General features: G+C 47.9%; 4 protein-coding genes across 4 annotated transcripts; 2 read left to right on the top strand and 2 right to left on the bottom strand.

Moving 5' to 3' along the window:
- The first annotated feature begins 4705 nt into the window (after window positions 1-4705).
- On the top strand, window positions 4706-21745 carry TRIM54 (tripartite motif containing 54). Its single transcript, XM_060754831.2, has 9 exons — window positions 4706-5170; window positions 7745-7917; window positions 9945-10125; window positions 11437-11532; window positions 15914-16147; window positions 16248-16270; window positions 16523-16647; window positions 18472-18582; window positions 21593-21745. The coding sequence occupies exons 1-9, from the start codon at window positions 4709-4711 to the stop codon at window positions 21601-21603; spliced, it is 1416 nt and encodes a 471-aa protein (XP_060610814.2). The 5' UTR covers window positions 4706-4708; the 3' UTR covers window positions 21604-21745.
- A 5004-nt stretch (window positions 21746-26749) lies between these two features.
- Window positions 26750-27475, bottom strand: UCN (urocortin). The gene has a single exon (XM_067463186.1). It carries the CDS (start codon window positions 27473-27475, stop codon window positions 26750-26752), a length of 726 nt encoding a protein of 241 aa, XP_067319287.1.
- A 3600-nt stretch (window positions 27476-31075) lies between these two features.
- Window positions 31076-68514, bottom strand: MPV17 (mitochondrial inner membrane protein MPV17). Its single transcript, XM_067470158.1, has 7 exons — window positions 68403-68514; window positions 52937-53052; window positions 52715-52807; window positions 38794-38889; window positions 32284-32316; window positions 32117-32169; window positions 31076-32018 (listed from the first exon to the last, which is right to left on the bottom strand). Exons 1-7 carry the CDS (start codon window positions 68479-68481, stop codon window positions 31949-31951), a joined length of 540 nt encoding a protein of 179 aa, XP_067326259.1. The 5' UTR covers window positions 68482-68514; the 3' UTR covers window positions 31076-31948.
- Window positions 68515-89551: 21037 nt separating this feature from the next.
- On the top strand, window positions 89552-98017 carry LOC132761747 (zinc finger and SCAN domain-containing protein 2-like). The gene is made up of 2 exons (XM_067469904.1): window positions 89552-89636; window positions 96521-98017. The coding sequence occupies exon 2, from the start codon at window positions 96729-96731 to the stop codon at window positions 97923-97925; it is 1197 nt and encodes a 398-aa protein (XP_067326005.1). The 5' UTR covers window positions 89552-89636; window positions 96521-96728; the 3' UTR covers window positions 97926-98017.
- The last annotated feature ends 12116 nt before the right edge of the window (window positions 98018-110133 follow it).

The following is a 110133-nucleotide window of genomic DNA, read 5'->3' as shown; positions in this document are numbered from 1 at the left end:
ATGGAATAAATAAACAACAATAAAAGTCTCTTTTGCGGAGAGAAAAAGCGGGGGATAAATAAACAACAACAACAGTAATAAAGAGAAAAAGGGAATAAACAACAACAATAAAAGTCTCATTTGCAGAGAGAAAAAGGGAATAAAACAACAACAATAATAAAGAGAAAAAAGGAATAAATAAACAAGAACCACAACAATAAAAGTCTCCTTTGCAGAGAGAAAAAGGGAATAAATAACAATAATAAAGAGAAAAAGGGAATAAACAACAACAATAAAAGTCTCATTTGCAGAGAGAAAAAGGGAATAAAACAACAATAATAAAGAGAAAAAGGGAATAAACAACAACAACAATAATAAAAGTCTCCTTTACGGAGAGAAAAAGTGGGGGATAAACAAACAACAACAATAATAAAGAGAAAAAGGGAATAAATAAACAACCACAATAATAAAGGGAATAAATAAACAACACCCACAATAATAAAAGTCTCCTTTGCGGAGAGAAAAGGGGAATAAAACAACAACAATAATAAAGAGAAAAAGGAAATAAATAACAACAACAACAATAAAAGTCTTTTTTGTGGAGAGAGAAAACGGGGGATAAATAAACAACAACAATAAAAGTCCTTTGCGGAGAGAAAAAGGGAATAAATAACAACAACAATAATACAGAGAAAAAGGGAATAAACAAACAACAATAAAAGTCTCATTTGCAGAGAGAAAAAGTGGGGGATAAATAAACAACAATAATAAAAATCTCCTTTGCGGAGAGAAAAAGCGGAGGGTAAACAAACAACAACAATATGTTGTGTGGTTTTTGGACTATATGGCCATGTTCTTCCAAACTACAGGAAAGGAGATTCCTCCTGAAAATTAGGAAGAACTTCCTGACTGTGAGAGCTGTTCAGCAGTGGAACTCTCTGTCCTGGAGTGTGGTGGAGGGTTTGAAGCAGAGGCTGGATGGCTATCTGTTGGGGGTGCTTTAAATGCAAATTTCCTGCTTCTTGTCAGAATGAGGTTGGACTGGATGGCCCACGAGGTCTCTTCCAACTCTATGATTCTAGCAGCATTTTCTCTTGACATTTTGGCTGCACCTCAGGCCCTTTCCTCAGGCTGTATGGCCATGCTCTAGCAGCATTTTCTCCTGACATTTTGGCTGCACCTCAGGCCCTTTCCTTTTCCCCCTCAGCCGCTTAAGCGGCTGAGGGGGAAAAGGAAGGGGCCTGAGGTGCAGCCAAAATGTCAGGAGAAAATGCTGCTAGAGCATGGCCATACAGCCCAGCAGCCGGACCCCTGGACGCTGCAGGACGTGAGGGGAAAAGCAAGGAGGCCATTGTGTCCTGACAGAGGAAAGGGGGAGGGGTAAAGTGACCCCCCCCCCCTCCATTCACCTGGAAAGAATCCTCTGGCTATTTATTGTTGTCTCTCTCCTGCTGCCCGGCCTTTTTCGGTGCTGCGGTCACTTTGGCGGCTGGTGCTATTTTGGAATGAAGGAAGCCATGCTGGCCAGCCCCCCCCCCCAAAAAAAATTCACATTGGTCAACAAAGCCCACGTCTGCGTTTCTGGCAGTGCTCAGGACCCCCTGCATTTCATGCCAAGAGTTTCTCAACCTGGGGGTGTCAGAGGGGTCACCAAAGACCATCAGAAAACACAGTATTTTCTGTTGGTCATGGGGGTTCTGTGTGGGAAGTTTGGTCCAATTCTATCATTTGTGAGGTTCAGAATGCTTTTTGATTGTAGGTGAACTATAAATCCCAGCAACTACAACTCCCAAATGGCAATGTCTATTTTCCCCAAACTCCGGCAGTGTTCACATTTGGACATATTGAGTATTCGTGCCAAGTTTGGTCCAGATCCATCACTGTTTGAGTCCACAGTGCTCTCTGGATGTAGGTGAACTACAACTCCCAAACTCAAGGTCAGTGCCAACCAAACTCTTCCAGGATTTTCTGTTTGGTCATGGGAGTTCTGTCTACCAAGTTTGGTTCAATTCCATTGCTGGTGGAGTTCAGAATGCTCTGTGATTGTAGGTGAACTATAAATCCCAGCAATTACAACTCCCAAATGTCAAGGTCTATTTTCCCCAAACTCCACCAGTGCTCACATTTGGGCATATTGAGTATTCGTGCCAAGTTTGGTCCAGATCCATCACTGTTTGAGTCCACAGTGCTCTCTGGATGTAGGTGAACTACAACTCCAAAACCAAAGGACACTGCCCACCAAACTCTTCCAGTATTTTCAGTTGGTCATGGGGGTTCTGTGTGCCAAGTTTGGTTCAATTCCATCATTGATGGAGTTCAGAATGCTCTTTGATTGTAGGTGAACTATAAATCCCAGCAACTACAACTCCGAAATGACAAAATCAATTTTTTGAGTGAAGGACATACATTGGGTTATTAGGTGTCTTGTGTCTAAATTTGATGTCAATTCGTCCAGTGGTTTTTGAGTTCTGTTAATCCCACAAACGAACATTACATTAAAGCCCAACTGCTCATTGGAGGGAAGGATAGTAGAGGCCAAGATGGCCTCATCATGAGAAGAAAGGAAAGCTTGGAGAAGACAATGATGCTGGGGAAAATGGAAAGAAAAGGGAAGAGCGGCCGACCAAGAGCAAGGTGGAGGGATGGCATCCCTGAAGTGACTGGATTGACCTTGAAGGAGCTGGGGGTGGTGACGGCTGACAGGGAGCTCTGGCATGGGGTGGTCCATGAAGTCAGCTACAGAAGGCAATGATGCTGGGGAAAATGGAAGGAAAAAGGAAGAGGGGCCGACCAAGGGCACAGTGGGTGGATGGCGTCCTTGAAGGGACAGGATTGACCTTGAAGGAGCTGGGGGTGGTGACGGCCGACAGGGAGCTCTGGCATGGGGTGGTCCATGAGGTCACCTAGAGAAGACAATGATGCTGGGGAAAATGGAAGGAAAAAGGAAGAGGGGCCAACCAAGGGCAAGATGGATGGATGGATGGCATCCTTGACGGGACTGGCTTGACCTTGAAGGGGCTGGGGTGGTGACGGCCGACAGGGAGCTCTGGCATGGGCTGGTCCAGGAGGTCACCTAGAGAAGACAATGATGTTTGGGAAAATGGAAGGAAAAAGGAAGAGGGGCCAACCAAGGGCACGGTGGGTGGATGGCGTCCTTGAAGTGACTGGATTGACCTTGAAGGAGCTGGGGGTGGTGACGGCCGACAGGGAGCTCTGGCGTGGGCTGGTCCAGGAGGTCACGAAGAGTCGGAGACGACTGAACGAATGAACAACAACAATCACCACCACCAGCATCCATCCCCAGGAGCAGAATTCAAAGGGATCTCCAGATGTTGGGCCAAAATTAACACCGTGAAGTTCAACAGGGACACACGCAAGAGACTCCACGTAAGCAGAAAAAAGGAAACGCAAAGAGACAGAATGGAGGACGATGATGCAGTGCGTGGGGAAAGATCTGGGAGTCCTCGAGAGGAAGGAGAACATGAGCCAGATGTTGTAGGTCTTCTGAATGAGCACAGACTACATTGTCATCAGCATATTGGAATTCTGTAACAGATGTTGTAGGTCTTCTTCTGAAGGTGCACAGACAACGTTATCATCAGCATATTGGAGTTCTATAACAGATGTTGTATATCTTCTGAATGCACACAGTCTACATTTTCATCAGCATATTGGAAGTCTGTAACAGATGTTGTAGGTCTTCTTCTTCTCGAGTTATGCTCATTTTTTTTGGAAGTATTGACACACCAAGCTCAAAAGGTTGCCCATCATTGTTGTAGGTCTTCTTCTGAATGCGCACAGACTACATTGTCATCAGCATATTGGAAGTCTGTAACATATGTTGTAGGTCTTCCGAATGAGCACAGTCTACATTTTCATCAGCATATTGCAGTTCTATAACAGATGTTGTAGGTCTTCTTCTGAATGCGCACAGACTACATTGTCATCAGCATATTGGAATTCTGTAACAGATTTTGTAGGTCTTCTGAATGCGCACAGACTACATTATCATCAGCATATTGGAGTTCTATAAAAGATGTTGTATATCTTCTGAATGCACACAGTCTACATTTTCATCAGCATATTGGAATTCTATAACAGATGTTGTAGGTCTTCTTCTGAATAAGCATAGACTGCATTGTCATCAGCATATTGGAGTTCTATAACAGATGTTGTATATCTTCTGAATGCACACAGTCTACATTTTCATCAGCATATTGGAATTCTGTAGCAGATGATGTAGGTCTTCTTCCGAATGAGCACAGACAACATTGTCATCAGCATATTGGAATTCTGTAACAGATGTTGTATATCTTCTGAATGAGGACAGTCTACATTGTCATCAGCATATTGGAATTCTGTAACAGATGTTGTATATCTTCTGAATGAGGACAGTCTACATTGTCATCAGCATATTGGAATTCTGTAACAGATGTTGTAGGTCTTCTTCTGAATGCGCAGAGACAACGTTGTCATCAGCATATTGGAGTTCTAAAACTCTTGGACTAAAAACTCCTCCTCTGGACTATGAATCTATTAGAGTTAGTGCTGTGTGCCAGAGGCGGGAAGGGGGTTCAGTGAGGTCTCCCCCTCTGGGGTGTTTCCAGCAGAGGCTGGATGTCCATCTGTTGGGGGTGCTTTGACTGTGCTTTTCCTGCATGGCAGAGGGTTGGCCTAGATCCCCATGAGGAGAGGCCTAGGATTCCATGGCCCTATTAATAGAAAGCACATGTTGATGATTATGATGATTGGTGGGTGGGGGTCTGCACCAGAGGGGTGTCGTCGTCACGCTCCCCTTGAGGCGAGTGACTCAGCGCCACCTGATGCCGCCGACAGCTGGACCCTCGGTGCCCCACCCTTCCTGGATGACCTCGAGCAGGAATGGGAGCCTGGCATGCCTTGGGGGTCACGTGGGAGGCTAAAAATACCCCCCAGAGAAGGGCCAGAGGAGAAGAAGGAGAGTGGAGGGAGACCCTTCTCGTCCTCCTTCTCGTCCTTCTGCTTCTGCTTTGGGATGAACTTCCCGGGGGGCTTCAAGTCCTTGACCGGGGGGAGCCCCTCGGGCCAGAGCATGGACAGCCTGGAGAAGCAGCTCATCTGCCCCATCTGCCTGGAGATGTTCTCCAAGCCTGTGGTCATCTTGCCCTGCCAGCACAACCTCTGCCGAAAGTGCGCCAACGACGTCTTCCAGGTGCGGTCAAGGGGTCAGTGGTCAAGGGAACACCCCCCAAATGTTTAGGGTCTTAACTGGGTTTAAGGCAGGCCTGGGCCAACTTCGGCCCTCCCTCCAGGTGTTTTGGACTCCAACTCCCACCATTCCTAACAGCCTACCGGCTGTTAGGAATGGTGGGAGTTGGAGTCCAAAACACCTGGAGGGAAGGCCGAAGTTGGCCCAGACCTGCCTTAAGGCTTTTCCTTGTTCAATGTATTGTCGAAGGCTTTCATGGCTGGAATCACTGGGTTGTTGTAGGTTTTTCTGGGCTATATGGCCATGTTCTGGAGGCAATTTTTCTCCTGACGTTTTGCCTGCATCTATGGCAAGCATCCTCAGAGGTAGTGAGGTCTGTTGGAACTAGGAAAATAGGTTTATATATCTGTGGAATAATGTCCAGGGTGGGACAAAGGACTCTTGTCTGCTGGAGCTAGGTGGGAATGTTTCAGCTGATCACCTTGATTTGCATTCAATGGCTTGGAAGCGCCTGGGGGGAACCTTTTGTTGAGAGTGATTTTATGTGCCTGGTTGTTTCTCGTGGCTTGACTCTCATGGCTTCTTCTCGGTGGTCTTGCAGCTCTTCTGATGTCTGTGGTGGAGTATGCTGCACCTCTCAACAGGAGATTTCCCAGGCTCAGGCAGGCCTTCAAATGCTAATGAAGCAGAGAGGAAACAACCAGGCACAGCTTAACACCTCTCAGCAGGAGATTTTTCCCAGGCTCAGGCTCATTAGCATTTCACCTTCAAATGCTAATGAAGGTGAAACATTCACACCTAGCTCTAGCAAGGAAGAGCTCCTTGCCCCACCCCAGCCATTCCACAGATATATAAACCCATTGTCCTATTTCCAACAGACCTCACTCCCTCTGAGGATGCTTGCCATAGATGCAGGCGAAACGTCAGGAGAGAATGCCTCTAGAACATGGCCATATAGCCCGAAAAAACCTACAAGAACCTTGTGATTCCGGCCATGAAAGCCTTCGACAATACAATGAAGATGATGATGAGGATGATGATGATGATGACCCCGCCCTCCCCTGAATCGACGCCCTCCACCTTTATCTGGCCTATTTATTATTTTTTGAAACACAACAAGACGAGTACACAGTAAACAAGATCACTTTGCTGGTCTCTGTATGCAAGGCACACAGAGGCTATTTAACATTCCAGCTTTTTCATGATGGTATTCTGGCCACCAGGGGAGCTGTTGCTTCACCGTCCATTTGTGACACTGATGGAGTACTTCCTCATTCTTTGCATGCTTGCTGGAGATTTTTATGGAGTCGTAAATTAGTTAAGTTAGCCTCCCCGCACAATCTGAGGATGCTTGCCAAAGATGCAGGCGAAACATTAAATCCAGTCGTGCCTGACTCTGGGACTCTGGTGCTCATCTCCATTTCTAAGCTGAAGAGCCGACGTTGTCTGCAGACACCTCCAAAGCCACTGGCAGGACTGCCCTTACCTTCTCGCCAGAGCGGTACCTATTGTTCGACTCACATTTGTATGTTTTCAAATTGCTAGGCTGGCAGAAGCTGGGGCTAACAGTGGGAGCTCACCCCAGCCCCCAGATTCAAAGCTGTGACCTTTCGATCAGCATGTTCAGCAGCTCAGCGGTTTAACCGTCTGCACCACAAGGGGGGATCCCTTCTATGATTCTATGGTTCATCAAAGCCCAGGCAAACTCTATGAAAAGACCCTCACTGACTGACTTTCCCAACTTCCTGGCTGCTCAGTGCTATTCAGGCTGGCTAATTGCAACATCCACGCTTGCTTCTTTCTCTTGCCATGAACATCATTCCACAAATAGATATACACCCCACTTGCCTCACTTCCAACAAACTTTTGAAGATGCCATGAGCCACAGGTGCAGGCGAAACATCAGGAGAGAATCCTATTGTTACATATGGTGTGATCCATAATACCCCCAAGCACAGCAGTTTCTGGCGTGGAGAGGGAGTCCCCTAAGCAGAGGCCAGGTGGATGGCCGTCTGTTGGGGGGGATCGGGTGGTGTCACCTTTGAAGATGCCATGAGCCACAGGTGCAGGTGAAACATCAGGAGAGCATCCTATTGTTACATATCGTGCGATCCATAATACCCCCAAGCACAGCAGTTCCTGGCGTGGAGAGGGAGTCCCCTAAGCAGAGGCCAGGTGGATGGCCGTCTGTTGGGATGGTTCGGGTGGTGTCACCTTTGAAGATGCCATGAGCCACAGGTGCAGGTGAAACATCAGGAGAGCATCCTATTGTTACATATTGTGCGATCCATAATACCCCCAAGCACAGCAGTTCCTGGCATGGAGAGGGATTCCCCTAAGCAGAGGCCAGGTGGATGGCCGTCTGTTGGGGGGGATCAGGTGGTGTCCCTTCCAAGGCTAGGGCTCTAGTCAAGGGGCAGCTCAGCAACCCTCTTGGTCCGCCTGTCTTGCCAAGGAGCACCTTGTTTAGAACCCTAGTGTTACACTAGCCTTGCAAGGGACTCCACCCGATCCCTCCCGACAGAGGGCCAGCCCCTTTTCCCCTGCTCCTTCTGACCCGCTTTCCTCCCCCGGCAGGCGTCGAACCCGCTGTGGCAGTCGCGCGGCTCGGCTTCGGTGTCGTCGGGGGGCCGGTTCCGGTGCCCGTCCTGCCGCCACGAGGTGGTCCTGGACCGGCACGGCGTCTACGGGCTGCAGCGGAACCTCCTGGTCGAGAACATCATCGACATCTACAAGCAGGAGTCCGCCCGGTAAGAGACGAGCCATTTGTCCTGCCCACTGTGTCCGATTTCATGCTATGCCAATTTGCTTTATTTATTTTACAAGTGTCTAGGACTGTGTGATGTATCAGCGAATAATGTGTGCAGATCCCAGTAAGGTGGCCTTCTGCAGCTGGCAGATGTGCTTAAGTGCAGGCCAAGGTCTTGAGGCACTGCACCCAGTGTGCCGATCACCACTGGGACCACCTTGACTGGCTTGTGCCAGAGTCTTTGCAGTTCGATCTTTCAATCCTCATCTCGTGTCAGCTTTTCCAGTTGTTTCTCTGCAATCCTGCTGTCACCTGGGATTGCGACATCAACAATCCATACTTCGTTTTTTAACACGATAGTGAAGTCAGGAGTATTACGCTCCAAAACTCTGTCTGTCTGAATCTGGAGGTCCCAGAGTAGCTTGACGTGTTCATTCTCTGTACATTTTTCCGGCTTGTGATCTCACCAGTTCTTTGTGGCACAAGTTCCAATGAACCATCTGAGCAAGGGTGTTGTGCCTCTGTTTGGAGTCTGTCTGCGTGATCTTCTTGCAGCAGCTGAGGATGGGATCTAATGTTTTTCATCTGCTTCCTTGCAAAGTCTGCATTTGGGATCTGTTGTTGACTTTTCAACTCTGGCTTTGATGGACTAGGTTCTAATGGCTTGTTCTTGGGCTGCCAGAATTATTATTACTAGCCATCCCCTGCCACGCTTTGCTGTGGTCTACCCTACCTCTTTCTCTCCTTCTTTCCCTCCTTCCTTGCTCCCTTGTTCCTTCATTACCTTTTCTTTCCTTCTCTCCTTCCTTCCTTCCTTCCTTCCTTCCTTCCTTCCTTCCTTCCTTCCTTCCTTCCTTCCCTCCCTCCTTCCTTCCTCCTTTTCTATTCCTTCATATTTCTCTTCTTTCTTCTCTACCTCTTTCCATCCATCCTTCTCTCTTTCCTTCCCTCCCTCTTTTTCTCATCTTTCCCGCCTTCCTTTGCTCCCTCTTTCCTTCCCTTATTTTCTTTCCTTCTCTCCTTCCTTCCTTCTCTGACTTTCCTTCCTTCCCCCTTCTTCCTTTGTTCTGCTTTCTCTCCTTTCTTCCTTCTCTACCTCTTTCCTCTCTTCCCTCACTCTTTGCTTCCTTCTCTCTTTCCTTCTTCCTTCACTCCCTCTTTCTTTTCTTTTCTTTTCTTTTCTTTCTTCCTTTCTTCCTTTCCTTCCTTCTGCTTTCTCTCCTTTCTTCCTTCTCTACCTCTTTCCTATCTTCCTTCACTCTTTGCTTCCTTCTCTCTTTCCTTCTTCCTTCACCCCTCTTTCTTTTTTCTTTCTCTTTCTTTCTTCTTTCCTTCCTTCCTTTCTTTCCTTCCTTCTGCTTTCACTCCTTTCTTCCTTCTCTACCTCTTTCCTCTCTATTTTCACTCTTTGCTTCCTTCTCTCTTTCCTTCTTGCTTCACCCCCTCTTTCTTTTCTTTTCTTTCCTTTCTTTCTTTCTTTCTTTCTTTCTTTCTTTTTTTCCTTCTTTCTTTCTTTCCTTCCTTCTGCTTTCACTCCTTTTTTCCTTCTCTACCTCTTTCCTCTCTTCCTTCACCCTTTGCTTCCTTCTGTCTTTCCTTCTTCCTTCAACCCCTCTTTCTTTTCTTTTCTTCTTTCTTTCTTTCTTTCTTTCTTTCATTCATTCTTTCTCCCCTTCCTTCCATCCCTCTTCCTTCTCTTTTTCTGTTTTGTAATTTAGCTTTTTGTCATTTAGCTTTAAGTTCTTTCTGCTGTTTATTTTTTTGAGGGGGGGGCATAAGTGACGGTCACTCGTTGGCCGGAGAGGGGCCTTGTGTCCAAATTTGGTGTCGATTCGTCCAGTGGTTTTTGAGTTATGTTCATCCCACAAACAAACATGACATTTTTATTTATATAGATTAATAATAATAATAATAATAATATAAATAAATAATAAAACGAATAATAATAATAATAATAATAATAATAATAATAATAATAATAATAATTCCTGGCTTGTTTGCTTGCTTCCCTCCTTCTCTCTTTTGCAGGCCGCTGCACGCCAAGGCGGGTCACGAGCCGTGCTGCCTGATGTGCGAGGAGCACGAGGAGGAGCGCATCAACATCTACTGCCTGAGCTGCGAGGCGCCCACCTGCTCCCTCTGCAAGGTCTTCGGCGCACACAAGGACTGCCAGGTCGCCCCGCTCGCCTCCGTCTACACCCGGCAGAAGGTCAGGCACAGCGCGGGGCTGGGCTAGGCCAGCACAAGGGGCACCACACTCCGAGGCAGAGAGTTCCACTGCTCAACAGCCCCTCTGGAACTCTCTGCCCCCTGGGGAGTGTGGTGGAGTGAGGCTCCTTCTTTGGAGGCTTTGAAGCAGAGGCTGGGTGGCCTGTGTTGGGTTGATTTGACAACCAAGCACGTATTTAGAGATAGAAATAAATGCCATTTTTATAGAAATAACAGAGTGTGGGGTTTGAATCTCCCCCCCCCCCGCCCCCTGCCTGGCTTGAAGGTGATTGGTTGGCTCCTCAACAGCTGGGAGGAGGCTCATCTGCCCCTCGAGCGCCTGGGCCAATCACAGGGCTTCTGCTGCCTTGGCGCGTTGACGAATCAGGAGGGAGGGAGGTGGGACAAGGGAATACAATGCATTCTTGAATGGATTATGGAACTCAGGAAATGTCCATGTGGCTCAGTGAGTCCTAAATGGCCTTCAAGCGAAACCTGTCTATTGTGTTGTGGTTGATCTGAGATAAGCATTGACTACTTAATCCGAGTTTTCCTCTTGTGGTCAGACAGAGGCACAAAGGGGGAAACTTTGGTGAATGTCTTCAGTGTAAAGGTTTGAAAGGAAACAGGTGAGGAAGGTTGGACTTTCCTCCTATTGTAATGTGATTAAAAGTCTGCCAAGCGATTATCCCCTTGATGGTCCGCCTCTGAAGTCAGGGAAACATTTCTTTGTTATTTTTCCATGCAAGAGATGCTCTGAGAGAAGGGTTTCCACAATCGCTAATTGCTTTTCTTTTCAGAGGCAAGGCAACTTCCTTATACATTTTTCCAACAAAGGGAATGGGGCAGAAAGGGTCAGGAGAAGGTTACATACACAGGAGAAAATATGAAAATATAGAAATCATAATACAGAGAGTAAACCCAACTACCCTCCCCCAGTCTCCATAGTTCATATTATCCATAGGAAGGTCCATAAAGGGAAATCTATCTTGTTTGTGAGGTGGGGGGAGTCCCATCAGGAGCCCAGGTGTGCCTCAGGTGGATGATTTTCAGTAATAAATGGGTTACCTTCTGCTGTAAACATATGAAAATAGGGCATAAAGCCTTGATTAAATGATACACACCAAACTGACCAAGGCTTAACCCTTATTATCCAGTCTGGTGTCCTTGACCTTAGCAAAACTATAAGTTACTATCTCTAATGGGGGGGGGGGGTCATGTTTGACTTCATTGGCAGCGAATTTCCTTCCGCCTTGCGACCTTCTCTCCTTCCGTTCTCCAATACCGACCCCCTCCATTCCCCTCCTTCCAGGGCGAGCTGAGTGACGGGATTGCGATGCTGGTGGCCGGCAACGACCGTGTCCAGGCGGTCATCTCCCAGATGGAGGAGATCTGCAAGGGCATCGAGGTCAGCGGGCAGGGGGGGGCGGGAGGGGAAGAAGACAAAACACTGTCATGAATACTGTTCAAATATTACAGAGAAAGAAGGTAGACAACACAGAGATGCTATAGCTCGGCATCCACACACATATGCACATTCACTCCTCGCCATGCATACATTACCATCTCTTCTTCCTTCTCCTGGAAAAGAGATCCCGAAGTAACCCAGATTGCATTCCCAGCAAATCTGCGATTCTGCGAATCCACCACTTTCCTCCTTCTCTTGGAGAAGATGGTGGATGGACCAGACTCTGCTGTCTGCCACACTTTTGGAATAGTAAAGCGTCTCTTAGATATTTCTGCTGATGTTGTTCTCAAAGTTGTAAATGAATGAGAGGCGTTTTTCCACCTAAGACATCCTGACTCCATCAGTTCTGGACAGATGTTGACTTTTCTGCCTTAAGTGATAATGGGTTTTACTTCTTAAGAAGCCTTGTTTGTTTCCTTCTCAATTTAAGGAACCTTGTAAACACTTCCTTATGGCCCAGCCATAAGGTTTTAAATTATGTGTGCTATTGTTTATATGTGAGTTATATTAATTGTACTGTTTTGTTTGCTTGCTGTTTGGTTTTTACTGATGTGTTGTTGGGCTTGGCCTCATGTAAGCCTCCCCGAGTCTCCTTGGGGAGATGGTGGCAGGGTATAAATAAAGATTATTATTATTATTATTATTATTATTATTATTATTATTATTATATTCCTTACTTAAAAGAGCCATTGTCTCTGGTAATGTAAACATGTTGTTTTCCACCACCGAGTTAATAATTTGTCTCTCGTCATCAATGTCAGGAGTTCATCAAATTTTATTTATTTATTTATTTACAGTATTTATATTCCGCCCTTCTCACCCCAAAAGAGCCATTGTCTCTGGGATTGTAAACATGTTGTTTTCCACCACCGAGTTAATCATTTGTCTCTCGTCATCAATGTCAATTTTTTCTTTCTTTATTTATTTGTTTATTTGTCTCTTGTCATCATTTGTCTCTTGTCATCAATGTCAAATTTTTCTTTCTTTCTTTATTTACAGTATTTATATTCCGCCCTTCTCACCCCAAAAGAGCCATTGTCTCTGGGATTGTAAACATGTTGTTTTCCACCACCGAGTTAATCATTTGTCTCTTGTCATCAATGTCAAATTTTTCTTTCTTTATTTATTTGTTTATTTGTCTCTTGTCATCATTTGTCTCTTGTCATCAATGTCAAATTTTTCTTTCTTTCTTTATTTACAGTATTTATATTCCGCCCTTCTCACCCCAAAAGAGCCATTGTCTCTGGGATTGTAAACATGTTGTTTTCCACCACCGAGTTAATCATTTGTCTCTCGTCATCAATGTCAAATTTTTCTTTCTTTATTTATTTGTTTATTTGTCTCTTGTCATCATTTGTCTCTTGTCATCAATGTCAAATTTTTCTTTCTTTCTTTATTTACAGTATTTATATTCCGCCCTTCTCACCCCAAAAGAGCCATTGTCTCTGGGATTGTAAACATGTTGTTTTCCACCACCGAGTTAATCATTTGTCTCTTGTCATCAATGTCAAATTTTTCTTTCTTTATTTATTTGTTTATTTGTCTCTTGTCATCATTTGTCTCTTGTCATCAATGTCAAATTTTTCTTTCTTTCTTTATTTACAGTATTTATATTCCGCCCTTCTCACCCCAAAAGAGCCATTGTCTCTGGGATTGTAAACATGTTGTTTTCCACCACCGAGTTAATCATTTGTCTCTTGTCATCAATGTCAATTTTTTCTTTCTTTATTTATTTGTTTATTTGTCTCTTGTCATCATTTGTCTCTTGTCATCAATGTCAAATTTTTCTTTCTTTCTTTATTTACAGTATTTATATTCCGCCCTTCTCACCCCAAAAGAGCCATTGTCTCTGGGATTGTAAACATGTTGTTTTCCACCACCGAGTTAATCATTTGTCTCTTGTCATCAATGTCAAATTTTTCTTTCTTTATTTATTTGTTTATTTGTCTCTTGTCATCATTTGTCTCTTGTCATCAATGTCAAATTTTTCTTTCTTTCTTTATTTACAGTATTTATATTCCGCCCTTCTCACCCCAAAAGAGCCATTGTCTCTGGGATTGTAAACATGTTGTTTTCCACCACCGAGTTAATCATATGTCTCTCGTCATCAATGTCAGGAGTTCATCAAATTTTTATTTATTTATTTATTTACAGTATTTAAATTCCGCCCTTCTCACCCCAAAAGAGCCATTGTCTCTGGTAATGTAAACATGTTGTTTTCCACCACCAAGTTAATCATTTGTCTCTCGTCATCAGTGTCAGGAGTTCAGCAAATTTTATTTATTTATTTATTTATTTATTTATTTATTTATTTATTTACAGTATTTATATTCCACCCTTCTCACCCCAAAGGGGACTCAGGGTGGATCGCAATATACACATACAAGGCAAACATTCAATGCCGTTTTTTGACATACAAGACATACAGACGGATAGAGGCCATTCAGCAGTTCTTCCACCGGATCCTGGAGGTTGCTCAATTTGGGCACAAGAGGAGCTGTCGCTTCATCCACTATGACGCCGAGCCTTTTTGATCGTAGTATTTCCTCCTTGTTCACAGTTGTTTTCAAACTGCTTAGGCTGACAGTGAGCTGGGCAATTTATTTTTAACAGCTATTTACAGTCGGGTGCTCAACCCGAACCTGCCACCTTTCGGTCAGCAGTGATTTATTGCAGCTGATTAACCAGTTGTACTATCAGCCCGGCTCATGAATTCTCCTTTTATAGTTTTCCAGGTGTTGCAACTCAGAGTAAACTTCACCTTGCTTCCAAACACCACCACACAAGAGCTGTAGTTTTATAGTTTATTGAGGAAAAAATCCAAGTCAAAATAAAGAATAAGCATTGCAAGGTTCCAAAGATTAAGTTTAAATGCAGAATATAGGCACAACCTTATAGTCAAAGTTCAAAACAGAGTCCAAGGTACAAGCAATAAAACAATCGCCCCAAGAATCACAATGCAAGAAATCCCAAGCGTGCTGCTTGCCAGCTAAAGTAATCCATGAAGCTTTCAGGCTAATAACTGAACTGACGCTTTCCCTTAGTTTGCAAGAAGCCTAAATACCTTTCTAACACGAAAACATTATGCTCTCACCAACATGAAAGCATTGCGATGACCTTGGCCCGAGCTGGCTTCTTGTCTGCCGGCCAGGTGAGAACTCCGCCTGACCCGCAAATCAAGACGAGCCTGGCAGGTCAGGTCACTATCAAGGCTTTCAGCACTTTCAGTATCAGCGTGGGAAGGAGGCAAAAGCTCCCCACCTGTTCGCTATCTCCTTCGTTAAAATTAGGTACAAGCAATGAAACAATTGCCCCAAGAATCACAATGCAAGAAATCCCAAGTGTGCTGCTTTCCAGGCTAAGGTTATTCCATGAATCTTTCAGGCTAATAAGCTACGTTGAACTGACGCTTTCCCTTAGTTTGCAAGAAGCCTAAATACCTTTCTAACATGAAAACATTATGCTCTCATCAACATGAAAGCATTGCGATGACCTTGGCCCGAGCTGGCTTCTCGTCTGTCAGCCAAGCGAGAACTCTGCCTGACCTGCAAATCAAGATGAGCCTGTCGGGTCAGGTCACTATCAAGGCTTTCAGCACTTTCAGTATCAGCATGGGAAGGAGGCAAAAGCTCCCCACCTGTTCGCTATCCCCTTCGTTAAAATTAGGTACAAGCAATGAAACAATTGCCCCAAGAATCACAATGCAAGAAATCCCAAGCGTGCTGCTTTCCAGGCTAAGGTTATTCCATGAAGCTTTCAGGCTAATAAGCTACATTGAACTGACGCTTTCCCTTAGTTTGCAAGAAGCCTAAATACCTTTCTAACATGAAAACATTTTGCTCTCACCAACATGAAAGCATTGCGATGACCTTGGCCGAGCTGGCTTCTCGTCTGCCGGCCAGGTGAGAACTCCACTTGACCCGCAAATCAAGACGAGCCTGCCGGGTCAGGTCACTATCAAGACTTTCTGCACTTTCAGTATCAGCGTGGGAAGGCGGCAAAAGCCTCCCCACCTGTTCGCTATCTCCTTCGTTAAAATTATTTTTTTCTGAGAACCGTTGTGTTATTGACTCTCCACTGTCTGTGGGAGCCTCAGAAAAAGACCTAGAAGCAGGCCCAGAGATCTGAGGCACAGAAAAAGAGCCAGGAATCTGAATCCCATCATCCACATCATCAGGGAACATCTCAGCCACAACACCAGGCCTCGATCTTAGGATGGCACCTCTGTCTTCTATAGGTTCTAGTCATACACCTTCCATTCAATTTAATTCAAACCATATATGGTATATTAGTGACACTTTGCCCACGCTTTTGCTCGCAGGAGAACTCCCGCCGTCAGAAGCATCTCCTGGCCACGCGCTTCGAGTCCTTGTGTGCGGCGCTGGAGGAGCGGAAGGCGGAGCTGGTGGCGGAAGTGGGGCGCGAGGCTGAGGCCAGGCTACTCCACGTCCGAACCCTCATCCGCACCTACGGGGACCACCTGGAGCTGGCCTCCAAGCTGGTCGAGTCCGCCATACAGTCCATGGAGGAGCCTCAGGAGGCCGCCTTCCTACAGGTGGGAGGGGAGAAGGAAGGAAAGGGAGGGGACCATGGAAGGGGAGGGGCTTCATGACTTTTGACCCCATGCCTCTCCTTTTCCTTTCTCTCCCCTGCAGCAGTCCAAGGAGCTCCTCCAAAAGTGAGTCCTGCACTCGGAAAGCTAATTAGCTGCGACCATTATGTGAAGAATTTATATAGTTGAAAGTCAATGGGGTATTGTATGGTTTCCGGGCTGCATCGCACTGCTCTAGCAGCATCTTCTCCTGATGTTTCACCTGCGAAACCAGACAACTCCCCATTGGCTCCGTCCCTCCCCTTCACGCCCCTCCCCTCACAGAGGGGGTCTGAAGCCCCTCCCGCAAATACACAACCCCTCCCCCCAACCCCACAGGATCACAGAGACGTCCAAGGTGCCGATGAGCGGCCGCCCGGAGCCCGGCTTTGAGAACATGGACCGCTTTGTTGTCAACGTGGACCATGTGGCTGAGATGCTACGGACCATCCAGTTCCTGCCAGGTGAGGAGGGGCGGGGCCTGGGGGCACTGGGCGGGGCTTCTACATTGACCCCACTGCTGTCCTCCTGCGGAATTCGGAACAAAGGGCCCAGAATCCTAGTACTGAACCGGGTTCCTCCAGAGGGCATCTAGTCCAACCTTGGACTCCCATAATATAAATAATATAATATAGAATTATAATTATATAATAATTATAATTAAATGATATATATATATAACATATTGTATTGTATTATATATATATATATATATATATATATATATATAATTACTATAATATGGTAATAATAATATAATAGATAACATAGTATATATAATGTAGAATTAGAATTATATAATAATTATAATTAAATGATATATATATAACATATTGTATAATATATGTAATAATAATAATAATAATATAATAAATAACATAATATATATAATATAATGAAGAATTAGAATTATATAATAATTACAATTAAATGATATATATATATATAACATATTATATAATATATGTAATAATAATAATATAATAGATAACATATTATATATAATATAATGTAGAATTAGAATTATATAATAATTAGAACTAAATTATATATATATAACATATTGTATTATATATATATATAATAATTACTATAATATGGTAATAATAATTATAATATAATAGATAACATAATATATATAATATAATGTAGAATTAGAATTATATAATAATTATAATTAAATGATATATATATATATATAATTAAATAATATATATATAATTATAATAATTACTATAAAATAGTAATTATTATAATTATATATATATATTATACAATATATTTATATATATATATGATTATAAATCTATCTATTATGTTATCTATCTAACATAATAGATAACATAATAATATATATAATATAATGTATAATTATAATTACATATATACAATATAATGTAGATAGAATTAGAATTATGTAATAATTATAATTAAATGCTATATATATATATATATATATATAACATATTGTATTATATATATATATATATAACTATAATAATTACTATAATATGGTAATAATAATAATATAATAGATAACATAATATGTACAATATAATGTTGATAGAATTAGAATTATATAATAATTATAATTAAATGCTATATATATGTATAACATATCGTATAATATATATAATTATAATAATTACTACATAATAGTAATTTTTATAATTATATATATTATACAATATGTATGTGTGTATATATATATATATATATAGCATTTAATTATAATTATTACATAATTCTAATTCTAATTCTATCTACATTATATTGTATAATTATGTAATTATATTGTACATATTATATAATTATAAATCTATCTATTAGGTTATCTATCTAACATAATAGATAACATAATAATATATATAATATAATGTAGAATTAGAATTATATAATAATTATAATTATATGATATTTATAATATGTTGTATGATGATAATGATAGTGATGGTGATGATGATGATGATGATGATGATGATGATGATGATGATGATGATAATAATAATAATAATAATAATAATAATAATAATAATAATAATATCCAGGGAGCTGTCCAGTCTCTTTTGCATTTATTGGAACTTTTAAAGTTATTTGCGGGCTCCCCCTAGTGGCCGACCGAGGAATGGCACCAGTGGCCCCTTCTGTTCTTTCCATTGGACTTCAGTCTCTAAGTAGAGACCCTTTTTGGAGTCACACTCTCTCAGCTTATGGAGGGAGAGTTACATGGACGTAGAGGTCAAGTTGTGTTTCTTCCAGTTTAAAACCATCTCTCCTCGCTTATAAAGAATCCACCGGGGAGGAGGCCGAAGCAGAAGGATTGGGACCGGAAGGAGGAGGGGGTGACGCGGGAGAGGAGGGACCCCCAGAAGGACACGAGGCCCCCGAGGCCACAGAAGGTGAGCAAGAGCAGGTGGGAGGGTGGGCAATGAGAAGGTGGGGATCCCGCAGGGTCGCAGGGCTTTCCTTATGCTTACCTTTCATCGGTTTCTACTCCTAGTTGTCCCCTAGACACCTGGACCTGCCCCCCCCCCCAATACAAAATAGGAAATTGGGTCACCCCCTTATTTACTGTATTTCATTGTGAAATAGTCACCATTGCATAATAGTTGCACACCAATGATCTGAGTGTTAGAAAAAAAAATTATTTAATTAATTTTGTTTTCCTCATGTAATGGTCGCACTCCTGTTTTGGGGTGATTTTCTTCCTGGTTGTCCCAAACCTGAACCTGGCTCTCCCCATACAAAATAGGAAATTGGGTCACCCCCTTATTTACTGTATTTTATTGTGAAATAGTCACCATCGCATAATAGTTGCACACCAATTATTTGAGTGTTAGAAAAAAAATTACAATTAATTTATTTTTGTTTTCCTCATGTAATGGTCGCACTCCTGTTTTGGGCTGATTTTCTTCCTGGTTGTCCCTTAGAAACCTGGGCCTGCCCCTCCCCTTACAAAATAGGAAATTGGGTCACCCCCTTATTTACTGTATTTCATTGTGCAATAGTCAGCATTGCATAATAGTTGCACGCCAATGATCTGAGTGTTAGAAAAAAATGAAATTAATTTAATTTTGTTTTCCTCATGTAATGGTCACACTCCTGTATTGGGCTGATTTTCTTCCTGGTTGTCCCAAACCTGGGCCTGCCCCTCCCCATACAAAATAGGAAATTGGGTCACCCCCTTATTTACTGTATTTCATTGTGAAATAGTCACCATCGCATAATAGTTGCATGCCAATTATTTGAGTGTTAGAAAAAAATTGAAATTAATTTATTTTTGTTTTCCTCATGTAATGGTCGCACTCCTGTTTTGGGGTGATTTTCTTCCTGGTTGTCCCAAACCTGAACCTGGCTCTCCCCATACAAAATAGGAAATTGGGTCACCCCCTTATTTACTGTATTTCATTGTGAAATAGTCACAATTGCATAATAGTTGCATGCCAATTATTGAGTGTTAGGGAAAAAATATTTAATTAATTTTGTTTTCCTCATGTAATGGTCGCACTCCTGTTTTGGGGTGATTTTCTTCCTGGTTGTCCCTTAGAAACCTGGACCTGCCCCTCCCCATACAAAATAAGAAATTGGGTCACCCCCTTTTTTTTACTGTATTTCATTGTGAAATAGTCACCATCGCATAATAGTTGCACACCAATTATTTGAGTGTTAGAAAAAAAATTGAAATTAATTTATTTTTGTTTTCCTCGTGTAATGGTCGCACTCCTGTTTTGGGCTGATTTTCTTCCTGGTTGTCCCTTAGAAACCTGGACCTGTCCCTCCCCATAAAAAATAGGAAATTGGGTCACCCCCTTTTTTTACTGTATTTCATTGTGCTATAGTCACCATCGCATAATAGTTGCACACAAATTATTTGAGTGTTAGAAATTTTATTTAATTAATTAATTTTGTTTTCCTCACGTAATGGTCGCACTCCTGTTTTGGGCTGATTTTCTTCCTGGTTGTGCCTTAGAAACCTGGACCTGCCCCTCCCCATAAAAAATAGGAAATTGGGTCACCCCCTTATTTACTGTATTTCATAGTGCAATAGTCACCATAGCTTAATAGTTGCATGCCAATTATTTGAGGGTTTTCTTCCTGGTTGTCCCTTAGAAACCTGGACCTGCCCCTCCCCATACAAAATAAGAAATTGGGTCACCCCCTTATTTACTGTACTTCATTGTGAAATAGTCACCATAGCATAATAGTTGCACACCAATTATTTGAGTGTTAGAAAAAAAATTACAATTAATTTATTTTTGTTTTCCTCATGTAATGGTCGCATTCCTGTTTTGGGCTGATTTTCTTCCTGGTTGTCCCTTAGAAACTTGGGCCTGCCCCTCCCCATACAAAATAAGAAATTGGGTCACCCCCTTTTTTACTGTATTTCATTGTGAAATAGTCACCATCACATAATAGTTGCATGCCAATTATTTGAGTGTTAGAAAAAAATTGAAATTAATTTATTTTTGGTTTCCTCACATAATGGTCGCACTCCTGTTTTGGGCTGATTTTCTTCCCTTTTTCTTGGAAGGCAAAGCAGTTTGAAAACTACAAAATGGGGGTCCCTGAAGCTCCACTCTTCTCTCCTCCCTCCTTCCTATATTTATTATTTTTAATGAATTTTGTTTTCCTCATGTAATGGTCGCACGCCTATTTTGGGCTGATTTTCTTCCTTTTTTTCTTGGAAGGCAAAGCAGTTTGAAAACTACAAAATGGAGGTCCCTGAAGCTCCACTCTTCTCTCCTCCCTCCTTCCTATGTTTATTACTTATTTAATGAATTTTGTTTTCCTCATGTAATGGTCGCACTCCAGTTTTGGGCTGATTTTCTTCCCTTTTTCTCTGAAGGTAAAGCAGTTTGAAAACTACAAAATGGAGGTCCCTGAAGCTCCCCTCTTCTCTCCTCCCTCCTTCCTATATTTATTATTTATTTAGTTAATTTTGTTTTCCTCATGTAATGGTCGCACTCCAGTTTTGGGCTGATTTTCTTCCTTTTTTTCTTGGAAGGCAAAGCAGTTTGAAAACTACAAAATGGGGGTCCCTGAAGCTCCACTCTTCTCTCCTCCCTCCTTCTTCTGGGGACTTAATGCTGTTTGCAAAACCCGGAATGGAGTGCTTTGGAAAAAGGAAGACGAAAGGACGATCTGAGCTCCAAAAAACTCCATTCAAAGTTTTGTAAACTGCATGAAGACCTGGGAGGAAGGAAGCGAGAAGAGTGGAGCATAGGCTTGTGCAAACTTGGACCCTCCCTCCAAGTGTTTTGGACTCCCACTCCCACAATTCCTAACAGCGAGTAGTCTAAAACACCTGAAGGGAAGGTCAAACTTGGCCCATGCTTGACATAGCAGTAAACATGGACTCACATATTGGTTTCTGACCACGTCTCTTCTTTCTGTCCCACCACTTTCCAGGTCAACATTGAGGAGCAGCAGCAGCAGGAGACATCCCCATTGGCCGGATCCATCCCCAGCAACTTTAATCCCCCCCACACCCATATTTTTACAACCCCCCCCCCAACCCTTTCTGGCTTTTCAAAGAATAAAGTGTGAGGTGCATTTGCTGAAGCGAAGTCCACCCGTCCTCTTTGGGATTCCTCACTTGGCACCATACCTCAGTGCAATGGGACAATGGGAGTTGTAGTTGGCAAGTTCTTGAGCCTTCTCAGCCGAAAATGGACCAGTTCCCCTCCAGACTACGACCCCCGAGGGTCCCATTTTGGACTGCTGTGGTGGTGTGGGTGGAGAGGTCACCCTTCGTCCTTCCTTCCACCCAAAAGGTTTGTTTTGATGGAAGACCGAACCTGAGCATCGCTGGGCACCTCCACTCATCATCTCTAAATCCCAAACTGGTTTTTACTGGGACGCTCCAGACTGAAGCAGTTGCAAAGAAGGTCATTCTCATTCTCCTTCATCCCAGTCCCTGGATGTTCCTTTTAATGGGGTCTGGTGTGGAGAGGCTCAGAAGGAGGCCCAATGGGGCCCCATCATCATCATCATCATCATCATCATCATCATCATCTCTGCCCCTGAGGGAGTGTGGTGGAGGCTCCTTCTTTGGAGGTTTTTAAGCAGAGGCTGGTGGCCATCTGTCAGGGGTGATCTGAATGCAATATTCCTGCTTCTTGGCAGAATGGGGTTGGACTGGATGATTGGGTGGGGTGGAGTGGGGGTTGGGGTAGAGTGGGGTGGGGGTGGGCTGGAGTGGCGTGTGAGATGGAGTGGGGGTGGGGTGGAGTGGGGGTTGGGGTGGGGTAGAGTGGGGTGGGGGTGAGCTGGAGTGGGGTGTGCGATGGAGTAGGGGTGGGGTGGAGTGGGGGTTCGGGTGGGGTAGAGTGTGGTGGGTGGTGGGGGTGGAGTGGGGGGGTGGGGTGGGATGTACGATGGAGTGGGGGTGGGTTGGATTGGGGGTTGGGGTGGGGTGGGGTAGAGTGGGGGTGGGTGGGAGTGGAGTGGGGGGGTGAGGTGGAGTGGGGGGGTGGGTTATGGTGGGCTGTGGGTGAGGATGGGGGTGGGCGAAGGAAAGGGTCTGAGGCTGTGAGGAATGGGGGGAGTGGGAGCCCAAAACTCCTGGAAGGAGGGAGGGAGGGCACCCGACCCAAGCCCTCCCGACAGATGCCCACTGGCCCATCCTGGGCTTGAAAACCTCTCGAGAAAGAAGACTGGGTGGGACTCGGGGGGGGGGGGAGTGAGCAGCCCTTCCCCCCCCCGGGGAGCTCTCCCTCTGCCTCGGCTGGCTGGAGGGTCACCTGTCGGGAGGGCTTTGGTGGTGCTTTCCCTTCTTCAAGACCCAGCTGAGGGCCCTTCCCCCCTCACCTCCCACTCACCTCCCCCCCCCTGCCCGCCCTTAGAATAGAAGCAGAGGATGACAGAGTTGGAAGGAACCCCCCCCAAAGGCCACCCAACCCACCCCCTTTTGCCCCCAAGGGACACCCGACCCAAGCCCCCCCCCCCCCGACAGATGCTCACCAGGAAAAGAGACCTGGCCTCGAACCAGAGACTCGCCGGATCCCAGAGTGGGAAGGGACCCCCCAAGGCCATCCAGCCTGACCCCCTTCTGCCTTGATGCGGGGAAAGCACCACCAAAGCCCTCCCGACCGGTGACCCTCCTCCAGCGAGGCAGTCGAGGCAGAGGGAGAGCTCCCCGGCGGAGCTCCCTCTTCAGCCGAGTCTCCTTCTCTGGAGGCTTCCCAATGCAGACTGTGCGGGCCTCTGCCGGGGGTGCTTGGAAATCTGGAGGGGGTGGGGGTCAGGAATGTCCTGGAGGGGCGCCACCTTCATTCTCCCCGGGCGGGGGGGGGGCATTGCTCCCACTCAACTCCCCCCCCCCGCCCTTAGAAGAGAAGCATAGGATGACAGAGTTGGGAGGGACCCCCCAAGGCCACCCAACCCACCCTTTCTGCCCCGAAGGGACACCCGACCCAAGCCCTCCCGACAGATGCCCACTGGCCCAGCCTTGGCTTCAAAACCTCCCGAGAAAGAAGACCGGGCGGGACTCAAGGGGCAGCCTCTTCACGACCCAGCTGAGGACCCCCCTCCCCCCTCCCTCCCCGCAGGATTTTTGGACTCCCCCTCCCCAATTCCTCACAGCCTCAGGCCCCTTCCTTTGCCCTTTCCCCTTCCTTGTCCGCTTAAGCGCCTGGGGGGTGGGGAGGGGTGGGGTGGGAGTTGGGTGTGGGGTGGGGTGCGGTGGGGATGGGGGGGTGAGGTGAGGGTGGGGTGGGTCTGAGGCTGTGAGGAATGGGGGGGGGGAGTGGGAGCCCAACACTCCTGGAAGGAGTGGGGAGGGCTCAAGCTGGCCCAGGCCTGGTGTATAGACACACAAAGTGCAGGAAAAGAGACCCCGCCTGGAACCAGAGACTCGGAAGGGACCCCCGAAGGCCACCTAGTCTGACCCCCTTCTGTCTTAGAACCATAGAATCCTAAAAGAGTGGGAAGAGACCTGGGGGGCCATCATCCAGCCCAACCCCATTCTGCCAAGAAGCAGAGAAATTACATTCAAAACACCCCCAACAAAGCTTCCAAAGAAGAAGCCCGTACCGCCTTGATGCGGGGAAAGCACCACCAAAGCCCTCCCGACAGGTGACCCTCCTCCAGGCAGCCAGCCGAGGCAGAAGGAGAGCTCCCCGGTGGCGGAGAGAAGGGCTGCCCACTTCCTCTACGGCGGGGTCTCCTTCTCTGGAGGCTTCCCAGCGGAGACCGGGCGGGCCTCTGTCGGGGGTGCTTGGAAATCTGGAGGGGGGGGGTCAGGAATGTCATGGGGGGCGTCATTACTCCCACTCACCTCCTCCCGCCCTTAGAGGAGAAGCACAGGATGACAGAGTTGGGGGGGACCCCCCAAAGCCACCCAACCCATCTCCTTTTGCCACGAAGGGACACCCGACCCAAGCCCTCCCGACAGACGCTCACCAGGAAAAGAGACCTCGCCCCGAATCAGAGACTCGCCAGATCCCAGAGTCGGAGGGGACCCCCCAAGGCCATCCAGCCCGAACCCCTACCGCCAAGTGGCAGGAGCCACGACTTGGCTCACGAGTGGGCACACCTGGACTGCCCACTCCCTCTGCGGCGGGGTCTCCTTCTCTGGAGGCTTCCCAGCGGAGACCGGGCGGGCCTCTGCCGGGGGTGCTTGGAAATCTGGAGGGGGGGGCTCAGGAATGTCCTGGAGGGGCGCCACCTTCATTCTCCCCGGGCGGGGGTCATTGCTCCCACTCACCTCCCCCCCCCCCCCCCCGCCATTAAGCACAGGATGACAGAATTGGGAGGGACCCCCAAGGCCACCCAACCCATCTCCTTTTGCCCCGAAGGGACACCCGACCCAAGCCTCCCCGACAGATGCTCACCAGGAAAAGAGACCTTGCCTCAAACCAGAGACTCGCCGGATCCCAGAGTCGGAAGGGACCCCCCAAGGCCATCCAGTCCGACCCCCTTCTGCCTTGATGCGGGGAAAGCACCACCAAAGCCCTCCGGACAGATGACCCTCCTCCAGGCAGCCAGCCTTGGCAGAGGGAGAGCCCCCCGACGGCGAGAAAGGTTGCCCACTCCCTCTTCAGCCGAGTCTCCTTCTCGGGGGGCGGGACTCAAGCGGCAGCCTCCTCACGACCCAGCTGAGGACCCCCTCCCCTCCCCCCTCCCTCCCTCCCTGCAGGTGTTTGGGACTCCCCCTCCCCTCATTCCTCGCAGCCTCAGGCCCCTGCCTTTGCCCTTTCCCCTTCCTTGCACGCTTAAGCGCCTGGGGGGTGGGTGGGGTGGGGCCCTTAGAGTAGAACCACAGGATGACAGAGTTGGGAGGGACCTCCCAAGGCCACCCAACCCACCCCCTTCCGTCCTGAAGCACCCCCAAAGCCCCCCCGACGGGTGTCCCTCCTCCAGGTGGGGGTGGGGAGGGGGTGGGGTGGGTCTGAGGCTGTGAGGAATGGGGGGGGGGGAGTGGGAGCCCAAAACTCCTGGAGGGAGGGAGGGTTCAACCCCATTCTGCCAAGAAGCAGGGAAACTACATTCAAAGCACCCCCCAACAAAGCCTCCAAAGAAGAAGCCCCTACCGCCTTGATGCGGGGAAAGCACCCCCAAAGCCCTCCCGACAGGTGTCCCTCCTCCAGGCAGGCAGCTGAGGCAGAAGGAGAGCCCCCCGACGGCGGAGAGAAAGGCTGCTCACTCCCTCTGCGGCGGGGTCTCCTCCTCGGGGGGCTTCCCAGAGAGGCGCTTGGAGGGACAGAGAGAAGCAAGGGGGGTGGGTGGGTCTGGATGTCCCCTGGGGGTCCCCCCGCCTTCTTTGAGACCAGGGTTTGGGGAGCAAGGGCGCCCGTCGTGAAAAGAAGACACCACACGCTTGGAAATCTTGACAACATATAAATATTAAAAGAGAGAGGAACCCCGGGGGTCTCGGAAGGAGAGAGAGAGAGAGAGACCCCCGAAGGAGAGTCAAGAGCCAGGGGGAGCCTCAGGCGGGTCTTCAGGGCTCGGAGTTTCTTCTTTCCTTCCTTTCTCCATCTCTTCCTTCGTCTCTCCCTTGCTTCCTTCTCGCTTTCCTCCCTCCCTCCTTTGCTTCCGTGTTGGGGGTCTCTCAAGGGGAGAGACCCCCGAGAGAGAGAGAGAGAGAGAGAGTCAAGAGCCAGAGGGAGCCTCAGGAGGGTCTTCAGGGCTCCGAGTTCCTCTCTTCCTTCCTGGGGAGGCCTCTCCTTCCTTCCTTCCTTCCTTCCCTTCTTCATCTCTTCCTCTCTCCCTTCCTCGCTGGCTTCCTCCTCTCCTTCGTCGTCTTTCTCCTTCCTTCCTTCCTTCCTTCCTTCCTTCCTTCCTTCCTTCTTTCCTTTCCTTCTTCATCTCTTCCTCTCTCCCTTCCTCGCTGGCTTCCTCCTCTCCTTCGTCGTCTTTCTCCTTCCTTCCTTCCTTCCTTCCTTCCTTCCTTCCTTCCTTCCTTCCTTCCTTCCTTCCTTCCTTCCTTCCTTCCTTCATCTCTTCCTCTCTCCCTTCCTCTCTGGCTTCCTCCTCTCCTTCGTCCTCTCTCTCCTTCCTTCCTTCCTTCTTTCCTTTCCTTCTTCATCTCTTCCTTCACCTCTCCCTCGCTTCCTTCCTCCTTCACTTCCTTCCGGCGTCGTCGAGGAGGACCCTGTTCTTGCGGGCTTGCTCCTGGAGGCTCTGGGCTCGAGAGAGGGCCACCATTTCCCGGAGGAGCAGGAAGGGCACGTCCAGGGACAGAGGCGGGTTGGCCGCCGGGGAAGGCGAGAAGGAAGGCGAGAGGCGCTTCCGAGGGGGCGTCCCTCCGCCGAGCAGCGGCAGGAGCAGACCCCCGCCCTGGGCCCGCCCCCTGCCCCCGCCAATGCCAGAGAGAAGCAAGGGGGGGTGGGTCTGGATGTCCTCTGGGGGTCCCTCCGCCTTCTGGGAGACCAGGGTTTGGGGAGCGAGGGAGAGAGAGGGGGCGTCCCTCCGAGGGGGCGTCCCTCCGCCGAGCAGCAGCAGGAGCAGACCCCCGCCCTGGGCCCGCCCCCTGCCCCCGCCAATGCCAGAGAGAAGCAAGGGGGGGTGGGTCTGGATGTCCTCTGGGGGTCCCTCCGCCTTCTGGGAGACCAGGGTTTGGGGAGCGAGGGAGAGAGAGGGGGCGTCCCTCCGAGGGGGCGTCCCTCCGCCGAGCAGCAGCAGGAGCAGACCCCCGCCCTGGGCCCGCCCCCTGCCCCCGCCAATGCCGCTCAAGCCCCCTCTCCGCCCGAGCCCGGCCACCGGAGGGCAGGCCACCAGGAGGGCCACCACCAGCAGGAGCCACAGCAGGAGGAGGGGGGTCGAGAAGAAGGGGGCCGGGGGCCGCATCCTCAGCCCGGGAGGAAGGAGAAGGTGGTGGTGGTCTTGGAGGTGGTGCGGGGTCTTCTTCCCTGGCTCTCTCTCTCTCTCTCTCTCTCTTTGGCCGCTCTCCCTCGGACCTTTAAACGCTCCGTCCATTCATGCCGGAGCGCCATTGACGTCAGCAAAGGACCAGGAGGGAGGGGGGGAGGGAGGGAGGGGGGAGAAGGAGGGACACCCCCCCCCCAAGGCAGACCCAGGTCCCCCGAAGAAGCCCTCAACCATTCAAATCAGGAGCAACATCCCTTTGGCAGGGTATGAATAAAGTTTTATTACATTAGGTTCCTGTGGGTTTTTCTGAGCTATATGGCCATGTTCTAGAGGCATTCTCTCCTGACGTTTCGCCTGCATCTGTGGCAAGCATCCTCAGAGGTAGTGAGGTCGGTTGGAATTAGGACAAAGGGTTTATATATCTGTGGAATGACCAGGGTGGGACAAAGGACTCTTGTCTGCTGGAGTTGGGTGTGAATGTTTCAACTGACCACCTTCATTAGCATGTGAAGGCCTGGCTGAGCCTGGGGAAATCTTTTGTTGAGGGGTGTTAAGCTGTGCTTGGTTGTCAAGGGCTTTCATGGCTGGAAGCACTCAATTCTTGTGGGTTTTACCGGGCTATATGGCCATGTTCTAGAGGCATTCTCTCCTAACGTTTCGCCTGCATCTATGGCAAGCACCCTCAGAGGTTGTGAGGATTACTATTATTGTCTCCAGCAAAGGATCACCGCCTCGTCGTGGCGCTGGAGCTTGAGCACCTCAATGATGTCATGAGCGAAACTCTCCTGAGGAATCTGTCCAAGGACCAAGGAGCCACAGGAAGAAGAACTGACAACGGAACAGGAGACGGGTTCAAGATTGGGAAAGGCATACGGCAAGGCTGCATCCTCTCACCCAACCCTTTTAACGTGTATGCAGAACACATCATGCGAGGATGTGCGGGGCTTGAGGAATGCAAGGCTGGGGTGGAAATGGCTGGAAGAAACATTCACAACCTCATATATGCAGATGACACCACTCTGATGGCCGAAAGTGAGGAGGAGCTGAGGAGCCTTCTCATCAAGGGGAAAGAAGAAAGCGCAAAAGCCGGGTTGCAGCTAAACGTCAAAAAAACCAAGATTATGGCAACAAGAATGATTGACAACTGGAAAATAGAGGGAGAAAATGTGGAGGCCGTGACAGGGTTTGTATTTCTAGGCGCAAAGATGAGTGCAGATGCAGACTGTGGCCAGGAAATCAGGAGACGCTTCCTTCTTGGGAGGAGAGCAATGTCCAATCTCGATAAAATAGTCAAGAGTAGAGACATCAGACTGGCAACCAAGATCCATTGCCTAGTCCAAGCCATGGTCTTCCCTGTAGTCACCTACGGATGTGAGAGATGGACCTTCGGGAAGGCTGAGCGAAGGAAGATCGATGCTTTTGAGCTGTGGTGTTGGAGGAAAGTGCTGAGAGTGCCTTGGACTGCGAGAAGATCCAGTCAGTCCATCCTCCAGGAAAGAAAGCCCGACTAAAGCTCACTGGAGGGAAGGAGACGAGAGGGAAAGTGGAAGTCCTTTGGCCACATCATGAGGAGACAGGAAAGCCTAGAGAAGACAATTATGCTGGGGAAAGTGGAAGGCAAAAGGAAGAGGGGCCGACCAAGGGCAAGATGGATGGATGGCATCCTTGAAGGGACTGGACTGACCTTGAAGGAGCTGGGGGTAGTGACGGCCGACAGGGAGCTCTGGCGTGGGCTGGTCCATGAGGTCACGAAGAGTTGGAGACAACTGAACGAATGAACAACATTATTACTGTATTACGGAAGGCTTTCATGGCCAGAATCACTGGGTGGTTGTAGGTTTTTTCAGGCTGTATAGCCATGTTCTAGAGGCATTCTCTCCTGACGTTTCGCCTGCATCTATGGCAAGCATCCTCAGAGGGAGAGAGGTCTCTTGGAACTAGGAAAAGGGGTTTATATATCTGTGGAAAGACCAGGGTGGGACAAAGGACTATTGTCTGCTGGAGCTAGAGGTGAATGGGTTGTCGTCAGAAAGAACTTGAAGACCTGGCTTTTCCGATGCGCCTTCCCCAATTAGGAAATCTCCACTATCAAATCCCATAAGCACTTTACCAGAACCAATTATTGTTGCACACCGCACATCGCACTTGCCCTAGAAGCCCCATATACACCTCCTGTCACATCATCTTGCACGCATTACTCTGGCCCGGCCTAGTTTTATTGTGTTTTAGTGTATTGTGCCTGTTGTTTACTTTGCTTTATTCTGTTTTTAATTGTTTGATTTGCTTAAATTGTATTGTTATGTTGTGTTGTTGAGGCCTCGGCCTGTGTAAGCCGCATCGAATCCTTCGGGAGATGCTTGCGAGGTACAAATAAAGTTTAATAATAATAATAATAATAATTGTTGTAGGTTTTACCGGGCTATATGGCCATGTTCTAGAGGCATTCTCTCCTGACGTTTCGCCTGCATCTATGGCAAGCATCCTCAGAGGTAGTAACAATACCTCAGAGGTATTATTATTATTATTATATAGACACAAACACACATATATACACATATACACAAATATATATACACACATAAAACACATATACAGAGACTGGGCCATAGCAACGCATGGCAGGGGATGGCTAGTTATTTATTTATTTATTTACTTATTTACTTTATTTCTATATCGCTTTTCTCAGCCCTCAGGCAACTCAAGGCGGTGAACAACATCAATACAAAACATCACGAACAAGTATAGAGCAATTAAAAACAATTGTAACATAAACAATTAAACGTCCGTATAACAATCATGAGCGCCTCAACAGTAAAATCAGAATCCAGTCTCGTCATCCCTTATTCCGTATTCCTATGTTAAACACTGTTTAATCAAATGCTTGTTCGAACAGCCAGGTCTTCACTCTCTTCCTGAATGCCAAAAAGGAGGGGGCGATCTAATTTCTGTGGGAAGGGCGTTCCATAGCCGAGAGGCCACCACTGAGAAGGCCCTGTCTCTCGTCCCCGCCAAGCGCGCCTGTGATGCAGGCGGGACAGAGAGCAGGGCCTCCCCAGACGATCTTAACGTCCAAACTGGTTCATAGGAGGAGATGTGTTCAGATAGGTAGGTTGGGCCAGAACCATTTAGGGCTTTATAGGCTAAAGCCATCACTTTGAATTGTGCCCGGTAGCAAACTGGCAGCCAGTGGAGCTGGCGCAACAGAGGAGTTGTATGCTCTTTGAGTGTCGCTCCTGTTAGCATCCTGGCTGCCGATCGTTGGACCATCTGAAGCTTCCGAGCAGTCTTCAAAGGCAACCCCACGTAGAGAGCGTTGCAGTAGTCTAAACGGGGTGTAACCAGAGCGTGGACTACTGTGGCCAAGTCAGACTTGGATCCACCTAGTTATAAATGGACTGGACTGACCTTGAGGGAGCTGGGGGTGGTAACGGCCGACAGGGAGCTCTGGCGTGGGCTGGTCCATGAGGTCACGAAGAGTCGGAGACGACTGAACGAATGAACAACAACAAAGTTATAAATATTTAGGTTGTATTATTTTTGCTCTTTTCCAAGCCAACAAACAAACTCCAGGAGGCCAAGTGGAAGGTCACAGCAGTTTATTTCACACAAGACCCCCGCCCTGGACAGCAAAGGGGGCCTACCCCCCAACCTGCCCCAAAGGAGACCAAAAGCCCAGGTTGGGGGGGGGGGGGAGATGGACGGATGGGTGACGGAAGCCTCTTCCCAGACACGTCAGCCTGGGCTCGTGGCTCGGAAGTGCAAGAGCGGGAAGAGACCACAGATGGCCATCCAGCCTTTGAAACAGAGGCTGGATGGCCATCTGTCGGGGGTGCTTTGAATGCGATTGTCCTGTGTCTTGGAAGAATGGGGTTGGACTGGATGATGGCCCACCAGGTCTCTCCCAACTCAACATGAGGAAGAACTTCTTGACTGTGAGGGCTGTTCAGCAGTGGAACTCTCTGCCCCGGAGTGTGGTGGAGGCTCCTTCTATGGAGGCTTTGAAACAGAGGCTGGATGGCCATCTGTCGGGGGTGCTTTGAATGTGATTGTCCTGTGTCTTGGAAGAATGGGGTTGGACTGGATGGCCCACGAAGTCTCTACCAACTCTAGGACTCTACAAGAGGCCATCTAGTCCAACCCTTGCTTTGCAGAGGGACACCATCACCCCTGAGATGGGGGTCCCAGACTTGTAGCAAGGCAGTGGCCAAGCACCCCCCCTTCTCCCAATGTCCAGGGCAGAGGGGGCTCCACTGACCGGATACTAGCCAACTGGACCCTGAAGGCTGCCGGATGCATGGGTTTGCACCTGGTGCTCACTGGACGGATCTTGATCTCCGACATCCACAATGTGTTTGTGTTTGTGGAGCATAAGGTCATGGGGTGAGGCAGAATCTAAGGGGGGTGTTCATCTCTCGGTGCCCCCCCCCCAACTTTGCCATCCATCTTGCTTCCTCAGAGTTGGTTGGTCTTCCAGGAGAGGTAGGCGTTCCAGACGATGGCCACAACCTGGACAACGGCCAGCCTGCAAGGGGAGGGGAGAAGAGGGGAGGGTCAAAGTTCAGTGTCCAGGGAGGGGGCAGAAGGGAGGGGGGGATAGGAGGAGCAGGTAGAGGGACGTACCTGTGGTTCAAGGGGACGAAGTAGAAGTTGGCCACCTGCACAGCTGGCCAGATCTGAGACAAAGAGAAAGAGGGAAATGGAGGGGCAGTGCAGGCCAAAGGTCTTTGGGGGTCTCCGGCCCACCCTCAGACCTCAAAGCCCAATGTCTCCATTGAAGGCCTACTCACATAGTAGTTGGTGATCAGGGCGTCTGCATAGTCCTGCAAGAGAGCAGTCAGGGTCAGGTAGGCTGCCTAAGGCAGGAGGGCCACTCCACCCCACTGGCTCAGAGTGGCTCCCATCAGCCCCAGACATACAAGGATGGGTGGCCGGGGGGGGGGGGGGTTCAGCTGCCCATTCCTTTTCGAGGGGCAGGTGAGCCCTGAATCAGGGACCCCTCCCTCCCCAGTGCCAATATTTGTTTGTATATGGGTAGATTTTAAATTGTATTGAAATGCTTTGAATGTCAGCTATTTTGAGACTCCCTGTGGAGAGAGAAAATGAGGGATCTAGGTCCTTGTGGGTTTTTTCGGGCTATAGAGCCATGTTCTAGAGGCATTTCTCCTGACGTTTCGCCTGCATCTATGGCAAGCATCCTCAGAGGTGTGAGGTCTGTTGGAAGTAGGAAAAATGGGTTTATATATCTTTGGAATAGCTGAGGTGGGGCAAGGAGCTCTTCCCTGCTGGAGCTAGGTGTGAATGTTTAGCTGATCACCTTCATTAGCATTTGAAGGCCTGCCTGAGCCTGGGAAAATCTGTTGCTGGGAGGTGTTAATCTGTGCTAAATGAGGTGTTAAATGAGGGATCAATCATAGTATTTATTTATCTATTTATTTATTTATCTATTTATTTATCTATTTACGGCATTTCTATGCCGCCCTTCTCACCCCGAAGGTGACTCAGAGTGGCTTACAAGACATTTATATTTATACATACAATATATTATATTATTAGCATAGCACAATATCAGTATTGTATATTACTATATTGTGGGCTCAGCCTCATGTAAGCCGCACTGAGTCCCTTGGGGAGATGGTAGCGGGGTATAAATAAAGTTTTATTATCATTATTTATTATATTATTAGTAATAATACATGTAATATAAAAATATATATTTATAATATTGTATTGTTATTATTAATAGTATTATATTGTATTAATAAATAATAATAATAATAATAATTATTAGTAGTAAAGGTAAAGGTAGTCCCCTGACATTAAGTCCAGTCATGTCTGACTCTGGGACTCTGGAGCTCATCTCTATTTCTAAGCCGAAGAGCCGGCGTTGTCCGTAGACACCTCCAAGGTCATGTGGACTGCATGGAGAGCCGTTACCTTCCCGCCGGAGCGGTACCTATTGATCTACTCACATTTGCATGTTTGCGAACTGCTAGGTTGGCAGAAGCTAGGGCTGACAGCGGAAGCTCACGCCGCTCCCTGGAATCGAACCTGCGACCTTTCGATCAACAAGCTCAGCAGCTCAGTGCTTTAACCCACTGCGCTAACGGGGGCTCCATTTTTATTATTATTATTACTATTATTATTATTGGAGCCCCCGGTGGCGCAGTGGGTTAAAGCACTGAGCTGCTGAGCTTGTTGATCGAAAGGTCGCAGGTTCGATTCCAGGGAGCGGCATGAGCTTCCGCTGTCAGCCCTAGCTTCTGCCAATCTAGCAGTTTGAAAACATGCAAATGTGAGTAGATCAATAGGTACCGCTCCAGCGGGAAGGTAACGGCGCTCCATGCAGTCATGCCGGCCACATGACCTTGGAGGTGTCTACGGACAACGCTGGCTCTTCGGCTTAGAAATGAAGATGAGCACCACACCCCAGAGTCAGACATGACTGGACTTAAGGTCAGGGGACTACCTTTACCTTTATTATTATTATTATTATTATTATTATTATTATTATTAAAAAAAAACTTTATTTATACACTGCCACCATCTCTCCAAAGGGGACTCAGGACAGCTAACATTAGCTAAGTTAGACACAAAACAACAGAAAAATTACACCAAGAACGAAATACATAAAGTAACAAAATAAGATAAACTAAACAGTGCAAAGTAACATAACAAAATCGAACAGAAAGGGCGGGCCAAATGCACGAGATAAAATGTTAATATGTTAAAACTCTGGGTGAGATAGGAATAAAAGTATAATTGTGAGAGAGGAGTCCATTATAATATTATAAATATTATATGTATATACAATTATTATATTATATTGTATTATTAGTAACAGTAATAATAATAATCTGCCCTCTTTTGGGGGACAAAGCATAATATTATAAATATTATATGTATATACAATATATTATTATTATTATTAATAATAATAATAATAATAATAATAATAATAATAATCTGCCCCGTTTTGGGGGACAAAGCATAATATTATAAATATTATATGTATATACAATATATTATATTATATTACAATAATAATAATAGTAATAATAATAATAATAATAATCTGCCCTGTTTTGGGGGACAAAGCATAATATTATAAATATTATATGTATATACAATATATTACATTACAATAATAATAATAATAATAATAATCTGCCTTCTTTTGGGGGACAAAGCATAGCAGCAGAAGACGTTGGGACAGAGGTCCAGGGGGTCAGGGAGGTGAGTGTATGTGTGTGGGAGGCCCAGGAGAGAAGGAAGTGGGGTGTAAATAGCTACAACAACTTAGGACTACTACTACTACTACTACTACTACTACTACTACTACTCCAGTCCAGAAACCATGAACGAGGCGCTCTTCCATGCTCCACCATGACCCAGCCCCCTTCTCATTCAGATCCCCAGTGGGGTGAATGCCCCATTTGGGCAGGATGTGGGGCAGGGGGGGTCTCTGGGGCCCCCTCCCTTCCAAGGTCTCCAAAGGGAGGCATCCAGGGAGGGAGGGGTCCTTCCAAAGGCGCTCCCTCCCTCTCGCCATGCGTGCGTCATCTCTGCTGAGCAAACAGCTTCACCACCGCCTCTGGTGTCCGGCCTGGCTGGGCCTGCTTGGCTGGACAAACAGTGGATGGGGGACAGCCAACAGAGGCCTCTCGCCTCCAACGCTTTTCATGAATACCAGGCGGAGGAAAGGGGTGCCGGGTCAAGATGACCACTCTCATTCAGCTGTCCGGTTGTCCGGAGGGAGGTCCAGCCATGCCAACCAGGAACGATATCAAGCGGTCAAGGAGGCGGGAGGCAGGGTGGCCCCAAAGGCTCAAATGCGGCCTTTGAATGGGAAGTCATGTCCACCTGAATGTCCATCCCACGCATGTGTATTTCGGGAGGCGGAGAACGCCTCCCAGTTTAGAAGGCCCACCTCCAGACTTCCTGAACTGGGCAAAAAGGGAGAGGTGGGGGGTCCAACTCAGTGGCTGCAAAGAGGGCCCTCCCCACCCCCTGGCTTCAAAAAGTGACTCCCTTCCATAAACTACTTGAAGGAAAGGAGATGGAGAGACTTTATCCTTTCATTTCCCCTCCTCTCTCCTTCCTTCCCTTCCCTTCTTTTTTCTTCCTTTCCTTTCCCTTCCCTTCTTCTCCCTTTCCTTTCTCTTTTTTTCTCTTTTTCCTTTCTTTCTCTTCCCTTCTTTTTCTCCCTTTTCTTTCTCTTTCCCTTCCCTTCTTTTTTCTCCATTCCCTTCCCTTCTTTTTCCTCCCTTTCCTTTCCCTTCCCTTCTTTTTTCTCACGTTCATTTCCTCCCTTCCCTTCTTTTGTCTCCCTTTCCTCTTTCCTTTCCCTTCTTTTTCCTCCCTTTCCTTTCCTTTCTTTTTTCTCGCATTCCTTTCCTTTCCCTTTTCTCCCTTTCCTTTCCCTTCTTTTTTCTCCCTTTCCTTTCCTCTCCACTCCTTTCCCTTTCCTCTCCTTTCTTTTTTCTCCCTTTCCTTTCCCTTCTTTTTCTCCCTTCCCTTCCCTACTTTTTCCTCCCTTTCCTTTCCCTTGCCCTTTCTTTTCCCTTTTTTCCCTTTCCTTTCCTTTCCCTTCTTTTCCTCCCTTTCCTTTCCCTTCCCTTCTTTTTTCTTGTGTTCATTTCCTTTCCCTTCCCTTCTTTTGTCTCCCTTTCCTTTCCTTTCTTTTTTCTCGCATTCCTTTCCTTTCCTTTCTTTTTTCTCCCTTTCCTTTCCTCTCCTCTCCTTTCCCTTTCCTCTCCTTTCTTTTTTCTCCCTTTCCTTTCCCTTCTTTTTCTCCCTTTCCTTCCCTTCCCTTCTTTTTCCTCCCTTTTCTTTACCTTGCCCTTTCTTTTCCCTTCTTTTTTTCCCTTTCCTTTCCTTTCTTTTCCTCCCTTTCCTTTTCCTTTCCCTTCTTTTTTTTCCCTTTCCCTTTCCCTTCTCTTCTTTTTTTTTCCATTTCCTTTCCTTTCCTTCCTTTTCCCATTTCCTTTTCCTTTCCTTCTCCCTCTTGGATGGCCATCCCAACCCTCTCATAGTTGTGGAGGCCCACTCTGGAACTCTAGGCATGGATAACTGAACTCTCCCCATAGAAATTAGTACTGAATGGGATTTTAAATTTAAATACGTACGCCTGTTATATAGAATGATGCTTTGTTTTAATGTTTTTTCCTGAATATCCTGAATGCCTGTATGTAAGAAGTCCAAAGCTTTCCCTATCTTGGAAACCGCCCTGAGTACCCTTGGGCTTATTGATTGATTATATGATCTGTCGGGGGGGGGGGGGGCACTTCTCCTGCATGTGGGGGGGGGGGGAGTTGGACTGGATGGCCCACGGGGTCCCTTCCAATTGCATGATTCCTCCCTTCCTTTTCCTTCTCCCTCCTTCCTTTCCCCTTTCTTCCTCCTTCCTTCCTTCCTCTCCTTCCTTCTTTCCCACCCTTAACTTTCCTCCCCCCTCCAAAGTCACCCTTTCTCTCCCCCCCCCCCCCAACATCAACGCAAGCGAGGGCTGTTCCCTGGCAGGCGCAGAGGGAGTCGGTGCCAAAGTGTGTTTGTGTGTCCCTCTCTGACACATCCGAGGAGGGACGTGAAGGAGACTCACAAGGATGAATGGAATGACACACTCTCGGAGGGGGGGGGGGGGCAGGAGAGGGGCGGCCCACCCACACAATAAAGGGGGGGGTCAGAATCTGGAGCATTGGTGCTGCCTGCACCACTATTGCTTTGGGTGGCCTGCTTTATTTGGGGGGGGGGTGCATTGCTAGAAGGCTGGGGTGGAGTGGCCCTCTGAGGCCTCCAGCCATGAAGGAGCCCAGCTCTTTGGGGCTGTGGGGCTTGGAGCCTGAAGGGGACCCTCCTGCCCAATCTCCTCACCAGGCCGCAGAGATGACTGGCTGAGAGGTGCCTTTGCCCAAGGGTCAGCCAGAGGAGGGGCCGAGGGGCTGAAGAGACCCCTGGACACCCCCACCCCCCTTTTCATGGCTTCAGGGGATGCTTTGCCTTGTGAGGACAAGGAATGGCAAAGGGAGACTGATAGGAAGGGCAATCCTCTGATCAGGGGCGGCTCAAGCCATTACGCAAAGTAAGCCTTTGCAGTAGAGTTGGTTTTGCCCAGAGGTGCCCTTGAGGCGCTCTTGGGGAAAATACACCTTGGCATATGTGAGTTGTAGTTGCTGGGATGTATAGTTCACCTACAATCAAAGAGCATTCTGAACTCCACCAATGATGGAACTGAACCAAACATGGCACACAGGACCTCCATAACCAACAGAAATTGGTGATTGGTTGGGGGGGGGGGGCTGCGCCAAAATACTGTTTGCTTACCATTGAAAATTACCTAGGGCTGCCTCTGCCTCTGATCTTGGCCAAATGGTCTTCCTTCCTTCCTTCCTTCCTTCCTTCCTTCCTTCCTTCCTTCCTTCCTTCCTTCCTTCCTTCCTTCCTTCCTTCTATATTTCTTTCTCTCCCTCCTCCTCTTTCTTTTCTTTCTTTCTTTTTCTCCCTTTCTCCCTCTTTCATTCTCTCTTTCTTCCCTCCTTCTTTCTTTCATTCTCCCCCCTTTCCCTTCCTTCCTTCCTTCCTTCCTTCCTTCCTTCCTTCCTTCCTTCCTTCCTTCCTTCCTTCCTTCCTTTCTTCTTCCATCCTTTTTTCATTCTCTCCTCTTTCCCCTCCTTCTATCCCTCTTTCTTTCCTTCCTTCCCCACTTCTGTCTGTCCTTCCTTCCTTCCTTCCTTCCTTCCTTCTATATTACTTTCTCTTCCTCCTTTCTTTTTCTTTTCTTTCTTTTTCTCACTTTCCCCCTCCTTCCTTCCTCCTTCCTTCCTTCCCTCTTTTCTTTCTTTCTTCCCTCCTTCTTTCTTTCATTCTCTCCCCTTTTCCCTCCTTCCTTCCTTCCTTCCTTCCTTCTTTCTTTCTTTCTTCTTCCATCCTTTTTCATTCTTTCTTTTTCTCCCTTTTCCCCTCCTTCATTCCCTCTTCCTTCCTTCCCTTCCTCCAACCTAGCTTCGTTCTCTCTCTCCCTCCCTCCTTCCTTCCTCCCCTCCCCTTATCCTCCCTTCCTCTCTCCCTCCTCCTTCCCTCCCTTATTTCCTTCTCTCCTCCCTCCCCCCTCCTTTTTCCTCCCTCTCCCCTTCCCTCCCTCCCTCTCTCCTTCCTTCCCTCCTTTTATCCTCCCTTCCTCTCTCCCTCCTCCTTCACTCCCTTATTTCCTTCCCTCCTTCCCCCCTCCCCTCCCGCAAGGCCCTTTCCAGGGGGCCTTCCCCAGGGCACCCCCCTCCAGGGGGGGGCGCCTTCCTGCTCACCCGCTTGATCTTGCTCCAGTTCTCTTCCAGGGAGAGGCCGTTGAGGGCCCCGGCCAGAGCCAGGAAGGAGCCCAGGAAGCAGGGCGCAAACCCCCCCTGAAAGAGAGAAGAGACAGAAAGCCCCCTGAGGAAAAGGCAGCCAGGCTTGCTTCCCCTGCTCTCCAGGCCGGGACACGGCACAGCCAGGGGGGCTGACACGCCAGGAAGAGCCATGCCCCCCAAGAGAGAGAGAGAGAGCGGCAAGAGCGGGCCAAGGGGAGAATCTGCTTCCGCCTGGGAGCCTGGGGGGTTTCCTTCTCTGGAGGTTTCCAAGCACAGGCTGGGTTGCTCTCTCAGGCAGAAGGGGGGGGGGGGCTGGATGACCCTTGGGGGGCCCTTCCAACTCTATGAACCTAAGATTCTATGAGAGGCGGGATGGCCACCTGTCAGGAGAGTTTGGATAGGTAGCCCTGGGGTCTAGGATTCAAAGGGAGGAAGGAAGGAAGGAAGGAAGGAAGGAAGGAAGGAAGGAAGGAAGGAAGGGAGGGAGGGAGGGAGGATGGAAGGATTCAGAAACAAGGAAGGAAAAGGGAGGAAGGAGGGAGGAAGGAAGACAAGGGTTTAGCAGGAAGGATGGAAAGCAGGAAGGATGGATGGTTGGATGGATGGAAGGAAGGTAGGAAGGCAGACAGGAAAAAAGGGAGGAGGGAGGGAGGAAGGAAGGAGGAAGACAAGGATTCAGAAGGAAGGAAGGAAAGAACGAGGAAGGAAGGAAGGAAGGAAGGAAGGAAGGAAGCAAGGAAGGAAAACAGGAAGGAAAAGGGAGGAGGGAGGGAGGAAGACAAGGATTCGGAAATAAGGAAGGAAGAGGGAGGGAGGAAGACAAGGATTCAAAAGGAAGGAAGGAAGGAAGGAAGAGAAGAAGGAAGGAAGGAAGGAAGACAAGTGTTTAGCAGGAAGGAAGGCAGGAATGTAGGAAGGCAGACAGAAAGAAAAAGGGAGGAGGGAGGAAGGAAGACAAGGATTCAGAAGGAAGGAAGGAAGGAACGAGGAAGGAAGGAAGGAAGGAAGGAAGGGAGGGAGGGAGGGAGGAAGACAAGGGTTTAGCAGGAAGGAAGGCAGGAATGTAGGAAGGCAGACAGAAAGAAAAAGGGAGGAGGGAGGAAGGAAGACAAGGATTCAGAAGGAAGGCAGGAAGGAAAGAAGAAAGGAAGGAAGGAAGGAAGGAAGGAAGGAAGGAAGGAAGACAAGGGTTTAGCAGGAAGGAAGGCAGGAATGTAGGAAGGCAGACAGAAAGAAAAAGGGAGGAGGGAGGAAGGAAGACAAGGATTCAGAAGGAAGGAAGGAAGGAAAGAAGGAAGGAAGGAAGGAAGACAAGGATTCAGAAGGAAGGAAGGAAGGAAGGAAGGAAGGAAGGAAGGAAGGAAGACAAGTGTTTAGCAGGAAGGAAGGCAGGAATGTAGGAAGGCAGACAGAAAGAAAAAGGGAGGAGGGAGGAAGGAAGACAAGGATTCAGAAGGAAGGAAGAAAGGAACGAGGAAGGAAGGAAGGAAGGAAGGGAGGGAGGGAGGGAGGGAGGGAGGAAGACAAGGGTTTAGCAGGAAGGAAGGCAGGAATGTAGGAAGGCAGACAGAAAGAAAAAGGGAGGAGGGAGGAAGGAAGACAAGGATTCAGAAGGAAGGAAGGAAGGAAAGAAGGAAGGAAGGAAGGAAGGAAGACAAGGATTCAGAAGGAAGGAAGGAAGGAAGGAAGGAAGGAAGGAAGGAAGGAAGGAAGGAAGGAAGACAAGTGTTTAGCAGGAAGGAAGGCAGGAATGTAGGAAGGCAGACAGAAAGAAAAAGGGAGGAGGGAGGAAGGAAGACAAGGATTCAGAAGGAAGGAAGGAAGGAACGAGGAAGGAAGGAAGGAAGGAAGGAAGGAAGGGAGGGAGGGAGGGAGGGAGGGAGGAAGACAAGGGTTTAGCAGGAAGGAAGGCAGGAATGTAGGAAGGCAGACAGAAAGAAAAAGGGAGGAGGGAGGAAAGCAGACAAGGATTCAGAAGGAAGGAAGGAAGGAAAGAAGGAAGGAAGGAAGGAAGGAAGACAAGGATTCAGAAGGAAGGAAGGAAGGAAGGAAGGAAGGAAGGAAGGAAGGAAGACAAGTGTTTAGCAGGAAGGAAGGCAGGAATGTAGGAAGGCAGACAGAAAGAAAAAGGGAGGAGGGAGGAAAGCAGACAAGGATTCAGAAGGAAGGAAGGAAGGAAAGAAGGAAGGAAGGAAGGAAGGAAGACAAGGATTCAGAAGGAAGGAAGGAAGGAAGGAAGGAAGGAAGGAAGGAAGACAAGTGTTTAGCAGGAAGGAAGGCAGGAATGTAGGAAGGCAGACAGAAAGAAAAAGGGAGGAGGGAGGAAGGAAGACAAGGATTCAGAAGGAAGGAAGGAAGGAACGAGGAAGGAAGGAAGGAAGGAAGGAAGGAAGGAAGGAAGGAAGGAAGGGAGGGAGGGAGGGAGGAAGACAAGAGTTTAGCAGGAAGGAAGGCAAGAATGTAGGAAGGCAGACAGAAAGAAAAAGGGAGGAGGGAGGAAGGAAGACAAGGATTCAGAAGGAAGGAAGGAAGGAAAGAAGGAAGGAAGGAAGGAAGGAAGACAAGGATTCAGAAGGAAGGAAGGAAGGAAGGAAGGAAGACAAGTGTTTAGCAGGAAGGAAGGCAGGAATGTAGGAAGGCAGACAGAAAGAAAAAGGGAGGAGGGAGGAAGGAAGACAAGGATTCAGAAGGAAGGAAGGAAGGAAGGAAGGAAGGAAGGAAGGAAGGAAAGAAGGAAGGAAGGAAGGAAGGAAGACAAGGATTCAGAAGGAAGGAAGGAAGGAAGGAAGACAAGTGTTTAGCAGGAAGGAAGGCAGGAATGTAGGAAGGCAGACAGAAAGAAAAAGGGAGGAGGGAGGAAGGAAGACAAGGATTCAGAAGGAAGGAAGGAAGGAACGAGGAAGGAAGGAAGGAAGGAAGGAAGGAAGGAAGGGAGGGAGGGAGGGAGGGAGGGAGGGAGGGAGGGAGGGAGGAAGACAAGGGTTTAGCAGGAAGGAAGGCAGGAATGTAGGAAGGCAGACAGAAAGAAAAAGGGAGGAGGGAGGAAGGAAAACAAGGATTCAGAAGGAAGGAAGGAAGGAAAGAAGGAAGGAAGGAAGGAAGACAAGGATTCAGAAGGAAGGAAGGAAGGAAGGAAGGAAGGAAGGAAGGAAGGAAGACAAGTGTTTAGCAGGAAGGAAGGCAGGAATGTAGGAAGGCAGACAGAAAGAAAAAGGGAGGAGGGAGGAAGGAAGACAAGGATTCAGAAGGAAGGAAGAAAGGAACGAGGAAGGAAGGAAGGGAGGGAGGGAGGGAGGGAGGGAGGGAGGGAGGAAGACAAGGGTTTAGCAGGAAGGAAGGCAGGAATGTAGGAAGGCAGACAGAAAGAAAAAGGGAGGAGGGAGGAAGGAAGACAAGGATTCAGAAGGAAGGAAGGAAGGAAAGAAGGAAGGAAGGAAGGAAGACAAGGATTCAGAAGGAAGGAAGGAAGGAAGGAAGGAAGGAAGGAAGGAAGGAAGGAAGGAAGACAAGTGTTTAGCAGGAAGGAAGGCAGGAATGTAGGAAGGCAGACAGAAAGAAAAAGGGAGGAGGGAGGAAGGAAGACAAGGATTCAGAAGGAAGGAAGGAAGGAACGAGGAAGGAAGGAAGGAAGGAAGGAAGGGAGGGAGGGAGGGAGGGAGGAAGACAAGGGTTTAGCAGGAAGGAAGGCAGGAATGTAGGAAGGCAGACAGAAAGAAAAAGGGAGGAGGGAGGAAGGCAGACAAGGATTCAGAAGGAAGGAAGGAAGGAAAGAAGGAAGGAAGGAAGGAAGACAAGGATTCAGAAGGAAGGAAGGAAGGAAGGAAGGAAGACAAGTGTTTAGCAGGAAGGAAGGCAGGAATGTAGGAAGGCAGACAGAAAGAAAAAGGGAGGAGGGAGGAAGGAAGACAAGGATTCAGAAGGAAGGAAGGAAGGAACGAGGAAGGAAGGAAGGAAGGAAGGAAGGGAGGGAGGGAGGGAGGAAGACAAGGGTTTAGCAGGAAGGAAGGCAAGAATGTAGGAAGGCAGACAGAAAGAAAAAGGGAGGAGGGAGGAAGGAAGACAAGGATTCAGAAGGAAGGAAGGAAGGAAAGAAGGAAGGAAGGAAGGAAGACAAGGATTCAGAAGGAAGGAAGGAAGGAAGGAAGGAAGGAAGGAAGGAAGGAAGGAAGGAAGGAAGGAAGGAAGACAAGTGTTTAGCAGGAAGGAAGGCAGGAATGTAGGAAGGCAGACAGAAAGAAAAAGGGAGGAGGGAGGAAGGAAGACAAGGATTCAGAAGGAAGGAAGGAAGGAAGGAAGGAAGGAAGGAAGGAAGGAAGGAAGGAAGGAAGGGAGGGAGGGAGGGAGGGAGGAAGACAAGGGTTTAGCAGGAAGGAAGGCAAGAATGTAGGAAGGCAGACAGAAAGAAAAAGGGAGGAGGGAGGAAGGAAGACAAGGATTCAGAAGGAAGGAAGGAAGGAAAGAAGGAAGGAAGGAAGGAAGACAAGGATTCAGAAGGAAGGAAGGAAGGAAGGAAGGAAGACAAGTGTTTAGCAGGAAGGAAGGCAGGAATGTAGGAAGGCAGACAGAAAGAAAAAGGGAGGAGGGAGGAAGGAAGACAAGGATTCAGAAGGAAGGAAGGAAGGAAGGAAGGAAGGAAGGAAAGAAGGAAGGAAGGAAGGAAGACAAGGATTCAGAAGGAAGGAAGGAAGGAAGGAAGACAAGTGTTTAGCAGGAAGGAAGGCAGGAATGTAGGAAGGCAGACAGAAAGAAAAAGGGAGGAGGGAGGAAGGAAGACAAGGATTCAGAAGGAAGGAAGGAAGGAACGAGGAAGGAAGGAAGGAAGGAAGGAAGGAAGGAAGGAAGGGAGGGAGGGAGGGAGGGAGGAAGACAAGGGTTTAGCAGGAAGGAAGGCAGGAATGTAGGAAGGCAGACAGAAAGAAAAAGGGAGGAGGGAGGAAGGAAGACAAGGATTCAGAAGGAAGGTAGGAAGGAAAGAAGGAAGGAAGGAAGGAAGACAAGGATTCAGAAGGAAGGAAAGGAAGGAAGGAAGGAAGGAAGGAAGGAAGGAAGACAAGTGTTTAGCAGGAAGGAAGGCAGGAATGTAGGAAGGCAGACAGAAAGAAAAAGGGAGGAGGGAGGAAGGAAGACAAGGATTCAGAAGGAAGGAAGGAAAGGAACGAGGAAGGAAGGAAGGAAGGAAGGGAGGGAGGGAGGGAGGGAGGAAGACAAGGGTTTAGCAGGAAGGAAGGCAGGAATGTAGGAAGGCAGACAGAAAGAAAAAGGGAGGAGGGAGGAAGGAAGACAAGGATTCAGAAGGAAGGAAGGAAGGAAAGAAGGAAGGAAGGAAGGAAGACAAGGATTCAGAAGGAAGGAAGGAAGGAAGGAAGGAAGGAAGGAAGGAAGGAAGGAAGACAAGTGTTTAGCAGGAAGGAAGGCAGGAATGTAGGAAGGCAGACAGAAAGAAAAAGGGAGGAGGGAGGAAGGAAGACAAGGATTCAGAAGGAAGGAAGGAAGGAACGAGGAAGGAAGGAAGGAAGGAAGGAAGGAAGGAAGGAAGGAAGGGAGGGAGGGAGGGAGGGAGGGAGGAAGACAAGGGTTTAGCAGGAAGGAAGGCAGGAATGTAGGAAGGCAGACAGAAAGAAAAAGGGAGGAGGGAGGAAGGCAGACAAGGATTCAGAAGGAAGGAAGGAAGGAAAGAAGGAAGGAAGGAAGGAAGACAAGGATTCAGAAGGAAGGAAGGAAGGAAGGAAGGAAGGAAGGAAGGAAGGAAGACAAGTGTTTAGCAGGAAGGAAGGCAGGAATGTAGGAAGGCAGACAGAAAGAAAAAGGGAGGAGGGAGGAAGGAAGACAAGGATTCAGAAGGAAGGAAGGAAGGAACGAGGAAGGAAGGAAGGAAGGAAGGAAGGGAGGGAGGGAGGGAGGAAGACAAGGGTTTAGCAGGAAGGAAGGCAAGGAATGTAGGAAGGCAGACAGAAAGAAAAAGGGAGGAGGGAGGAAGGAAGACAAGGATTCAGAAGGAAGGAAGGAAGGAAAGAAGGAAGGAAGGAAGGAAGACAAGGATTCAGAAGGAAGGAAGGAAGGAAGGAAGGAAGGAAGGAAGGAAGGAAGGAAGGAAGACAAGTGTTTAGCAGGAAGGAAGGCAGGAATGTAGGAAGGCAGACAGAAAGAAAAAGGGAGGAGGGAGGAAGGAAGACAAGGATTCAGAAGGAAGGAAGGAAGGAACGAGGAAGGAAGGAAGGAAGGAAGGAAGGAAGGGAGGGAGGGAGGGAGGGAGGAAGACAAGGGTTTAGCAGGAAGGAAGGCAGGAATGTAGGAAGGCAGACAGAAAGAAAAAGGGAGGAGGGAGGAAGGAAGACAAGGATTCAGAAGGAAGGAAGGAAGGAAAGAAGGAAGGAAGGAAGGAAGACAAGGATTCAGAAGGAAGGAAGGAAGGAAGGAAGGAAGGAAGGAAGACAAGTGTTTAGCAGGAAGGAAGGCAGGAATGTAGGAAGGCAGACAGAAAGAAAAAGGGAGGAAGGAGGAAGGAAGACAAGGATTCAGAAGGAAGGAAGGAAGGAACGAGGAAGGAAGGAAGGAAGGAAGGAAGGAAGGAAGGGAGGGAGGGAGGGAGGGAGGAAGACAAGGGTTTAGCAGGAAGGAAGGCAGGAATGTAGGAAGGCAGACAGAAAGAAAAAGGGAGGAGGGAGGAAGGAAGACAAGGATTCAGAAGGAAGGAAGGAAGGAAAGAAGGAAGGAAGGAAGGAAGACAAGGATTCAGAAGGAAGGAAGGAAGGAAGGAAGAAGGAAGGAAGGAAGGAAGGAAGGAAGGAAGACAAGTGTTTAGCAGGAAGGAAGGCAGGAATGTAGGAAGGCAGACAGAAAGAAAAAGGGAGGAGGGAGGAAGGAAGACAAGGATTCAGAAGGAAGGAAGGAAGGAACGAGGAAGGAAGGAAGGAAGGAAGGAAGGAAGGAAGGGAGGGAGGGAGGGAGGGAGGAAGACAAGGGTTTAGCAGGAAGGAAGGCAAGAATGTAGGAAGGCAGACAGAAAGAAAAAGGGAGGAGGGAGGAAGGAAGACAAGGATTCAGAAGGAAGGAAGGAAGGAAAGAAGGAAGGAAGGAAGGAAGGAAGACAAGGATTCAGAAGGAAGGAAGGAAGGAAGGAAGGAAGGAAGGAAGGAAGACAAGTGTTTAGCAGGAAGGAAGGCAGGAATGTAGGAAGGCAGACAGAAAGAAAAAGGGAGGAGGGAGGAAGGAAGACAAGGATTCAGAAGGAAGGAAGGAAGGAACGAGGAAGGAAGGAAGGAAGGAAGGAAGGAAGGAAGGAAGGGAGGGAGGGAGGGAGGAAGGAAGACAAGGGTTTAGCAGGAAGGAAGGCAGGAATGTAGGAAGGCAGACAGAAAGAAAAAGGGAGGAGGGAGGAAGGAAGACAAGGATTCAGAAGGAAGGAAGGAAGGAAAGAAGGAAGGAAGGAAGGAAGGAAGACAAGGATTCAGAAGGAAGGAAGGAAGGAAGGAAGGAAGGAAGACAAGTGTTTAGCAGGAAGGAAGGCAGGAATGTAGGAAGGCAGACAGAAAGAAAAAGGGAGGAGGGAGGAAGGAAGACAAGGATTCAGAAGGAAGGAAGGAAGGAACGAGGAAGGAAGGAAGGAAGGAAGGAAGGAAGGAAGGAAGGAAGGAAGGGAGGGAGGGAGGGAGGGAGGAAGACAAGGGTTTAGCAGGAAGGAAGGCAGGAATGTAGGAAGGCAGACAGAAAGAAAAAGGGAGGAGGGAGGAAGGAAGACAAGGATTCAGAAGGAAGGAAGAAAGGAACGAGGAAGGAAGGAAGGAAGACAAGGATTCAGAAGGAAGGAAGGAAGGAAGGAAGGAAGGAAGGGAGGGAGGGAGGAAGACAAGGGTTTAGCAGGAAGGAAGGCAGGAATGTAGGAAGGCAGACAGAAAGAAAAAGGGAGGAGGGAGGAAGGAAGACAAGGATTCAGAAGGAAGGAAGGAAGGAACGAGGAAGGAAGGAAGGAAGGAAGGAAGGGAGGGAGGGAGGGAGGGAGGGAGGGAGGGAGGGAGGAAGACAAGGGTTTAGCAGGAAGGAAGGCAGGAATGTAGGAAGGCAGACAGAAAGAAAAAGGGAGGAGGGAGGAAGGCAGACAAGGATTCAGAAGGAAGGAAGGAAGGAAAGAAGGAAGGAAGGAAGGAAGACAAGGATTCAGAAGGAAGGAAGGAAGGAAGGAAGGAAGGAAGGAAGGAAGACAAGTGTTTAGCAGGAAGGAAGGCAGGAATGTAGGAAGGCAGACAGAAAGAAAAAGGGAGGAGGGAGGAAGGAAGACAAGGATTCAGAAGGAAGGAAGGAAGGAACGAGGAAGGAAGGAAGGAAGGAAGGAAGGAAGGAAGGGAGGGAGGGAGGGAGGGAGGAAGACAAGGGTTTAGCAGGAAGGAAGGCAAGAATGTAGGAAGGCAGACAGAAAGAAAAAGGGAGGAGGGAGGAAGGAAGACAAGGATTCAGAAGGAAGGAAGGAAGGAAAGAAGGAAGGAAGGAAGGAAGACAAGGATTCAGAAGGAAGGAAGGAAGGAAGGAAGGAAGGAAGGAAGGAAGGAAGGAAGGAAGACAAGTGTTTAGCAGGAAGGAAGGCAGGAATGTAGGAAGGCAGACAGAAAGAAAAAGGGAGGAGGGAGGAAGGAAGACAAGGATTCAGAAGGAAGGAAGGAAGGAACGAGGAAGGAAGGAAGGAAGGAAGGAAGGAAGGAAGGAAGGGAGGGAGGGAGGGAGGAAGACAAGGGTTTAGCAGGAAGGAAGGCAGGAATGTAGGAAGGCAGACAGAAAGAAAAAGGGAGGAGGGAGGAAGGAAGACAAGGATTCAGAAGGAAGGAAGGAAGGAAAGAAGGAAGGAAGGAAGGAAGGAAGACAAGGATTCAGAAGGAAGGAAGGAAGGAAGGAAGGAAGGAAGGAAGGAAGGAAGGAAGACAAGTGTTTAGCAGGAAGGAAGGCAGGAATGTAGGAAGGCAGACAGAAAGAAAAAGGGAGGAGGGAGGAAGGAAGACAAGGATTCAGAAGGAAGGAAGGAAGGAACGAGGAAGGAAGGAAGGAAGGAAGGGAGGGAGGGAGGGAGGGAGGGAGGGAGGAAGACAAGGGTTTAGCAGGAAGGAAGGCAGGAATGTAGGAAGGCAGACAGAAAGAAAAAGGGAGGAGGGAGGAAGGAAGACAAGGATTCAGAAGGAAGGAAGGAAGGAAAGAAGGAAGGAAGGAAGGAAGACAAGGATTCAGAAGGAAGGAAGGAAGGAAGGAAGACAAGTGTTTAGCAGGAAGGAAGGCAGGAATGTAGGAAGGCAGACAGAAAGAAAAAGGGAGGAGGGAGGAAGGAAGACAAGGATTCAGAAGGAAGGAAGGAAGGAACGAGGAAGGAAGGAAGGAAGGAAGGGAGGGAGGGAGGGAGGGAGGGAGGAAGACAAGGGTTTAGCAGGAAGGAAGGCAGGAATGTAGGAAGGCAGACAGAAAGAAAAAGGGAGGAGGGAGGAAGGAAGACAAGGATTCAGAAGGAAGGAAGAAAGGAACGAGGAAGGAAGGAAGGAAGACAAGGATTCAGAAGGAAGGAAGGAAGGAAGGAAGGAAGGAAGGAAGGAAGGAAGGGAGGGAGGGAGGGAGGGAGGGAGGAAGACAAGGGTTTAGCAGGAAGGAAGGCAGGAATGTAGGAAGGCAGACAGAAAGAAAAAGGGAGGAGGGAGGAAGGAAGACAAGGATTCAGAAGGAAGGAAGGAAGGAACGAGGAAGGAAGGAAGGAAGGAAGGAAGGGAGGGAGGGAGGGAGGGAGGGAGGAAGACAAGGGTTTAGCAGGAAGGAAGGCAGGAATGTAGGAAGGCAGACAGAAGGAAAAAGGGAGGAGGGAGGAAGGAAGACAAGGATTCAGAAGGAAGGAAGGAAGGAAAGAAGGAAGGAAGGAAGGAAGACAAGGATTCAGAAGGAAGGAAGGAAGGAAGGAAGGAAGGAAGGAAGGAAGGAAGGAAGACAAGTGTTTAGCAGGAAGGAAGGCAGGAATGTAGGAAGGCAGACAGAAAGAAAAAGGGAGGAGGGAGGAAGGAAGACAAGGATTCAGAAGGAAGGAAGGAAGGAACGAGGAAGGAAGGAAGGAAGGAAGGAAGGAAGGAAGGGAGGGAGGGAGGGAGGGAGGAAGACAAGGGTTTAGCAGGAAGGAAGGCAGGAATGTAGGAAGGCAGACAGAAAGAAAAAGGGAGGAGGGAGGAAGGAAGACAAGGATTCAGAAGGAAGGAAGGAAGGAAAGAAGGAAGGAAGGAAGGAAGACAAGGATTCAGAAGGAAGGAAGGAAGGAAGGAAGGAAGGAAGGAAGGAAGGAAGGAAGGAAGACAAGTGTTTAGCAGGAAGGAAGGCAGGAATGTAGGAAGGCAGACAGAAAGAAAAAGGGAGGAGGGAGGAAGGAAGACAAGGATTCAGAAGGAAGGAAGGAAGGAACGAGGAAGGAAGGAAGGGAGGGAGGGAGGGAGGGAGGGAGGAAGACAAGGGTTTAGCAGGAAGGAAGGCAGGAATGTAGGAAGGCAGACAGAAAGAAAAAGGGAGGAGGGAGGAAGGAAGACAAGGATTCAGAAGGAAGGAAGGAAGGAAAGAAGGAAGGAAGGAAGGAAGACAAGGATTCAGAAGGAAGGAAGGAAGGAAGGAAGACAAGTGTTTAGCAGGAAGGAAGGCAGGAATGTAGGAAGGCAGACAGAAAGAAAAAGGGAGGAGGGAGGAAGGAAGACAAGGATTCAGAAGGAAGGAAGGAAGGAACGAGGAAGGAAGGAAGGAAGGAAGGGAGGGAGGGAGGGAGGGAGGGAGGGAGGAAGACAAGGGTTTAGCAGGAAGGAAGGCAGGAATGTAGGAAGGCAGACAGAAAGAAAAAGGGAGGAGGGAGGAAGGAAGACAAGGATTCAGAAGGAAGGAAGAAAGGAACGAGGAAGGAAGGAAGGAAGACAAGGATTCAGAAGGAAGGAAGGAAGGAAGGAAGGAAGGAAGGAAGGAAGGAAGGAAGGAAGGGAGGGTGGGAGGGAGGGAGGGAGGAAGACAAGGGTTTAGCAGGAAGGAAGGCAGGAATGTAGGAAGGCAGACAGAAAGAAAAAGGGAGGAGGGAGGAAGGAAGACAAGGATTCAGAAGGAAGGAAGGAAGGAACGAGGAAGGAAGGAAGGAAGGAAGGAAGGAAGGAAGGGAGGGAGGGAGGGAGGAAGACAAGGGTTTAGCAGGAAGGAAGGCAGGAATGTAGGAAGGCAGACAGAAGGAAAAAGGGAGGAGGGAGGAAGGAAGACAAGGATTCAGAAGGAAGGAAGGAAGGAAAGAAGGAAGGAAGGAAGGAAGACAAGGATTCAGAAGGAAGGAAGGAAGGAAGGAAGGAAGGGAGGGAGGGAGGGAGGGAGGGAGGGAGGAAGACAAGGGTTTAGCAGGAAGGAAGGCAGGAATGTAGGAAGGCAGACAGAAAGAAAAAGGGAGGAGGGAGGAAGGAAGACAAGGATTCAGAAGGAAGGAAGAAAGGAACGAGGAAGGAAGGAAGGAAGACAAGGATTCAGAAGGAAGGAAGGAAGGAAGGAAGGAAGGAAGGAAGGAAGGAAGGAAGGAAGGAAGGGAGGGAGGGAGGGAGGGAGGGAGGAAGACAAGGGTTTAGCAGGAAGGAAGGCAGGAATGTAGGAAGGCAGACAGAAAGAAAAAGGGAGGAGGGAGGAAGGAAGACAAGGATTCAGAAGGAAGGAAGGAAGGAACGAGGAAGGAAGGAAGGAAGGAAGGGAGGGAGGGAGGGAGGGAGGGAGGGAGGAAGACAAGGGTTTAGCAGGAAGGAAGGCAGGAATGTAGGAAGGCAGACAGAAAGAAAAAGGGAGGAGGGAGGAAGGAAGACAAGGATTCAGAAGGAAGGAAGGAAGGAACGAGGAAGGAAGGAAGGAAGGAAGGAAGGAAGGGAGGGAGGGAGGGAGGGAGGGAGGGAGGGAGGGAGGAAGACAAGGGTTTAGCAGGAAGGAAGGCAGGAATGTAGGAAGGCAGACAGAAAGAAAAAGGGAGGAGGGAGGAAGGAAGACAAGGATTCAGAAGGAAGGAAGAAAGGAACGAGGAAGGAAGGAAGGAAGACAAGGATTCAGAAGGAAGGAAGGAAGGAAGGAAGGAAGGAAGGAAGGAAGGAAGGGAGGGAGGGAGGGAGGGAGGGAGGAAGACAAGGGTTTAGCAGGAAGGAAGGCAGGAATGTAGGAAGGCAGACAGAAAGAAAAAGGGAGGAGGGAGGAAGGAAGACAAGGATTCAGAAGGAAGGAAGGAAGGAAAGAAGGAAGGAAGGAAGGAAGGAAGACAAGGATTCAGAAGGAAGGAAGGAAGGAAGGAAGACAAGTGTTTAGCAGGAAGGAAGGCAGGAATGTAGGAAGGCAGACAGAAAGAAAATGGGAGGAGGGAGGAAGGAAGACAAGGATTCAGAAGGAAGGAAGGAAGGAACGAGGAAGGAAGGAAGGAAGGAAGGAAGGAAGGAAGGAAGGAAGGAAGGAAGGAAGGGAGGGAGGGAGGGAGGGAGGGAGGGAGGAAGACAAGGGTTTAGCAGGAAGGAAGGCAGGAATGTAGGAAGGCAGACAGAAAGAAAAAGGGAGGAGGGAGGAAGGAAGACAAGGATTCAGAAGGAAGGAAGGAAGGAAAGAAGGAAGGAAGGAAGGAAGACAAGGATTCAGAAGGAAGGAAGGAAGGAAGGAAGGAAGACAAGTGTTTAGCAGGAAGGAAGGCAGGAATGTAGGAAGGCAGACAGAAAGAAAAAGGGAGGAGGGAGGAAGGAAGACAAGGATTCAGAAGGAAGGAAGGAAGGAACGAGGAAGGAAGGAAGGAAGGAAGGAAGGAAGGGAGGGAGGGAGGGAGGGAGGAAGACAAGGGTTTAGCAGGAAGGAAGGGAGGAATGTAGGAAGGCAGACAGAAAGAAAGAGGGAGGAGGGAGGAAGGAAGACAAGGATTCAGAAGGAAGGAAGGAAGGAAGGAAGGAAGGAAGGAAGGAAGGAAGGAAGGAAGGAAGGAAGGGAGGGAGGAAGACAAGGGTTTAGCAGGAAGGAAGGCAGGAATGTAGGAAGGCAGACAGGAAGAAAAAGGGAGGAGGGAGGGAGGAAGGAAGACAAGGATTCAGAAGGAAGGAAGGAAGGAAGGATGGAAGGAAGGAAGGAAGGACGGAAGGAAAGAAGGAAGGAAGGAAGGAAGGAAGGAAGGAAGGAAGGAAGGAAGGAAGGAAGACAAGGGTTTAGCAGGAAGGAAGGCAGGAATGTAGGAAGGCAGACAGGAAGAAAAAGGGAGGAGGGAGGAAGGAAGACAAGGATTCAGAAGGAAGGAAGGAAGGAAGGAAGGAAGGAAGGAAGGAAGGAAAGAAGGAAGGAAGGAAGGAAGGAAGGAAGGAAGGAAGGAAGACAAGTGTTTAGCAGGAAGGAAGGCAGGAATGTAGGAAGGCAGACAGAAAGAAAAAGGGAGGAGGGAGGAAGGAAGACAAGGATTCAGAAGGAAGGAAGGAAGGAAGGAAGGAAGGAAGGAAGGAAGGAAGGAAGGAAGGAAGGAAGGAAAGCAGGCAGGCAGGCAGGAAGGAAGGAACGAAAAGGGAGGAGGGAAGGAGGAAAGAAGACAAGGAGTCAAAAGGAAGGTAGGCAGGAGGGAAGACAAGGAGTCAAAAGGAAGGAAGGAGCGAGGAAGGAAGGAAGGCAGACAGGAAGGAAAAGGGAGGAGGGTAGGCAGGAAGGAATATAAGGATTTAGAAAGAAGGAAGGAAGGAGCAAGGAAGGAAGGAAGGAAGGAGCAAGGGAAGGATTCCAAGGCAGGAAGGAGGGACCATTGGAAGCAGTGTCCATGGGCCTCACAGGGTGGCTGAGGCCTGCTTCTGCTCCCATGGACAGGGGTGGTCCACAGGGCGTGTCCTACCTGGAGACCCCTCCCCCCCCCCCCCCCCCCCCCGCTCACCTGGTCCAGCAGCATCTTCCGGAAGGCTACCGTTCGGGTTGCGCCGGGCACCATGCGGTCCAGCAGCCGGTACCAGCTCCCAATGACCGGCCCCTGCAGGGAAGGAGAGTGGGGCAGGGTCCAGTGGCCGGCCATGTTGGATGGGGCTGCCCAGTGCGTGTCCATGCATCCAGGGCTCCGTCCATAGCACCCTCCCTCCCGCCCTTGACCTCCATCACTCACCACGAAGCAGAAGCCGATGCCCATCATCCTGAGGGTCCGTCGCCCGCTGTGCCCCTCCAGGCCCCTCCGCTCCACCAGCTGCTGGGAGATGACGTCCCCGACCCCCATCAGGGTCCCTGTTGGGGGCAAAGGGGCCATTGGGGAGGACCCTCCTCAAATTCCTCCCCCATTGCTGGCTTCCTCCTTGGCTGCTAACTGGCAAAGAGGGTCCTGCCCACACACCCAAGCCCCTTTCCGCAATTTAATCCTTATTATTATTATTATTATTATTATTATTATTATTATTATTATTATGTGGCGGAGTAGACATGTCTAATCCAGTTCAAAGCAGATCATGTGTATTAATTGCTTTGATAATCTAGATTATATGGTGGTGTAGAAGAGGATTGAGAGCCTGATGGAAGCTCCTTTCTTTGGAGGCTTATTGTAAGACTGTAGAATCTATATAGCAATATTAAATACCTACTCACAAGCCGGTTTTGCTTTGAAATGGATATATTGCTTGTATCTCTGCAGCAAAGGAAGACACTACGGCCTTTTTCCCACCACCACTTCCTTTTATACACCTTTCCTGCCCATCTCCCCCTCTTCTCAGTTTCCTTATTAGAACTGGTTGCTTCACAAGTTCATAGAATCATAGAATCATAGAGTTGGAAGAGACCTCCTGGGCCATCCAGTCCAACCCCATTCTGCCAAGAAGCAGGAATATTGCATTCAAATCACCCCTGACAGATGGCCATCCAGCCTCTGCTTCAAAGCTTCCAAAGAAGGAGCCTCCACCACACTCCGGGGCAGAGAGTTCCACTGCTGAAGGGCTCTCACAGTCAGGAAGTTCTTCCTCATGTTCAGATGGAATCTCCTCTCTTGTAGTTTGAAGCCATTCCTCCGCGTCCTAGTCTCCAAGGAAGCAGAAAACAAGCTTGCTCCCTCCTCCCTGTGGCTTCCTCTCACATATTTATACATGGCCCTCATCATGTCTCCTCTCAGCCTTCTCTTCTTCAGGCTAAACATGCCCAGTTCCCTAAGCCGCTCCTCATAGGGCTTGTTCTCCAGACCCTTGATCATTTTAGTCGCCCTCCTCTGGACACATTCCAGCTTAGAGTCAATATCTCTCTTGAATTGTGGTGCCCAGAATTGGACACAGTATTCCAGATGTGGTCTAACCAAAGCAGAATAGAGCATGGGGAGCATGACTTCCTTAGATCTAGACACTATGCTCCTATTGATGCAGGCCAAAATCCCATTGGCTTTTTTTTGCCGCCAACCTTCCCATACAAGGTTTCCAGTGCTCTCTGCTGGCTTCAAAATGTCAGCGAGAGAGAATTGAGGCAGCCAGGATGATTCAGTCCGGATGTCATGGAGGGAATTTGTGATGTCTTCATGCCGTCAGAAATTGACTCCTGACACTTATAAACAGAGCCTGGATGGCCATCTGTTGAGGATGCTTTGACTGTGCATTTCCTGCATGGCAGAAGGGGGTTGGACTAGATGGCGTGTGTGTCTCCTCCAACTCTATTGCTCTATGAAATGTCTTTGCATGCCTCCATTGCATGGATGCCGGGTTGGAGAGCACAGGCTCTTTGGCCGTGTGAATAAAGTCTCGATTCCTTCCCTTCCAACAAGTTTGTTCTTCAGAGCCAACCAACACCGGGTTCCCCAAATACTCCAAAGTGCAGGGGCTGAAATTGCATGTTGTTGTTGTTGTCGTCGTTGCTAATACCCTGCTTTTTCTCTCCACAAGGAGACTCATTGGGAAGGCTTGGGTTGTGTCTTCCATTATGGCAGAATGGGGTTGGACTGGATGGCCCTTGGGGGTCCCGTCCCACTATCAGAATCTATGGCTCTTGGTTGGCATGGCGGAATGGGGTTGGACTGGATGGCCATTGGGGGTCCCGCCCCACTATAAGAATCTATGGCAGAATGGGGTTGGACTGGATGGCCCTTGGGGGTCCCGCCCCACTTTCGGAATCTATGGCTCTTGGTTGGCATGTCAGAATGGGGTTGGACTGCATGGCCCTTGGGGGTCCCGCCCCACTATCGGAATCTATGGCTCTTGGTTGGCATGGCAGAATGGGGTTGGACTGGATGGCCCTTGGGGGTCCCGCCCCACTATAGGAATCTATGGCAGAATGGGGTTGGACTGGATGGTCCTTGAGGGTCCCATCTCACTATTGGAATCTATGGCTCTTGGTTGGCATGGTGGAATGGGGTTGAACTGGATGGCCCTTGGGGGTCCCGTCGCACTATAGGAATCTATGGCTCTTGGTTGGCATGTCAGAATGGGGTTGGACTGGATGGCCCTTGGGGGTCCCGTCCCACTATCGGAATCTATGGTAGAATGGGGTTGGACTGGATGGCCCTTGGGGGTCCCGCCCCACTTTCGGAATCTATGGCTCTTGGTTGGCACAGCAGAAAGGGGTTGGACTGGATGGCCCTTGGGGGTCCTGTCGCACTATAGGAATCTATGGCTCTTGGTTGGCATGGCAGAATGGGGTTGGACTGGATGACCCTTGGGGGTCCCGTCCCACTACCGGAATCTATGGCAGAATGGGGTTGGACTGGATGGCCCTTGGGGGTCCCGCCCCACTATAGGAATCTATGGCTCTTGGTTGGTATGGAGGAATGGGGTTGGACTGGATGGCCCTTGGGGGTCCCGTCCCACTATAGGAATCTATGGCTCTTGGTTGGCATGGCAGAATGGGGTTGGACTGGATGGCCCTTGGGGATCCCGTCCCACTATCGGAATCTATGGTAAAATGGGGTTGGACTGGATGACCCTTGGGGGTCCCGCCCCACTTTCGGAATCTATGGCTCTTGGTTGGCATGTCAGAATGGGGTTGGACTGCATGGCCCTTGGGGGTCCTGCCCCACTATCGGAATCTATGGCAGAATGGGGTTGGACTGGATGGCCCTTGGGGGTTCCATTTCACTATAGGAATCTATGGCAGAATGGGGTTGGACTGGATGGCCCTTGGGGGTCCCATCTCACTATAGGAATCTATGGCAGAATGGGGTTGGACTGGATGGCCCTTGGGGGTCCCATCTCACTATAAGAATCTATGGCAGAATGGAGTTGGACTGGATGGCCCTTGGGGGTTCCATTTCACTATAGGAATCTATGGCAGAATGGGGTTGGACTGGATGGCCCTTGGGGGTCCCATCTCACTATAGGAATCTATGGCAGAATAGGGTTGGACTGGATGGCCCTTGGGGGTCCCATCTCACTATAGGAATCTATGGCAGAATAGGGTTGGACTGGATGGCCTTTGGGGGTCCCATCTCACTATAGGAATCTATGGCAGAATAGGGTTGGACTGGATGGCCCTTGGGGGTTCCATTTCACTATAGAAATCTATGACAGAACGGGGTTGGACTGGATGGCCCTTGAGGGTCCCTTCCAACTCTACTATTCTACGATTCTGTGCCCTGATTGGATGAAGCCCTCCAGGGGAGATGCCCTAGGAGAGCCAGGATCTGCACCTGAGGCATGAATGCTATCAGCGCTGCCTTGGTTGCTCGTGTCCCTTTGCTGTGTCTCGCCCACTCACTCATATTGTGAGCATATTGTGGCGCAAGTGGCTATTTCCCCCTCCCTCCCTGCCTTTCTTATGCATTCCCTGTATATGTTTGGGGGGGGGGGGGGTGTCAGTGCATCTGCGAAGAAGGTGGCCCCGAATGACGCACCTGGCTGGCCTCCCAGGAGGAGCGGTGGATGGATGAGACGGCTTCTCTGCCAGGGACGTTGGGGGGCCGCCAAGTTGGCACCCGGCCCTCCCTCCCCCCCCCATCCCTAAGACACACAGCAAGGAGGCGGGCAGCCAGTCAATCAACTTGATGGACCAAGAGCCAACGGAGGATGGACGGAGGGACAGACAGTCCTGCGGCAACAAGTCTACATAGAGCATCTTCTAGAACCGGTATGGGCCACTTCGGTCCTCCCTCCATGTGTTTTGGACTCCAACTCCCACAATTCCTAACAGCTGGTTTAAAAGCTTCTTTGGAAGCTTTGAAACAGAGGCTGGGTGGCCATCTGTCAGGGGTGCTTTGAATGTGATTTTCCTGCTTCTTGGCAGAATGGGGTTGGGCTGGATGATGGCCCACCAGGTCTCCTCCAACTCTACGATTCTATGTGTTTTCATTCACTGGACCAAATTTGGCACAAATACCCAATTCCCCCAAATTTGGATACTGGTGGGGTTGGGGAGGGACTGATTATGTCATGTGGGAGTTGCAGTTACTGGGATTTATAGTTCACCTACAATCAAAGAGCATTCTGAACTCTACCAACGGTAGAATTGGCCAAACATAACACACAGAACTCCCATGACCAATAGAAAATACTGGAAGGGCTTGGTGGGCACTGACCTTGAGTTTGGGAGTTGTAGTTCACCTACATCCAGAGAGCACTGTGGACACAAACAATGATGGATCTGGACCAAACTCGGCACGAATACTCAATATGCCCAAATGTGAACACTGGTGGAGTTTGGGGAAAACAGATCTTGACATTTGGGAGTTGTAGTTGCTGGGATTTATAGTTCACCTACAATCAAGGAGCATTCTGAACTCCACCAAGGATGGAATTGAACCAAACTTGACCCACAGACCTCCTATGACCGACAGAAAATACTGGAAGGGTTTGATGGACATTGACCTTGAGTTTGGGAGTTGTAGTACATCGACATCCAGAGCGCACTGTGGACTCAAACATTGATCAAACTTGGCACAAATATTCCATATGCCCAAATATGAACATAGAAAATAGACCTTGCCCTCTGGGAGTTGTAGTTGCTGGCATGTATAGTTCACTTAGAGTCAAAAAGCATCCTGAACCCCACCAACAATAGAATTGGGCCAAACTTCCCACATAGAACCCCCATGACCAACATTTTTGATGGTTTTTGATGGTCTTTGGTGACCCCTCTGACACCCACTCATGACCCCCTCAGGGGTCCCGACCCCCAGGTTGAGAAACGCTGCTCTAAGCCTGAGGAAGCACTTCTTGTTGGCCATAGAGTGGAGGGAGGGGGCAGGCTGACCTTCTTTGGAGGTCCTTTGGAAGACGGCCAGAAGGGGAAAACAAAGGCACTCTGCATGCTCCCGCATCACTCTCCTGAGATTGCAGAACTTACTGGAGTGTTGGCACTAACTCTGCCTGCGTAGACCAGCCATGGGCAAACTTGGGCCTTCCCTCCAGGTGTTTTGGACTCCAACTCCCACCATTCCTAACAGCCTAATGCAGTGTTTCTCAACCTGGGGGTTGGGACCCCTGGAGGGGTCACTTGGGGGTGTCAGAGGGGTTGCCACAGACCATCAGAAAACACAGTATTTTCTATTGGTCATAGGGGTTCTATGCGGGAAGTTTGGCCCAATTGGTTCAGAATGCTCTTAGATTGTCAGTGAACTATAAATCCCAGCAACCGCAACTCCCAAATGTCAAGTCCATTTTTCCCAAACTCCACCAGTGTTCACTGATGGTCATGGGGGTTTGGTGTGGGAAGTCTGACCCAATTCTCTTGTTGGTGGGGTTCAGAATGCTCTTTGATTGTAGGTGAACTAGAAATCCACAGCAACCACTACTCCCAAGTGTCAAGGTCTATTTTTCCCAAACTCCACCAGTATTCGTATTTGGGCATATTGAGTATTTGTGCCAAGTTTGGTCATTGTTTGAGTCCACATTCAGTGCTCTCTGAATGTAGGTGAACTACAACTCCAAAACTCACTAAACCCTTCCAGTATTTTCTGTTGGTGATGGGAGTTCTGTCTGCCAAGTTCGGTTCAATTCATTGGTGAACCCCACCAATATTCAAATTTGGGCGTATTGGGTATTTGTGCCAAATTTGGTCCAGTGAATAAAAATACATCTTGCCTATCAAATATTTACGTTAAGATTCATTGTTGTTGTTCATTCGTTCAGTCGTCTCCGACTCTTCGTGACCTCATGGACCAGCCCACGCCAGAGCTCCCTGTCGGCCGTTACCACCCCCAGCTCCCTCAAGGTCAGTCCAGTCACTTCAAGGATGCCACCCATCCATCTTGCCCTTGGTCGGCCCCTCTTCCTTTTGCCTTCCACTTTCCCCAGCATAATTGTCTTCTCTAGGCTTTCCTGTCTCCTCATGATGTGGCCTTCAAAGGACTTCAACTTTGTCTCTAGTCTCCTTCCCTCCAATGAGCAGTCGGGCTTTATTTCCTGGAGGATGGACTGGTTGGATCTTCTCGCAGTCCAAGGCACTCTCAGCACTTTCCTCCAACACCACAGCTCAAAAGCATCTCTCTTCCTTCGCTCAGCCTTCCCGAAGGTCCAGCTCTCACATCCGTAGGTGACTACAGGGAAGACCATGGCTTTGACTAGGCAATGGATCTTGGTTGCCAGTCTGATGTCTCTGCTCTTGACTATTTTATCGAGACTGGACATTGCTCTCCTCCCAAGAAGGAAGCGTCTTCTGATTTCCTGGCCACAGTCTGCATCTGCAGTAATCTTTGCACCTAGAAATACAAAGTCTGTCACGGCCTCCACGGTTTCTCCCTCTATTTTCCAGTTGTCAATCATTCTTGTTGCCATAATCTTGGTTTTTTTGATGTTTAGCTGCAACCCGGCTTTTGCGCTTTCTTCTTTCACCTGGATTAGAAGGCTCCTCAGCTCCTCCTCGCTTTCGGCCATCAGAGTGGTGTCATCTGCATATCTGAGGTTGTGAATGTTTCTTCCAGCCATTTTCACCCCAGCTTTGCATTCATCCAGTCCCGCACATCGCATGATGTGTTCTGCATACAAGTTAAAAAGGTTGGGTGAGAGGATGCAGCCTTGCTGTACGCCTTTCCCAATCTGGAACCAGTCTCCTGTTCCGTGGTCAGTTCTGACTGTTGCTCCTTGGTCCTTGTACAGATTCCTCAGGAGAGAGACAAGGTGGCTTGGGATGCCCATCCCACTAACAACTTGCCACAATTTATGATGATCCACACAGTCCAAGGCTTTAGAAGAGTCAATGAAGCAGAAAGAGATGTTTTTCTGACACTCCCTGCCTTTCTCCATTATCCAGCATGCGGATATTGGCAATCTGGTCTCTCGTTCCTCTGCCTTTTCTAAACCCAGCTTGAACATCTGGCAACTCTCGCTCCATGTATTGCTGGAGGCTTCTTCCTTGCAGGATCTTGAGCATTACCTTACTGGCATGAGAAATAAGGGCCACTGTACGGAAATTTGAGCAGTCTTTCGCATTTCCCTTTTTTGGTATGGGGAGATAAGTTGATTTTTTCCAGTCTGATGGCCATTCTTGTGTTTTCCATATTTGCTGGCAAATGGCATGCATCACCTTGACAGCATCATCTTTTAAGATTTTAAACAGTTTAAGATTTAAACAGTTAAGATTCATAGCAGTAGCAAAATTATAGTTATGAAGTCACAATGAAAATAATTTTATGGTTGGGGGTCACCACAACATGAGGAACTGGATTAAGGGGTCGTGGCATTAGGAAGGTGGAGAAACACTGGCCTAATGGCTGTTAGAAATTGTGGGCACTGAAGTCTAAGACACTGGAGGGAGGGCCCAAGTTTGCCAAGGCCTGGCTTAGACTGTGCCTTTGGTCATGGGAAACTTAGCTGCAGTGGACTTTTGACCACCTCTGCCCTTGGAGGGCTATGAGCGAGGACTGAAAGGTGTGAAGATGCCCCTGAGATCGGGAACGACAGTGCCTAGTGTGGGACCTGGGACAACCACCACGATTCCTGAGAACTTTAGGCTGTGTTTGGAAGCAGTGAGGAGATGGCTGCGAGCAAGCAGACTCAAAGTGAATCCTGCAAAAATGGAGATCCTCTGGCCCAGCCAGCTGCCAGAATTAACCCAGTCTCTGCCTGATTGCGATGGGGAAGCTCTGGTTCCGTCAGCCACTGTTCAAAGCCTTAAAGGGGTTGTGTTGGACTCATCGCTGACGATGGAGGCCCAGATCACGGCCAGAAGGAAGCAGGCCTTTTCTCATCTTCGCCAGGCAAGGAAATTGGCATCCGACCTTTCGGTAGAAGCATTGGCAACGGTCATCCACGCAACATGGAGAAGAAGAACTCAACAGGTTGCTGGACCATCTTAACAGCATCCACCCAAACATCCAATTCACCATGGAAAAAGAAAATGAAGGAAGACTGCCTTTTCTAGATGTCCTAGTCATCCGCAAACCAGATCCACAATTGGGTCACACCGTCTACAGAAAACCCACACACACACAGAGATATCTACATCAAAACTCCAATCATCACCCAAGTCAAAAAAGAAGCCCCATTAAAGCCTTGGCAGACCGTGCAAAAAGAATCTGCGAACCCCACCTCCTCCTCCAAGATGGACTGAACCACCTCAACTGGGCTCTCCAGGCCAATGGAGACTCCACCTCAGACATCAGAAGAGCTGCAAGACCACCGAGAAGAAGCCACGAGAGTCAAGACAAAGGTCCACCCAGAGGAAAAGTGTCCTTGCCAGACATCAAGGGAACCACTGACCGCAGAGGGAAGCTGAACAGCATCCACCCAAACATATGGTTCAGAGATGTGGATGACACCTTCACCCTTTGGAGCCATGGAGAAGAAGAATTCAACAGGTTCCTGGACCATCTGAACAGCATCCACCCAAACATATGGTTCAGAGATGTGGATGACACTTTCACCATTTGGAGCCATGGAGGAGAAGAACTCAACAGGTTCCTGGACCATCTCAACAGCATCCACCCAAACATCCAATTCACCATGGAAAAAGAAAATGAAGGAAGACTGCCTTTTCTAGATGTCCTCGTCATCCGCAAACCAGATCAACAATTGGGTCACACCGTCTACAGAAAACCCACACACACAGATAGAGATCTACATCAAAACTCCAACCATCACCCAAGTCAAAAAAGAAGCCCCATTAAAGCCTTGGCAGACCGTGCAAAAAGAATCTGCGAAGCCCACTTCCTCCTCCAAGATGAACTTAACCACCTCAACTGGGCTCTCCAGGCCAAGGGAGACTCCACCTGAGACATCAGGAGAGCTGCAAGACCACCGAGAAGAAGCCACGAGAGTCAAGATGAAGATCCACCCAGAGGAAAAGTGTTCCTGCCAGACATCAAGGGAACCACTGACCGCAGAGGGAAGCGGATGAGGAAACACAACATACAAACCACTTACAGACCCACCAAGAAAATCCAACAAATGCTGCATTCAGCAAAGGACAAGAGGGATCCTCTCACCTCTGCAGGAGTCTACCATTGTATACCATGCAGCTGTGGACAAGTCTACATAGGGACCACCAAACGCAGCGTTGCCCAAACAAGCATCAAGGAACATGAGAGGTACAGCAGACTCCTTCAACCAGAGAAGTCAGCCAGAGCAGAGCACCTGATGAACCAGCCTGGACACAGCAGATTATTATTGGAAGACACAGAAATGCTGGACCACTCTCACAACCACCATGTCAGACTACACAGAGAAGCCATTGAAATCCACAAGCATGTGGACAATTTCAACAGAAAGGAAGAGACCATGAAAATGAACACAATCTGGATACCAGTATTAAAAAAAACTCTAAAATTACAACAGCAAAACAACAGAGAGGAAACAACCAGGCACATCTTAACACCTCTCAACAAAAGATTCCCCCAGGCTCAGCCAGGCCTTCAAATGCTAATGAAGGTAGTCAGTTGAAACATTCACACCCAGCTCCAGCAGACAAGAGTCCTTTGTCCCACCCCAGTCATTCCACAGATATATATTTTTCCTAATTCCAACAGACCTCACAACCTCTGAGGATGCTTGCCATAGATGCAGGCGAAACGTCAGGAGGAAATGCCTCTAGAACATGGCCATATAGCCCGAAAAAAATCACAAGAACCTAATCCACGCAACAGTCACCACAAGGTTGGACTATGGCAATGCCTTATATGCCGGCCTTCCAAAGTCAACAGCCCAGAAGATTCGGATGGTCCAAAATGCGGCAGCCAGGCTGCTAGCGGGATCATCTCTAAGATCCCATATCACACCGATTCTGCAACAACTGCATTGGCTACCAAGAGAACATCGCATCTCTGACAAGATCCTGATCCTGACATTTAGAGCTCAAAATGGCCAAGGACCTTTGTATCTTAGGGACCGCCTCATTCCTCTTCTCCACCCGTGGTCACCTCGATCCACCCAGGAAAATCGCCTCTACGTCCCGGGCCCAAGGGAGGGAGGGACACCTGGAAGCTACATGGCATCGTAGAGCTTTTCCGACCGATGCTCCAATTCTGTGGAACTCTTTGCCTCCATACATTAGAGCAGTGTTTCTCAACCTGGGGATCGGGACCCCTGAGGGGGTCGTGAGGGAGTGTCAAAGGGGTCGCCACAGACCATCAGAAAACATAGTATTTTCTGTGTATTGTCGAAGGCTTTCATGGCTGGAATCACTGGTTTGCTGTAGGTTTCTTCGGGCTATATGGCCATGTTCTAGAGGCATTCTCTCCTGACGTTTCACCTGCATCTATGGCAAGCATCCCCAGACGTTGTGAGGTCTGTTGGAAGTAGGGAAAAGGGTTTATATATCTGTGGAGTGACCAAGGTGAGACCTCACTACCTCTGAGGATGCTTGCCAAAATGCAGGCGAAACATCAGGAGAGAATGCCTCTAGACCATGGCCATACAGCCCGAAAAAACCTACAACAAACCATAGTATTTTCTGTTGGTCATTGGGATTCTGTGTGGGAAGTTTGACCCAATTCTATTGTTGATCGAGCACAGAATGCTCTTTGATTGTAGGTGAACTATAAATCCCAACAACTACAACTCCCAAATGTCAATGTCTATTTTCCCCAGACACCACCGGTGTGCACATTTGGGCATACTGAGTATTCATGCCAAGCTTGGTCCAGATCGATCATTGCATGGATCTGGATATAGGTGAACTACAACTCCCAAACTCAAGGTCAATGCCCACGAAACCCAGTGTTTTCTGTTGGTCATGGGAGTTCTGTGTGCCAAGTTCGGTTTAAATCCACCGCTGGTGGTTCAGAATGCTCTTTGGTTATAGGTGAATTATAAATCCCAGCAACTACAACTCCCAAATTACAAAATCAATCCCACCCCCAACCCCACTTGCATTCACATTTGGGCATATTGGGTATTTGTGCTCAGTTTAGTCCAGTGAAGGAAAATCCATCCTGCAAATCGGATATTTACATTATGATTTATGACAGTATCAAGTAGCAACAAAAAAATTATTATGGTTGGGGGTCACAACATATGGAACTGCGTTAAGGGGTCACGGCATTCGCAAGGTTGAGAACCACTGCATTAGAGCCATGTCGGAGTTGCGACCTTTTGCAAAGGCGCTCAAGACTTGGCTGTTTGGTTGTGCATTTAAGTCATCAGATCCTAATTTGCCGAAGAGTCACTGCTGAATGTTTTTAGATTGTATAAATGCTATTTTAGATTGTAAGTTGCTCGGAGCACCTTGGTGGAGAGCCACTAATCAGGAAACAAAGGGAAGGGAAGAAGTGAGCAAACAATGCACAAATATCTATAGTATCATAGAAACAAGAATGTATGTATGTATATTTTATAAGACTCTCAAGAAAGTAAATAAATCAGGATTATATGCTCTCTAATAGAGTAAATTGTCTGAAACTTTATAGCATTTAACAGGAATGTTATCAGCACATTATAAGTAACACATAGATTATCTTGTCAACATAGAGAAATAAACAGTAGAATAAGGGTAATAAAGTCCATCCTTTCCTGGAGTCGGATTTCAGTGAAGGAATTCAAAAGTCTCTGTCTTTATCCTCAAAAGAATTCTTCTTTTGGCAACACAGTATTTAAGGAGTACTTTTTAGGCAACAGAGTCTTCCTTAGGTAACACAATTTCAGGTAACACAATTTCAACAAGGTCTCCCGGTATGTTCTCCTTGTTTCGAATAATTATCTTCTTCAGGATGTAGTCTGTTATCACATTATACTTAATGCACTAAATAAAGGAGTAAAAATAACATACACAATAGATACATGTAACTCCCAAAATCACATTGCTAGAGAAACATTCTATAATAACAGTAAAGAAACACGCTACTCTACTTACACTCTCTTCAGTAGTACAGGCTCTGTTCTGGTAGGAGTTCTATAACGAGCAATGAGTCATACCTAGGCTACCTCTTAAGTAGAACTACATTTCACAAGAAACAAGTGTATTCAATTTTATCATTTAGTCCTTGTGGAACCAGTGTTTGTAGTTTAAAGATCCAAAAAGATTCTCTTTGCAGAAGGAGTTTTTTTACATCTGCATTAGGTCTGGGCAATATTTTTTCTAAAGCACAAAATTTAAAGCTATGGTGTGTATGTGCTTTTTCATTGAAATGTACATATAGTGAAGAGTCAGTGGACCCATTCCTAATGCGTGAACGATGTTCATTTATCCTGAAGAAGATAATTATTCGAAACAAGGAGAACATACCGGGAGACCTTGTTGAAATTGTGTTACCTGACATTGTGTTACCTAAGGAAGACTCTGTTGCCTAAAAAGTACTCCTTAAAGACTGTGTTGCCAAAAGAAGAATTCTTTTGAGGATAAAGACAGAGACTTTTGAATTCCTTCACTGAAATCCGACTCCAGGAAAGGATGGACTTTATTACCCTTATTCTACTGTTTATTTCTCTATGTTGACAAGATAATCTATGTGTTACTTATAATGTGCTGATAACATTCCTGTTAAATGCTATAAAGTTTCAGACAATTTACTCTATTAGAGAGCATATAATCCTGATTTATTTACTTTCCTGAGAGTCTTATAAAATATACATACATACATTCTTGTTTCTATAAGGGAAGAAGTAAGGCCATCCATCCAGCCTCTGATTCAAAGCTTTCAAGGAAGGAGCTTCCATGAGACTCCCAAGGCAGAAGGTTCCACAGCTGAACAGCTCTTCTTGCAGTCAGGAAGTTCTTCCCAATGTTCCTGTTGTGTTGTGAAAGGAGTCTGATCATTGCAACACGGGGAAAGCCTGTCCAACTGCAAAAACGTTGCTTTGGCAAAACCTCGTGCAGTGGCAGGCGTGGCTCTTGTTTTGCAAGGACTCTCTGATGGAGTCTCAACCAATTCAACCTCGTTTTCTGGTAAGTTGCAGGGACCTGGACTAGACCACGCCTGGACCCTCCCTCCAGGTGTTTTGGACTTGGAATCATAGAACCATAGAATCCAAGAGTTGGAAGAGACCTCCTGGGCCATCATCCAGTCCACCCCCATTCTGCCAAGAAGCAGGAATATTGCATTCAAAGCACCCCTGACAGATGGCCATCCAGCCTCTGTTTCAAAGCTTCCAAAGAAGGAGCCTCCACCACACTCTGAGGCAGAGAGTTCCACTGCTGAACGGCTCTCATAGAATCATGGAATCCAAGAGTTGGAAGAGACCTCCTGGGCCATCATCCAGTCCACCCCCATTCTGCCAAGAAGCAGGAATATTGCATTCAAAGCACCCCTGACAGATGGCCATCCAGCCTCTGCTTAAAAGCTTCCGAAGAAGGAGCCTCCACCACACTCTGAGGCAGAGAGTTCCACTGCTGAACGGCTCTCATAGAATCATGGAATCCAAGAGTTGGAAGAGACCTCCTGGGCCCTCATCCAGTCCACCCCCATTCTGCCAAGAAGCAGGAATATTGCATTCAAAGCACCCCTGAGAGATGGCCATCCAGCCTCTGTTTCAAAGCTTCCGAAGAAGGAGCCTCCACCACACTCTGAGGCAGAGAGTTCCACTGCTGAACGGCTCTCATAGAATCATGGAATCCAAGAGTTGGAAGAGACCTCCTGGGCCCTCATCCAGTCCACCCCCATTCTGCCAAGAAGCAGGAATATTGCATTCAAAGCACCCCTGACAGATGGCCATCCAGCCCCTGTTTCAAAGCTTCCAAAGAAGGAGCCTCCACCACACTCTGGGGCAAAGAGTTCCACTGCTGAACGGCTCTCACAGTCAGGAAGTTCTTCCTCATGTTCAGATGGAATCTCCTCTCTTGTAGTTTGAAGCCATTGTTGCGTGTCCTAGTCTCCAGGGAAGCAGAAAGGAAGCTTGCTCCCTCCTCCTCCCTGTGGCTTCCTCTCACATATTTATACATGGCCCTCATCATATCTCCTCTCATCCTTCTCTTCTTCAGGCTAAACATGCCCAGCTCCTTAAGCCGCTCCTCATAGGGCTTGTTCTCCAGACCCTTGATCTGCTCCCTCCTCCCTGTGGCTTCCTCTCACATATTTATACATGGCTCTCATCATATCTCCTCTCAGCCTTCTCTTCTTCAGGCTAAACATGCCCAGCTCCTTAAGCCGCTCCTCATAGGGCTTGTTCTCCAGACCCTTGATCTGCTCCCTCCTCCCTGTGGCTTCCTCTCACATATTTATACATGGCTCTCATCATATCTCCTCTCAGCCTTCTCTTCTTCAGGCTAAACATGCCCAGCTCCTTAAGCCGCTCCTCATAGGGCTTGTTCTCCAGACCCTTGATCTGCTCCCTCCTCCCTGTGGCTTCCTCTCACATATTTATACATGGCCCTCATCATGTCTCCTCTCATCCTTCTCTTCTTCAGGCTAAACATGCCCAGCTCCTTAAGCCGCTCCTCATAGGGCTTGTTCTCCAGACCCTTGATCTGCTCCCTCCTCCCTGCGGCTTCCTCTCACATATTTATACATGGCTCTCATCATATCTCCTCTCAGCCTTCTCTTCTTCAGGCTAAACATGCCCAGCTCCTTAAGCCGCTCCTCATAGGGCTTGTTCTCCAGACCCTTGATCTGCACCCTCCTCCCTGTGGCTTCCTCTCACATATTTATACATGGCTATCATGTCTCCCCTCAGCCTTCTCTTCTTCAGGCTAAACATGCCCAGCTCCTTAAGCCACTCCTCATAGGGCTTGTTCTCCAGACCCTTGATCATTTGAGTCGCCCTCCTCTGGACACATTCCAGCTTAGAGTCAATATCTCTCTTGAGTTGTGGTGCCCAGAATTGGACACAATATCCCAGGTAAAGTGGTCTGACCAAAGCGGAATAGAGCATGGGGAGCATGACTTCCTTAGATCTAGACACTAGGCTCCTCTTGATGCCTGAGGCCAAAATCCCATTGGCTTTTTTTGCCGCCACATCACATTCCTGGCTCATGTTCCCCTTCCTTCCTCCCCACGGGGACTCCAAGATCTTTTCCACACGTCCTGCTCTCGAGCCAGGCATTGTCCCCCATTCTGTATCTTTGCATTTCATTTTTTCTGCCAAAGTGGAGTATCTTGCATTTGTCCCTGTTGAACTTCATTGTGTTAGTTTTGGCCATTCATCTCTCTAATCTGTCAAGATCGTTTTGAATCCTGCTCCTGTCCTCTGGACTATTGGCTATCCGGTAGGCTGTGAGGAATGGTGGGAGTTGAAGTCCAAAACTCCTGGAGGGAGGGACTAAGCCTGGAGGTGACCAAGAGGGAGTTCCTTGCCCCTTCCCTGCGTGCTTACCTGCGGTCACGACCTGCACGGTAGCCGGGTGCCTCGCCATCACCCGCTGGTAGGCCCGCCACGCCGCCGCCCCCGCCATGGAGCCCACTCGGGGCAGACACCCCACGCCACGCCACGCCACGCCACGCCCACAACAGAGGCAGCTGAGAAGCACGTGCAGCTCAGGCAGGATGCGGCGCCCGGGGATGACGCAAGGGGGGCCGGACAGCCAGCGCTGATTGGCCGAAAGAGGGGCGGGGGAGGGGGGGGGGAAGGCTGACTTCTTTCGAAATCCATTCATTCTCGGGTCAAGCCACGTCCAGGTACTTATTTGTCGTGTCGGGACAACCAGTCAAATTATATGACATTTCTAACAGAACAAAGCAAACAAACAGACAAAATACAAAATTTGTGAGTTTGGTAGTGGATTAGATGTCCTTTGACCAGTCTCTGGCCACTTGGAGTGCCTCTGGTGTTGCCACAAGAAGGTCCTCCCTGGTGCATCATGTGGCAGGGCTCAGGTTGCATTGCAGCAGGAGGTCAGTGGTTTGCTCCTCTCCGCACTCGCATGTCGAGGATTCCACTTTGTGACCCCCATTTCTTGAGGTTGGCTCTGCATCTTGTGGTGCCAGAGCGCAGTCTGTTCAGCGCCTTCCAAGTCACCCAGTCTTCTGTGTGCCCAGGAGGGAGTCTCTCATTGGGTATCAGATTCTGGGTTTGAGCCTGCCACTTTTGGACTCTCGCTTGCTGGGGTGTTCCAGCGAGTGTCTCTGTAGATCTTAGAAAACTATTTCTAGATTTAAGTCGTTGACGTGCTGGCTGATACTCAAACACGGGATGAGCTGGAGATGACTCTGTCTTGGTCCTTTCACTATTGGCTGCCACTTCCCGGCGGATGTCAGGTGGTGCAATACCGGCTACGCAGTGTAATTTCTCCCGTGGTGTAGGGCGCAGGCACCCCGTGATAATGCGGCATGACTCATTAACAGCCACGTCCACTGTTTGAGCGTGGTGAGATGTGTTCCACACTGGGCATGCATACTCAGCAGCAGAGTAGCATAACACAAGGGCAGATGTCTTCACTGTGTCTGGTTGTGATCCCCAGGTTGTGCCAGTCAGCTTTCGTATGATGTTGTTTCTAGCGCCCACTTTTTGCTTGATGTTCAGGCAGTGCTTCTTGTAGGTCAGGGCACGGTCCAGAGTGACTCCTTCCAGGGATTTGGGTGCGCTGCAATGCTCCCGTGGGATTCCTTCCCAGGTGATCTTCAGAGCTCGGGATGCTTCTCTGTTCTTGAGATGAAAGGCGCATGTCTGTGTTTTGGATGGATTAGGGATCAGTTGGTTTTCCCTGTAATAGGCAGTAAGAGCACCTAGAGCTTCGGAGAGCTTCTGTTCCACCATCTCAAAGCTCCCTGCTTGAGCGGTGATGGCACAATCATCAGCATAGATGAAGCTCTCTGTCCCTTCTGGCAGTGACTGGTCATTTGTGTAGATGTTGAACATGAATGGAGCAAGCACGCTCCCCTGAGGCAGGCTGTTCTTCTGTTTCCACCATCTGCTTCTCTGGCCCTGAAACTCAACAAAAAAGCTCCTGTTCTGTAGCTGATTTCCTTGAGTGGTGATGGCACGATCATCAGCATAGATGAAACTCTCTGTCTCTTCTGGCAGTGGCTGGTCCTTTGTGTAGATGTTGAACATGGATGGAGCAAGCACGCTCCCCTGAGGCAGGCCGTTCTTCTGTTTCCACCATCTGCTTCTCTGGCCCTGAAACTCAACAAAAAAGCTCCTGTTCTGTAGCTGATTTCCTTGAGTGGTGATGGCACGATCATCAGCATAGATGAAACTCTCTGTCTCTTCTGGCAGTGGCTGGTCCTTTGTGTAGATGTTGAACATGGATGGAGCAAGCACGCTCCCCTGAGGCAGGCCGTTCTTCTGTTTCCACCATCTGCTTCTCTGGCCCTGGAACTCAACAAAAAAGCTCCTGTTCTGTAGCTGATTTCCTTGAGCGGTGATGGCACGATCATCAGCATAGATGAAGCTCTCTGTCCCTTCTGGCAGTCACTGGTCATTTGTGTAGATGTTGAACGTGGATGGAGCAAGCACGCTCCCCTGAGGCAGGCTGTTCTTCTGTGTCCGCCATCTGCTTCTCTGGCCCTGGAACTCAACAAAAAAGCTCCTGTTCTGTAGCTGATTTCCTTGAGCGGTGATGGCACGATCATCAGCATAGATGAAGCTCTCTGTCCCTTCTGGCAGTCACTGGTCATTTGTGTAGATGTTGAACGTGGATGGAGCAAGCACGCTCCCCTGAGGCAGGCTGTTCTTCTGTGTCCGCCATCTGCTTCTCTGGCCCTGGAACTCAACAAAGAAGCTCCTGTTTTGTAGCAGGTTTCCTATGAGGCGGGTGAGGTGGTTGTCCTTTGTGATATTATACATTTTTCTCAGGAGGAGGCGGTGGTGGTTCACAGTATGCAAGCGACCAGCATGCAAGCAAGCAAGCGAAACAACCAACGGACCTTTTCAGGACCAACCATGTCAATAATCTCAATCAACATCGAAGGCATGTCAGCTGCCAAAGAACAACTGCTCTATGAACTGTGCCGAGATAAGAAATGTGACGTGCCGTGTGTCCAAAAAACACACAGGGATGGACAACAGAAACGACCCAAAGTCCCAGGAATGGTCGTAGTAGCTGAAAGACCACATGCGCAGTATGGAAGCGCTGTCTTTGTCAAACCAGGCCTCCAAGTCAGCAGTGCCCACAACACTGAAGAAAACAATATCGAGGTTCTAACAGTAGAGCTTAACAACATCACCATCACCTCTGTGTCCAAGCCCCCAAATGAAGAGTTCTGCTTCTCCTCCCCCGAGAACTTTGACAGGCACCAAAGGGCGGTAGTAATTGGTGACTTCAACAGCCATAGCCACGTATGGGGATCTATGCTCAAGAAGATAAAAATGGAGAGGCTGTCCTCTCCTGGTCTGAACTGCACAAACTATCACTCATCCATGATAGCAAGCTCCCCCCATCCTACAACAGCGGGAGATGGCACCGAGGCTACAACCCAGACCTCTTATTTGTGTACAGCAATGCACCAAATCAGTGGGACCACCAATCCCAAACACACAGCACCGACCAATAGTATGCCAACTGTTGAGAGTCAACATCTTTATTAACGACTTAGATGAAGGGCTAGAAGGCAGGATCATCAAGTTTGCAGACGACACCAAATTGGGAGGGAGAGCCAATAGTCCAGAGGACAGCAGCAGGACTCAAAACGATCTTGACAGATTAGAGAGATGAATGGCCAAAACTAACAAAATGAAGTTCAACAGTGACAAATGCAAGATACTCCACTTTGGCAGGAAAAACGAAATGCAAAGATACAGAATGGGGGACGATGAGGCCTGGCTCAAGAGCAGGACGTGTGAAAAAGATCTTGGAGTCCTCGTGGACAGGAAGTTAAACATGAGCCAACAATGTGATGTGGCGGCAAAAAAAGCCAATGGGATTTTGGCCTGCATCAATAGGAGCATAGTGTCTAGATCTAAGGAAGTCATGCTCCCCATGCTCTATTCTGCTTTGGTTAGACCACATCTGGAATATTGTGTCCAATTCTGGGCACCACAATTGAAGAGAGATATTGACTCTAAGCTGGAATGTGTCCAGAGGAGGGCGACTAAAATGATCAAGGGTCTGGAGAACAAGCCCTATGAGGAGCGGCTTAAGGAGCTGGGCATGTTTAGCCTGAAGAAGAGAAGGATGAGAGGAGATATGATAGCCATGTATAAATATGTGAGAGGAAGCCACAGGGAGGAGGAGGGAGCAAGCTTCCTTTCTGCTTCCTTGGAGACTAGGACACAAGGGAAGAATGGCTTCAAACTACAAGAGAGGAGATTCCATCTGAACACGAGGAAGAACTTCCTGACTGTGAGAGCCGTTCAGCAGTGGAACTCTCTGCCTTCCCAGGAGGGAGTGTGGTGGAGGCTCCTTCTTTGGAAGCTTTTAAGCAGAGGCTGGATGGCCATCTGTCAGGAGTGATTTGAATGCAATATTCCTGCTTCTTGGCAGAATGGGGTTGGACTGGATGATGGCCCAGGAGTTGGTCTCTTCCAACTCTTTGATTCTAGGATTCTATGAAATGAAAGGGAGACTGTGAGGAATGGTGGGAGTTGGAGTCCAAAACACCTGGAGGGAGGGAGGGAGGCTTGGGCTGCAGTGCGCCTTTCTGCCTCCAGGGGGCACCTTAGAAACCAGCCAGAGCTAGTAAGTAAGTAATGGGATTTGGGGGGGGGGGGTAGTATTATGGGATGCCTGGAGGAAGGCGGGGCTTCTCTGACGTCACAGCAGGGGCCCACCCCCCCCCCTCCCGCCCAGTTTCTGGGAGGAAGACCCCCACCTAGGGAGGAGAGAGAGAGGGGGGGGCGCTGGCTTCAGGAAAGCAGGTGAGGGGCGGCATTTGGGGGGAAGGTGGGGGCGGGGCTTGGAAAAGGTTTGGGGGGGGGGTTATGAGCTGCATGGAATCCCAGGAGGAGCCGAGAAGGAAAGGCCGCCCCCTCCCACGGAGAGCAAGGCGTGGAGTGGCAGTGCCTGGGCTCCTGCCCCCCTCCCCGCCCCCCCTCCTTCACCTAGGCCTCTTCCCCCCCTCCCCGCCCCCCCCTCCCTCACCTGGGCCTCTTGCCCCCCTCCTCGCCCCCCTCCCTCCCCTGGGCCTCTTCCCCAAACTCGGGGGTCTTCAGGGGAGTGCCTTCCCTCCTCCGAGGGTTCCGGTGGGGCAGGGAGGGTCCTCTGCCTATGTAATGCTAGCCGCCCCCTGCCAGGCGTTGCTGTGGCCCAGCCTGGGGATCTGGAACATAAAGTCATGAGAAAGTGTTGGGTTTCCAATAGACATGATGTCTTTCTATTTGTGGGTCAAGAGTATTTGATGGCGTTTTCTTGCCCTGGAGAAGAAGGGAGTTGGACTGGGTGGCCTTCACTATTTTCTCCTGGTCATGGGGGTTCTGTGTGGGAAGTTTGCCCCCATTCTATCATTCGTGGGGTTCAGAACGCTCTTTGATTACAGGTGAACTATAAATCCCAGTAACTACAACTCCCAAATGTCAAGGTCTATTTCGCCCAAGCTCCATCTGTGTTCCTAGTTGGGCATTTGGAATATTTGTGCCAAGTTTGGTCCAGATCCATCATTGTTTGAGTCCACAGCACTCTCTGGATGTAGGTGAACTACAACTCCCAAAGTCAAGGTAAATGCCCACCAAACCATTCTAGTGTTTTCCATTGGTCGTAGGAGTCCTGTGTGCCATGTTTGGTTCAATTCCATCATTGGTGGAGTTCAGAATGCTCTTTGATTGCAGGTGAATTATAAATCCCAGCAACTACAACCTTCAAATGTCAAGGTTTATTTCCCCCAAACTCCATCTGTGTTCATATTTCAGCATATGGAATATTCGTGCCAAATTTGGTCCAGATCCATCATTGTTTGAGTCCACAGTGCTCTCTGGATGCAGGTGAACTACAACTCCAAAACTCAACGTCAATGCCCACCATGGGTGTCCAGTGTGCCATGTTTGGTTCAATTCCATCATTTGGGGAGTTCAGAATGCTCTTTGATTGTAGGTGAACTAGAAATCCCAGCAACTACAACTCCCAAATGACAAAATCAATTTTTTTGAGTGACGGTCACTCCTTGGGTTAGGAGTGGCCAAATTTCGTGTCAATTCGTCCAGTGGTTTTTGAGTTCTGTTAATCCCACAAACTAACATTACATTTTTATTTATATACTAGCCATCCTCTACCACGCATTGCTGTCGCCCAGACTGTGTATATATGTTTTGTGTGTGTATATGTGTGTTTGCATTTATATATGTAATTTTGCCCATACGTTGTAATGTAATTTTGTTTTGTTTTTGGCTTTTTAAGTCCCTTCCGCTGTGTTTTTCAGTGTTTTTATGAGTGACGGTCACTCCCTGGCCTGAGAGGTGCCTTGTGTCCAAATTTGGTGTCAATTCGTCCAGTGGTTTTTGAGTTATGTTAATCCCACAAACCAACATTACCTTTTTATTTATATAGACAAGTAAAAAGCACTTTAAAGGAATAGGTAAATCCCATTAGGAAAGAAGATAAGCATGAACATTGTAATGTATTTTCTTGTTTTTTTCTGGCTTTTTGAGTCTCTTCTGCTGTGTTTTTCAGTGTTTTGATGAGTGATGGTCACTCCTTGGCCTGAGAGGTGTCTTGTGTCCAAATTTGGTGTCAATTCGTCCAGTGGTTTTTGAGTTATGTTAATCCCACAAACGAACACTACATTTTTATTTATATAGACAAGTAAAAAGCACTTTAAAGGAATAGGTAAATCCCATTAGGTAAGAAGATAAGCATGAACATTGTAATGTATTTTCTTGTTTTTTTTCTGGCTTTTTGAGTATCTTCTGCTGTGTTTTTCAGTGTTTTGATGAGTGATGGTCACTCATTGGCCTGAGAGGTGTCTTGTGTCCAAATTTGGTGTCAATTCATCCAGTGGTTTTTGAGTTATGTTAATCCCACAAACGAACACTACATTTTTATTTATATAGACAAGTAAAAAGCACTTTAAAGGAATAGGTAAATCCCATTAAGTAGAAGATAAGCATGAACATTGTAATGTATTTTCTCTTTTTTTGGGCTTTTTGAGTATCTGCTGTGTTTTTCAGTGTTTTTATGAGTGATGGTCACTCGTTGGCCTGAGAGGTGTCTTGTGTCCAAATTTGGTGTCAATTCGCCCAGTGGTTTTTGAGTTCTGTGAATCCCACAAACGAACGTTACAATTTTATTTATATAGATGTATTTTATGGGAATACGTTTGGATATGCCTCTCTTTTCGAGAACTACATTGGAATGGGGGGGGGGGGGCTTGTAGGATTTTTGCCACGTTTCTGTGTGTTGAGCCTGTGCTGAAGACAATAAAGGACACAAAGTAGCACTACGGAGAGGAGAAAGTTACAATTAATTGATACTTTATTGGGGGGTTTGTTACAATGTTAGGAAAGGGGAAGAAAGCAAGGCAGAAAAAGCGTCTTTGGCTGAAGCTGCTGCTATGACCACATTCCCATTGAGGTTGGCCCAAGCAGGCCAATGTGGCAGAGAACTGTGGAACTCTCTGCTGCAGGTCAGATCAGCTTGAAGGCAGGGAGTTCTGGGTTGTTCCTTCTCAAGGGAGCCTTGCTTGGATATCTGTGTGTACTTGGGAAAACTATGTCTCTCCTCGTGTGCATGAAAAACGCCCTAAAATTCCCTGCCTTTCCCTATGTGTTCCTATGTTATGTGACTAAACTATTTTGTGCTTCTGTTCCTTTCTCTGGCTCAAGACACGAGGAGAGGCCGGGGAGACATGCAATTATGATTGAAATCTAGCAGCCTGGGCTCTTAAAATGAGAAGAGACCCCCAAGGGTCTGGAGAACAAGCCCTATGAAGAGTGGCTTAAGGAGCTGCGCATGTTTAGCCTGAAGAAGAGAAGGATGAGAGGGGATATGATGAGGGCCATGGATCAAGATGTGAGAGGAAGCCACAGGGAGGAAGGAGCAGATCAAGGGTCTGGAGAACAAGCCCTATGAGGAGCGGCTTAAGGAGCTGCGCATGTTTAGCCTGAAGAAGAGAAGGCTGAGAGGAGATATGATGAGAGCCATGTGTAAATATGTGAAAGGAAGCCACAGGGAGGAGGGAGCAGATCCAGGGTCTGGAGAACAAGCCCTATGAGGAGCGGCTTAAGGAGCTGGGCATGTTTAGCCTGAAGAAGAGAAGGCTAGGAGGAGACATGATGATAGCAATGAATAAATATGTGAGAGGAAGCCACAGGGAGGAGGGAGCAGATCCAGGGTCTGGAGAACAAGCCCTATGAGGAGCGGCTTAAGGAGCTGGGCATGTTTAGCCTGAAGAAGAGAAGGCTAGGAGGAGACATGATGATAGCCATGAATAAATATGTGAGAGGAAGCCACAGGGAGGAGGAGGGAGCAGATCCAGGGTCTGGAGAACAAGCCCAATGAGGAGCGGCTTAAGGAGCTGCGCATGTTTAGCCTGAAGAAGAGAAGGCTGAGAGGAGTCATGATGAGAGCCATGTATAAATATGTGAGAGGAAGCCACAGGGAGGAGGAGGGAGCAAGCTTGGTTTCTGCTTCCTTGGAGACTAGGATGCAATGGAAGAATGGCTTCAAACTACATCTGAACATGAGGAAGAACTTCCTGACTGTGAGAGCCGTTCAACAGTGGAACTCTCTGCCCTGGAGTGTGGTGGAGGCTCCTTCTTTGGAAGCTTTTAAGCAGAGGCTGGATGGCCATCTGTCAGGGATGCTTTGAATGCAATATTCCTGCTTCTTGGCAGAATGCGGTTGGACTGGATGGCCCAGGAGGTCTCTTCCAACTCTAGGATTCTAGGATTCTATGATAAGGCCACCCAGTCGAGCCCCCTTCTGTGAGGCAGGAAAACACCACCCAACCCCTCCCGACAGATGGCCTTCCAGACTCTGCTTACCAACCTCCAGGGAAGGAAGGAGAAGGCTCCACCAACAGCAGCAAATCCCCACCAAAGAGCTCTCTGTCTATCCATAAGTTCTTCCTAATGTTTAGGTGGGATCTCCTTTTCCACCATGTCTCCGGAGAAGCAGAAACCCAGCCTTCCCTTTTCTCCTCAATGGGACCTTCTTTGGAAATGTTTACACCTGTGGTCAAAGGCTTTCGTGGCCAGAATCACTGGGTTGCTGTGAGTTTTTTGGGCTGCCTGTCCATGTTCCAGAAACATTCTCTCCTGACATTTCACCTGCATCTATGGCAGGCATTTTCAGAGGTCGTGAGGTCTGTTGGAGACTGGGAAAATGGGGTTTATATATCTGTGGAGTGATGTCCAGGGTGGGAGAAAGAACTCTTGTCTTTTCCTCTCATAGTTCAAGATCCACCGGGAAGGCCCTGCTCTCAGTCCCATCGGCCTTGCAAACGTGTCTGGTGGGGACAAGGGACAGGCCTTCTCGGTGGTGACCCCCCACTTGTGGAATTCGCTCCCCAGTGAGATTAGATCGACATCCTCCATCCTTTCCTTTAGGAAAAAACTGAAATTGTGGTTTTGGAACCAGGCTTTGGACATTGAACTGGGCCATATGATTGTTATGATAATGGGAATGGCTATATGACTGTATAATTAATGTATTGTCAAAGGCTTTCACCTAGCTCCAACAGACAAGAGTCCTTTGTCCCACCCTGGTCATTCCACAGATATATAAACCCAATTTTCCTAGTTCCATCAGACCTCACTATTTCTGAGGATGCTTGCCATAGATGCAGCAGGTGAAACATCAGGAGAGAATGCCTTTAGAACATGGCCATATAGCCCAAAAACACCTACAACAACCCACTGTATAATTAATGTGATTGTTTTTAATCTATTGTGTATTTATGGTTTTATATTGTTATTATATTGTGATACTGCAGCATCGAATTGCTGCCAGTGTTAGCCGTTCTGAGTCCCCCCCCCCCCCCCCGGGAGTTGAGAAGGGCAGGGTAGAAAAGGTGTGAATAAATAAATAAATAAACAGTCTGTAATGCCATGCCCACAAAAAGTCAACATGGGCTTCTCAAAAACAAGTCCTACCACACTTATCTCTTTTTCATACTATTACAAGCTTGGTAGATGCAGAGAATCTGGAATACATCTGGAATATTGTGTCCAATTCTGGGCACCACAATCAAGAGAGATCTTGACTCTAAGCTGGAATGTGTCCAGAGGAGGGCGACTCAAATGATCAAGGGTCTGGAGAACAAGCCCTATGAGGAGCGGCTTAGGGAACTGCGCATGTTTAGCCTGAAGAAGAGAAGGCTGAGAGGAGATATGATAGCCATGTATAAATATGTGAGAGGAAGCCACAGGGAGGAGGAGGGAGAAAGCTTGTTTTCTGCTTCCCTGGAGACTAGGACGCAATGGAACCATGGCTTCAAACTACAAGAGAGGAGATTCCATCTGAACATTAGGAAGAACTTCCTGACTGTGAGAGCCGTTCAGCAGTGGAACTCTCTGCCCCGGAGGGAGTGTGGTGGAGGCTCCTTCTTTGGAAGCTTTTAAGCGGAGGCTGGATGGCCATCTGTCAGGGGTGATTTGAATGCAATATTCCTGCTTCTTGGCAGAATGGGGTTGGACTGGATGGCCCATGAGGTCTCCTCCAACTCTTTGATTCTATGATTCTATGATTCTATGAATGTGGTGGGTGTTGCACGTCTCAGTTTCAGGGATATAGGGATCTCATTAAACCACAAGCTGACTGGATGGCCCACCAGGTCTCTTCCAACTCTAGGATTCTATCACGAATTCATAAACAAGAAGGGGTGAGTCCAGAAAGGAAGAAAGGAAAGAAGGGTGGGGACCTTCACCCAAGATTAGAAAGACACATTGATTTTATTGGGTCAACCCCAAATGTGGCTAAAGGGACCAAAGGCAGGCTGACCTTTCTCAGAAAAATGGGATGGGTGACACCTGGCTTGACAGTCGTCCACGTTCAAGGGATTGAGGAGTCTTTTCCCCTTCTTGAGGATTGGGACCACATTGGCCCTCCTCCAGTCTGCTGGAACTTCTCCCATTCTCCAAGAACTCTCAAAGATGGTTGCCAATGGTTCCGAAATGACTTCCGCTAGTTCCTTCAATACTCTTGGGTGGAGTTGATCTAGACGTGGGGACTTGAACTCCTTTAGAGCGGCCAGGTATTCCTGGACGACTTCTTTCCCAATTTGGGGTTGGATGTCCTCTAATCCCTCACTCACTCCATCTTGCTGAGGTTGAAGATGACTTTCTCTCTGCCCCGGAGGGAGTGTGGTGGAGGCTCCTTCTTTGGAAGCTTTTAAACAGAGGCTGGATGGCCATCTGTCAGGGGTGATTTGAATGCAATATTCCTGCTTCTTGGCAGAATGGGGTTGGACTGGATGGCCCATGAGGTCTCTTCCAACTCTTTGATTCTATGATTCTTTTTGTGAGAAGAGCGAGGCAAAGAAGGCATTAAGTCATTCTGCCTTTTCCCTATCATCCCCTGTCAGCATTGCCCCATCTTCGCAGAGGCCCGATCGCCTCCTTGTTCTTCCTTTTTCTACTGACATAAGAAAATAAGCCCTTTTTATTGTTTTTTAATGTCCCTGGCAAACCTGTGCTCATTTTGTGCTTTACTTTGCGAACCTTTTTCCTACAAGAGTTGGCTATTTGTTTGAATTCTTCTTTGGTGATGTCTCCCTTTTTCCACTTCTTGTGCATGTCTCTTTTGAGTCTTAGCACAGTTAGAAGTTCTTTGGACATCCATTCTGGCTTCTTTGCACTTGTCCTATTTTTTATCCTTGTTGGCCCTGTTTGCAATTGTGCCTTGAGTATTTCACTCTTGAAAAACTCCCATCCATCTGTAACTCCCTTGTCTTTTAGTATCTGTGTCCATTGAATGCTGCTCAGTATTTCCTTCATTTTTTTGGAAGTCAGCTCTTCTAAAGTCCAAAATGCGGGTTTGACTTGTCTTAGTTTCAGCCTTCCTTTGTTGGTTTCTGTGTATGTGTTTGAACCCCTTCACATCTACATTTACGGTATTTCCATTTTCAACATGAAACTAAAAGAAAAAGGAGAATTCTTTAAGGTAAAGCAGGTTTTTGGTCTTCATCCCTAATAATTTCTTTCTTTTTTCTCGACCAGGGAAATGAAGATTGTTTGGAGCCACCACCAGTGTGATGAGAAACAAGCCAGTCTCTAGTAGATGTTGGGGAATTTAGAAGTAAAAAGTAAGGAAGAAAAACTCTCTCTTAAGAGGCCGGTTTTGCTGAACTCTTAACTTTAACCACTGTTCAGAAAGAATAAAAGAGTAAAGAGTCCCTATTGCAGTGGAACATTCCTATCACTGTTGACATGGGGGAGAAAGCATATAAAGCGCATACACGTACTGAGTGTGGAAGGAGATTTAGTCAGCACAGACATCTGCAGTCACATCAAAGGACCCACACTGGGGAGAAACCCTATAAATGCCTGGAGTGTGGAAAGAGCTTCACTCAGAATGGAAGTCTAAACAAACATCAAAGAACCCACACTGGAGAGAAACCTTATACGTGCTTGGAGTGCGGAAAGAGCTTCACCCACAGTGGAAATCTACATTCACATCAAAGAACTCACACTGGGGAGAAACCCTATACTTGCCTGGAGTGTGGGAAGAGCTTCAGCCAGAGTAGAAATCTACATTCTCATAATAGAACCCACACTGGGGAGAAACCTTATAAATGCTTGGAGTGTGGAAAGAGTTTCACTGACAGTAGAACGCTTCATAAACATCATAGAACTCACACTGGGGAGAAACCCTATGCGTGTCTGGAGTGTGGAAAGAGCTTCGCTCAAACAGCACATCTGCATTTACATCAGAGAACCCACACAGGAGAAAAACCGTTCTCATGTCTGGAGTGTGGAAAGAGCTTCAGTCATAGTGGAACTCTATATAAACATCAGAGAATCCACACTGGGGAGAAACCCTATACTTGCCTGGAGTGTGGAAAGAGCTTCACTCACAGCGCAACCCTGCATAAACATCAAAGGACCCACACTGGGGAGAAGCCTTACACATGTGTGGAGTGTGGAAAGAGCTACACTGACCTTGGAACTCTTCATAAACATCAGAGGACCCACACTGGGGAGAAACCCTATGTTTGCTTGGAGTGTGGAAAGGGCTTCACGGAGAGTGGAACGCTACAGAAACATCAAAGAACTCACACCGGAGAGAAACCTTATACATGCTTAGAATGTGGAAAGAACTTTAGTGAGAGTGGAAGTCTACAGAAACATCAAAGAATCCACACAGGAGAGAAACCATATACATGCCTGGAATGTGGAAAGAGCTTCACCGAAAGTGGGAGTCTGCAGTCACATCAAAGAATTCACACTGGGGAGAAACCTTATACATGTCCGGAGTGTGGAAAGAGCTTCATGCGGAGGGGAAGTCTACGTCTTCATCAAAGGACTCACACTGGAGAGAAACCTTATACATGTCCGGAGTGTGGAAAAAGCTTCACTGAGAGTGGAAATTTACATTCACATCAAAAAACTCACACTGGGGAGAAACCCTATCAATGTCTGGAATGTGGAAAGAGCTTCCCCCACAGTGGAAATCTACATAAACATCAGAGGACCCACACTGGGGAGAAACCCTACAAGTGCATGGAGTGTGGAAAGAGTTTCACTGAGAGTGGAAATCTGCTCTCTCATCACAGAACCCACACTGGAGAGAAACCCTATCAGTGCCTGGAGTGTGGAAAGAGCTTCGCTCGGAGTGGAAGGCTATTTTCCCATCAAAGAACCCACACGGGGAGAATGCTGGTACTTGGCACCAGAGAGATTCTCTTAAGATGTACAGAGAAACTCAAGAAATGTAAATGAGAGCACACACAATGTTTGGATGTGTGAGGAACGGTTTAAAAATGATATTAATATTACAAAAGTAAAATATAAATGTTTTAAAATACCTGAATTTTCTTGAAAGTGTTTCTCCCTGAATATCTCAACAGAACAGCATGTATTGTTTTCTCCCTTTGATACAAAAGTCCTGGGGGGAGGGGAGGCGGAGTTGCAATAGTCTATAAAGATTCCATCTCAGGGGCCCTTCCCTACGGTCAACCTTGTTTGAATGTGTCCACCTGAGGCTAGGAGACCGGGACAGAATAGGGATGCTATTGGTGTACCGACCACCCCGCTGCACCACAACCACCCTACCTGAGCTTGCAAAGTTGGTCTCGGGCCTGGCATTGGAGTCCCAGTGGCTTATAGTGCTGGGGGACTTCAGTGTCCATGCTGAGGTCACTCTTTCAGGGGTGGCCCAGGACTTCATGGCCACCATGGCAACTATGGGGCTGTCCCAGCTAGTATCGGGCCCTACCCACTGTGCTGGACACACACTTGACTTGGTCTTCTGTCAGGGTTGGGAAGAGGGTGGCGGTGTGGAGGAGCTGTCAATCACTCCTTTGCTGTGGACCGACCACCACCTGATCAGTTTTAGACTTCCTGCAACTTCTAACCTCCGCAGGGGTGGTGGACCCATTAAGATGGTCTGCCCCAGGAGGCTTATGGATTCAGAGGGACTCTTGACAGCTCTTGGGGAGTTTTCCGTCGCCTCGGTTGGTGATTCTGTCGATGCTCTGGTCTGTCATTGGAATAATGAGTTGACTAGGGCAATAGACACGATTGCTCCGGAGCGCCCCCTCTTAAGTCGCCGAACTAAACCATCTCCTTGGTTTAACGAGGAGTTGGTGGAGATGAAGTGAACAAAGAGGTGGCTAGAGAACTTGTGGTAGAAAGATCCTAGTGAGTCAAACCGAACACGCCTGCGCCTTTATCAAAGGGCGTATGGCGTGGCAATAGAGGCCGCACAAAACTCCTACTCGGCCAATATTGCGTCCACAAGGAACCATCCGGCTCAGCTGTTTCGAGTAGTCAGAGGGCTGTTGAATCCCACCTCTCAGGATGGGTCCCCTGACGACTCAGCAGCTCGCTGTGAAGCCTTTGCTCAGTACTTTGTGGACAAAGTCGCTTTGATCTGTTCGGGCTTTGACACCACGTTAACGGCAGCCTCTGAGGATGTAACACAAGCATCTGATTGTTCAGTTCTGATGGATTCATTTCGATCTGTTCAACTCGAGGATGTCATCGGGATTCTTGAGGAGGCGAGGCCGACCACATGCATCCTAGACCCCTGCCCATCCTGGCTGGTCAAGGAAGCCAGAGGGGGTTTAGCAGAGCGGGTAAAGGTGGTGGTTAATGCCTCCCTTCGGGAAGGCAACATTCCAGCCAACTTAAAACAAGTTGTTATAAAACCGCTGTTGAAAAAATCATCACTGAACCCCACTCCATTTGTCAAATTTTGGCCAGTTTCCAATCTCCCCTATTTGGGCAAAGTCCTGGAATGTGTGGTGGCCTCACAACTCCAGGAGTTCCTGGTAGACACGGATTATCTAGATCCAGCGCAGTCTGGCTTTAGGCCGGGACATGGTACTGAGACAGCCTTGGTCGCCTTAGTGGATGATCTTCGCCAGGAACTGGACAGGGGAAGTGTGTCCCTGTTGGTTCTGCTGGACCTCTCATCGGCCTTCGATACCGTCAACCACAGTATCCTTCTGGGATGCCTCGCGGGAATGGGTCTTGGGGGTACTGCTTTGCAGTGGCTGCAGTCCTTTCTCGTGGGGCGATCCCAGAAGGTGTCGCTAGGGGACTCCTGCTCGACCCCATGGCCATTGTACTGTGGAGTCTCGCAGGGCTCAATACTGTCCCCTATGTTATTTGACATTTACATGAAACAGTTGGGAGAGAGCATCCGGAGTTTTGGTGTGCGGTGTCATCTGTACGCAGATGATGTCCAACTCTGTTACTCCTTCTCACCTACTACTAAGGAGGCTGTTCAAGTCCTGAACCTGTGCTTGGCCTCTGTAACGGACTGGATGAGGGACAACAGATTGAAACTTAATCCAGACAAGAAAAAGGTACTCCTGGTCAGTCGAAAGGCCAAACAGGGCATAGGGTTACAGCCTGTGCTGGACGGGGTCACCCTCCCCCTGAAGACGCAGCTTGGGAGTGATCCTGGACTCAGCGCTGAGCCTGGAGCCCCAGGTTTCGGCGGTGGTCAGGGGAGCTTTTGCACAATTAAAACTTGTGCGCCAGCTGCGCCCGTACCTTGAGAAGTCTGACTTGGCCATGGTGGTCCACGCTTTATTACATCCCATTTAGATTACTGCAATGCTCTCTACGTGGGGTTGCCTCTGAAGACTGCCCGGAAGCTTCAATTAGTCCAACGTGCGGCAGCCAGACTACTAACGGGAGCAGGGTACAGGGAGCATACTACTCCTCTGTTGCGCCAGCTCCACTGGCTGCCAGTCAGCTTCCGAGCACAATTCAAAGTGCTGGTCTTAACCTATAAAGCCCTAAACGACTCCGGCCCAATTTACCAGTCCGAACGTATCCTCCCGTATTTACCATCAAGATTGCTAAGATCGTCTGGAGGGGCCCTGCTCTCGATCCCACCGGCCTCATAGGCGCGTCTGGTGGGGACGAGAGACAGGGCCTTCTCGGTAGTGGCCCCTCGACTCTGGAACTCCCTTCCACTGGAGATTAGAACTGCCCCTTCGATCTTAACGTTCAGGAAACAGGTGAAAACCTGGCTTTGGGGATTGGCATTCGACGAATGAGCCATGATTCTGTGATATGGATGGATGACGATGAATAATGACTTTGATGACGACTGACCACTGTAATCCTATGATTGTATTTTTGCCATTTTAATGGTTTCAATGTTTTAATGTTTTAGTGTGATTTAGAAATATGATGTTTTAATGACGGTCTGTAATATTGATGTTGGAAACCGGCCCGAGTCCCTCGAATGGAGGTGAGAAGACCGGTATACAAAACTACCAAATAAATAAATAAATATTAATAATTGATTAATGTCAACAAGTTATATAAGCAATTGCCTATAAATATGTGCTCTGTTTAAATCATGGTGTGTGGAAACATTGGTTAGACCACATCTGGAATACTGTGTCCAATTCTGGGCACCACAATTCAAGAGAGATATTGACTCTAAGCTGGGATGTGTCCAGAGGAGGAGGGAGACTAAAATGATCAAGGGTCTGGAGAACAAGCCCTATGAGGAGCAGCTTAAGGAGCTGGGCATGTTTAGCCTGAAGAAGAGAAGGCTGAGAGGAGACATAATGAGGGCCATGTATAAATATGTGGGAGGAAGCCACAGGGAGGAGGAGGGAGCAAGCTTCCTTTCTGCTTCCCTGGAGACTAGGACGCAATAGGACAATGGCTTCAAACTACAAGAAAGGAGATTCCATCTGAACATGAGGAAGAACTTCCTGACTGTGAGAGCCGTTCAGCAGTGGAACTCTCTGCCCCGGAGTGTGGTGGAGGCTCCTTCTTTGGAAGCTTTGGAACAGAGGCTGGATGGCCATCTGTCAGGGGTGATTTGAATGCAATATTCCTGCTTCTTGGCAGAATGGGGTTGGACTGGATGGCCCATGAGGTCTCTTCCAACTCTTGGATTCTATGATTCTATGATTCTATGATTCTATGAAACCCCTCGATTCACCTGCGGGCTGAGGTTTCCCACCCTTTTCCATTGGAACAGTAAAGTTTGGGACTTGGAACTCTACTCTATCCTGGTGTCGTTCTTCCGCCCCATTTGCGTCCCAACGGACTGGCTGCTGTCTGCTACAACAGGTATTTTATTGTGTTTGGTGGTCTTGGACTCAAATACTGATGATGCTAGAAGAAATCGGTAAGGTTACATTCACCATGAGATCATTGTTTTACTTTTTGGAAATGCTGGGTGATCAACCAGAAAGAAAGCATGGAAGAGCATGACAGGATATCATAACTGCACCCAGACTCACTTATGCTCAGAGGTGGAAGGAACCCATTATCCCAACGCAAGAAGAATGGCTGGCACAGTTCTGTAAAGTAAATGTGATTGACTCAAGGGTCTGGAGAACAAGCCCTATGAGGAGCGGCTTGGGGAGCTGGGCATGTTTAGCCTGAAGAAGAGAAGGCTGAGAGGAGATATGATAGCCATGTATAAATATGTGAGAGGAAGCCACAGGGAGGAGGAGGAGGGAGCAAGCTTGTTTTCTGCTTCCCTGGAGACTAGGACGCAAGGGAACAATGGCTTCAAGCTACAAGAGAGGAGATTCCATCTGAACATGAGGAAGAACTTCCTGACTGTGAGAGCCGTTGAGCAGTGGAACTCTCTGCCCTGGAGTGTGGTGGAGGCTCCTTCTTTGGAAGCTTTGAAACAGAGGCTGGATGGCCATCTGTCAGGGGTGATTTGGATGCAATATTCCTGCTTCTTGGCAGAATGGGGTTGGACTGGAGGATGGGCCAGGAGGTCTCTTCCAACTCTTGATTCTATGATTCTATGACTGATGGTACTGAATATGGAAAAATCTTTGATCTATTGTCGAAGGCTTTCATGGCCGGAATCACTGGGTTGTGGTAGGTTATTTCAGGCTATGTGGCCATGTTCTAGAGGCATTTTCTCCTGATGTTTCGCCTGCATCTATGGCAAGCATCCTCATAGAATCATAGAATCAAAGAGTTGGAAGAGACCTCATGGGCCATCCAGTCCAACCCCATTCTGCCAAGAAGCAGGAATGTTGCATTCAAATCACCCCTGACAGATGGCCATCCAGCCTCTGGATGCTTCCAAAGAAGGAGCCTCCACCACACTCCGGGGCAGAGAGTTCCACTGCTGAACGGCTCTCACAGTCAGGAAGTTCTTCCTCATGTTCAGATGGAATCTCCTCTCTTGTAGTTTGAAGCCATTGTTCCCTTGCGTCCTAGTCTCCAAGGAAGCAGAAAGGAAGTGTGCTCCCTTCTCCCTGTGGCTTCCTCTCACATATTTATACATGGCTATCATCATATCTCCTCTCAGCCTTCTCTTCTTCAGGATAAACATGCCCAGCTCTTTCAGCCGCTCCTCATAGGGCTTGTTCTCCAGACCCTTGATCATTTGAGTCGCCCTCCTCTGGACACATTCCAGCTTGTCAACATCTCTCTTGAACTGTGGTGCCCAGAATTGGACACAATATTCCAGGTAAAGTGGTCCAACCAAGGCAGAATAGAGCATGGGGAGCATGACTTCCCTGGATCTAGACACTAGGCTCCTCTTGATTCAGGCCAAAATCCCACTGGCTTTTTTTGCCGCCACATCACATTCCTGGCTCATGTTTAACTTGTTGTCCACGAGGACTCCAAGATCTTTTTCACACGTACTGCTCTCGAGCCAGGCATGGTAGTGAGGTCCTCTGAGGATGCTTGCCATAGATGCAGGCGAAACGTCAGGAGAAAATTCCTCTAGAACATGACCATATAGCCCAAAGAAAACCTTGTTGTTGTTGTTCATTTGTTCAGTCGTCTCCGACTCTTTGTGACCTCACGGACCAGCCCACGCCAGAGCTCCCTGTCGGCCGTCACCACCCCCAGCTCCTTCAAGGTCAAGCCAGTCACTTCAAGGATGCCATCCATCCATCTTGCCCTTGGTCGGCCCCTCTTCCTTTTGCCTTCCACTTTCCCCAGCATCATTGTCTTCTCTAGGCTTTCCTGTCTCCTCGTGATGTGGCATTCAAAGGACTTCCGCTTTCCCTCTCGTCTCCTTCCCTCCAATGAGCAGCCGGGCTTTCTTTCCTGGAGGATGGACTGGTTGGATCTTCTCGCAGTCCAAGGCACTCTCAGCACTTTCCTCCAACACCACAGCTCAAAAGCATCTCTCTTCCTTCGCTCAGCCTTCCCTAAGGTCCAGCTCTCACATCCGTAGGTGACTACGGGGAAGACCATGGCTTGGACTAGGCAATGGATCTTGGTTGCCAGTCTGATGTCTCTACTCTTTACTATTTTATCGAGACTGGACATTGCTCTCCTCCCAAGAAGGAAGCGTCTCCTGATGTCCTGGCCACAGTCTGCATCTGCAGTAAACAACCCAAATCCTTGATCGGAACAGATTGGAACTTCTCACTTTTTCACAACAACAAATGAAAGATGTCAATTGTAGGATTTATGAATTAGAATAGTGTTGCCAAAAGTAGAAGTGTGGTTAATATAGTATTATCTAAGGGAGTGGAATACAGAGGAATACAAAACAACACACAGTGAGTGTGAGGTTTGTAGAGTTGCACCCTTATCTGTTTGCTAGTATCCTAGCTCCGTCTCTGACGCATTTAGAATTGTGCTACAATTTTGATCTTGTGCAGTATCAGTGAGAGATGTCTATATTGTGCACATGCCAAAATACTGAACACGAGGAAGAACTTCCTGACTGTGAGAGCCGTTCAGCAGTGGAACTCTCTGCCTTCCCCGGAGGGAGTGTGGTGGAGGCGCCTTCTTTGGAAGCTTTGAAGCAGAGGCTGGCTGGCCATCTGTCAGGGGTGCTTTGAATGCAATATTCCTGCTTCTTGGCAGAATGGGGTTGGACTGGAGGATGGCCCAGGAGGTCTCTCCCAACTCTAGGATTCTATTATTCTACTGGGTTGTTGTAGGTTTTTTCGGGATTTATGGCCATGTTCTACAGGCACTCTCTCCTGATGTTTTGCCTGCATCTGTGGCAAGCATACTCAGAGGAAGTGAAGTGAAGTAGTGAGGATGCTTGTCACAGATGCAGGTGAAACGTCAGGAGAGAATGCCTCTAGAACATGGCCATATTGCCCGAAAAAACCTACAACAATCCAGTGATTCCGGCCATGAAAGCCTTCGACGATACATGCCAAATTACATGTTTTTACATTTTTTATATATTATGGGTTCATGAAGGAGTAAATGTGGTGGCTCTGTATTTAGCAGAGAGCTGTGATTAAAATCCCAACGAAAGAAGGGTAGGACTCCTATGGAAATCTACAATGAACACGTTTGGGTGAATCTGCAGTGCCATATGATATTGTTAAAAGACAGTGTTAGTATCAGTAAAAATTTGGCCTCAGAGCAACTGCTAGGAGGCACAAAATAAAAACAAAGTGCCAGGTCTGCAATCAACTTGTTTCCCAATTTGGAGTTGGATGTCCTCCAATCCCTCATCCACTCCGTCTTGCTGAGGTTGAAGATGACTTTCTTTTTGTGAGAAAACTGAGGCAAAGATGGCATTAAGTAGTTCTGCCTTTTCTCTATCATCCCCTGTCAGCATTGCCCCATCTTCTCCTCGAAGAGGCCCTATCACCTCCTTGTTTTTCCTTTTTCTACTGACATAAGAAAAGAAGCCCTTTTTATTGTTTTTAATGTCCCTGGCAAGTCTGAGCTCGTTTTGTGCTTTAGCCTTGCGGACCTTTTCCCTACAGGTGTTGGCTATTTGTTTGAATTCTTCTTTGGTGATTTCTCCCTTTTTCCACTTCTTGTGCATCAAGTAGTTCTGCCTTTTCCCTATCATCCCCTGTCTGTCAGCATTGCCCCATCTTCTCCTCGAAGAGGTCCTATCGCCTCCAACTCTAGGATTCTATGATTCTAGGGAAGGGGGGGGGGGGGGCTCATGGCTTGGCTGCAGTGCGCCTTTCTCCCTCCAGGGGCGCCTTAGAAACCAGCCAGAGCGAGTAAGTAAGTAAGCAATGGGATTTTTTTTGGGGGGGGGGGTAGTATTATGGGATGCTTTGAGGAAGGCGGGGCTTGGGTGACGTCACGGCAGGAGCCCGCCCCCTCCTCCCCAGTTTCTGGGAGGAAGGCACCCACCTAGGGAGGAGAGAGAGGGGGGGGGCGCCGGCTTCAGGAAAGCAGGTGAGGGGCGGCATTTTTTGGGGGGGGGCGGGCTGGCGTGTGGGGGGAGGGGGGATGAGATGCATGGAATCCCAGCAGGAGCCGAGGAGGAAAGGCCGCCCCCCCCACACGGAGAGCAAGGCTCCGGCCCCCCTCCCCGCCCTCCCTCCCTCCCTCCCTCACCTGGGCCTCTTCCCCAAACTCGGCTCCTTTCAGGGGATTTCCTTCCTCCGACGGTTCCCATGGGGAGGGAGGGTCCTCTGTCTCTTTAATATGTATTTTATGAGGATACCTTTGGATCTGCCTCTCTTTTAGAGAACTACCTTGGAATGGGGGGGGGGGGGCTTGTAGGATCTTTGCCACTGGGTTGTTGTAGGTTTTTTCAGGTATAAAGCTTTGAAACAGAGGCTGGATGGCCATCTGTCAGGGGTGATTTGAATGCAATATCCCTGCTTCTTGGCAGAATGAGGTTGGACTGGATGATGGCCCAGGAGGTCTCTCCCAACTCTGTGATTCTGTGATTGAGAGCTGTTCAGCAGTGGAACTCTCTGCCCCAGAGTGTGGTGGAGGCTCCTTCTTTGGAAGCTTTTAAACAGAGGCTGGATGGCCATTCGTCAGGGTGATTTGAATGCAATATCCCTGCTTCTTGGCAGAATGGGGGTGGACTGGATGATGGCCCAGGAGGGCTCTCCCAACTCTGATTCTGTGATTGAGAGCCGTTCAGCAGTGGAACTCTCTGCCCCAGAGTGTGGTGGAGGCTCCTTCTTTGGAAGCTTTGAAACAGAGGCTGGATGGCCATCTGTCAGGGGTGATTTGAATGCAATATTCCTGCTTCTTGGCAGAATGAGGTTGGACTGGATGATGGCCCACCAGGTCTCTTCCAACTCTTCGATTCTAGGATTCTATGATTCTATGATATGCCCATGGTCTAGAGGCATTCTCTCCTGACGTTTCGCCTGCATCTATGGCAAGCATCCTCAGAGGTAGTGAGGTCTGTTGGAACTAAGAAAAGGGGTTTATATATCTGTGAATGACCAGGGTGGGACAAAGGACTCTTGTCTGCTGGAGCTAAGTGGGAATGTTTCAACTGACCACCTTGATTAGCATTGCCTGGAGCAATCTTTTGTTGAGAGGTGATTAGATGTCCTTGTTTGTTTCCTCTCTGTTGTTTTAATTTTTGAGTTTTTCAATACTGACAGCCAGATCTTGTTCATCTTCATGGTTTCTTCCTTTCTGTTGAAATTCCCCACCTGCTTCTTGTGGATTTCAATGGCTTCTCTGTGTAGCCTGACATGGTGGTTGTTGGTGTGGTCCAGCATTTCTGTCTTCTCCAATAAGATGCTGTGTCCAGGCTGGTTCCTCAGGTGCTCTGCTCTGGCTGACTTCTCTGGTTGAAGGAGTCTGCAATGCCTTTCATGTTCCTTGACTCGTGTCTGGGCAACGCTGCTGCTGCGTTTGGTGGTCCCTCTGTAGACTTGTCCACAGCTGCATGGTACACGGGAGACTCCTGCAGAGGTGAGAGGATCCTTCTTGTCCTTTGCCTACTTACAACAGACCTCACTACCTCTGAGGATGCTTGCCATAGATGCAGGCGAAACGTCAGGAGAGAATGCCTCTAGACCAGGCATGGGGAACCTTCGGCCCTCCAGGTGTGATGAACTTCAACTCCCACAATTCCTTGAGGCTCGGCATTCGCCCCAAAGGCTTACCGAGCCTCAAGGAATTGTGGGAGTTGAAGTCCACCACACCTGGAGGGCCGAAGGTTCCTGACCCCTTCTCTAGACCATGACCATACAGCCTGAAAACACCTACAACAACCCAGTGATTCCGGCCATGAAAGCCTTCGACAATACATTGATATTTGCCACGTTTGTGCATTCAGCCTGTGCTGAGACCTGCTTCGAGCTGTTGCATGAAACCCCCTTGGGCAAAATTATTATTTGTTCCCTTCGTACCTGCAGCAGAGAGTTCCAAAGGCTTCAGACACTTAAAGTGGACCTGTTTGGCTCTGTACACGTTCAGACACTCAGGAAGCTAGCTCCAGACTGCCTATGGTCCCTTAATAAATGGCTTACCCCGAACTCTGTGCTTCTCTGGCCCCTTCCTGGCTGTAATGTCCCTTTCCCAGCCACCGTGTCCCTCTCCTTGCTGCAATTCAGCCTTTCCCCTTTTCTTCTCTTTTTGGAGAGCTGGTTCCCCCATTAGAAAGCCTTGGATAGTTTAAGCCAGTGGTTTTCAACCTGGGGGTCAGGACCCCTGAAGGGGTTGCGAGGTTGTGTCAGAGGGGTCACCAAAGACCATCACAGACAGTATTTTCTGTTGGTCATGGGAGTTCTGTGTGAGGAATTTGGCCTAATTCTATCGTTGGTGGGCTTCAGGATGCTCTTTGGTAGTAGGTGAACTATAAATTCCAGCAACTACAACTCCCAAATGTCAAGGTCTATTTTCCCTGAACTTCACCAGTGTTCACATTTGGGCATATTAAATATTCGTGCCAAGTTTGGTCCCGATCCATCATTGTTTGAGTCCACAGTACTCTCTGGATATAAGCTAACTACAACTCCAAAACCAAAGGACACTGCCCACCAAACCCTTCCAGTATTTTCTGTTGGTCATGGGAGAACTGTGTGCCTAGTTTGGTTCAATTCCATCATTGGTGGGGTTCAGAATGCTCTTTGATTGTAGATGAACTATAAATCCCAGCAACTACGACTCTCAAATGTCAAGATTCTATTTCCCCCAAACTCTACCAGTGTTCAGATTTGGGCATATTGAGTATTCTTGTAGAGTTTGGTCCAGATCCATCATTCTTTGAGTCCACAGTGCTCTCTGGATGTAGGCGAACTACAACTCCAAAACCCAAATTCAATGCCCACCAAACCCTTCCAGTATTTTGTGTTGGTCATGGGAGTTCTGTGTGCCAAGTTTGGTTCAAGTCCATTGTTGGTATAGTTCAGAATGCTCTTTGAATGTAGGGGAACTATAAACCCCAGCAACTACAACTCCTAAATGACAAAATCAATCCTCCCATCCCAAACCCACCAGTATTCAAATTTGGGCATATTGGGTATCTGTGCCAAATTTGGTCCAGTGAATGAGAATATATCCTGCATATCAGATATTTACATAACGATTCATAACAGGAGCAAAATTACAATTATGAAGTAGCAACGAAAATAATTTAATGGCTGGGGGTCACCACAACATGAGGAACTGTATTAAGAGGTTGCAGCATTAGGAACGTTGAGAACCACTGGTTTAAGCTCTCTCTGCTCACTATATTTCTCTCCTGATGATATCGAGCAAGAATTTAGCATCTTTGCCCGCTAGCACAGTATTTCTCAACCTGGGGGTCGAGACCCCTGGGGGGGTCGCGAGGGGGTGTCAGAGGGGTCCCTGAAGAACATCAGAATATGCAATATTTTCTATTGGTGATGGGGGTTCTGTGTGGGAGGTTTGGCCCAATTCTATCATTGGTGGGGTTCAGAATGCTCTGTGATTGTAGATGAACTATAAATCCCAGCAACTACAACTCCCAAATGTCAAGGTCTATTTTCCCCAAAATCCACCAGAGTCCCCATTTGGACATATTGAGTGTTCATGCCAAGTTTGGTCCAGATTGATCATTGTTTGAGTCCACAGTGCTCTCTGGATTTGGGTGAACTACAACTCCCAAACTCAAGGACAATACCCACCAAGCCGTTCTAGCATTTTCTGTTGGTCATGGGATTTCTGTGTGGCCAGGTCTGATTCAGTTCCATTGTTGGTGGAGTTCAGAAAGCTCTCTGATTGTAGGCAAACTATAAATCTCCTCCAACCCCACCAGTACTCAAATTTGGGCGTATAAGGTATTTGGGCCAAATTTGGTCCAGTGAATGAAAATCCATCCTGCATATCAGATATTTACATTACAATTCAGAACCATAGCAAAATTACAGTTAAGAAGAAGCAACAAAAATAATGTTATGATTGGGGGTCACCACAACATAAGGAACTGTATTAAGGGGTCGCGACATTAGGTAGGTTGAGAACCACTGCGCTAGCATCTTTGCCAGGAGGCAGAGACCAGCCAGACCCACCAAAGAGAGTCCATTCACCCTGGCGAGACAGAAAGACGCACCCAAAGAATTTCCCGATTTTTCCAAAAAAAGGTCTCACCAAGTTGAAGAAAAGCCACTGAGTTGTCTTTTATTTCGTTCCAGCTGGTACGGATGTCAAACCGCAATCCCTTGCCAAAAGCTGACATGTTTTGCAAGGCAGAACAGTACATTTTTATAAAGAAACAGAGCTGTCAAATTTGAATTTCCCACCCCCTCCCCTCCAGTCATCAGCTGGAGGGGAGGCGTGGCTGGTTCAGGCGGCCTTAGCCAATTAGCAAGCCAGCGCCGCTTCGGCCTCTTGACCAATGGGAGAGAAGGAGCCAGTATAGGCGGGAAACAATGAAGAAATGAATGGATTAAGTGACTCAGTGTATGGATAATCGCCCGCAATAGCCTTGGCAGTCTTCAAGCCGGCTCTTCTATTGTCTTTGAATGTGGCAATATACAGTTTTTGTCTGACCAAAAGTCAGACCCCTTTGTAACCCTTGGGTCAGGGATTATTATTATTATTATTATTATTATTATTAAACTTTATTTGTACCCCGCTAGCATCTCCCAAAGGATTCGATGTGGCTTACACAGGCCGAGGCTTCAACACACAACACAACAGTACAATCTAAGCAAATCAAACAATTAAAAACAGAATAAAGCAAAATAAACAACAGGCACAATACACTAAACACAATAAAACTGGGCCGGGCCAGAGCAATGGGTACAAAGATTAAAAGTGCTGATGTGACAGGAGGTGTATATAGGGCTTCCAGGGCAAGTGTGATGTGCGATGTGCGATGGCTTGATTGATAGTATCTGACTTCTGGTATCGGCCTGAGGAATGTCAACAGAGAAGGAGGTTGTGGGGACAGCAATTGCCTCTTTAGGCAGGAAGAGTGAAAACTTGGCTCTTCAAGCAAGCATTCGGAACCTCGGGCTAAACAGACAAACTCGAATCAGAAAATGACCCAGGAATGGCCAAGACGATGGAATGGATGAAGATTTGAATGAGAGGATGAAGATTTGAAACGGCTACATTTATTTATTTATTTATTTCGAGTACTTCTACCCCGCCCTTCTCAACTCCCGAGGGGGAACTCAGGGCGGCTTACAAAAGGCACAATTCGATGCCTACACAGTAATACACAGTAAAACAGCAATTAAAACAATTATAACAGTTAAAACAATCAATATATAACACAATCAATAAAACTAATCTCATGCTCAGCGTTCGTCCTTCAGAGTTCCATAATTTCATTCCACTTTGTCCATTCTTGTCAATTGTCAAAGTCCTTTATTTATCTACCAGATTGTCCAAATGCCTGGTCCCAAATCCATGTTTTCAATTTTCTCCTAAAGGAAAGGAGGGATGTCACTGATCTAATTTCCCCGGGGAGTGAATTCCATAGGAGAGGGGCCACCACCAAGAAGGCCCTGCTCCTTGTCCCCGCCAATCTCACTTGTAATAATAAAAATCTCCCCAGGACTTGCTGGCCGCTCAGACATCTCCTCTTTCCATAATCCTCTCAAGAATCCATTGTTTCCCTCTCGTTCCGCCTCTCTCTCCTGATTCATCGGAGAGCTGAGGCAGAAGAAGCTCAGCTATTGGCCCAGGCGCGCAGGAGGCAGCTAAGCCTCCTTCCAGCTGTAGAGCGCCAGCCAATCATCATCAAGCCAACAGGGGGTGGGGAGCGGGAAATTCAAATCTGGCAGCTCTGTTTCTGTATAAAAAAGGCTTTTATTTGTGTTATATGTTATGCTTTGCTTGGCGAAATATTGCTGCTCTGCATCTTTTCCAGCTCGATCGCAATAAAATCATCTCGGTGGTGCTTTCTTCAACTTTGGTGAGATTCTTTTGGAAACTTAAGGAAATCTTTTAAATTGTGGCTTCTCTTTGCTCACCATTGTAGCGAGCCCTCTTTGGTGGGTCCGCAGGGTCTCTCCTTCAGGGTGAAACCCTTTTAAATTCCTCCTCGATTTCATGTCCACGGAATACTGCTCAGTGTTTCCTTCATGTTCTGGAAGTCAGCTCTCCTAAAGTCCAAAATGCGGGTTTGACTTGTCTTAGTTTTGGCCTCATGTTTAACTTGTTGTCCACGAGGACTCCAAGAAAAAGATCTTGGAGTCCTCATGGACAACAAGTTAAACATGAGCCAACAATGGGCAAAAAAAGGCCATGGGATTTTGGCCTGCATGAAGAGGAGCATAGTGTCTAGACCTAGGGAAGTCATGCTCCCCATGCTCTATTCTGCCTTGGTTAGACCACACTGGAATATTGTGTCCAATTCTGGGCACCACATGAGGAGGGACATGGATAAATACGTGAGAGGAATTCATAGGGAGGAAGGAGCAGGCTTCCTTACTGCTTCCCTGGAGACTAGGACGCAATGGAGCCATGGCTTCAAACTACAAGAAAGGAGATTCCATCTGAACATGAGGAAGAACTTCCTGACTGTGAGAGCTGTTCAACAGTGGAACTCTCTGCCCAGGAGTGTGGTGGAGGCTCCTTCTTTGGAAGCTTTTGAACAGAGGCTGTATGGCCATCTGTCAGGGGTGCTTTGAATGCAACATTCCTGCTGCTTGGTGGAATGAGGTTGGACTGGATGGCCCAGGAGGTCTCTTCCAACTCTTTGATTCTACGATTCCTTTGTACCACTGGTGTTGGTTTCTGTCTATGTGTTTGAAACCCTTCACATCTACATTTCTGATTTTTCCATTTGCAACATGAAACTAAAAGGAAAAGGAGGAAATCTTTAAGGTAAAGCAGGTTTTTGGTCTTCATCCCTAATTATTTCTTTCTTCTTTCTTGACCAGGGAAATGAAGATTGTCTGGAACCACCACCAGTGTGATGAGAAACAAGACGGTATCTAGTAGATATTGGGGAATTTAGAAGTCAAAAGGAAGGAAGAAAAACTCTCTCTCAAGAGGCTGGTTTTGCTGAACTCTTAACATTAACCACTGTTCAGAAAGAATAAGAGTCAAGTGTCTCTATTGCAGTGGAAGATTCCTATCACTGTTGACATGGGAGAGGAAGCGCATACACGTACTGAGTGTGGAAGGAGGTATAGTCAGCACAGCCATCTGCAGTCACACCAAAGGACCCACACTGGGGAGAAACCCTATAAATGCCTGGAGTGTGGAAAGAGCTTCACCCACAGTGGAAATCTACATTCACATCAAAGGACCCACACTGGGGAGAAACCTTATACCTGTTTGGAGTGCGGAAAGAGCTTCACCAACAGTGGAAATCTACTTTCACATCAAAGAACTCACACTGGGGAGAAACCCTATACTTGCCTGGAGTGTGGAAAGAGCTTCACTCACAGTGCAACCCTGCATAAACATCAAAGAACCCACACTGGGGAGAAGCCTTACATGTGTGGGGAGTGTGGAAAGAGCTACACTGACCTTGGAACTCTTCATAAACATCAAAGGACCCACACTGGGGAGAAACCCTATGCATGCCTGGAGTGTGGAAAGAGCTTCGCTCAAACAGCACATCTGTATTTTCATCAGAGAACCCACACTGGAGAAAAACCTTACACATGCTTGGAATGTGGAAAGAACTTTAGTGAGAGTGGAACTCTATATAAACATCAGAGAATCCACACTGGGGAGAAACCCTATACTTGCCTGGAGTGTGGAAAGAGCTTCACTTACAGTGCAACCCTGCATAAACATCAAAGGACCCACACTGGGGAGAAGCCTTACACATGTGCGGAGTGTGGAAAGAGCTACATTGACAGTGGAACTCTTCATAATCATCAAAGGACCCACACTGGGGAGAAACCCTATGTTTGCCTGGAGTGTGGAAAGGGCTTCACGGAGAATGGAACCCTACAGAAACATCAAAGAACTCACACTGGAGAGAAACCTTATACCTGCTTGGAATGTGGAAAGAACTTTAGTGAGAGTGGAAGTCTACAGAAACATCAAAGAATTCACACAGGAGAGAAACCTTATACATGCCTGGAATGTGGAAAGAGCTTCACCGAGAGTGGGAGTCTACATACACATCAAAGAATTCACACTGGGGAGAAACCCTATAAGTGTCCGGAGTGTGGAAAGAGCTTCATGCGGAGGGGAAGTCTACGTCTGCATCAAAGAACTCACACTGGAGAGAAACCTTATACACATCTGGAGTGTGGACAAAGCTTCACTGAGAGTGGAAATTTACATTCACATCAAAAAAACACACACTGGGGAGAAACCCTATAAGTGTATGGAATGTGGAAAGAGCTTCTCACTGAGAGTGGAACTCTACATAAACATCAGAGGACCCACACTGGGGAGAAAAACCCTACAAGTGCATGGAGCGTGGAAAGACCTTCACTGAGAGTGGAAATCTGCTGTCTCATCACAGAACCCACACTGGGGGGAAACCCAGCCTGGAAAGGCTGGAGTGTGGAAAGAGCTTTGCTCGGGGTAGAAGGCTATTTTCCCATCAAAGAACTCACACGGGGAGAATGCTGGTACTTGGCATCAGAGAGATTCTCTTAAGATGACAGAGCAACTCTAGAAATGTAGGTGAGAGCACAACGTTGGGATGTTTTATCGTATTTGGTGGTCTTGCAGAAAGGCCCACAAATCATGGACTCAAATACAGATGATGCTAGAAGAAATTGGTCAGAAATTGTCAGGAGTCAATTTCTGACGGCATGAAGACATCACAAATTCCCTCCGTGACATCCTGACTGAATCATCCTGGCTGAATCAATTCTCTCTCTGTGACATTTTGAAGCCACTGGAAACCTTGTATGGGAACTTGTGAAGCAACCAGTTCTAATAAGGAAACTGAGAAGAGGGGGAGATGGGCAGGAAAGGTGTATAAAAGGAAGTGGATGTGGGGAAAAGTCAGTCGTGTCTTTCTTTGCTGCAGAGATACAAGCAATATATCCATTTCAAAGCAAGACGGCTTGTGAGTGGTTATTTAATCTTGCTATAGAGATCCTACAGTCTGACATACATTCACCATGAGACCATTGTCTTATTTATTGGAAATGCTGGGTGATTATCCAGAAAGAAAGCATGGAAGAGCACGACAGGATATGTTAATTTCATCCAGAATCATTTATGCTCAGAGATGGAAGGAACCCATTATTCCAATGCAAGAAGAATGGCTGACACATTAAATGTAAAGTAAATGTGATTGACTGATGGTGCTGAATATGGGAAAACCTTCGATCGTCTCCAAGACAGATTGGGACTTCTCACTTTTTCACAACAACAAATCTAAAATGTCAATTGTAGGGTTTATGAATTAGAATAGTGTTATTATTATTATTATTATTATTATTATTATTATTATTATTAACTTTATTTGTACCCCGCTAGCATCTCCCGGAGGACTCGATGCGGTGTACACAGGCCGAAGCCTCAGAACACAATACAATAAAACATAGCACAACAATAAACAAAGCAAATCAAATAATTAAGCAAATAACAACAAAGCAAATCAAATAATTAAGCAAATAACAACAATAACAATACATCAAGACACCTTAAAACTGGGCCGGCCAGTGCAAAGGGGTACAGGGTTAAAAGTGCTGGAATGGCAAGGAGGAACGTCAGATTAAATAATGTGGTGTGCAGAATATTAATTATACTAAAGTGCTTGTAGGACTTGGGATGTGGGATTCCTAATCTGCGAAGGCACATCGGAACAGCCAGGTTTTTAGGTTCTTTCTGAAAGCTGCTAAAGTAGGGGCCTGTCGGAGATCTTTTGGAAGGGCATTCCAAAGTCGGGGGGCCACCACAGAGAAGGCCCTGTCCCGTGTCCCCACCAAGCGCGCTTGCGATGTAGGTGGGATCACGAGCAGGGCCTCCCCAGATGACCGGAGCGAGCGTGTGGGTTCGTAGATGGAGATGCGGTCACGCAGGTAGGGTGGTCCCAAACCGTTCAGGGCTTTGTAGGTGAGCACCTGCACCTTGAATTGGGCTCGGAAAATAAATGGCAGCCAGTGGAGCTCCTTAAACAGAGGGGTAGACCTCTCTTGATAATGAGCCCCAGTTAGCATCCTGGCTGCTGCCCGCTGGACCAATTGAAATTTCCGAGCCGTCTTCAAGGGCAGCCCCACGTAGAGCGCATTGCAGTAATCCATTCTAGAGGTGACCAATAGTGTTACTAAAAGTAGAAGTGTGGTTAATATAGTATTACCTAAGGGAGTGGAATACAAAGGAATACAAACAACACATAGTGAGTGTGAGGTTTGTAGAGTTGCACCCTTATCTGTTTGCTAGTATCCTAGTTCCATCTCTGATGCATTTAGAATTGTGCTGCGATTTTGATCTTGTGCAGTATCAATGAGAGATGTCTAGATTGTGCACATGCCAAATTACATGTTTGTACATTTTTTTAATATTATGGGTTCATGAAGGAGTAGATGTGGTGGCTCTGTATTTAGCAGAGAGACACGATTAAATCCCAACAAAAGAAGGGGATTTTTATATGGCCTTGAACAGGCAGGATTACTTTTAATATATGTGTGTTATGGCGACAATTTTTATGCTGATATTTTGTTTTTTTTAATCTTATGGTTATGTTGTTTTTACTTTGTATGTTTTGTGATGTTACCTGGGAACTGCTCAGAGTCTCCTCGGGGAGATGGAGTGGTATATAAATAAAGTTATTATTATTATTATTATTATTATTATTATTATTATTATTTATATAAGGGGAGGACTCCTATGGAAATCTACAATGAACAAGTTTGTGTTAGTATCAGTAAAAATTCGGCTTCAGAGCAACTTCTAAGAGGCACGAAATGAAAACAAAGTGTGTAGTCTTCAATCAGCTTCAAAGCCTTGAAGCAGCACATTTATTTAGTTACTTTCTAAAAGCTACAGAAACAACAAACATAACTATGTACAGGAGAAATTACACACGCGTCTCGCTCCTTCTCCGGCATGGATGGAAGAGAACGTCCAGAAGTCCGTTATCTCAAATCGATGTCGTTGGAATGTGTGACGTATACAGGAAACGTCCACCGTTCACACTCTAGGCATTAAATCACTCTGTGCCTTTAACTCTTGCATGACATTACATAGCATTACGTCCTACACCGGACACACAGAGTTTAAAACTATAAGCGATGTTTCACACCAGTAAAAACCACAGCACTGACAGTTAGGAATTTAAATGTGGAAGATCATTGTGTGTAGATGAACGTGACGGCAGCCTGTAAGAAAGTGTCAACACAGTAGAAACCACCAACAGAATCCAAGGTATAGCATTGTGCAAAATGGACGAGAGACCATCAGGAATGTAGTCTAGGAAATGGGTGTGTCATACCCTACAGTACATAGAATATTGACAAAATAATTGGACATGAAAAAATTAATGGCAAGGTGGGGGCCTTGAGTGTTAATGCCACACAATTAACAGTTGATGAGAGTGATGCTTTGCAGGGAACATTACAAACTTTTCAGATGGACAACCAGAAATTCCTCAACAGATATATGAAGAGGGATGAATCATGGCTCCACTACTAGGAATCTGAAACCAAAGTGCAACGTTAGCAGTGGAAAGATCATGGTTCTCCACCTCCTAAGACATTCAAAGCCATGCCATCAGCAGGGAGGGTTATGCCATTGGTTTTTTTTTTTGGGGGGGGGGGGCAAATGTGTTCTCTTCTTGGGGCCACAACATCAGCAGGCTTAATTCCAAAAGTACATCTTGCAATCAAGGAGATTGTGGAAAGTCAAGACAGGAAAGGCTCTTTCACCACAACACGGCACCCAGCCACAGGTCCTACGTTGCTGTGACCGCCATTCGTAAAGAAGGCTTCACATTGCTGGAACATCAACCATGTTCACCAGATCTGGCTCCCAAAGACTACAGACTCTCATAGAATCATAGAATCATAGAATCAAAGAGTTGGAAGAGACCTCATGGGCCATCCAGTCCAACCCCATTCTGCCAAGAAGCAGGAATATTGCATTCAAATCACCCCTGACAAATGGCCATCCAGCCTCTGCTTAAAAGCTTCCAAAGAAGGAGCCTCCACCACACTCCGGGGCAGAGAGTTCCACTGCTGAACGGCCAGGATGTGTTAAATCAGCAAAGTAATAAGTTGTGAGAATGTGACCCTGAGTTCTTGCTCTGTGCAAGATTAGGGAGTGCCAGAGATAAACTTCCTTCCAGCTGCAGTTTATATTAGTTCCTATCTCTTTTGGTTTGTGTTCTTCACGTCTGTCCACTGATGGTGTATGTTGTCTATTTTTGAGCTGCTTAAGTAAAGCTGAAAACCTGCTTTTACCAGAGACTCCAGAGTCCATTATTCTGAGCTTCTGTGATACTCTGCTACACGCCAGCACATTTGACCTCAAGGAAATGTATCTTAAAAATGAGGTAGGAACATGGCCAGTTTTTTCTCGGGAAATGGGTCAGAGGTGGAGCATAACGATCAGCCCTCGTGGGAGGGCGGGCGGGTGTTTTGCTTGGTTTCTGATTTTGTCTTGTAGTTTGTTATAGTAGCTAGTTAGTTAGCATCGAGCATGGTCTCCTTCTGGGTCGGTTCTCCAGAACGGGTCTTGTGGGCACTGCGTTGGAGTGGCTCCGCTCCTTCCTGGAGGATTGTACCCAGATGATGATGCTGGAGCTGTGGCACAGCTAGTTAGTAGCCAGCTGCATTAAATCACTACTGACCGAATATCATATAGAATCATAGAATCATAGAATCAAGAGTCTATACCGTAGTCAAAAGCCAGTCCAAAGATTCAAGGTTCCAGGATTCCAAAGGTTCAGGAGACAGATCAGGACACTGAAAACCCACCAACCTGGGGAAAAATCAGCAGCATCTACCACCAAGATAAGACAAATAATCTCCCAAAGATCAGTCCCAAGGCCAGCTCCTCATATCCAGAAACAGCCAGCTGCAACCTATCTCTTGCATGCCTCCACCCTTAATTGCTTTCATCCATGAGCTCTTACTTAGAGATTACTCATTTACTTATTGTCCATGCAAATGGATCTGGTTGAGTCCTTTGTTAGGGGATTATCGACTCAGGAGGTTGGAAACTCCAAGAGCCATGAGTTGCTGGGTTCATGAAAAGGTTGCTTTCCTTCATATTTTCTTATATAGACATACATACATATAGGGAATGAGGAATTGGGCAAGGGAGCATACACAGAGTTCATAGGAAAAGGAGGAAGCCATATCAGCCTCCCCAAAGCCCATAAAAGTTCATAAAATTTGGCAAGAGTTTATAGAAGTTCCTATAAAGTTCATGAAAGTTCATAAGAACTCATAAGAGTTCATGGGGGGGGGGGTGCATGGAAGTTCAGGGGAGCACTGAGTAGTTGGAGTCCATTCATAAAAATAGAAGGAGAGATAGTGTCATCGAGGGCAGTGAAGGCTCCCTCCTTCAAGTTGGTCTGACCCACAGCGGAGAGTTCCGCACTTCCTAGAAGCCACAATTGGGACAAACTGATGAAATGTGCCCCAACAGACAGCTCAAACTGGGACTGCACTCAGCCTCTATGCCCAAGCTGAGGGCGGGCCGCCAAGCCTCCTCCCAGCTGTTCGGCCACCAGCCAATCACCATCAAGCCGGGCGGGGAAGGGAGGGCGGGAAATTTGAAATCTCTGTACATGTTTTGGCTATAAAAATGCTTGCAAACTTTGTAACAGCATGCTTGTGGGTGAGCTATCCCTGCAATTGCATCCGCTTCAGTGAATCGCTCAATTAAAAGCCTCGGTCGCCATCTTCTTCCGCTTTGGTGAGACAATTATTATTTTTATTATTTTTATTGCCGGAATTCGTCTTCTCTGTCCTCGCCGAGTTTGCGGACCCTCTTTGGTGCAGTCCTAGGGGTGTCTCTTACTGGAGACACCCTCCTAAAGTCCATATTGACTTCAATAGGGGATTGTGGGATCATTCCAGCCTGGTGTCCTTGGCAAAACTATGAATTCTCTGATTTTGAACTATCTTTTTTACAGAGTCCTGTGGGGAGGGGCGGGATCACCTCCGATCACAGCATCCAGTGGTGCCTTCCTCAATGGCAGACTGGAATTGGGCTGGGTGGCCCTTGGGGGTCCCTCCCAGCTCTAGGCTTCTATCATTCCAAAGAGTGGGATTGGACTGGATGGCCTTTGGGGCTCCCTTCCAGCTCTAGGATTCCACGCATCTCCCATTCATGAGGTCACAGAGGCCGGAACCCCTTCACGCTGGCCTTCCTCCTCCTCGGCTGGTGGCTGCATCTCCTGAGCTTCTCCTTCTCCTTCTTCTCCTGGCTGGCCTTGGGCTCCCTGGGACATGGGCCAGTCGGGGTCCCCCAGCGGTTGCCGGCAGAGGCCTGAGTGCCAGAGGCAGGATCCATACCAGGGAGGCCTTGCGGAGGGTGGCCCCATCAACCGCAGGGGAGACCCCAAGGTGGCCGGTGAGCACAGGAAGAGGAAACAAGGATCCATCAATCGTGGGGGAGGAAGGAGACAGGGCATGGGCCTTTCCTCAGTTGCAAAAGACCCAGCCCTGCCTTTGGAGGATTCACCAAATTGAGAAAGATGTCCATAGAATCATAGAATCACAAAATCATTGAGTTGGAAGAGACCTGGTGGGTCATCACCCAGTCCAACCCCATTCTGCCAAGAAGCAGGAAAACCACATTCAAAGCCCTCCCGACAGATGGCCACCCAGCCTCTGCTTCAAAGCTTGAAAGAGCCACTTATTATTGATAGCCTGCTGTGATTGATAGCCTGCTGTGATTGTTTCCAAGTTTTGGTTTGGGGAAAGGGACACTGATAGATCACTAGTGATTATCTGACAGCTTAATATTCAGATTGGACTACTGCAACACACTCTACATGGGGCTGCCCTTGAAGACGGCCCGGAAATTCCAACTAGGACAATGGACGGCAGCCAGGCTCATAACCGGAGCTAGCTATAGGGAGCGTACAGTACCTGTAAGCTCACAGCAGCCGTCCCAATAACGACACAGGACGCCAATCCGTAATCAATCAGGAACTTTTACTGCTGGACATTCATACACGAAGAAAGCCAGGATTGGCCGGCCGCCGCAGTTTAACCCTTATATACCCTCCCTCACAATTGAATTCCCCTTTCCCGCCGGCTGAGAGTCCCACGCAATATTCCCCGCCAAATGCCAACTGCTTCCCCCCAAGGCCACCAGCTGCACATTCTTATCAGCATCACATGTCAGGATCCTGGTTTTTTGCGCCAGGATTCAAGGCCTGGAAACCGGTTCCTGAGAGTACCCCTATTGAAACAGCTTCATTGGCTGCCGATAAGTTGCCGAGCCAAATTCAAGGTGCAGGTGATGACCTATAAAGCCCTAAATGGTTTGGGCCCCGCCTATCTTTGCGATCGCATCTCCCTCTAGGAACTGGCACGGACACTAAGATCCACCGGGAAGGCTCTCCTCTCAAGCCCACCACCGTCTCAAGCCCGGTTGGTGGGGACGAGGGAGAGGGCCTTCTCGGTGGTGGCCCCCTGCCTCTTGAATGCCCTCCCCAAGGGCATTCCAGAGTCTGGCCCCATCCCTCACCTCCTGCTTCTTGGCAGAATGGGGTCAGTCTGGCCCCATCCCTTGCTTCTTCTGCAAGAACTTGGTGGTTTCATCAGGCCTTTGGTAATGGGTAGTCTCCAGTCTCAAGCCCTTGGTGCAACACCTAGGACTTGGTCTTGCACCCCATCCATTCCCCAGTTCCCTGTCATCTGAGGGCACCTTTTCTTCTGGCCCAGATCTTTTTCACAGTCCTTTAATTGGAATGGAGTGGCCCCGGCCCCCTGGAAGGGCCATTGCTGAGACCACTGCTCCTTGCACTGTTGCATTCAGCCAGCCCCATTTTCCCCTTCTCCTTGCACTGGCCTTGCCCCAGCCCATTCCAAAGAGTCCAGGCCCCTGACTGAAATCTTGGCCCTGGCAGCTCTCCTTGCATGAAGAAGAGAGCAGAACTGGTTTTACATTGATTTTAATGTATATGTCGTGTTAACAGTTTATGCCTACGTTTTTGTTTTTACATTGAATGTTTTTGTACTATTTTGCATATGCGGAAACTGCTCTGAGTTCCCTCGGGGAGATAGGGCAGTATATAAATAAAGTTTTATATTATTACTAGCCGTCCCCTGCCACGCGTTGCTGTGGCCCACATGGGGGTTCTGTGTGGGAGGTTTGGCCCAATTCTATCGTTGGTGAGGTCCAGAATGCTCTATGATTGCAGGCGAACTATAAATCCCAGCAGCCACAACTCCCAAATGTCAAGATTCGATTTCCCCCAAACTCCACCAGTGTTCACATTTGGGCATATTGAGTATTTGTGCCAAGTTTGGTCCAGATGCATCATTATTTGAGTCCACAGTGCTCTCTGGATGTAGGTGAACTACAACTCCCAAACTCAAGGTCAATGCCCACCAGATCCTTCCAGTATTTTCAATTGGTCATGGGAGTTCTGTGTGCCTAGTTTGGTTCAATTCCATCGTTGTTGGGGTAGAGAATGCTCTTTGATTGTAGGCGAACTATAAATCCCAGCAACTACAACTCCCAAATGACAAAAGCATATTTTTTTAGGTTCTTGTGGGTTTTTTCGGGCTACAGGGCCATGTTCTAGAGAGGCATTTCTCCTGACGTTTCACCTGCATCTATGGCAAGCATCCTCAGAGGTAGTGAGGTAGTGAAACGTCAGGAGAAATGCCTCTAGAACATGGCCCTATAGCCCGAAAAAACCCACAAGAACCTAGTGATTCCAGCCATGAAAGCCTTTGACAATACATATTTTTTTGAGTGAAGGACATACATTGGGTTGTTAGGTATAAATATGGGAGAGGAAGCCACAGGGAGGAGGAGGGAGCAAGCTTCCTTTCTTCTGCCCTGGAGACTAGGACGCAATGGAACAATGGCTTCAAACTACAAGAGAGGAGATTCCACCTGAACATGAGGAAGAACTTCCTGACTGTGAGAGGAGGAGGGACCCTAAGACCCCACCAAAGAGGGTTCGCTACTTTGGCGAGCCAGAGAAGCCTGATTTCAGCAATTTTTGTTGTTGTTCATTCGTTCAATCGTCTCCGACTCTTCGTGACCTCATGGACCAGCCTACGCCAGAGCTCCCTGTCGGCCGTCACCACCCCCAGCTCCCTCAAGGTCAGTCCAGTCACTTCAAGGATGCCATCCATCCATCTTGCCCTTGGTCGGCCCCTCTTCCTTTTGCCTTCCACTTTCCCCAGCATCATTGTCTTCTCTAGGCTTTCCTGTCTCCTCATGATGTGGCATTCAAAGGACTTCCGCTTTCCCTCTAGTCTCCTTCCCTCCAGTGAGCAGTCGGGCTTTATTTCCTGGAGGATGGACTGGTTGGATCTTCTCACGGTCCAAGGCACTCTTAGAACTTTCCTCCAACACCACAGCTCAAAAGCATCGATCTTCCTTCACTCAGCCTTCCCTAAGGTCCAGCTCTCACATCCGTAGGTGACTACAGGGAAGACCACGGCTTGGACTAGGCAATGGATCTGTGTTGCCAGTCTGATGTCTCTACTCTTTACTATTTTATCGAGACTGGACATTGCTCTCCTCCCAAGAAGGAAGCCTCTTCTGATTTCCTGGCCACAGTCTGCATCTGCAGTAATCTTTGCGCCTAGAAATACAAAGTCTGTCACGGCCTCCACGTTTTCTCCCTCTATTTTCCAGTTGTCAGTCATTCTTGTTGCCATAATCTTGGTTTTTTTGACGTTTAGCTGCAACCCGGCTTTTGCGCTTTCTTCTTTCACCTTGATCAGAAGGCTCCTCAGCTCCTCCTCGCTTTCGGCCATCAGAGTGGTGTCATCTGCATATCTGACGTTGTTAATGTTTCTTCCAGCAATTTTCACCCCAGCTTTGCATTCATCCAGCAATTTTATTTAGATTAAAAATTCAGAATGAAGCCCACCAAAGTTGAAGAAAAGGCACCGAGGTGGAAGTCGGATCTGGCCACGGTGGTCCACGCTCTTGTCACATCCCGGTTGGATTACTGCAACGCACTCTACGTGGGGTTGCCTTTGAAGACTGCTCGGAAACTTCAACTAGTCCAGCGAGAAGCAGCCAGATTGCTCACCGGAGCGGCGTACAGGGAGCACACCACCCCCCTGTTACGCCAGCTCCACTGGCTGCCGATCCAATTCCGAGCACAATTCAAAGTGCTGGTTTTGACCTACAAAACCCTATACGGTTCCGGGCCAGTGTATTTGTCCGAACGGATCTCCCTCTACATCCCACCTCGAAGTTTAAGATCTTCTGGGGAGGCCCTGCTCTCGACCCCGCCAGTGGCACAAGTGAGGTTGGCGGGGACGAGGAGCAGGGCCTTCTCAGTGGTGGCCCCTCACCTGTGGAACTCACTCCCCGGGGAGATCAGATCGACGACTTCCCTTCTAGCGTTTAGGAAAAAACTAAAGACCTGGATGTGGGACCAAGCTTTTGGCCATGCTGACAACTAACTAAAAGACCTGTCGATAGACAAGGACAATGGAATGGAATGGATATATGGACTCTGATATATGGACTCTGACATGAGATAGTTTTTATGATTTTATTAGGTATTGATGTTTTATTTTAATTATTTAATTGTTATATTTTGTATTGTTTGTTGTGTGATTTGGGCATCTAATTGTGCCTTTCCTGTAAGCCGCCCTGAGTCCCCTCCGGGGTGAGAAGGGCGGGGTATAAGTAGATGAAATAAATAAAAATAAATACATTTATTAGCGATTCAGCTGAAAAGGATGCGATGTAGCAATCATTCGCCTACAAAGCATACTGTTGCAATCCAGAGCAGGGAACGAGGCCCTAAGATAACTATCCACCACACTTGACTGTGAAAAAACAATCCTTTTTTATTGAAGAAAAATGGTTACAAAATAAAGGAAAAATGCAAAGTCAAAAGCCACAGCAAAATCAGCAAACATGAATTTCCATGAACAAGATCAAAACCCAAAGCCACATTGTAAAATACTGGAACCTGTTAGCAATCCACTAACCGTACTTGGTGTCCTAGAAATCTTTCAAGACGATGGCCAGGGAAACCGGGAGAACTGCCAAGGTCTTCACCAATCTAAAACGATGCCTGAACTGAGAAAGGCAGCCCGGCGGAAGGCACTTAAAGCCGAGGAATTGGTTTCGTGAAACGCCTCCCTGCTTTGAAGCCGTTGTTTGTATTTCTTTTAATCGGGAAGACCTTCGCAAGCTGAGTGATTTACTTCTGTCTTCCCAAATTTGGCCCCTTCTATTCTCATTAAGGTTACCAGGTGCAGAAGGGAGTGAAAGGTCATGGCTTCCCTCTGAAACATTCTCATGAACACTGGTACTTTCATTTTCCAAATCTACAGAAGTTTCTTCCTCACTAATTTCAGGATAATTGACATCAAGAAGTACATTTCCATTAGCATCAGTAAATATACTTTCATTAGCATCAGGAGGAACAAACAGAGAATCAGGTTCAAGTTCAAACTCAGGCTGAACCCCAACACATACCAGTACAAAGATCAGAGGCATTTTTATAGGAATTTTCAGGTTTGAAAGTTCAAAATTCCCACCCTCCGCCCTCCTCCCGGCTCACAGGTGATTGGCTGACGTGATTCCATCTGGGGGGAGGCGCGGCCACCCGCCCTGCATCAGGGCCAATCGCAGAGCTCCTCCGCTGCACAGGAACCAATGGGAAAACTCCCCCCGGTTCAGCGCTTTGGCGAATCAGGAGAGGGGAGGCGGGACGAAGCAGGAACAATGGGCTGGTGAAGGGATCAATGGGTTTGATGCCCAGGGGCCCGGAATCAGAGAAATCCAGTCTATGACGGATGCCCAGCCTATTGTCCTTGAGTGGATTTGTGATGAGCCCTGATCACCTTATCCAGGTCTTCCTGTTACAATCAGATAAGGCACAAAGGAGAGGCTTGGGAGGAATGTCCAGTTTGAGTGAAGTAAACAATATTGGGAAGGCAACCTCCTGAGGGTCGTCTCGCTCCTACTGTGAAATGACCCAAAAGTTGGCAAAAAGGAAATTCCAGTCTGATGGCTCCACTTTGAAACCAAATAGGAATTCCAAGTCTTATTGTTCATGCCAGAGTTCCAATGATATGGGGTTTTTGTGTTTGTTGATGGTCCTTTCAATAGCTGACCGCTGCCTTGAGGAGTTTCCCCCCTCCCCATGAGGAAGTGGCGAGGGGTTGGGGTGCCAAGGAAAAATACATGGGGAAATATAGGAATCCAGAAGAAACTCATATCAAACCTCCCCTCCCTCCCTCCACCCGCCAGAGAAATTGATTAAAATATTAATTTTATTAAAGCATGAGTCCATAGTTCATATTGGGGAAGTTCAGGCGTGAAAATGAGTTCCTTTGAGCCAAAAGGAAATTGAGGAAAGTCCAAAAAGTCATGGAAAGGTGCTTGATTATCTTCACTGTGGGAACGAATGGATTTCTGCAATGCCGGGATCGAGTTGGTCTTTGGTCCT

This window comes from Anolis sagrei, chromosome 1, assembly GCF_037176765.1.
Source record: "Anolis sagrei isolate rAnoSag1 chromosome 1, rAnoSag1.mat, whole genome shotgun sequence".
Taxonomy (NCBI): Eukaryota; Metazoa; Chordata; class Lepidosauria; order Squamata; family Dactyloidae; genus Anolis; species Anolis sagrei.
Note: the sequence above shows the minus strand (reverse complement) of the source record. Positions and strands in the feature narration are given on the sequence as shown.

Excerpts from the sequence above, each read along its gene's own strand:
- MPV17 (XM_067470158.1), bottom strand. The coding sequence starts at position 68,481 with ATGGCGGGGGCGGCGGCGTGGCGGGCCTACCAGCGGGTGATGGCGAGG. Across the intron at positions 53,053-68,402 it reads CGTGCAGGTCGTGACCGCAG|GGACCCTGATGGGGGTCGGG; the intron begins GTAAGCACGCAG and ends TGCCCCCAACAG. Across the intron at positions 38,890-52,714 it reads GGAAGATGCTGCTGGACCAG|GGGGGGTTTGCGCCCTGCTT; the intron begins GTGAGCGGGGGG and ends TCTCTCTTTCAG.
- TRIM54 (XM_060754831.2), top strand. The coding sequence starts at position 4,709 with ATGTTGATGATTATGATGATTGGTGGGTGGGGGTCTGCACCAGAGGGG. Across the intron at positions 7,918-9,944 it reads TACAAGCAGGAGTCCGCCCG|GCCGCTGCACGCCAAGGCGG; the intron begins GTAAGAGACGAG and ends TCTCTTTTGCAG. Across the intron at positions 16,148-16,247 it reads AGGAGGCCGCCTTCCTACAG|CAGTCCAAGGAGCTCCTCCA; the intron begins GTGGGAGGGGAG and ends TCTCCCCTGCAG.
- UCN (XM_067463186.1), bottom strand. The coding sequence starts at position 27,475 with ATGCGGCCCCCGGCCCCCTTCTTCTCGACCCCCCTCCTCCTGCTGTGG.
- LOC132761747 (XM_067469904.1), top strand. The coding sequence starts at position 96,729 with ATGGGAGAGGAAGCGCATACACGTACTGAGTGTGGAAGGAGGTATAGT.